This window comes from Eubalaena glacialis, chromosome 20, assembly GCF_028564815.1.
Source record: "Eubalaena glacialis isolate mEubGla1 chromosome 20, mEubGla1.1.hap2.+ XY, whole genome shotgun sequence".
NCBI lineage: Eukaryota > Metazoa > Chordata > Mammalia > Artiodactyla > Balaenidae > Eubalaena > Eubalaena glacialis.
In genome coordinates, this window is record NC_083735.1 from 40,370,432 (window position 1) to 40,512,209 (window position 141,778).

Sequence of the window (141,778 nt, forward strand, 5' to 3'; positions counted from 1 at the left end):
AGAACAGAATCCCTGGAGCTGTTGGTGTGCTGAGGACATCTAGCGTTCCCAAGGAAGGGTGCAGTGTATTGCCCTAGTCTCTGAATACATAGAGTGACTTGGAAAGGCTTACGGCCTGGATGTTTCTTTGAAGGGCAGTGGAGCCTGCTGCTACTCACTGTATTTGTAGGCAATGGGGTGCCCACACGAGGTTCCTAAGTGTCTGGAAATGTGTAGAAACGTTAAAGTAAAGCAGAACTTCGAATACGAGCTGATGCAAACTGCAACACGCTTTCGCTTCAGCAGGGCTCCTCAGGCCTTAGCGTGAGGCAAGTACTCACGTCAAGTTTCCCTTTAGCTCTAGAGCCTGATAAGATGAGCTCCCACCCATACTATGGAAGCACCGTGTTTCCTTAGAGAAAACTGCTTTTTGTTCCAGAGGGCTAACTACAGTGACTAGAGGCCAGTCAAAAAGAGAGTTATTTAGGTAGCTTCAGGGCAGCATGACTAAGAGCTTTTAAGAAGGGAAAGCAAGGCTCGTGCCATCAGGTTTCTTTGCCGGTGAACCATCAGCCTGAAGCCTTCTGATTTCTAACAAGTCAAAAGAGACTCTAGCTCTACCCTTGTCCCTTGCCTGAATCAACTTTTCTTCACAAAGTGTTCTACATGTAGCGAACTGCCTCAAATTTGAAATGCTCTATGTAGGCTATCGGTCCTTAGGCTATTCTAAAATCCTGCAGGGTAACAGGAACAACTGTGCTTTGGTTGCAGAAGGAACGCAAGCCTCCTTTCTCCTGTAGGTATGGGGTCCTTGAGTGTGAGTTCCTAGAAGAAAGGCGAATCAGATTGTGTTGCTAAGTGCAGCTCAAATGAGGACAATGAGGCAGACTTCCATGGCATGTAGGACGTGAGAGAACAGAATCCCTGGAGCTGTTGGTGTGCTGAGGACATCTAGCTTTCCCAAGGAAGGGTGCAGTGTATTGCCCTGCTCTCTGAATGCAGAGTGACTTGGAAAGACTTATGGCCTGGAATTTCCTTAGAAGGGCAGTGGAACCTGCTGGTACTCACTGTATTTGTAGGCAGTGGGGTGCCCACACGAGGGTCCTAAGTGTCTGGAAAAGCGGAGAAACGTTAAAGTAAAGCAGAACTGCGAGTACTAGCTAATGGAAACTGCAACACGCTTTCGCTTCAGCAGGGCTTTTCAGGCCTTAGCGTGAGGCAAGTACTCACGTCAAGTTTCCCTTTAGCTCTAGAGCCTGACAGGATGAGCTCCCACCCATACTATGGAAGCACCGTGTTTCTTTAGAGAAAACTGCTTTTTGTTCCAGAGGGCTAACTACAGTGACTAGAGGCCAGTCAAAAAGAGAGTTATTTAGGTAGCTTCAGGGCAGCATGACTAAGAGCTTTTAATATGGGAAAGCAAGGCTTGTGCCATCAGGTCTTCTTTGCAGGTGAACAATCAGCCTGAAGTCTTCTGATTTCTAACAAGTCAAAAGAGACTCTAGCTCTACCCTGGTCCCTTGCCTGAATCAACTTTTCTTCACAAAGTGTTCTCCATGTAGCGAACTCCCTCAAATTTGAACTGCTCTATGTAGGCTATCGGGCTAGAATAGGCTAAAGCCTATTCTAAAATCCTGCAGTGTAACAGGAAAACTGTGGTTTCGTTGCAGTAGGATGCAAGCCTCCTTTCTACTGTAGGTATGGGGTCCTTGGGTGTGAGTTCCTGGAAGAAAGGCGAAGCAGATTGTGTTTCTAAGAGCAGCTCAAAATCGGACAATGAGGCAGACTCCATGGCATGTAGGACGTGAGAGAACAGAATCCCTGGAGCTGTTGGTGTGCTGAGGACATCTAGCTTTCCCAAGGAAGGGTGCAGTGTATTGCCCTACTCTCTGAACACATAGAGGGACTTGGAAAGGCTTACGGCCTGGATGTTTCTTAGAAGGGCAGTACGGCCTGCTGGTACTCACTGTATTGGTAGGCAATGGGGTGCCCACACGAGGGTCCAAAGAGTCTGGAAAACCGTAGAAACGTTAAAGTAAAGCAGAACTGCGAATACGAGCTAATGTAAACTGCAACACGCTTTCGCTTCAGCAGGGCTCTTCAGGCCTTAGCGTGAGGCAAGTACTGACGTCAAGTTTCCCTTTAGCTCTAGAGCCTGACGTGATGAGCTACCACCCATGCTATGGAAGCATCGTGCTTCGTTAGAGAAACCTTTTCGTCCAGAGTGTAACTACAGTGACTAGAGGCCAGTCAGAAATAGACGTATTTAGGTAGCTTCAGGGCAGCATGAATAGAGCTTTTAATATGGGAAACAAGGCTTGTGCCATCAGGTCATCTTTTGCGGTGAACACGAAGTCTAAACCCATCTGATTTCCAACAAGTCAAAAGAGACTCTAGCTACACCCTGTTCCCTTGCCTGAATCAACTTTTCTTCCCAAAGTGTTCTGCATGTAGCGAACTCACTCATCCTTGGAACACTCTAAGTAGGCTATCGGTCCTTAGCCTATTCAAAATACTGCAGTGTAACAGGAACAACTGTGCTTTGGTTGCAGTAGGAACGCAAGCCTCCTTTCTCCTGTAGGTATGGGGTCCTTGAGTGTGAGTTCCTAGAAGAAAGGCGAATCAGATTGTGTTGCTAAGTGCAGCTCAAATGAGGACAATGAGGCAGACTTCCATGGCATGTAGGACGTGAGAGAACAGAATCCCTGGAGCTGTTGGTGTGCTGAGGACATCTAGCTTTCCCAAGGAAGGGTGCAGTGTATTGCCCTGCTCTCTGAATGCAGAGTGACTTGGAAAGACTTACGGCCTGGAAGTTTCTTAGAAGGGCAGTGGAACCTGCTGGTACTCACTGTATTTGTAGGCAGTGGGGTGCCCACACGAGGGTCCTAAGTGTCTGGAAAAGCGGAGAAACGTTAAAGTAAAGCAGAACTGCGAGTACTAGCTAATGGAAACTGCAACACGCTTTCGCTTCAGCAGGGCTTTTCAGGCCTTAGCGTGAGGCAAGTACTCACGTCAAGTTTCCCTTTAGCTCTAGAGCCTGACAGGATGAGCTCCCACCCATACTATGGAAGCACCGTGTTTCTTTAGAGAAAACTGCTTTTTGTTCCAGAGGGCTAACTACAGTGACTAGAGGCCAGTCAAAAAGAGAGTTATTTAGGTAGCTTCAGGGCAGCATGACTAAGAGCTTTTAATATGGGAAAGCAAGGCTTGTGCCATCAGGTCTTCTTTGCAGGTGAACAATCAGCCTGAAGTCTTCTGATTTCTAACAAGTCAAAAGAGACTCTAGCTCTACCCTGGTCCCTTGCCTGAATCAACTTTTCTTCACAAAGTGTTCTCCATGTAGCGAACTCCCTCAAATTTGAAATGCTCTATGTAGGCTATCGGGCTAGAATAGGCTAAAGCCTATTCTAAAATCCTGCAGTGTAACAGGAAAACTGTGGTTTCGTTGCAGTAGGATGCAAGCCTCCTTTCTACTGTAGGTATGGGGTCCTTGGGTGTGAGTTCCTGGAAGAAAGGCGAAGCAGATTGTGTTTCTAAGAGCAGCTCAAAATCGGACAATGAGGCAGACTCCATGGCATGAAGGACGTGAGAGAACAGAATCCCTGGAGCTGTTGGTGTGCTGAGGACATCTAGCTTTCCCAAGGAAGGGTGCAGTGTATTGCCCTACTCTCTGAACACATAGAGGGACTTGGAAAGGCTTACGGCCTGGATGTTTCTTAGAAGGGCAGTACGGCCTGCTGGTACTCACTGTATTGGTAGGCAATGGGGTGCCCACACGAGGGTCCAAAGAGTCTGGAAAACCGTAGAAACGTTAAAGTAAAGCAGAACTGCGAATACGAGCTAATGTAAACTGCAACACGCTTTCGCTTCAGCAGGGCTCTTCAGGCCTTAGCGTGAGGCAAGTACTGACGTCAAGTTTCCCTTTAGCTCTAGAGCCTGACGGGATGAGCTACCACCCATGCTATGGAAGCATCGTGCTTCGTTAGAGAAACCTTTTCGTCCAGAGTGTAACTACAGTGACTAGAGGCCAGTCAGAAATAGACGTATTTAGGTAGCTTCAGGGCAGCATGAATAGAGCTTTTAATATGGGAAACAAGGCTTGTGCCATCAGGTCATCTTTTGCGGTGAACACGAAGTCTAAACCCATCTGATTTCCAACAAGTCAAAAGAGACTCTAGCTACACCCTGTTCCCTTGCCTGAATCAACTTTTCTTCCCAAAGTGTTCTGCATGTAGCGAACTCACTCATCCTTGGAACACTCTAAGTAGGCTATCGGTCCTTAGCCTATTCAAAATACTGCAGTGTAACAGGAACAACTGTGCTTTGGTTGCAGTAGGAACGCAAGCCTCCTTTCTCCTGTAGGTATGGGGTCCTTGAGTGTGAGTTCCTAGAAGAAAGGCGAATCAGATTGTGTTGCTAAGTGCAGCTCAAATGAGGACAATGAGGCAGACTTCCATGGCATGTAGGACGTGAGAGAACAGAATCCCTGGAGCTGTTGGTGTGCTGAGGACATCTAGCTTTCCCAAGGAAGGGTGCAGTGTATTGCCCTGCTCTCTGAATGCAGAGTGACTTGGAAAGACTTACGGCCTGGAAGTTTCTTAGAAGGGCAGTGGAACCTGCTGGTACTCACTGTATTTGTAGGCAGTGGGGTGCCCACACGAGGGTCCTAAGTGTCTGGAAAAGCGGAGAAACGTTAAAGTAAAGCAGAACTGCGAATACTAGCTAATGGAAACTGCAACACGCTTTCGCTTCAGCAGGGCTTTTCAGGCCTTAGCGTGAGGCAAGTACTCACGTCAAGTTTCCCTTTAGCTCTAGAGCCTGACAGGATGAGCTCCCACCCATACTATGGAAGCACCGTGTTTCTTTAGAGAAAACTGCTTTTTGTTCCAGAGGGCTAACTACAGTGAGTAGAGGCCAGTCAAAAAGAGAGTTATTTAGGTAGCTTCAGGGCAGCATGACTAAGAGCTTTTAATATGGGAAAGCAAGGCTTGTGCCATCAGGTCTTCTTTGCAGGTGAACAATCAGCCTGAAGTCTTCTGATTTCTAACAAGTCAAAAGAGACTCTAGCTCTACCCTGGTCCCTTGCCTGAATCAACTTTTCTTCACAAAGTGTTCTCCATGTAGCGAACTCCCTCAAATTTGAAATGCTCTATGTAGGCTATCGGGCTAGAATAGGCTAAAGCCTATTCTAAAATCCTGCAGTGTAACAGGAAAACTGTGGTTTCGTTGCAGTAGGATGCAAGCCTCCTTTCTACTGTAGGTATGGGGTCCTTGGGTGTGAGTTCCTGGAAGAAAGGCGAAGCAGATTGTGTTTCTAAGAGCAGCTCAAAATCGGACAATGAGGCAGACTCCATGGCATGTAGGACGTGAGAGAACAGAATCCCTGGAGCTGTTGGTGTGCTGAGGACATCTAGCTTTCCCAAGGAAGGTTGCAGTGTATTGCCCTACTCTCTGAACACATAGAGGGACTTGGAAAGGCTTACGGCCTGGATGTTTCTTAGAAGGGCAGTACGGCCTGCTGGTACTCACTGTATTGGTAGGCAATGGGGTGCCCACACGAGGGTCCAAAGAGTCTGGAAAACCGTAGAAACGTTAAAGTAAAGCAGAACTGCGAATACGAGCTAATGTAAACTGCAACACGCTTTCGCTTCAGCAGGGCTCTTCAGGCCTTAGCGTGAGGCAAGTACTGACGTCAAGTTTCCCTTTAGCTCTAGAGCCTGACGGGATGAGCTACCACCCATGCTATGGAAGCATCGTGCTTCGTTAGAGAAACCTTTTCGTCCAGAGTGTAACTACAGTGACTAGAGGCCAGTCAGAAATAGACGTATTTAGGTAGCTTCAGGGCAGCCTGAATAGAGCTTTTAATATGGGAAACAAGGCTTGTGCCATCAGGTCATCTTTTGCGGTGAACACGAAGTCTAAACCCTTCTGATTTCCAACAAGTCAAAAGAGACTCTAGCTACACCCTGTTCCCTTGCCTGAATCAACATTACTTCCCAAAGTGTTCTGCATGTAGCGAACTCACTCATCCTTGGAACACTTTGAGTAGGCTATCGGTCCTTAGCCTATTCAAAATCCTGCAGTGTAACAGGAAACAGTGGTTTCGTTGCAGTGGGAATGCAAGCCTCGTTTCTACTGTAGGTATGGGGTCCTTGGGTGTGAGTTCCTAGAACAGAGGTGAAGCAGATTGTGTTGCTAAGTGCAGCTCAAATGAGGACAATGAGGCAGACTTCCATGGCATGTAGGACGTGAGAGAACAGAATCCCTGGAGCTGTTGGTGTGCTGAGGACATCTAGCGTTCCCAAGGAAGGGTGCAGTGTATTGCCCTAGTCTCTGAATACATAGAGTGACTTGGAAAGGCTTACGGCCTGGATGTTTCTTTGAAGGGCAGTGGAGCCTGCTGCTACTCACTGTATTTGTAGGCAATGGGGTGCCCACACGAGGTTCCTAAGTGTCTGGAAATGTGTAGAAACGTTAAAGTAAAGCAGAACTTCGAATACGAGCTGATGCAAACTGCAACACGCTTTCGCTTCAGCAGGGCTCCTCAGGCCTTAGCGTGAGGCAAGTACTCACGTCAAGTTTCCCTTTAGCTCTAGAGCCTGATAAGATGAGCTCCCACCCATACTATGGAAGCACCGTGTTTCCTTAGAGAAAACTGCTTTTTGTTCCAGAGGGCTAACTACAGTGACTAGAGGCCAGTCAAAAAGAGAGTTATTTAGGTAGCTTCAGGGCAGCATGACTAAGAGCTTTTAAGAAGGGAAAGCAAGGCTCGTGCCATCAGGTTTCTTTGCCGGTGAACCATCAGCCTGAAGCCTTCTGATTTCTAACAAGTCAAAAGAGACTCTAGCTCTACCCTTGTCCCTTGCCTGAATCAACTTTTCTTCACAAAGTGTTCTACATGTAGCGAACTGCCTCAAATTTGAAATGCTCTATGTAGGCTATCGGTCCTTAGGCTATTCTAAAATCCTGCAGGGTAACAGGAACAACTGTGCTTTGGTTGCAGAAGGAATGCAAGCCTCCTTTCTCCTGTAGGTATGGGATCCTTGAGTGTGAGTTCCTAGAAGAAAGGCGAATCAGATTGTGTTGCTAAGTGCAGCTCAAATGAGGACAATGAGGCAGACTTCCATGGCATGTAGGACGTGAGAGAACAGAATCCCTGGAGCTGTTGGTGTGCTGAGGACATCTAGCTTTCCCAAGGAAGGGTGCAGTGTATTGCCCTGCTCTCTGAATGCAGAGTGACTTGGAAAGACTTACGGCCTGGAAGTTTCTTAGAAGGGCAGTGGAACCTGCTGGTACTCACTGTATTTGTAGGCAGTGGGGTGCCCACACGAGGGTCCAAAGAGTCTGGAAAACCGTAGAAACGTTAAAGTAAAGCAGAACTGCGAATACGAGCTAATGTAAACTGCAACACGCTTTCGCTTCAGCAGGGCTCTTCAGGCCTTAGCGTGAGGCAAGTACTGACGTCAAGTTTCCCTTTAGCTCTAGAGCCTGACGGGATGAGCTACCACCCATGCTATGGAAGCATCGTGCTTCGTTAGAGAAACCTTTTCGTCCAGAGTGTAACTACAGTGACTAGAGGCCAGTCAGAAATAGACGTATTTAGGTAGCTTCAGGGCAGCCTGAATAGAGCTTTTAATATGGGAAACAAGGCTTGTGCCATCAGGTCATCTTTTGCGGTGAACACGAAGTCTAAACCCTTCTGATTTCCAACAAGTCAAAAGAGACTCTAGCTACACCCTGTTCCCTTGCCTGAATCAACATTACTTCACAAAGTGTTCTGCATGTAGCGAACTCACTCATCCTTGGAACACTTTGAGTAGGCTATCGGTCCTTAGCCTATTCAAAATCCTGCAGGGTAACAGGAAACAGTGGTTTCGTTGCAGTAGGAATGCAAGCCTCGTTTCTACTGTAGGTATGGGGTCCTTGGGTGTGAGTTCCTAGAACAGAGGTGAAGCAGATTGTGTTGCTAAGTGCAGCTCAAATGAGGACAATGAGGCAGACTTCCATGGCATGTAGGACGTGAGAGAACAGAATCCCTGGAGCTGTTGGTGTGCTGAGGACATCTAGCGTTCCCAAGGAAGGGTGCAGTGTATTGCCCTAGTCTCTGAATACATAGAGTGACTTGGAAAGGCTTACGGCCTGGATGTTTCTTAGAAGGGCAGTACGGCCTGCTGGTACTCACTGTATTGGTAGGCAATGGGGTCCCACACGAGGGTCCAAAGAGTCTGGAAAACCGTAGAAACGTTAAAGTAAAGCAGAACTGCGAATACGAGCTAATGTAAACTGCAACACGCTTTCGCTTCAGCAGGGCTCTTCAGGCCCTAGCGTGAGGCAAGTACTGACGTCAAGTTTCCCTTTAGCTCTAGAGCCTGACGGGATGAGCTACCACCCATGCTATGGAAGCATCGTGCTTCGTTAGAGAAATCTTTTCGTCCTGAGTGTAACTACAGTGACTAGAGGCCAGTCAGAAATAGACGTATTTAGGTAGCTTCAGGGCAACCTGAATAGAGCTTTTAATATGGGAAACAAGGCTTGTGCCATCAGGTCATCTTTTGCGGTGAACACGAAGTCTAAACCCATCTGATTTCCAACAAGTCAAAAGAGACTTTAGCTACACCCTGTTCCCTTGCCTGAATCAACTTTTCTTCCCAAAGTGTTCTGCATGTAGCGAACTCACTCATCCTTGGAACACTCTAAGTAGGCTATCGGTCCTTAGCCTATTCAAAATACTGCAGTGTAACAGGAACAACTGTGCTTTGGTTGCAGTAGGAACGCAAGCCTCCTTTCTCCTGTAGGTATGGGGTCCTTGAGTGTGAGTTCCTAGAAGAAAGGCGAATCAGATTGTGTTGCTAAGTGCAGCTCAAATGAGGACAATGAGGCAGACTTCCATGGCATGTAGGACGTGAGAGAACAGAATCCCTGGAGCTGTTGGTGTGCTGAGGACATCTAGCTTTCCCAAGGAAGGGTGCAGTGTATTGCCCTGCTCTCTGAATGCAGAGTGACTTGGAAAGACTTACGGCCTGGAAGTTTCTTAGAAGGGCAGTGGAACCTGCTGGTACTCACTGTATTTGTAGGCAGTGGGGTGCCCACACGAGGGTCCTAAGTGTCTGGAAAAGCGGAGAAACGTTAAAGTAAAGCAGAACTGCGAATACTAGCTAATGGAAACTGCAACACGCTTTCGCTTCAGCAGGGCTTTTCAGGCCTTAGCGTGAGGCAAGTACTCACGTCAAGTTTCCCTTTAGCTCTAGAGCCTGACGGGATGAGCTACCACCCATGCTATGGAAGCATCGTGCTTCGTTAAAGAAACCTTTTCGTCCAGAGTGTAACTACAGTGACTAGAGGCCAGTCAGAAATAGACGTATTTAGGTAGCTTCAGGGCAGCCTGAATAGAGCTTTTAATATGGGAAACAAGGCTTGTGCCATCAGGTCATCTTTTGCGGTGAACACGAAGTCTAAACCCTTCTGATTTCCAACAAGTCAAAAGAGACTCTAGCTACACCCTGTTCCCTTGCCTGAATCAACATTACTTCCCAAAGTGTTCTGCATGTAGCGAACTCACTCATCCTTGGAACACTTTGAGTAGGCTATCGGTCCTTAGCCTATTCAAAATCCTGCAGGGTAACAGGAAACAGTGGTTTCGTTGCAGTAGGAATGCAAGCCTCGTTTCTACTGTAGGTATGGGGTCCTTGGGTGTGAGTTCCTAGAACAGAGGTGAAGCAGATTGTGTTGCTAAGTGCAGCTCAAATGAGGACAATGAGGCAGACTTCCATGGCATGTAGGACGTGAGAGAACAGAATCCCTGGAGCTGTTGGTGTGCTGAGGACATCTAGCGTTCCCAAGGAAGGGTGCAGTGTATTGCCCTAGTCTCTGAATACATAGAGTGACTTGGAAAGGCTTACGGCCTGGATGTTTCTTTGAAGGGCAGTGGAGCCTGCTGCTACTCACTGTATTTGTAGGCAATGGGGTGCCCACACGAGGTTCCTAAGTGTCTGGAAATGTGTAGAAACGTTAAAGTATAGCAGAACTTCGAATACGAGCTGATGCAAACTGCAACACGCTTTCGCTTCAGCAGGGCTCCTCAGGCCTTAGCGTGAGGCAAGTACTCACGTCAAGTTTCCCTTTAGCTCTAGAGCCTGATAAGATGAGCTCCCACCCATACTATGGAAGCACCGTGTTTCCTTAGAGAAAACTGCTTTTTGTTCCAGAGGGCTAACTACAGTGACTAGAGGCCAGTCAAAAAGAGAGTTATTTAGGTAGCTTCAGGGCAGCATGACTAAGAGCTTTTAAGAAGGGAAAGCAAGGCTCGTGCCATCAGGTTTCTTTGCCGGTGAACCATCAGCCTGAAGCCTTCTGATTTCTAACAAGTCAAAAGAGACTCTAGCTCTACCCTTGTCCCTTGCCTGAATCAACTTTTCTTCACAAAGTGTTCTACATGTAGCGAACTGCCTCAAATTTGAAATGCTCTATGTAGGCTATCGGTCCTTAGGCTATTCTAAAATCCTGCAGGGTAACAGGAACAACTGTGCTTTGGTTGCAGAAGGAATGCAAGCCTCCTTTCTCCTGTAGGTATGGGATCCTTGAGTGTGAGTTCCTAGAAGAAAGGCGAATCAGATTGTGTTGCTAAGTGCAGCTCAAATGAGGACAATGAGGCAGACTTCCATGGCATGTAGGACGTGAGAGAACAGAATCCCTGGAGCTGTTGGTGTGCTGAGGACATCTAGCTTTCCCAAGGAAGGGTGCAGTGTATTGCCCTACTCTCTGAACACATAGAGTGACTTGGAAAGGCTTACGGCCTGGATGTTTCTTAGAAGGGCAGTACGGCCTGCTGGTACTCACTGTATTGGTAGGCAATGGGGTCCCACACGAGGGTCCAAAGAGTCTGGAAAACCGTAGAAACGTTAAAGTAAAGCAGAACTGCGAATACGAGCTAATGTAAACTGCAACACGCTTTCGCTTCAGCAGGGCTCTTCAGGCCTTAGCGTGAGGCAAGTACTGACGTCAAGTTTCCCTTTAGCTCTAGAGCCTGACGGGATGAGCTACCACCCATGCTATGGAAGCATCGTGCTTCGTTAGAGAAATCTTTTCGTCCTGAGTGTAACTACAGTGACTAGAGGCCAGTCAGAAATAGACGTATTTAGGTAGCTTCAGGGCAACCTGAATAGAGCTTTTAATATGGGAAACAAGGCTTGTGCCATCAGGTCATCTTTTGCGGTGAACACGAAGTCTAAACCCATCTGATTTCCAACAAGTCAAAAGAGACTTTAGCTACACCCTGTTCCCTTGCCTGAATCAACTTTTCTTCCCAAAGTGTTCTGCATGTAGCGAACTCACTCATCCTTGGAACACTCTAAGTAGGCTATCGGTCCTTAGCCTATTCAAAATACTGCAGTGTAACAGCAACAACTGTGCTTTGGTTGCAGTAGGAACGCAAGCCTCCTTTCTCCTGTAGGTATGGGGTCCTTGAGTGTGAGTTCCTAGAAGAAAGGCGAATCAGATTGTGTTGCTAAGTGCAGCTCAAATGAGGACAATGAGGCAGACTTCCATGGCATGTAGGACGTGAGAGAACAGAATCCCTGGAGCTGTTGGTGTGCTGAGGACATCTAGCTTTCCCAAGGAAGGGTGCAGTGTATTGCCCTGCTCTCTGAATGCAGAGTGACTTGGAAAGACTTACGGCCTGGAAGTTTCTTAGAAGGGCAGTGGAACCTGCTGGTACTCACCGTATTTGTAGGCAGTGGGGTGCCCACACGAGGGTCCTAAGTGTCTGGAAAAGCGGAGAAACGTTAAAGTAAAGCAGAACTGCGAATACTAGCAAATGGAAACTGCAACACGCTTTCGCTTCAGCAGGGCTTTTCAGGCCTTAGCGTGAGGCAAGTACTCACGTCAAGTTTCCCTTTAGCTCTAGAGCCTGACAGGATGAGCTCCCACCCATACTATGGAAGCACCGTGTTTCTTTAGAGAAAACTGCTTTTTGTTCCAGAGGGCTAACTACAGTGACTAGAGGCCAGTCAAAAAGAGAGTTATTTAGGTAGCTTCAGGGCAGCATGACTAAGAGCTTTTAATATGGGAAAGCAAGGCTTGTGCCATCAGGTCTTCTTTGCAGGTGAACAATCAGCCTGAAGTCTTCTGATTTCTAACAAGTCAAAAGAGACTCTAGCTCTACCCTGGTCCCTTGCCTGAATCAACTTTTCTTCACAAAGTGTTCTCCATGTAGCGAACTCCCTCAAATTTGAAATGCTCTATGTAGGCTATCGGGCTAGAATAGGCTAAAGCCTATTCTAAAATCCTGCAGTGTAACAGGAAAACTGTGGTTTCGTTGCAGTAGGATGCAAGCCTCCTTTCTACTGTAGGTATGGGGTCCTTGGGTGTGAGTTCCTGGAAGAAAGGCGAAGCAGATTGTGTTTCTAAGAGCAGCTCAAAATCGGACAATGAGGCAGACTCCATGGCATGTAGGACGTGAGAGAACAGAATCCCTGGAGCTGTTGGTGTGCTGAGGACATCTAGCTTTCCCAAGGAAGGGTGCAGTGTATTGCCCTGCTCTCTGAATGCAGAGTGACTTGGAAAGACTTACGGCCTGGAAGTTTCTTAGAAGGGCAGTGGAACCTGCTGGTACTCACTGTATTTGTAGGCAGTGGGGTGCCCACACGAGGGTCCTAAGTGTCTGGAAAAGCGGAGAAACGTTAAAGTAAAGCAGAACTGCGAATACTAGCTAATGGAAACTGCAACACGCTTTCGCTTCAGCAGGGCTTTTCAGGCCTTAGCGTGAGGCAAGTACTCACGTCAAGTTTCCCTTTAGCTCTAGAGCCTGACGGGATGAGCTACCACCCATGCTATGGAAGCATCGTGCTTCGTTAAAGAAACCTTTTCGTCCAGAGTGTAACTACAGTGACTAGAGGCCAGTCAGAAATAGACGTATTTAGGTAGCTTCAGGGCAGCCTGAATAGAGCTTTTAATATGGGAAACAAGGCTTGTGCCATCAGGTCATCTTTTGCGGTGAACACGAAGTCTAAACCCTTCTGATTTCCAACAAGTCAAAAGAGACTCTAGCTACACCCTGTTCCCTTGCCTGAATCAACATTACTTCCCAAAGTGTTCTGCATGTAGCGAACTCACTCATCCTTGGAACACTTTGAGTAGGCTATCGGTCCTTAGCCTATTCAAAATCCTGCAGTGTAACAGGAAACAGTGGTTTCGTTGCAGTAGGAATGCAAGCCTCGTTTCTACTGTAGGTATGGGGTCCTTGGGTGTGAGTTCCTAGAACAGAGGTGAAGCAGATTGTGTTGCTAAGTGCAGCTCAAATGAGGACAATGAGGCAGACTTCCATGGCATGTAGGACGTGAGAGAACAGAATCCCTGGAGCTGTTGGTGTGCTGAGGACATCTAGCGTTCCCAAGGAAGGGTGCAGTGTATTGCCCTAGTCTCTGAATACATAGAGTGACTTGGAAAGGCTTACGGCCTGGATGTTTCTTTGAAGGGCAGTGGAGCCTGCTGCTACTCACTGTATTTGTAGGCAATGGGGTGCCCACACGAGGTTCCTAAGTGTCTGGAAATGTGTAGAAACGTTAAAGTATAGCAGAACTTCGAATACGAGCTGATGCAAACTGCAACACGCTTTCGCTTCAGCAGGGCTCCTCAGGCCTTAGCGTGAGGCAAGTACTCACGTCAAGTTTCCCTTTAGCTCTAGAGCCTGATAAGATGAGCTCCCACCCATACTATGGAAGCACCGTGTTTCCTTAGAGAAAACTGCTTTTTGTTCCAGAGGGCTAACTACAGTGACTAGAGGCCAGTCAAAAAGAGAGTTATTTAGGTAGCTTCAGGGCAGCATGACTAAGAGCTTTTAAGAAGGGAAAGCAAGGCTCGTGCCATCAGGTTTCTTTGTCGGTGAACCATCAGCCTGAAGCCTTCTGATTTCTAACAAGTCAAAAGAGACTCTAGCTCTACCCTTGTCCCTTGCCTGAATCAACTTTTCTTCACAAAGTGTTCTCCATGTAGCGAACTCCCTCAAATTTGAAATGCTCTATGTAGGCTATCGGGCTAGAATAGGCTAAAGCCTATTCTAAAATCCTGCAGTGTAACAGGAAAACTGTGGTTTCGTTGCAGTAGGATGCAAGCCTCCTTTCTACTGTAGGTATGGGGTCCTTGGGTGTGAGTTCCTGGAAGAAAGGCGAAGCAGATTGTGTTTCTAAGAGCAGCTCAAAATCGGACAATGAGGCAGACTCCATGGCATGTAGGACGTGAGAGAACAGAATCCCTGGAGCTGTTGGTGTGCTGAGGACATCTAGCTTTCCCAAGGAAGGTTGCAGTGTATTGCCCTACTCTCTGAACACATAGAGGGACTTGGAAAGGCTTACGGCCTGGATGTTTCTTAGAAGGGCAGTACGGCCTGCTGGTACTCACTGTATTGGTAGGCAATGGGGTGCCCACACGAGGGTCCAAAGAGTCTGGAAAACCGTAGAAACGTTAAAGTAAAGCAGAACTGCGAATACGAGCTAATGTAAACTGCAACACGCTTTCGCTTCAGCAGGGCTCTTCAGGCCTTAGCGTGAGGCAAGTACTGACGTCAAGTTTCCCTTTAGCTCTAGAGCCTGACGGGATGAGCTACCACCCATGCTATGGAAGCATCGTGCTTCGTTAGAGAAACCTTTTCGTCCAGAGTGTAACTACAGTGGCTAGAGGCCAGTCAGAAATAGACGTATTTAGGTAGCTTCAGGGCAGCCTGAATAGAGCTTTTAATATGGGAAACAAGGCTTGTGCCATCAGGTCATCTTTTGCGGTGAACACGAAGTCTAAACCCTTCTGATTTCCAACAAGTCAAAAGAGACTCTAGCTACACCCTGTTCCCTTGCCTGAATCAACATTACTTCCCAAAGTGTTCTGCATGTAGCGAACTCACTCATCCTTGGAACACTTTGAGTAGGCTATCGGTCCTTAGCCTATTCAAAATCCTGCAGTGTAACAGGAAACAGTGGTTTCGTTGCAGTAGGAATGCAAGCCTCGTTTCTACTGTAGGTATGGGGTCCTTGGGTGTGAGTTCCTAGAACAGAGGTGAAGCAGATTGTGTTGCTAAGTGCAGCTCAAATGAGGACAATGAGGCAGACTTCCATGGCATGTAGGACGTGAGAGAACAGAATCCCTGGAGCTGTTGGTGTGCTGAGGACATCTAGCGTTCCCAAGGAAGGGTGCAGTGTATTGCCCTAGTCTCTGAATACATAGAGTGACTTGGAAAGGCTTACGGCCTGGATGTTTCTTTGAAGGGCAGTGGAGCCTGCTGCTACTCACTGTATTTGTAGGCAATGGGGTGCCCACACGAGGTTCCTAAGTGTCTGGAAATGTGTAGAAACGTTAAAGTAAAGCAGAACTTCGAATACGAGCTGATGCAAACTGCAACACGCTTTCGCTTCAGCAGGGCTCCTCAGGCCTTAGCGTGAGGCAAGTACTCACGTCAAGTTTCCCTTTAGCTCTAGAGCCTGATAAGATGAGCTCCCACCCATACTATGGAAGCACCGTGTTTCCTTAGAGAAAACTGCTTTTTGTTCCAGAGGGCTAACTACAGTGACTAGAGGCCAGTCAAAAAGAGAGTTATTTAGGTAGCTTCAGGGCAGCATGACTAAGAGCTTTTAAGAAGGGAAAGCAAGGCTCGTGCCATCAGGTTTCTTTGCCGGTGAACCATCAGCCTGAAGCCTTCTGATTTCTAACAAGTCAAAGAGACTCTAGCTCTACCCTTGTCCCTTGCCTGAATCAACATTTCTTCACAAAGTGTTCTACATGTAGCGAACTGCCTCAAATTTGAAATGCTCTATGTAGGCTATCGGTCCTTAGGCTATTCTAAAATCCTGCAGGGTAACAGGAACAACTGTGCTTTGGTTGCAGAAGGAATGCAAGCCTCCTTTCTCCTGTAGGTATGGGATCCTTGAGTGTGAGTTCCTAGAAGAAAGGCGAATCAGATTGTGTTGCTAAGTGCAGCTCAAATGAGGACAATGAGGCAGACTTCCATGGCATGTAGGACGTGAGAGAACAGAATCCCTGGAGCTGTTGGTGTGCTGAGGACATCTAGCTTTCCCAAGGAAGGGTGCAGTGTATTGCCCTGCTCTCTGAATGCAGAGTGACTTGGAAAGACTTACGGCCTGGAAGTTTCTTAGAAGGGCAGTGGAACCTGCTGGTACTCACTGTATTTGTAGGCAGTGGGGTGCCCACACGAGGGTCCAAAGAGTCTGGAAAACCGTAGAAACGTTAAAGTAAAGCAGAACTGCGAATACGAGCTAATGTAAACTGCAACACGCTTTCGCTTCAGCAGGGCTCTTCAGGCCTTAGCGTGAGGCAAGTACTGACGTCAAGTTTCCCTTTAGCTCTAGAGCCTGACGGGATGAGCTACCACCCATGCTATGGAAGCATCGTGCTTCGTTAGAGAAACCTTTTCGTCCAGAGTGTAACTACAGTGACTAGAGGCCAGTCAGAAATAGACGTATTTAGGTAGCTTCAGGGCAGCCTGAATAGAGCTTTTAATATGGGAAACAAGGCTTGTGCCATCAGGTCATCTTTTGCGGTGAACACGAAGTCTAAACCCTTCTGATTTCCAACAAGTCAAAAGAGACTCTAGCTACACCCTGTTCCCTTGCCTGAATCAACATTACTTCCCAAAGTGTTCTGCATGTAGCGAACTCACTCATCCTTGGAACACTTTGAGTAGGCTATCGGTCCTTAGCCTATTCAAAATCCTGCAGGGTAACAGGAAACAGTGGTTTCGTTGCAGTAGGAATGCAAGCCTCGTTTCTACTGTAGGTATGGGGTCCTTGGGTGTGAGTTCCTAGAACAGAGGTGAAGCAGATTGTGTTGCTAAGTGCAGCTCAAATGAGGACAATGAGGCAGACTTCCATGGCATGTAGGACATGAGAGAACAGAATCCCTGGAGCTGTTGGTGTGCTGAGGACATCTAGCGTTCCCAAGGAAGGGTGCAGTGTATTGCCCTAGTCTCTGAATACATAGAGTGACTTGGAAAGGCTTACGGCCTGGATGTTTCTTTGAAGGGCAGTGGAGCCTGCTGCTACTCACTGTATTTGTAGGCAATGGGGTGCCCACACGAGGTTCCTAAGTGTCTGGAAATGTGTAGAAACGTTAAAGTATAGCAGAACTTCGAATACGAGCTGATGCAAACTGCAACACGCTTTCGCTTCAGCAGGGCTCCTCAGGCCTTAGCGTGAGGCAAGTACTCACGTCAAGTTTCCCTTTAGCTCTAGAGCCTGATAAGATGAGCTCCCACCCATACTATGGAAGCACCGTGTTTCCTTAGAGAAAACTGCTTTTTGTTCCAGAGGGCTAACTACAGTGACTAGAGGCCAGTCAAAAAGAGAGTTATTTAGGTAGCTTCAGGGCAGCATGACTAAGAGCTTTTAAGAAGGGAAAGCAAGGCTCGTGCCATCAGGTTTCTTTGCCGGTGAACCATCAGCCTGAAGCCTTCTGATTTCTAACAAGTCAAAAGAGACTCTAGCTCTACCCTTGTCCCTTGCCTGAATCAACTTTTCTTCACAAAGTGTTCTACATGTAGCGAACTGCCTCAAATTTGAAATGCTCTATGTAGGCTATCGGTCCTTAGGCTATTCTAAAATCCTGCAGGGTAACAGGAACAACTGTGCTTTGGTTGCAGAAGGAATGCAAGCCTCCTTTCTCCTGTAGGTATGGGATCCTTGAGTGTGAGTTCCTAGAAGAAAGGCGAATCAGATTGTGTTGCTAAGTGCAGCTCAAATGAGGACAATGAGGCAGACTTCCATGGCATGTAGGACGTGAGAGAACAGAATCCCTGGAGCTGTTGGTGTGCTGAGGACATCTAGCTTTCCCAAGGAAGGGTGCAGTGTATTGCCCTACTCTCTGAACACATAGAGTGACTTGGAAAGGCTTACGGCCTGGATGTTTCTTAGAAGGGCAGTACGGCCTGCTGGTACTCACTGTATTGGTAGGCAATGGGGTCCCACACGAGGGTCCAAAGAGTCTGGAAAACCGTAGAAACGTTAAAGTAAAGCAGAACTGCGAATACGAGCTAATGTAAACTGCAACACGCTTTCGCTTCAGCAGGGCTCTTCAGGCCTTAGCGTGAGGCAAGTACTGACGTCAAGTTTCCCTTTAGCTCTAGAGCCTGACGGGATGAGCTACCACCCATGCTATGGAAGCATCGTGCTTCGTTAGAGAAATCTTTTCGTCCTGAGTGTAACTACAGTGACTAGAGGCCAGTCAGAAATAGACGTATTTAGGTAGCTTCAGGGCAACCTGAATAGAGCTTTTAATATGGGAAACAAGGCTTGTGCCATCAGGTCATCTTTTGCGGTGAACACGAAGTCTAAACCCATCTGATTTCCAACAAGTCAAAAGAGACTTTAGCTACACCCTGTTCCCTTGCCTGAATCAACTTTTCTTCCCAAAGTGTTCTGCATGTAGCGAACTCACTCATCCTTGGAACACTCTAAGTAGGCTATCGGTCCTTAGCCTATTCAAAATACTGCAGTGTAACAGGAACAACTGTGCTTTGGTTGCAGTAGGAACGCAAGCCTCCTTTCTCCTGTAGGTATGGGGTCCTTGAGTGTGAGTTCCTAGAAGAAAGGCGAATCAGATTGTGTTGCTAAGTGCAGCTCAAATGAGGACAATGAGGCAGACTTCCATGGCATGTAGGACGTGAGAGAACAGAATCCCTGGAGCTGTTGGTGTGCTGAGGACATCTAGCTTTCCCAAGGAAGGGTGCAGTGTATTGCCCTGCTCTCTGAATGCAGAGTGACTTGGAAAGACTTACGGCCTGGAAGTTTCTTAGAAGGGCAGTGGAACCTGCTGGTACTCACCGTATTTGTAGGCAGTGGGGTGCCCACACGAGGGTCCTAAGTGTCTGGAAAAGCGGAGAAACGTTAAAGTAAAGCAGAACTGCGAATACTAGCAAATGGAAACTGCAACACGCTTTCGCTTCAGCAGGGCTTTTCAGGCCTTAGCGTGAGGCAAGTACTCACGTCAAGTTTCCCTTTAGCTCTAGAGCCTGACAGGATGAGCTCCCACCCATACTATGGAAGCACCGTGTTTCTTTAGAGAAAACTGCTTTTTGTTCCAGAGGGCTAACTACAGTGACTAGAGGCCAGTCAAAAAGAGAGTTATTTAGGTAGCTTCAGGGCAGCATGACTAAGAGCTTTTAATATGGGAAAGCAAGGCTTGTGCCATCAGGTCTTCTTTGCAGGTGAACAATCAGCCTGAAGTCTTCTGATTTCTAACAAGTCAAAAGAGACTCTAGCTCTACCCTGGTCCCTTGCCTGAATCAACTTTTCTTCACAAAGTGTTCTCCATGTAGCGAACTCCCTCAAATTTGAAATGCTCTATGTAGGCTATCGGGCTAGAATAGGCTAAAGCCTATTCTAAAATCCTGCAGTGTAACAGGAAAACTGTGGTTTCGTTGCAGTAGGATGCAAGCCTCCTTTCTACTGTAGGTATGGGGTCCTTGGGTGTGAGTTCCTGGAAGAAAGGCGAAGCAGATTGTGTTTCTAAGAGCAGCTCAAAATCGGACAATGAGGCAGACTCCATGGCATGTAGGACGTGAGAGAACAGAATCCCTGGAGCTGTTGGTGTGCTGAGGACATCTAGCTTTCCCAAGGAAGGGTGCAGTGTATTGCCCTGCTCTCTGAATGCAGAGTGACTTGGAAAGACTTACGGCCTGGAAGTTTCTTAGAAGGGCAGTGGAACCTGCTGGTACTCACTGTATTTGTAGGCAGTGGGGTGCCCACACGAGGGTCCTAAGTGTCTGGAAAAGCGGAGAAACGTTAAAGTAAAGCAGAACTGCGAATACTAGCTAATGGAAACTGCAACACGCTTTCGCTTCAGCAGGGCTTTTCAGGCCTTAGCGTGAGGCAAGTACTCACGTCAAGTTTCCCTTTAGCTCTAGAGCCTGACGGGATGAGCTACCACCCATGCTATGGAAGCATCGTGCTTCGTTAGAGAAACCTTTTCGTCCAGAGTGTAACTACAGTGACTAGAGGCCAGTCAGAAATAGACGTATTTAGGTAGCTTCAGGGCAGCCTGAATAGAGCTTTTAATATGGGAAACAAGGCTTGTGCCATCAGGTCATCTTTTGCGGTGAACACGAAGTCTAAACCCTTCTGATTTCCAACAAGTCAAAAGAGACTCTAGCTACACCCTGTTCCCTTGCCTGAATCAACATTACTTCCCAAAGTGTTCTGCATGTAGCGAACTCACTCATCCTTGGAACACTTTGAGTAGGCTATCGGTCCTTAGCCTATTCAAAATCCTGCAGTGTAACAGGAAACAGTGGTTTCGTTGCAGTAGGAATGCAAGCCTCGTTTCTACTGTAGGTATGGGGTCCTTGGGTGTGAGTTCCTAGAACAGAGGTGAAGCAGATTGTGTTGCTAAGTGCAGCTCAAATGAGGACAATGAGGCAGACTTCCATGGCATGTAGGACGTGAGAGAACAGAATCCCTGGAGCTGTTGGTGTGCTGAGGACATCTAGCGTTCCCAAGGAAGGGTGCAGTGTATTGCCCTAGTCTCTGAATACATAGAGTGACTTGGAAAGGCTTACGGCCTGGATGTTTCTTTGAAGGGCAGTGGAGCCTGCTGCTACTCACTGTATTTGTAGGCAATGGGGTGCCCACACGAGGTTCCTAAGTGTCTGGAAATGTGTAGAAACGTTAAAGTATAGCAGAACTTCGAATACGAGCTGATGCAAACTGCAACACGCTTTCGCTTCAGCAGGGCTCCTCAGGCCTTAGCGTGAGGCAAGTACTCACGTCAAGTTTCCCTTTAGCTCTAGAGCCTGATAAGATGAGCTCCCACCCATACTATGGAAGCACCGTGTTTCCTTAGAGAAAACTGCTTTTTGTTCCAGAGGGCTAACTACAGTGACTAGAGGCCAGTCAAAAAGAGAGTTATTTAGGTAGCTTCAGGGCAGCATGACTAAGAGCTTTTAAGAAGGGAAAGCAAGGCTCGTGCCATCAGGTTTCTTTGTCGGTGAACCATCAGCCTGAAGCCTTCTGATTTCTAACAAGTCAAAAGAGACTCTAGCTCTACCCTTGTCCCTTGCCTGAATCAACTTTTCTTCACAAAGTGTTCTACATGTAGCGAACTGCCTCAAATTTGAAATGCTCTATGTAGGCTATCGGTCCTTAGGCTATTCTAAAATCCTGCAGGGTAACAGGAACAACTGTGCTTTGGTTGCAGAAGGAATGCAAGCCTCCTTTCTCCTGTAGGTATGGGGTCCTTGAGTGTGAGTTCCTAGAAGAAAGGCGAATCAGATTGTGTTGCTAAGTGCAGCTCAAATGAGGACAATGAGGCAGACTTCCATGGCATGTAGGACGTGAGAGAACAGAATCCCTGGAGCTGTTGGTGTGCTGAGGACATCTAGCTTTCCCAAGGAAGGGTGCAGTGTATTGCCCTGCTCTCTGAATGCAGAGTGACTTGGAAAGACTTACGGCCTGGAAGTTTCTTAGAAGGGCAGTGGAACCTGCTGGTACTCACCGTATTTGTAGGCAATGGGGTGCCCACACGAGGGTCCTAAGTGTCTGGAAAAGCGGAGAAACGTTAAAGTAAAGCAGAACTGCGAATACTAGCAAATGGAAACTGCAACACGCTTTCGCTTCAGCAGGGCTTTTCAGGCCTTAGCGTGAGGCAAGTACTGACGTCAAGTTTCCCTTTAGCTCTAGAGCCTGACAGGATGAGCTCCCACCCATACTATGGAAGCACCGTGTTTCTTTAGAGAAAACTGCTTTTTGTTCCAGAGGGCTAACTACAGTGACTAGAGGCCAGTCAAAAAGAGAGTTATTTAGGTAGCTTCAGGGCAGCATGACTAAGAGCTTTTAATATGGGAAAGCAAGGCTTGTGCCATCAGGTCTTCTTTGCAGGTGAACAATCAGCCTGAAGTCTTCTGCTTTCTAACAAGTCAAAAGAGACTCTAGCTCTACCCTGGTCCCTTGCCTGAATCAACTTTTCTTCACAAAGTGTTCTCCATGTAGCGAACTCCCTCAAATTTGAAATGCTCTATGTAGGCTATCGGGCTAGAATAGGCTAAAGCCTATTCTAAAATCCTGCAGTGTAACAGGAAAACTGTGGTTTCGTTGCAGTAGGATGCAAGCCTCCTTTCTACTGTAGGTATGGGGTCCTTGGGTGTGAGTTCCTGGAAGAAAGGCGAAGCAGATTGTGTTTCTAAGAGCAGCTCAAAATCGGACAATGAGGCAGACTCCATGGCATGTAGGACGTGAGAGAACAGAATCCCTGGAGCTGTTGGTGTGCTGAGGACATCTAGCTTTCCCAAGGAAGGTTGCAGTGTATTGCCCTACTCTCTGAACACATAGAGGGACTTGGAAAGGCTTACGGCCTGGATGTTTCTTAGAAGGGCAGTACGGCCTGCTGGTACTCACTGTATTGGTAGGCAATGGGGTGCCCACACGAGGGTCCAAAGAGTCTGGAAAACCGTAGAAACGTTAAAGTAAAGCAGAACTGCGAATACGAGCTAATGTAAACTGCAACACGCTTTCGCTTCAGCAGGGCTCTTCAGGCCTTAGCGTGAGGCAAGTACTGACGTCAAGTTTCCCTTTAGCTCTAGAGCCTGACGGGATGAGCTACCACCCATGCTATGGAAGCATCGTGCTTCGTTAGAGAAACCTTTTCGTCCAGAGTGTAACTACAGTGACTAGAGGCCAGTCAGAAATAGACGTATTTAGGTAGCTTCAGGGCAGCCTGAATAGAGCTTTTAATATGGGAAACAAGGCTTGTGCCATCAGGTCATCTTTTGTGGTGAACACGAAGTCTAAACCCTTCTGATTTCCAACAAGTCAAAAGAGACTCTAGCTACACCCTGTTCCCTTGCCTGAATCAACATTACTTCCCAAAGTGTTCTGCATGTAGCGAACTCACTCATCCTTGGAACACTTTGAGTAGGCTATCGGTCCTTAGCCTATTCAAAATCCTGCAGGGTAACAGGAAACAGTGGTTTCGTTGCAGTAGGAATGCAAGCCTCGTTTCTACTGTAGGTATGGGGTCCTTGGGTGTGAGTTCCTAGAAGAAAGGTGAAGCCGATTGTGTTGCTAAGTGCAGCTCAAATGAGGACAATGAGGCAGACTTCCATGGCATGTAGGACGTGAGAGAACAGAATCCCTGGAGCTGTTGGTGTGCTGAGGACATCTAGCGTTCCCAAGGAAGGGTGCAGTGTATTGCCCTAATCTCTGAATACATAGAGTGACTTGGAAAGGCTTACGGCCTGGATGTTTCTTTGAAGGGCAGTGGAGCCTGCTGCTACTCACTGTATTTGTAGGCAATGGGGTGCCCACACGAGGTTCCTAAGTGTCTGGAAATGTGTAGAAACGTTAAAGTAAAGCAGAACTTCGAATACGAGCTGATGCAAACTGCAACACGCTTTCGCTTCAGCAGGGCTCCTCAGGCCTTAGCGTGAGGCAAGTACTCACGTCAAGTTTCCCTTTAGCTCTAGAGCCTGATAAGATGAGCTCCCACCCATACTATGGAAGCACCGTGTTTCCTTAGAGAAAACTGCTTTTTGTTCCAGAGGGATAACTACAGTGACTAGAGGCCAGTCAAAAAGAGAGTTATTTAGGTAGCTTCAGGGCAGCATGACTAAGAGCTTTTAAGAAGGGAAAGCAAGGCTCGTGCCATCAGGTTTCTTTGCCGGTGAACCATCAGCCTGAAGCCTTCTGATTTCTAACAAGTCAAAAGAGACTCTAGCTCTACCCTTGTCCCTTGCCTGAATCAACTTTTCTTCACAAAGTGTTCTACATGTAACGAACTGCCTCAAATTTGAAATGCTCTATGTAGGCTATCGGTCCTTAGGCTATTCTAAAATCCTGCAGGGTAACAGGAACAACTGTGCTTTGGTTGCAGAAGGAATGCAAGCCTCCTTTCTCCTGTAGGTATGGGGTCCTTGAGTGTGAGTTCCTAGAAGAAAGGCAAATCAGATTGTGTTGCTAAGTGCAGCTCAAATGAGGACAATGAGGCAGACTTCCATGGCATGTAGGGCGTGAGAGAACAGAATCCCTGGAGCTGTTGGTGTGCTGAGGACATCTAGCTTTCCCAAGGAAGGGTGCAGTGTATTGCCCTGCTCTCTGAATGCAGAGTGACTTGGAAAGACTTACGGCCTGGAAGTTTCTTAGAAGGGCAGTGGAACCTGCTGGTACTCACTGTATTTGTAGGCAGTGGGGTGCCCACACGAGGGTCCTAAGTGTCTGGAAAAGCGGAGAAACGTTAAAGTAAAGCAGAACTGCGAATACTAGCTAATGGAAACTGCAACACGCTTTCGCTTCAGCAGGGCTTTTCAGGCCTTAGCGTGAGGCAAGTACTCACGTCAAGTTTCCCTTTAGCTCTAGAGCCTGACGGGATGAGCTACCACCCATGCTATGGAAGCATCGTGCTTCGTTAGAGAAACCTTTTCGTCCAGAGTGTAACTACAGTGACTAGAGGCCAGTCAGAAATAGACGTATTTAGGTAGCTTCAGGGCAGCCTGAATAGAGCTTTTAATATGGGAAACAAGGCTTGTGCCATCAGGTCATCTTTTGCGGTGAACACGAAGTCTAAACCCTTCTGATTTCCAACAAGTCAAAAGAGACTCTAGCTACACCCTGTTCCCTTGCCTGAATCAACATTACTTCCCAAAGTGTTCTGCATGTAGCGAACTCACTCATCCTTGGAACACTTTGAGTAGGCTATCGGTCCTTAGCCTATTCAAAATCCTGCAGGGTAACAGGAAACAGTGGTTTCGTTGCAGTAGGAATGCAAGCCTCGTTTCTACTGTAGGTATGGGGTCCTTGGGTGTGAGTTCCTAGAACAGAGGTGAAGCAGATTGTGTTGCTAAGTGCAGCTCAAATGAGGACAATGAGGCAGACTTCCATGGCATGTAGGACGTGAGAGAACAGAATCCCTGGAGCTGTTGGTGTGCTGAGGACATCTAGCGTTCCCAAGGAAGGGTGCAGTGTATTGCCCTAGTCTCTGAATACATAGAGTGACTTGGAAAGGCTTACGGCCTGGATGTTTCTTTGAAGGGCAGTGGAGCCTGCTGCTACTCACTGTATTTGTAGGCAATGGGGTGCCCACACGAGGTTCCTAAGTGTCTGGAAATGTGTAGAAACGTTAAAGTAAAGCAGAACTTCGAATACGAGCTGATGCAAACTGCAACACGCTTTCGCTTCAGCAGGGCTCCTCAGGCCTTAGCGTGAGGCAAGTACTCACGTCAAGTTTCCCTTTAGCTCTAGAGCCTGATAAGATGAGCTCCCACCCATACTATGGAAGCACCGTGTTTCCTTAGAGAAAACTGCTTTTTGTTCCAGAGGGCTAACTACAGTGACTAGAGGCCAGTCAAAAAGAGAGTTATTTAGGTAGCTTCAGGGCAGCATGACTAAGAGCTTTTAAGAAGGGAAAGCAAGGCTCGTGCCATCAGGTTTCTTTGCCGGTGAACCATCAGCCTGAAGCCTTCTGATTTCTAACAAGTCAAAAGAGACTCTAGCTCTACCCTTGTCCCTTGCCTGAATCAACTTTTCTTCACAAAGTGTTCTACATGTAACGAACTGCCTCAAATTTGAAATGCTCTATGTAGGCTATCGGTCCTTAGGCTATTCTAAAATCCTGCAGGGTAACAGGAACAACTGTGCTTTGGTTGCAGAAGGAATGCAAGCCTCCTTTCTCCTGTAGGTATGGGGTCCTTGAGTGTGAGTTCCTAGAAGAAAGGCAAATCAGATTGTGTTGCTAAGTGCAGCTCAAATGAGGACAATGAGGCAGACTTCCATGGCATGTAGGACGTGAGAGAACAGAATCCCTGGAGCTGTTGGTGTGCTGAGGACATCTAGCTTTCCCAAGGAAGGGTGCAGTGTATTGCCCTGCTCTCTGAATGCAGAGTGACTTGGAAAGACTTACGGCCTGGAAGTTTCTTAGAAGGGCAGTGGAACCTGCTGGTACTCACTGTATTTGTAGGCAGTGGGGTGCCCACACGAGGGTCCTAAGTGTCTGGAAAAGCGGAGAAACGTTAAAGTAAAGCAGAACTGCGAATACTAGCTAATGGAAACTGCAACACGCTTTCGCTTCAGCAGGGCTTTTCAGGCCTTAGCGTGAGGCAAGTACTGACGTCAAGTTTCCCTTTAGCTCTAGAGCCTGACGGGATGAGCTACCACCCATGCTATGGAAGCATCGTGCTTCGTTAGAGAAACCTTTTCGTCCAGAGTGTAACTACAGTGACTAGAGGCCAGTCAGAAATAGACGTATTTAGGTAGCTTCAGGGCAGCCTGAATAGAGCTTTTAATATGGGAAACTAGGCTTGTGCCATCAGGTCATCTTTTGTGGTGAACACGAAGTCTAAACCCTTCTGATTTCCAACAAGTCAAAAGAGACTCTAGCTACACCCTGTTCCCTTGCCTGAATCAACATTACTTCCCAAAGTGTTCTGCATGTAGCGAACTCACTCATCCTTGGAACACTTTGAGTAGGCTATCGGTCCTTAGCCTATTCAAAATCCTGCAGGGTAACAGGAAACAGTGGTTTCGTTGCAGTAGGAATGCAAGCCTCGTTTCTACTGTAGGTATGGGGTCCTTGGGTGTGAGTTCCTAGAACAGAGGTGAAGCAGATTGTGTTGCTAAGTGCAGCTCAAATGAGGACAATGAGGCAGACTTCCATGGCATGTAGGACGTGAGAGAACAGAATCCCTGGAGCTGTTGGTGTGCTGAGGACATCTAGCGTTCCCAAGGAAGGGTGCAGTGTATTGCCCTAGTCTCTGAATACATAGAGTGACTTGGAAAGGCTTACGGCCTGGATGTTTCTTTGAAGGGCAGTGGAGCCTGCTGCTACTCACTGTATTTGTAGGCAATGGGGTGCCCACACGAGGTTCCTAAGTGTCTGGAAATGTGTAGAAACGTTAAAGTAAAGCAGAACTTCGAATACGAGCTGATGCAAACTGCAACACGCTTTCGCTTCAGCAGGGCTCCTCAGGCCTTAGCGTGAGGCAAGTACTCACGTCAAGTTTCCCTTTAGCTCTAGAGCCTGATAAGATGAGCTCCCACCCATACTATTGAAGCACCGTGTTTCCTTAGAGAAAACTGCTTTTTGTTCCAGAGGGCTAACTACAGTGACTAGAGGCCAGTCAAAAAGAGAGTTATTTAGGTAGCTTCAGGGCAGCATGACTAAGAGCTTTTAAGAAGGGAAAGCAAGGCTCGTGCCATCAGGTTTCTTTGCCGGTGAACCATCAGCCTGAAGCCTTCTGATTTCTAACAAGTCAAAAGAGACTCTAGCTCTACCCTTGTCCCTTGCCTGAATCAACTTTTCTTCACAAAGTGTTCTACATGTAACGAACTGCCTCAAATTTGAAATGCTCTATGTAGGCTATCGGTCCTTAGGCTATTCTAAAATCCTGCAGGGTAACAGGAACAACTGTGCTTTGGTTGCAGAAGGAATGCAAGCCTCCTTTCTCCTGTAGGTATGGGGTCCTTGAGTGTGAGTTCCTAGAAGAAAGGCAAATCAGATTGTGTTGCTAAGTGCAGCTCAAATGAGGACAATGAGGCAGACTTCCATGGCATGTAGGGCGTGAGAGAACAGAATCCCTGGAGCTGTTGGTGTGCTGAGGACATCTAGCTTTCCCAAGGAAGGGTGCAGTGTATTGCCCTGCTCTCTGAATGCAGAGTGACTTGGAAAGACTTACGGCCTGGAAGTTTCTTAGAAGGGCAGTGGAACCTGCTGGTACTCACTGTATTTGTAGGCAGTGGGGTGCCCACACGAGGGTCCTAAGTGTCTGGAAAAGCGGAGAAACGTTAAAGTAAAGCAGAACTGCGAATACTAGCTAATGGAAACTGCAACACGCTTTCGCTTCAGCAGGGCTTTTCAGGCCTTAGCGTGAGGCAAGTACTCACGTCAAGTTTCCCTTTAGCTCTAGAGCCTGACGGGATGAGCTACCACCCATGCTATGGAAGCATCGTGCTTCGTTAGAGAAACCTTTTCGTCCAGAGTGTAACTACAGTGACTAGAGGCCAGTCAGAAATAGACGTATTTAGGTAGCTTCAGGGCAGCCTGAATAGAGCTTTTAATATGGGAAACAAGGCTTGTGCCATCAGGTCATCTTTTGCGGTGAACACGAAGTCTAAACCCTTCTGATTTCCAACAAGTCAAAAGAGACTCTAGCTACACCCTGTTCCCTTGCCTGAATCAACATTACTTCCCAAAGTGTTCTGCATGTAGCGAACTCACTCATCCTTGGAACACTTTGAGTAGGCTATCGGTCCTTAGCCTATTCAAAATCCTGCAGTGTAACAGGAAACAGTGGTTTCGTTGCAGTAGGAATGCAAGCCTCGTTTCTACTGTAGGTATGGGGTCCTTGGGTGTGAGTTCCTAGAACAGAGGTGAAGCAGATTGTGTTGCTAAGTGCAGCTCAAATGAGGACAATGAGGCAGACTTCCATGGTATGTAGGACGTGAGAGAACAGAATCCCTGGAGCTGTTGGTGTGCTGAGGACATCTAGCGTTCCCAAGGAAGGGTGCAGTGTATTGCCCTAGTCTCTGAATACATAGAGTGACTTGGAAAGGCTTACGGCCTGGATGTTTCTTTGAAGGGCAGTGGAGCCTGCTGCTACTCACTGTATTTGTAGGCAATGGGGTGCCCACACGAGGTTCCTATGTGTCTGGAAATGTGTAGACACGTTAAAGTAAAGCAGAACTTCGAATACGAGCTGATGCAAACTGCAACACGCTTTCGTTTCAGCAGGGCTCCTCAGGCCTTAGCGTGAGGCAAGTACTCACGTCAAGTTTCCCTTTAGCTCTAGAGCCTGATAAGATGAGCTCCCACCCATACTATGGAAGCACCGTGTTTCCTTAGAGAAAACTGCTTTTTGTTCCAGAGGGCTAACTACAGTGACTAGAGGCCAGTCAAAAAGAGAGTTATTTAGGTAGCTTCAGGGCAGCATGACTAAGAGCTTTTAAGAAGGGAAAGCAAGGCTCGTGCCATCAGGTTTCTTTGCCGGTGAACCATCAGCCTGAAGCCTTCTGATTTCTAACAAGTCAAAAGAGACTCTAGCTCTACCCTTGTCCCTTGCCTGAATCAACTTTTCTTCACAAAGTGTTCTACATGTAGCGAACTGCCTCAAATTTGAAATGCTCTATGTAGGCTATCGGTCCTTAGGCTATTCTAAAATCCTGCAGGGTAACAGGAACAACTGTGCTTTGGTTGCAGAAGGAATGCAAGCCTCCTTTCTCCTGTAGGTATGGGGTCCTTGAGTGTGAGTTCCTAGAAGAAAGGCGAATCAGATTGTGTTGCTAAGTGCAGCTCAAATGAGGACAATGAGGCAGACTTCCATGGCATGTAGGACGTGAGAGAACAGAATCCCTGGAGCTGTTGGTGTGCTGAGGACATCTAGCTTTCCCAAGGAAGGGTGCAGTGTATTGCCCTGCTCTCTGAATGCAGAGTGACTTGGAAAGACTTACGGCCTGGAAGTTTCTTAGAAGGGCAGTGGAACCTGCTGGTACTCACCGTATTTGTAGGCAGTGGGGTGCCCACACGAGGGTCCTAAGTGTCTGGAAAAGCGGAGAAACGTTAAAGTAAAGCAGAACTGCGAATACTAGCAAATGGAAACTGCAACACGCTTTCGCTTCAGCAGGGCTTTTCAGGCCTTAGCGTGAGGCAAGTACTGACGTCAAGTTTCCCTTTAGCTCTAGAGCCTGACAGGATGAGCTCCCACCCATACTATGGAAGCACCGTGTTTCTTTAGAGAAAACTGCTTTTTGTTCCAGAGGGCTAACTACAGTGACTAGAGGCCAGTCAAAAAGAGAGTTATTTAGGTAGCTTCAGGGCAGCATGACTAAGAGCTTTTAATATGGGAAAGCAAGGCTTGTGCCATCAGGTCTTCTTTGCAGGTGAACAATCAGCCTGAAGTCTTCTGATTTCTAACAAGTCAAAAGAGACTCTAGCTCTACCCTGGTCCCTTGCCTGAATCAACTTTTCTTCACAAAGTGTTCTCCATGTAGCGAACTCCCTCAAATTTGAAATGCTCTATGTAGGCTATCGGGCTAGAATAGGCTAAAGCCTATTCTAAAATCCTGCAGTGTAACAGGAAAACTGTGGTTTCGTTGCAGTAGGATGCAAGCCTCCTTTCTACTGTAGGTATGGGGTCCTTGGGTGTGAGTTCCTGGAAGAAAGGCGAAGCAGATTGTGTTTCTAAGAGCAGCTCAAAATCGGACAATGAGGCAGACTCCATGGCATGTAGGACGTGAGAGAACAGAATCCCTGGAGCTGTTGGTGTGCTGAGGACATCTAGCTTTCCCAAGGAAGGGTGCAGTGTATTGCCCTACTCTCTGAACACATAGAGGGACTTGGAAAGGCTTACGGCCTGGATGTTTCTTAGAAGGGCAGTACGGCCTGCTGGTACTCACTGTATTGGTAGGCAATGGGGTGCCCACACGAGGGTCCAAAGAGTCTGGAAAACCGTAGAAACGTTAAAGTAAAGCAGAACTGCGAATACGAGCTAATGTAAACTGCAACACGCTTTCGCTTCAGCAGGGCTCTTCAGGCCTTAGCGTGAGGCAAGTACTGACGTCAAGTTTCCCTTTAGCTCTAGAGCCTGACGGGATGAGCTACCACCCATGCTATGGAAGCATCGTGCTTCGTTAGAGAAACCTTTTCGTCCAGAGTGTAACTACAGTGACTAGAGGCCAGTCAGAAATAGACGTATTTAGGTAGCTTCAGGGCAGCCTGAATAGAGCTTTTAATATGGGAAACAAGGCTTGTGCCATCAGGTCATCTTTTGTGGTGAACACGAAGTCTAAACCCTTCTGATTTCCAACAAGTCAAAAGAGACTCTAGCTACACCCTGTTCCCTTGCCTGAATCAACATTACTTCCCAAAGTGTTCTGCATGTAGCGAACTCACTCATCCTTGGAACACTTTGAGTAGGCTATCGGTCCTTAGCCTATTCAAAATCCTGCAGGGTAACAGGAAACAGTGGTTTCGTTGCAGTAGGAATGCAAGCCTCGTTTCTACTGTAGGTATGGGGTCCTTGGGTGTGAGTTCCTAGAACAGAGGTGAAGCAGATTGTGTTGCTAAGTGCAGCTCAAATGAGGACAATGAGGCAGACTTCCATGGCATGTAGGACGTGAGAGAACAGAATCCCTGGAGCTGTTGGTGTGCTGAGGACATCTAGCGTTCCCAAGGAAGGGTGCAGTGTATTGCCCTAGTCTCTGAATACATAGAGTGACTTGGAAAGGCTTACGGCCTGGATGTTTCTTTGAAGGGCAGTGGAGCCTGCTGCTACTCACTGTATTTGTAGGCAATGGGGTGCCCACACGAGGTTCCTAAGTGTCTGGAAATGTGTAGAAACGTTAAAGTAAAGCAGAACTTCGAATACGAGCTGATGCAAACTGCAACACGCTTTCGCTTCAGCAGGGCTCCTCAGGCCTTAGCGTGAGGCAAGTACTCACGTCAAGTTTCCCTTTAGCTCTAGAGCCTGATAAGATGAGCTCCCACCCATACTATGGAAGCACCGTGTTTCCTTAGAGAAAACTGCTTTTTGTTCCAGAGGGCTAACTACAGTGACTAGAGGCCAGTCAAAAAGAGAGTTATTTAGGTAGCTTCAGGGCAGCATGACTAAGAGCTTTTAAGAAGGGAAAGCAAGGCTCGTGCCATCAGGTTTCTTTGCCGGTGAACCATCAGCCTGAAGCCTTCTGATTTCTAACAAGTCAAAAGAGACTCTAGCTCTACCCTTGTCCCTTGCCTGAATCAACTTTTCTTCACAAAGTGTTCTACATGTAACGAACTGCCTCAAATTTGAAATGCTCTATGTAGGCTATCGGTCCTTAGGCTATTCTAAAATCCTGCAGGGTAACAGGAACAACTGTGCTTTGGTTGCAGAAGGAATGCAAGCCTCCTTTCTCCTGTAGGTATGGGGTCCTTGAGTGTGAGTTCCTAGAAGAAAGGCAAATCAGATTGTGTTGCTAAGTGCAGCTCAAATGAGGACAATGAGGCAGACTTCCATGGCATGTAGGGCGTGAGAGAACAGAATCCCTGGAGCTGTTGGTGTGCTGAGGACATCTAGCTTTCCCAAGGAAGGGTGCAGTGTATTGCCCTGCTCTCTGAATGCAGAGTGACTTGGAAAGACTTACGGCCTGGAAGTTTCTTAGAAGGGCAGTGGAACCTGCTGGTACTCACTGTATTTGTAGGCAGTGGGGTGCCCACACGAGGGTCCTAAGTGTCTGGAAAAGCGGAGAAACGTTAAAGTAAAGCAGAACTGCGAATACTAGCTAATGGAAACTGCAACACGCTTTCGCTTCAGCAGGGCTTTTCAGGCCTTAGCGTGAGGCAAGTACTCACGTCAAGTTTCCCTTTAGCTCTAGAGCCTGACGGGATGAGCTACCACCCATGCTATGGAAGCATCGTGCTTCGTTAGAGAAACCTTTTCGTCCAGAGTGTAACTACAGTGACTAGAGGCCAGTCAGAAATAGACGTATTTAGGTAGCTTCAGGGCAGCCTGAATAGAGCTTTTAATATGGGAAACAAGGCTTGTGCCATCAGGTCATCTTTTGCGGTGAACACGAAGTCTAAACCCTTCTGATTTCCAACAAGTCAAAAGAGACTCTAGCTACACCCTGTTCCCTTGCCTGAATCAACATTACTTCCCAAAGTGTTCTGCATGTAGCGAACTCACTCATCCTTGGAACACTTTGAGTAGGCTATCGGTCCTTAGCCTATTCAAAATCCTGCAGTGTAACAGGAAACAGTGGTTTCGTTGCAGTAGGAATGCAAGCCTCGTTTCTACTGTAGGTATGGGGTCCTTGGGTGTGAGTTCCTAGAACAGAGGTGAAGCAGATTGTGTTGCTAAGTGCAGCTCAAATGAGGACAATGAGGCAGACTTCCATGGCATGTAGGACGTGAGAGAACAGAATCCCTGGAGCTGTTGGTGTGCTGAGGACATCTAGCGTTCTCAAGGAAGGGTGCAGTGTATTGCCCTAGTCTCTGAATACATAGAGTGACTTGGAAAGGCTTACGGCCTGGATGTTTCTTTGAAGGGCAGTGGAGCCTGCTGCTACTCACTGTATTTGTAGGCAATGGGGTGCCCACACGAGGTTCCTAAGTGTCTGGAAATGTGTAGAAACGTTAAAGTAAAGCAGAACTTCGAATACGAGCTGATGCAAACTGCAACACGCTTTCGCTTCAGCAGGGCTCCTCAGGCCTTAGCGTGAGGCAAGTACTCACGTCAAGTTTCCCTTTAGCTCTAGAGCCTGATAAGATGAGCTCCCACCCATACTATGGAAGCACCGTGTTTCCTTAGAGAAAACTGCTTTTTGTTCCAGAGGGCTAACTACAGTGACTAGAGGCCAGTCAAAAAGAGAGTTATTTAGGTAGCTTCAGGGCAGCATGACTAAGAGCTTTTAAGAAGGGAAAGCAAGGCTCGTGCCATCAGGTTTCTTTGCCGGTGAACCATCAGCCTGAAGCCTTCTGATTTCTAACAAGTCAAAAGAGACTCTAGCTCTACCCTTGTCCCTTGCCTGAATCAACTTTTCTTCACAAAGTGTTCTACATGTAGCGAACTGCCTCAAATTTGAAATGCTCTATGTAGGCTATCGGTCCTTAGGCTATTCTAAAATCCTGCAGGGTAACAGGAACAACTGTGCTTTGGTTGCAGAAGGAATGCAAGCCTCCTTTCTCCTGTAGGTATGGGGTCCTTGAGTGTGAGTTCCTAGAAGAAAGGCGAATCAGATTGTGTTGCTAAGTGCAGCTCAAATGAGGACAATGAGGCAGACTTCCATGGCATGTAGGACGTGAGAGAACAGAATCCCTGGAGCTGTTGGTGTGCTGAGGACATCTAGCTTTCCCAAGGAAGGGTGCAGTGTATTGCCCTGCTCTCTGAATGCAGAGTGACTTGGAAAGACTTACGGCCTGGAAGTTTCTTAGAAGGGCAGTGGAACCTGCTGGTACTCACCGTATTTGTAGGCAGTGGGGTGCCCACACGAGGGTCCTAAGTGTCTGGAAAAGCGGAGAAACGTTAAAGTAAAGCAGAACTGCGAATACTAGCTAATGGAAACTGCAACACGCTTTCGCTTCAGCAGGGCTTTTCAGGCCTTAGCGTGAGGCAAGTACTCACGTCAAGTTTCCCTTTAGCTCTAGAGCCTGACAGGATGAGCTCCCACCCATACTATGGAAGCACCGTGTTTCTTTAGAGAAAACTGCTTTTTGTTCCAGAGGGCTAACTACAGTGACTAGAGGCCAGTCAAAAAGAGAGTTATTTAGGTAGCTTCAGGGCAGCATGACTAAGAGCTTTTAATATGGGAAAGCAAGGCTTGTGCCATCAGGTCTTCTTTGCAGGTGAACAATCAGCCTGAAGTCTTCTGATTTCTAACAAGTCAAAAGAGACTCTAGCTCTACCCTGGTCCCTTGCCTGAATCAACTTTTCTTCACAAAGTGTTCTCCATGTAGCGGACTCCCTCAAATTTGAAATGCTCTGTGTAGGCTATCGGGCTAGAATAGGCTAAAGCCTATTCTAAAATCCTGCAGTGTAACAGGAAAACTGTGGTTTCGTTGCAGTAGGATGCAAGCCTCCTTTCTACTGTAGGTATGGGGTCCTTGGGTGTGAGTTCCTGGAAGAAAGGCGAAGCAGATTGTGTTTCTAAGAGCAGCTCAAAATCGGACAATGAGGCAGACTCCATGGCATGTAGGACGTGAGAGAACAGAATCCCTGGAGCTGTTGGTGTGCTGAGGACATCTAGCTTTCCCAAGGAAGGGTGCAGTGTATTGCCCTACTCTCTGAACACATAGAGGGACTTGGAAAGGCTTACGGCCTGGATGTTTCTTAGAAGGGCAGTATGGCCTGCTGGTACTCACTGTATTGGTAGGCAATGGGGTGCCCACACGAGGGTCCAAAGAGTCTGGAAAACCGTAGAAACGTTAAAGTAAAGCAGAACTGCGAATACGAGCTAATGTAAACTGCAACACGCTTTCGCTTCAGCAGGGCTCTTCAGGCCTTAGCGTGAGGCAAGTACTGACGTCAAGTTTCCCTTTAGCTCTAGAGCCTGACGGGATGAGCTACCACCCATGCTATGGAAGCATCGTGCTTCGTTAGAGAAATCTTTTCGTCCTGAGTGTAACTACAGTGACTAGAGGCCAGTCAGAAATAGACGTATTTAGGTAGCTTCAGGGCAACCTGAATAGAGCTTTTAATATGGGAAACAAGGCTTGTGCCATCAGGTCATCTTTTGCGGTGAACACGAAGTCTAAACCCATCTGATTTCCAACAAGTCAAAAGAGACTCTAGCTACACCCTGTTCCCTTGCCTGAATCAACTTTTCTTCCCAAAGTGTTCTGCATGTAGCGAACTCACTCATCCTTGGAACACTCTAAGTAGGCTATCGGTCCTTAGCCTATTCAAAATACTGCAGTGTAACAGGAACAACTGTGCTTTGGTTGCAGTAGGAACGCAAGCCTCCTTTCTCCTGTAGGTATGGGGTCCTTGAGTGTGAGTTCCTAGAAGAAAGGCGAATCAGATTGTGTTGCTAAGTGCAGCTCAAATGAGGACAATGAGGCAGACTTCCATGGCATGTAGGACGTGAGAGAACAGAATCCCTGGAGCTGTTGGTGTGCTGAGGACATCTAGCTTTCCCAAGGAAGGGTGCAGTGTATTGCCCTGCTCTCTGAATGCAGAGTGACTTGGAAAGACTTACGGCCTGGAAGTTTCTTAGAAGGGCAGTGGAACCTGCTGGTACTCACTGTATTTGTAGGCAGTGGGGTGCCCACACGAGGGTCCTAAGTGTCTGGAAAAGCGGAGAAACGTTAAAGTAAAGCAGAACTGCGAATACTAGCTAATGGAAACTGCAACACGCTTTCGCTTCAGCAGGGCTTTTCAGGCCTTAGCGTGAGGCAAGTACTCACGTCAAGTTTCCCTTTAGCTCTAGAGCCTGACAGGATGAGCTCCCACCCATACTATGGAAGCACCGTGTTTCTTTAGAGAAAACTGCTTTTTGTTCCAGAGGGCTAACTACAGTGACTAGAGGCCAGTCAAAAAGAGAGTTATTTAGGTAGCTTCAGGGCAGCATGACTAAGAGCTTTTAATATGGGAAAGCAAGGCTTGTGCCATCAGGTCTTCTTTGCAGGTGAACAATCAGCCTGAAGTCTTCTGATTTCTAACAAGTCAAAAGAGACTCTAGCTCTACCCTGGTCCCTTGCCTGAATCAACTTTTCTTCACAAAGTGTTCTCCATGTAGCGAACTCCCTCAAATTTGAAATGCTCTATGTAGGCTATCGGGCTAGAATAGGCTAAAGCCTATTCTAAAATCCTGCAGTGTAACAGGAAAACTGTGGTTTCGTTGCAGTAGGATGCAAGCCTCCTTTCTACTGTAGGTATGGGGTCCTTGGGTGTGAGTTCCTGGAAGAAAGGCGAAGCAGATTGTGTTTCTAAGAGCAGCTCAAAATCGGACAATGAGGCAGACTCCATGGCATGTAGGACGTGAGAGAACAGAATCCCTGGAGCTGTTGGTGTGCTGAGGACATCTAGCTTTCCCAAGGAAGGGTGCAGTGTATTGCCCTACTCTCTGAACACATAGAGGGACTTGGAAAGGCTTACGGCCTGGATGTTTCTTAGAAGGGCAGTACGGCCTGCTGGTACTCACTGTATTGGTAGGCAATGGGGTGCCCACACGAGGGTCCAAAGAGTCTGGAAAACCGTAGAAACGTTAAAGTAAAGCAGAACTGCGAATACGAGCTAATGTAAACTGCAACACGCTTTCGCTTCAGCAGGGCTCTTCAGGCCTTAGCGTGAGGCAAGTACTGACGTCAAGTTTCCCTTTAGCTCTAGAGCCTGACGGGATGAGCTACCACCCATGCTATGGAAGCATCGTGCTTCGTTAGAGAAACCTTTTCGTCCAGAGTGTAACTACAGTGACTAGAGGCCAGTCAGAAATAGACGTATTTAGGTAGCTTCAGGGCAGCCTGAATAGAGCTTTTAATATGGGAAACAAGGCTTGTGCCATCAGGTCATCTTTTGCGGTGAACACGAAGTCTAAACCCATCTGATTTCCAACAAGTCAAAAGAGACTCTAGCTACACCCTGTTCCCTTGCCTGAATCAACATTACTTCCCAAAGTGTTCTGCATGTAGCGAACTCACTCATCCTTGGAACACTTTGAGTAGGCTATCGGTCCTTAGCCTATTCAAAATCCTGCAGGGTAACAGGAAACAGTGGTTTCGTTGCAGTAGGAATGCAAGCCTCGTTTCTACTGTAGGTATGGGGTCCTTGGGTGTGAGTTCCTAGAAGAAAGGTGAAGCCGATTGTGTTGCTAAGTGCAGCTCAAATGAGGACAATGAGGCAGACTTCCATGGCATGTAGGACGTGAGAGAACAGAATCCCTGGAGCTGTTGGTGTGCTGAGGACATCTAGCGTTCTCAAGGAAGGGTGCAGTGTATTGCCCTAGTCTCTGAATGCAGAGTGACTTGGAAAGACTTACGGCCTGGAAGTTTCTTAGAAGGGCAGTGGAACCTGCTGGTACTCACCGTATTTGTAGGCAGTGGGGTGCCCACACGAGGGTCCTAAGTGTCTGGAAAAGCGGAGAAACGTTAAAGTAAAGCAGAACTGCGAATACTAGCAAATGGAAACTGCAACACGCTTTCGCTTCAGCAGGGCTTTTCAGGCCTTAGCGTGAGGCTAGTACTCACGTCAAGTTTCCCTTTAGCTCTAGAGCCTGACAGGATGAGCTCCCACCCATACTATGGAAGCACCGTGTTTCTTTAGAGAAAACTGCTTTTTGTTCCAGAGGGCTAACTACAGTGACTAGAGGCCAGTCAAAAAGAGAGTTATTTAGGTAGCTTCAGGGCAGCATGACTAAGAGCTTTTAATATGGGAAAGCAAGGCTTGTGCCATCAGGTCTTCTTTGCAGGTGAACAATCAGCCTGAAGTCTTCTGATTTCTAACAAGTCAAAAGAGACTCTAGCTCTACCCTGGTCCCTTGCCTGAATCAACTTTTCTTCACAAAGTGTTCTCCATGTAGCGAACTCCCTCAAATTTGAAATGCTCTATGTAGGCTATCGGGCTAGAATAGGCTAAAGCCTATTCTAAAATCCTGCAGTGTAACAGGAAAACTGTGGTTTCGTTGCAGTAGGATGCAAGCCTCCTTTCTACTGTAGGTATGGGGTCCTTGGGTGTGAGTTCCTGGAAGAAAGGCGAAGCAGATTGTGTTTCTAAGAGCAGCTCAAAATCGGACAATGAGGCAGACTCCATGGCATGTAGGACGTGAGAGAACAGAATCCCTGGAGCTGTTGGTGTGCTGAGGACATCTAGCTTTCCCAAGGAAGGGTGCAGTGTATTGCCCTGCTCTCTGAATGCAGAGTGACTTGGAAAGACTTACGGCCTGGAAGTTTCTTAGAAGGGCAGTGGAACCTGCTGGTACTCACTGTATTTGTAGGCAGTGGGGTGCCCACACGAGGGTCCTAAGTGTCTGGAAAAGCGGAGAAACGTTAAAGTAAAGCAGAACTGCGAATACTAGCTAATGGAAACTGCAACACGCTTTCGCTTCAGCAGGGCTTTTCAGGCCTTAGCGTGAGGCAAGTACTCACGTCAAGTTTCCCTTTAGCTCTAGAGCCTGACGGGATGAGCTACCACCCATGCTATGGAAGCATCGTGCTTCGTTAAAGAAACCTTTTCGTCCAGAGTGTAACTACAGTGACTAGAGGCCAGTCAGAAATAGACGTATTTAGGTAGCTTCAGGGCAGCCTGAATAGAGCTTTTAATATGGGAAACAAGGCTTGTGCCATCAGGTCATCTTTTGCGGTGAACACGAAGTCTAAACCCTTCTGATTTCCAACAAGTCAAAAGAGACTCTAGCTACACCCTGTTCCCTTGCCTGAATCAACATTACTTCCCAAAGTGTTCTGCATGTAGCGAACTCACTCATCCTTGGAACACTTTGAGTAGGCTATCGGTCCTTAGCCTATTCAAAATCCTGCAGTGTAACAGGAAACAGTGGTTTCGTTGCAGTAGGAATGCAAGCCTCGTTTCTACTGTAGGTATGGGGTCCTTGGGTGTGAGTTCCTAGAACAGAGGTGAAGCAGATTGTGTTGCTAAGTGCAGCTCAAATGAGGACAATGAGGCAGACTTCCATGGCATGTAGGACGTGAGAGAACAGAATCCCTGGAGCTGTTGGTGTGCTGAGGACATCTAGCGTTCCCAAGGAAGGGTGCAGTGTATTGCCCTAGTCTCTGAATACATAGAGTGACTTGGAAAGGCTTACGGCCTGGATGTTTCTTTGAAGGGCAGTGGAGCCTGCTGCTACTCACTGTATTTGTAGGCAATGGGGTGCCCACACGAGGTTCCTAAGTGTCTGGAAATGTGTAGAAACGTTAAAGTATAGCAGAACTTCGAATACGAGCTGATGCAAACTGCAACACGCTTTCGCTTCAGCAGGGCTCCTCAGGCCTTAGCGTGAGGCAAGTACTCACGTCAAGTTTCCCTTTAGCTCTAGAGCCTGATAAGATGAGCTCCCACCCATACTATGGAAGCACCGTGTTTCCTTAGAGAAAACTGCTTTTTGTTCCAGAGGGCTAACTACAGTGACTAGAGGCCAGTCAAAAAGAGAGTTATTTAGGTAGCTTCAGGGCAGCATGACTAAGAGCTTTTAAGAAGGGAAAGCAAGGCTCGTGCCATCAGGTTTCTTTGTCGGTGAACCATCAGCCTGAAGCCTTCTGATTTCTAACAAGTCAAAAGAGACTCTAGCTCTACCCTTGTCCCTTGCCTGAATCAACTTTTCTTCACAAAGTGTTCTACATGTAGCGAACTGCCTCAAATTTGAAATGCTCTATGTAGGCTATCGGTCCTTAGGCTATTCTAAAATCCTGCAGGGTAACAGGAACAACTGTGCTTTGGTTGCAGAAGGAATGCAAGCCTCCTTTCTCCTGTAGGTATGGGGTCCTTGAGTGTGAGTTCCTAGAAGAAAGGCGAATCAGATTGTGTTGCTAAGTGCAGCTCAAATGAGGACAATGAGGCAGACTTCCATGGCATGTAGGACGTGAGAGAACAGAATCCCTGGAGCTGTTGGTGTGCTGAGGACATCTAGCTTTCCCAAGGAAGGGTGCAGTGTATTGCCCTGCTCTCTGAATGCAGAGTGACTTGGAAAGACTTACGGCCTGGAAGTTTCTTAGAAGGGCAGTGGAACCTGCTGGTACTCACCGTATTTGTAGGCAATGGGGTGCCCACACGAGGGTCCTAAGTGTCTGGAAAAGCGGAGAAACGTTAAAGTAAAGCAGAACTGCGAATACTAGCAAATGGAAACTGCAACACGCTTTCGCTTCAGCAGGGCTTTTCAGGCCTTAGCGTGAGGCAAGTACTGACGTCAAGTTTCCCTTTAGCTCTAGAGCCTGACAGGATGAGCTCCCACCCATACTATGGAAGCACCGTGTTTCTTTAGAGAAAACTGCTTTTTGTTCCAGAGGGCTAACTACAGTGCCTAGAGGCCAGTCAAAAAGAGAGTTATTTAGGTAGCTTCAGGGCAGCATGACTAAGAGCTCTTAATATGGGAAAGCAAGGCTTGTGCCATCAGGTCTTCTTTGCAGGTGAACAATCAGCCTGAAGTCTTCTGATTTCTAACAAGTCAAAAGAGACTCTAGCTCTACCCTGGTCCCTTGCCTGAATCAACTTTTCTTCACAAAGTGTTCTCCATGTAGCGAACTCCCTCAAATTTGAAATGCTCTATGTAGGCTATCGGGCTAGAATAGGCTAAAGCCTATTCTAAAATCCTGCAGTGTAACAGGAAAACTGTGGTTTCGTTGCAGTAGGATGCAAGCCTCCTTTCTACTGTAGGTATGGGGTCCTTGGGTGTGAGTTCCTGGAAGAAAGGCGAAGCAGATTGTGTTTCTAAGAGCAGCTCAAAATCGGACAATGAGGCAGACTCCATGGCATGTAGGACGTGAGAGAACAGAATCCCTGGAGCTGTTGGTGTGCTGAGGACATCTAGCTTTCCCAAGGAAGGTTGCAGTGTATTGCCCTACTCTCTGAACACATAGAGGGACTTGGAAAGGCTTACGGCCTGGATGTTTCTTAGAAGGGCAGTACGGCCTGCTGGTACTCACTGTATTGGTAGGCAATGGGGTGCCCACACGAGGGTCCAAAGAGTCTGGAAAACCGTAGAAACGTTAAAGTAAAGCAGAACTGCGAATACGAGCTAATGTAAACTGCAACACGCTTTCGCTTCAGCAGGGCTCTTCAGGCCTTAGCGTGAGGCAAGTACTGACGTCAAGTTTCCCTTTAGCTCTAGAGCCTGACGGGATGAGCTACCACCCATGCTATGGAAGCATCGTGCTTCGTTAGAGAAACCTTTTCGTCCAGAGTGTAACTACAGTGACTAGAGGCCAGTCAGAAATAGACGTATTTAGGTAGCTTCAGGGCAGCCTGAATAGAGCTTTTAATATGGGAAACAAGGCTTGTGCCATCAGGTCATCTTTTGTGGTGAACACGAAGTCTAAACCCTTCTGATTTCCAACAAGTCAAAAGAGACTCTAGCTACACCCTGTTCCCTTGCCTGAATCAACATTACTTCCCAAAGTGTTCTGCATGTAGCGAACTCACTCATCCTTGGAACACTTTGAGTAGGCTATCGGTCCTTAGCCTATTCAAAATCCTGCAGGGTAACAGGAAACAGTGGTTTCGTTGCAGTAGGAATGCAAGCCTCGTTTCTACTGTAGGTATGGGGTCCTTGGGTGTGAGTTCCTAGAAGAAAGGTGAAGCCGATTGTGTTGCTAAGTGCAGCTCAAATGAGGACAATGAGGCAGACTTCCATGGCATGTAGGACGTGAGAGAACAGAATCCCTGGAGCTGTTGGTGTGCTGAGGACATCTAGCGTTCCCAAGGAAGGGTGCAGTGTATTGCCCTAGTCTCTGAATACATAGAGTGACTTGGAAAGGCTTACGGCCTGGATGTTTCTTTGAAGGGCAGTGGAGCCTGCTGCTACTCACTGTATTTGTAGGCAATGGGGTGCCCACACGAGGTTCCTAAGTGTCTGGAAATGTGTAGAAACGTTAAAGTAAAGCAGAACTTCGAATACGAGCTGATGCAAACTGCAACACGCTTTCGCTTCAGCAGGGCTCCTCAGGCCTTAGCGTGAGGCAAGTACTGATGTCAAGTTTCCCTTTAGCTCTAGAGCCTGATAAGATGAGCTCCCACCCATACTATGGAAGCACCGTGTTTCCTTAGAGAAAACTGCTTTTTGTTCCAGAGGGCTAACTACAGTGACTAGAGGCCAGTCAAAAAGAGAGTTATTTAGGTAGCTTCAGGGCAGCATGACTAAGAGCTTTTAAGAAGGGAAAGCAAGGCTCGTGCCATCAGGTTTCTTTGCCGGTGAACCATCAGCCTGAAGCCTTCTGATTTCTAACAAGTCAAAAGAGACTCTAGCTCTACCCTTGTCCCTTGCCTGAATCAACTTTTCTTCACAAAGTGTTCTACATGTAACGAACTGCCTCAAATTTGAAATGCTCTATGTAGGCTATCGGTCCTTAGGCTATTCTAAAATCCTGCAGGGTAACAGGAACAACTGTGCTTTGGTTGCAGAAGGAATGCAAGCCTCCTTTCTCCTGTAGGTATGGGGTCCTTGAGTGTGAGTTCCTAGAAGAAAGGCAAATCAGATTGTGTTGCTAAGTGCAGCTCAAATGAGGACAATGAGGCAGACTTCCATGGCATGTAGGGCGTGAGAGAACAGAATCCCTGGAGCTGTTGGTGTGCTGAGGACATCTAGCTTTCCCAAGGAAGGGTGCAGTGTATTGCCCTGCTCTCTGAATGCAGAGTGACTTGGAAAGACTTACGGCCTGGAAGTTTCTTAGAAGGGCAGTGGAACCTGCTGGTACTCACTGTATTTGTAGGCAGTGGGGTGCCCACACGAGGGTCCTAAGTGTCTGGAAAAGCGGAGAAACGTTAAAGTAAAGCAGAACTGCGAATACTAGCTAATGGAAACTGCAACACGCTTTCGCTTCAGCAGGGCTTTTCAGGCCTTAGCGTGAGGCAAGTACTCACGTCAAGTTTCCCTTTAGCTCTAGAGCCTGACGGGATGAGCTACCACCCATGCTATGGAAGCATCGTGCTTCGTTAGAGAAACCTTTTCGTCCAGAGTGTAACTACAGTGACTAGAGGCCAGTCAGAAATAGACGTATTTAGGTAGCTTCAGGGCAGCCTGAATAGAGCTTTTAATATGGGAAACAAGGCTTGTGCCATCAGGTCATCTTTTGCGGTGAACACGAAGTCTAAACCCTTCTGATTTCCAACAAGTCAAAAGAGACTCTAGCTACACCCTGTTCCCTTGCCTGAATCAACATTACTTCCCAAAGTGTTCTGCATGTAGCGAACTCACTCATCCTTGGAACACTTTGAGTAGGCTATCGGTCCTTAGCCTATTCAAAATCCTGCAGGGTAACAGGAAACAGTGGTTTCGTTGCAGTAGGAATGCAAGCCTCGTTTCTACTGTAGGTATGGGGTCCTTGGGTGTGAGTTCCTAGAACAGAGGTGAAGCAGATTGTGTTGCTAAGTGCAGCTCAAATGAGGACAATGAGGCAGACTTCCATGGCATGTAGGACGTGAGAGAACAGAATCCCTGGAGCTGTTGGTGTGCTGAGGACATCTAGCGTTCCCAAGGAAGGGTGCAGTGTATTGCCCTAGTCTCTGAATACATAGAGTGACTTGGAAAGGCTTACGGCCTGGATGTTTCTTTGAAGGGCAGTGGAGCCTGCTGCTACTCACTGTATTTGTAGGCAATGGGGTGCCCACACGAGGTTCCTAAGTGTCTGGAAATGTGTAGAAACGTTAAAGTAAAGCAGAACTTCGAATACGAGCTGATGCAAACTGCAACACGCTTTCGCTTCAGCAGGGCTCCTCAGGCCTTAGCGTGAGGCAAGTACTCACGTCAAGTTTCCCTTTAGCTCTAGAGCCTGATAAGATGAGCTCCCACCCATACTATGGAAGCACCGTGTTTCCTTAGAGAAAACTGCTTTTTGTTCCAGAGGGCTAACTACAGTGACTAGAGGCCAGTCAAAAAGAGAGTTATTTAGGTAGCTTCAGGGCAGCATGACTAAGAGCTTTTAAGAAGGGAAAGCAAGGCTCGTGCCATCAGGTTTCTTTGCCGGTGAACCATCAGCCTGAAGCCTTCTGATTTCTAACAAGTCAAAAGAGACTCTAGCTCTACCCTTGTCCCTTGCCTGAATCAACTTTTCTTCACAAAGTGTTCTACATGTAACGAACTGCCTCAAATTTGAAATGCTCTATGTAGGCTATCGGTCCTTAGGCTATTCTAAAATCCTGCAGGGTAACAGGAACAACTGTGCTTTGGTTGCAGAAGGAATGCAAGCCTCCTTTCTCCTGTAGGTATGGGGTCCTTGAGTGTGAGTTCCTAGAAGAAAGGCAAATCAGATTGTGTTGCTAAGTGCAGCTCAAATGAGGACAATGAGGCAGACTTCCATGGCATGTAGGGCGTGAGAGAACAGAATCCCTGGAGCTGTTGGTGTGCTGAGGACATCTAGCTTTCCCAAGGAAGGGTGCAGTGTATTGCCCTGCTCTCTGAATGCAGAGTGACTTGGAAAGACTTACGGCCTGGAAGTTTCTTAGAAGGGCAGTGGAACCTGCTGGTACTCACTGTATTTGTAGGCAGTGGGGTGCCCACACGAGGGTCCTAAGTGTCTGGAAAAGCGGAGAAACGTTAAAGTAAAGCAGAACTGCGAATACTAGCTAATGGAAACTGCAACACGCTTTCGCTTCAGCAGGGCTTTTCAGGCCTTAGCGTGAGGCAAGTACTCACGTCAAGTTTCCCTTTAGCTCTAGAGCCTGACGGGATGAGCTACCACCCATGCTATGGAAGCATCGTGCTTCGTTAGAGAAACCTTTTCGTCCAGAGTGTAACTACAGTGACTAGAGGCCAGTCAGAAATAGACGTATTTAGGTAGCTTCAGGGCAGCCTGAATAGAGCTTTTAATATGGGAAACAAGGCTTGTGCCATCAGGTCATCTTTTGCGGTGAACACGAAGTCTAAACCCTTCTGATTTCCAACAAGTCAAAAGAGACTCTAGCTACACCCTGTTCCCTTGCCTGAATCAACATTACTTCCCAAAGTGTTCTGCATGTAGCGAACTCACTCATCCTTGGAACACTTTGAGTAGGCTATCGGTCCTTAGCCTATTCAAAATCCTGCAGTGTAACAGGAAACAGTGGTTTCGTTGCAGTAGGAATGCAAGCCTCGTTTCTACTGTAGGTATGGGGTCCTTGGGTGTGAGTTCCTAGAACAGAGGTGAAGCAGATTGTGTTGCTAAGTGCAGCTCAAATGAGGACAATGAGGCAGACTTCCATGGTATGTAGGACGTGAGAGAACAGAATCCCTGGAGCTGTTGGTGTGCTGAGGACATCTAGCGTTCCCAAGGAAGGGTGCAGTGTATTGCCCTAGTCTCTGAATACATAGAGTGACTTGGAAAGGCTTACGGCCTGGATGTTTCTTTGAAGGGCAGTGGAGCCTGCTGCTACTCACTGTATTTGTAGGCAATGGGGTGCCCACACGAGGTTCCTATGTGTCTGGAAATGTGTAGACACGTTAAAGTAAAGCAGAACTTCGAATACGAGCTGATGCAAACTGCAACACGCTTTCGTTTCAGCAGGGCTCCTCAGGCCTTAGCGTGAGGCAAGTACTCACGTCAAGTTTCCCTTTAGCTCTAGAGCCTGATAAGATGAGCTCCCACCCATACTATGGAAGCACCGTGTTTCCTTAGAGAAAACTGCTTTTTGTTCCAGAGGGCTAACTACAGTGACTAGAGGCCAGTCAAAAAGAGAGTTATTTAGGTAGCTTCAGGGCAGCATGACTAAGAGCTTTTAAGAAGGGAAAGCAAGGCTCGTGCCATCAGGTTTCTTTGCCGGTGAACCATCAGCCTGAAGCCTTCTGATTTCTAACAAGTCAAAAGAGACTCTAGCTCTACCCTTGTCCCTTGCCTGAATCAACTTTTCTTCACAAAGTGTTCTACATGTAGCGAACTGCCTCAAATTTGAAATGCTCTATGTAGGCTATCGGTCCTTAGGCTATTCTAAAATCCTGCAGGGTAACAGGAACAACTGTGCTTTGGTTGCAGAAGGAATGCAAGCCTCCTTTCTCCTGTAGGTATGGGGTCCTTGAGTGTGAGTTCCTAGAAGAAAGGCGAATCAGATTGTGTTGCTAAGTGCAGCTCAAATGAGGACAATGAGGCAGACTTCCATGGCATGTAGGACGTGAGAGAACAGAATCCCTGGAGCTGTTGGTGTGCTGAGGACATCTAGCTTTCCCAAGGAAGGGTGCAGTGTATTGCCCTGCTCTCTGAATGCAGAGTGACTTGGAAAGACTTACGGCCTGGAAGTTTCTTAGAAGGGCAGTGGAACCTGCTGGTACTCACCGTATTTGTAGGCAGTGGGGTGCCCACACGAGGGTCCTAAGTGTCTGGAAAAGCGGAGAAACGTTAAAGTAAAGCAGAACTGCGAATACTAGCAAATGGAAACTGCAACACGCTTTCGCTTCAGCAGGGCTTTTCAGGCCTTAGCGTGAGGCAAGTACTGACGTCAAGTTTCCCTTTAGCTCTAGAGCCTGACAGGATGAGCTCCCACCCATACTATGGAAGCACCGTGTTTCTTTAGAGAAAACTGCTTTTTGTTCCAGAGGGCTAACTACAGTGACTAGAGGCCAGTCAAAAAGAGAGTTATTTAGGTAGCTTCAGGGCAGCATGACTAAGAGCTTTTAATATGGGAAAGCAAGGCTTGTGCCATCAGGTCTTCTTTGCAGGTGAACAATCAGCCTGAAGTCTTCTGATTTCTAACAAGTCAAAAGAGACTCTAGCTCTACCCTGGTCCCTTGCCTGAATCAACTTTTCTTCACAAAGTGTTCTCCATGTAGTGAACTCCCTCAAATTTGAAATGCTCTATGTAGGCTATCGGGCTAGAATAGGCTAAAGCCTATTCTAAAATCCTGCAGTGTAACAGGAAAACTGTGGTTTCGTTGCAGTAGGATGCAAGCCTCCTTTCTACTGTAGGTATGGGGTCCTTGGGTGTGAGTTCCTGGAAGAAAGGCGAAGCAGATTGTGTTTCTAAGAGCAGCTCAAAATCGGACAATGAGGCAGACTCCATGGCATGTAGGACGTGAGAGAACAGAATCCCTGGAGCTGTTGGTGTGCTGAGGACATCTAGCTTTCCCAAGGAAGGGTGCAGTGTATTGCCCTACTCTCTGAACACATAGAGGGACTTGGAAAGGCTTACGGCCTGGATGTTTCTTAGAAGGGCAGTACGGCCTGCTGGTACTCACTGTATTGGTAGGCAATGGGGTGCCCACACGAGGGTCCAAAGAGTCTGGAAAACCGTAGAAACGTTAAAGTAAAGCAGAACTGCGAATACGAGCTAATGTAAACTGCAACACGCTTTCGCTTCAGCAGGGCTCTTCAGGCCTTAGCGTGAGGCAAGTACTGACGTCAAGTTTCCCTTTAGCTCTAGAGCCTGACGGGATGAGCTACCACCCATGCTATGGAAGCATCGTGCTTCGTTAGAGAAACCTTTTCGTCCAGAGTGTAACTACAGTGACTAGAGGCCAGTCAGAAATAGACGTATTTAGGTAGCTTCAGGGCAGCCTGAATAGAGCTTTTAATATGGGAAACAAGGCTTGTGCCATCAGGTCATCTTTTGTGGTGAACACGAAGTCTAAACCCTTCTGATTTCCAACAAGTCAAAAGAGACTCTAGCTACACCCTGTTCCCTTGCCTGAATCAACATTACTTCCCAAAGTGTTCTGCATGTAGCGAACTCACTCATCCTTGGAACACTTTGAGTAGGCTATCGGTCCTTAGCCTATTCAAAATCCTGCAGGGTAACAGGAAACAGTGGTTTCGTTGCAGTAGGAATGCAAGCCTCGTTTCTACTGTAGGTATGGGGTCCTTGGGTGTGAGTTCCTAGAACAGAGGTGAAGCAGATTGTGTTGCTAAGTGCAGCTCAAATGAGGACAATGAGGCAGACTTCCATGGCATGTAGGACGTGAGAGAACAGAATCCCTGGAGCTGTTGGTGTGCTGAGGACATCTAGCGTTCCCAAGGAAGGGTGCAGTGTATTGCCCTAGTCTCTGAATACATAGAGTGACTTGGAAAGGCTTACGGCCTGGATGTTTCTTTGAAGGGCAGTGGAGCCTGCTGCTACTCACTGTATTTGTAGGCAATGGGGTGCCCACACGAGGTTCCTAAGTGTCTGGAAATGTGTAGAAACGTTAAAGTAAAGCAGAACTTCGAATACGAGCTGATGCAAACTGCAACACGCTTTCGCTTCAGCAGGGCTCCTCAGGCCTTAGCGTGAGGCAAGTACTCACGTCAAGTTTCCCTTTAGCTCTAGAGCCTGATAAGATGAGCTCCCACCCATACTATGGAAGCACCGTGTTTCCTTAGAGAAAACTGCTTTTTGTTCCAGAGGGCTAACTACAGTGACTAGAGGCCAGTCAAAAAGAGAGTTATTTAGGTAGCTTCAGGGCAGCATGACTAAGAGCTTTTAAGAAGGGAAAGCAAGGCTCGTGCCATCAGGTTTCTTTGCCGGTGAACCATCAGCCTGAAGCCTTCTGATTTCTAACAAGTCAAAAGAGACTCTAGCTCTACCCTTGTCCCTTGCCTGAATCAACTTTTCTTCACAAAGTGTTCTACATGTAACGAACTGCCTCAAATTTGAAATGCTCTATGTAGGCTATCGGTCCTTAGGCTATTCTAAAATCCTGCAGGGTAACAGGAACAACTGTGCTTTGGTTGCAGAAGGAATGCAAGCCTCCTTTCTCCTGTAGGTATGGGGTCCTTGAGTGTGAGTTCCTAGAAGAAAGGCAAATCAGATTGTGTTGCTAAGTGCAGCTCAAATGAGGACAATGAGGCAGACTTCCATGGCATGTAGGGCGTGAGAGAACAGAATCCCTGGAGCTGTTGGTGTGCTGAGGACATCTAGCTTTCCCAAGGAAGGGTGCAGTGTATTGCCCTGCTCTCTGAATGCAGAGTGACTTGGAAAGACTTACGGCCTGGAAGTTTCTTAGAAGGGCAGTGGAACCTGCTGGTACTCACTGTATTTGTAGGCAGTGGGGTGCCCACACGAGGGTCCTAAGTGTCTGGAAAAGCGGAGAAACGTTAAAGTAAAGCAGAACTGCGAATACTAGCTAATGGAAACTGCAACACGCTTTCGCTTCAGCAGGGCTTTTCAGGCCTTAGCGTGAGGCAAGTACTCACGTCAAGTTTCCCTTTAGCTCTAGAGCCTGACGGGATGAGCTACCACCCATGCTATGGAAGCATCGTGCTTCGTTAGAGAAACCTTTTCGTCCAGAGTGTAACTACAGTGACTAGAGGCCAGTCAGAAATAGACGTATTTAGGTAGCTTCAGGGCAGCCTGAATAGAGCTTTTAATATGGGAAACAAGGCTTGTGCCATCAGGTCATCTTTTGCGGTGAACACGAAGTCTAAACCCTTCTGATTTCCAACAAGTCAAAAGAGACTCTAGCTACACCCTGTTCCCTTGCCTGAATCAACATTACTTCCCAAAGTGTTCTGCATGTAGCGAACTCACTCATCCTTGGAACACTTTGAGTAGGCTATCGGTCCTTAGCCTATTCAAAATCCTGCAGTGTAACAGGAAACAGTGGTTTCGTTGCAGTAGGAATGCAAGCCTCGTTTCTACTGTAGGTATGGGGTCCTTGGGTGTGAGTTCCTAGAACAGAGGTGAAGCAGATTGTGTTGCTAAGTGCAGCTCAAATGAGGACAATGAGGCAGACTTCCATGGCATGTAGGACGTGAGAGAACAGAATCCCTGGAGCTGTTGGTGTGCTGAGGACATCTAGCGTTCTCAAGGAAGGGTGCAGTGTATTGCCCTAGTCTCTGAATACATAGAGTGACTTGGAAAGGCTTACGGCCTGGATGTTTCTTTGAAGGGCAGTGGAGCCTGCTGCTACTCACTGTATTTGTAGGCAATGGGGTGCCCACACGAGGTTCCTAAGTGTCTGGAAATGTGTAGAAACGTTAAAGTAAAGCAGAACTTCGAATACGAGCTGATGCAAACTGCAACACGCTTTCGCTTCAGCAGGGCTCCTCAGGCCTTAGCGTGAGGCAAGTACTCACGTCAAGTTTCCCTTTAGCTCTAGAGCCTGATAAGATGAGCTCCCACCCATACTATGGAAGCACCGTGTTTCCTTAGAGAAAACTGCTTTTTGTTCCAGAGGGCTAACTACAGTGACTAGAGGCCAGTCAAAAAGAGAGTTATTTAGGTAGCTTCAGGGCAGCATGACTAAGAGCTTTTAAGAAGGGAAAGCAAGGCTCGTGCCATCAGGTTTCTTTGCCGGTGAACCATCAGCCTGAAGCCTTCTGATTTCTAACAAGTCAAAAGAGACTCTAGCTCTACCCTTGTCCCTTGCCTGAATCAACTTTTCTTCACAAAGTGTTCTACATGTAGCGAACTGCCTCAAATTTGAAATGCTCTATGTAGGCTATCGGTCCTTAGGCTATTCTAAAATCCTGCAGGGTAACAGGAACAACTGTGCTTTGGTTGCAGAAGGAATGCAAGCCTCCTTTCTCCTGTAGGTATGGGGTCCTTGAGTGTGAGTTCCTAGAAGAAAGGCGAATCAGATTGTGTTGCTAAGTGCAGCTCAAATGAGGACAATGAGGCAGACTTCCATGGCATGTAGGACGTGAGAGAACAGAATCCCTGGAGCTGTTGGTGTGCTGAGGACATCTAGCTTTCCCAAGGAAGGGTGCAGTGTATTGCCCTGCTCTCTGAATGCAGAGTGACTTGGAAAGACTTACGGCCTGGAAGTTTCTTAGAAGGGCAGTGGAACCTGCTGGTACTCACCGTATTTGTAGGCAGTGGGGTGCCCACACGAGGGTCCTAAGTGTCTGGAAAAGCGGAGAAACGTTAAAGTAAAGCAGAACTGCGAATACTAGCTAATGGAAACTGCAACACGCTTTCGCTTCAGCAGGGCTTTTCAGGCCTTAGCGTGAGGCAAGTACTCACGTCAAGTTTCCCTTTAGCTCTAGAGCCTGACAGGATGAGCTCCCACCCATACTATGGAAGCACCGTGTTTCTTTAGAGAAAACTGCTTTTTGTTCCAGAGGGCTAACTACAGTGACTAGAGGCCAGTCAAAAAGAGAGTTATTTAGGTAGCTTCAGGGCAGCATGACTAAGAGCTTTTAATATGGGAAAGCAAGGCTTGTGCCATCAGGTCTTCTTTGCAGGTGAACAATCAGCCTGAAGTCTTCTGATTTCTAACAAGTCAAAAGAGACTCTAGCTCTACCCTGGTCCCTTGCCTGAATCAACTTTTCTTCACAAAGTGTTCTCCATGTAGCGGACTCCCTCAAATTTGAAATGCTCTGTGTAGGCTATCGGGCTAGAATAGGCTAAAGCCTATTCTAAAATCCTGCAGTGTAACAGGAAAACTGTGGTTTCGTTGCAGTAGGATGCAAGCCTCCTTTCTACTGTAGGTATGGGGTCCTTGGGTGTGAGTTCCTGGAAGAAAGGCGAAGCAGATTGTGTTTCTAAGAGCAGCTCAAAATCGGACAATGAGGCAGACTCCATGGCATGTAGGACGTGAGAGAACAGAATCCCTGGAGCTGTTGGTGTGCTGAGGACATCTAGCTTTCCCAAGGAAGGGTGCAGTGTATTGCCCTACTCTCTGAACACATAGAGGGACTTGGAAAGGCTTACGGCCTGGATGTTTCTTAGAAGGGCAGTATGGCCTGCTGGTACTCACTGTATTGGTAGGCAATGGGGTGCCCACACGAGGGTCCAAAGAGTCTGGAAAACCGTAGAAACGTTAAAGTAAAGCAGAACTGCGAATACGAGCTAATGTAAACTGCAACACGCTTTCGCTTCAGCAGGGCTCTTCAGGCCTTAGCGTGAGGCAAGTACTGACGTCAAGTTTCCCTTTAGCTCTAGAGCCTGACGGGATGAGCTACCACCCATGCTATGGAAGCATCGTGCTTCGTTAGAGAAATCTTTTCGTCCTGAGTGTAACTACAGTGACTAGAGGCCAGTCAGAAATAGACGTATTTAGGTAGCTTCAGGGCAACCTGAATAGAGCTTTTAATATGGGAAACAAGGCTTGTGCCATCAGGTCATCTTTTGCGGTGAACACGAAGTCTAAACCCATCTGATTTCCAACAAGTCAAAAGAGACTCTAGCTACACCCTGTTCCCTTGCCTGAATCAACTTTTCTTCCCAAAGTGTTCTGCATGTAGCGAACTCACTCATCCTTGGAACACTCTAAGTAGGCTATCGGTCCTTAGCCTATTCAAAATACTGCAGTGTAACAGGAACAACTGTGCTTTGGTTGCAGTAGGAACGCAAGCCTCCTTTCTCCTGTAGGTATGGGGTCCTTGAGTGTGAGTTCCTAGAAGAAAGGCGAATCAGATTGTGTTGCTAAGTGCAGCTCAAATGAGGACAATGAGGCAGACTTCCATGGCATGTAGGACGTGAGAGAACAGAATCCCTGGAGCTGTTGGTGTGCTGAGGACATCTAGCTTTCCCAAGGAAGGGTGCAGTGTATTGCCCTGCTCTCTGAATGCAGAGTGACTTGGAAAGACTTACGGCCTGGAAGTTTCTTAGAAGGGCAGTGGAACCTGCTGGTACTCACTGTATTTGTAGGCAGTGGGGTGCCCACACGAGGGTCCTAAGTGTCTGGAAAAGCGGAGAAACGTTAAAGTAAAGCAGAACTGCGAATACTAGCTAATGGAAACTGCAACACGCTTTCGCTTCAGCAGGGCTTTTCAGGCCTTAGCGTGAGGCAAGTACTCACGTCAAGTTTCCCTTTAGCTCTAGAGCCTGACAGGATGAGCTCCCACCCATACTATGGAAGCACCGTGTTTCTTTAGAGAAAACTGCTTTTTGTTCCAGAGGGCTAACTACAGTGACTAGAGGCCAGTCAAAAAGAGAGTTATTTAGGTAGCTTCAGGGCAGCATGACTAAGAGCTTTTAATATGGGAAAGCAAGGCTTGTGCCATCAGGTCTTCTTTGCAGGTGAACAATCAGCCTGAAGTCTTCTGATTTCTAACAAGTCAAAAGAGACTCTAGCTCTACCCTGGTCCCTTGCCTGAATCAACTTTTCTTCACAAAGTGTTCTCCATGTAGCGAACTCCCTCAAATTTGAAATGCTCTATGTAGGCTATCGGGCTAGAATAGGCTAAAGCCTATTCTAAAATCCTGCAGTGTAACAGGAAAACTGTGGTTTCGTTGCAGTAGGATGCAAGCCTCCTTTCTACTGTAGGTATGGGGTCCTTGGGTGTGAGTTCCTGGAAGAAAGGCGAAGCAGATTGTGTTTCTAAGAGCAGCTCAAAATCGGACAATGAGGCAGACTCCATGGCATGTAGGACGTGAGAGAACAGAATCCCTGGAGCTGTTGGTGTGCTGAGGACATCTAGCTTTCCCAAGGAAGGGTGCAGTGTATTGCCCTACTCTCTGAACACATAGAGGGACTTGGAAAGGCTTACGGCCTGGATGTTTCTTAGAAGGGCAGTACGGCCTGCTGGTACTCACTGTATTGGTAGGCAATGGGGTGCCCACACGAGGGTCCAAAGAGTCTGGAAAACCGTAGAAACGTTAAAGTAAAGCAGAACTGCGAATACGAGCTAATGTAAACTGCAACACGCTTTCGCTTCAGCAGGGCTCTTCAGGCCTTAGCGTGAGGCAAGTACTGACGTCAAGTTTCCCTTTAGCTCTAGAGCCTGACGGGATGAGCTACCACCCATGCTATGGAAGCATCGTGCTTCGTTAGAGAAACCTTTTCGTCCAGAGTGTAACTACAGTGACTAGAGGCCAGTCAGAAATAGACGTATTTAGGTAGCTTCAGGGCAGCCTGAATAGAGCTTTTAATATGGGAAACAAGGCTTGTGCCATCAGGTCATCTTTTGCGGTGAACACGAAGTCTAAACCCATCTGATTTCCAACAAGTCAAAAGAGACTCTAGCTACACCCTGTTCCCTTGCCTGAATCAACATTACTTCCCAAAGTGTTCTGCATGTAGCGAACTCACTCATCCTTGGAACACTTTGAGTAGGCTATCGGTCCTTAGCCTATTCAAAATCCTGCAGGGTAACAGGAAACAGTGGTTTCGTTGCAGTAGGAATGCAAGCCTCGTTTCTACTGTAGGTATGGGGTCCTTGGGTGTGAGTTCCTAGAAGAAAGGTGAAGCTGATTGTGTTGCTAAGTGCAGCTCAAATGAGGACAATGAGGCAGACTTCCATGGCATGTAGGACGTGAGAGAACAGAATCCCTGGAGCTGTTGGTGTGCTGAGGACATCTAGCGTTCTCAAGGAAGGGTGCAGTGTATTGCCCTAGTCTCTGAATACATAGAGTGACTTGGAAAGGCTTACGGCCTGGATGTTTCTTTGAAGGGCAGTGGAGCCTGCTGCTACTCACTGTATTTGTAGGCAATGGGGTGCCCACACGAGGTTCCTAAGTGTCTGGAAATGTGTAGAAACGTTAAAGTAAAGCAGAACTTCGAATACGAGCTGATGCAAACTGCAACACGCTTTCGCTTCAGCAGGGCTCCTCAGGCCTTAGCGTGAGGCAAGTACTCACGTCAAGTTTCCCTTTAGCTCTAGAGCCTGATAAGATGAGCTCCCACCCATACTATGGAAGCACCGTGTTTCCTTAGAGAAAACTGCTTTTTGTTCCAGAGGGCTAACTACAGTGACTAGAGGCCAGTCAAAAAGAGAGTTATTTAGGTAGCTTCAGGGCAGCATGACTAAGAGCTTTTAAGAAGGGAAAGCAAGGCTCGTGCCATCAGGTTTCTTTGCCGGTGAACCATCAGCCTGAAGCCTTCTGATTTCTAACAAGTCAAAAGAGACTCTAGCTCTACCCTTGTCCCTTGCCTGAATCAACTTTTCTTCACAAAGTGTTCTACATGTAGCGAACTGCCTCAAATTTGAAATGCTCTATGTAGGCTATCGGTCCTTAGGCTATTCTAAAATCCTGCAGGGTAACAGGAACAACTGTGCTTTGGTTGCAGAAGGAATGCAAGCCTCCTTTCTCCTGTAGGTATGGGGTCCTTGAGTGTGAGTTCCTAGAAGAAAGGCGAATCAGATTGTGTTGCTAAGTGCAGCTCAAATGAGGACAATGAGGCAGACTTCCATGGCATGTAGGACGTGAGAGAACAGAATCCCTGGAGCTGTTGGTGTGCTGAGGACATCTAGCTTTCCCAAGGAAGGGTGCAGTGTATTGCCCTGCTTTCTGAATGCAGAGTGACTTGGAAAGACTTACGGCCTGGAAGTTTCTTAGAAGGGCAGTGGAACCTGCTGGTACTCACTGTATTTGTAGGCAGTGGGGTGCCCACACGAGGGTCCTAAGTGTCTGGAAAAGCGGAGAAACGTTAAAGTAAAGCAGAACTGCGAATACTAGCTAATGGAAACTGCAACACGCTTTCGCTTCAGCAGGGCTTTTCAGGCCTTAGCGTGAGGCAAGTACTCACGTCAAGTTTCCCTTTAGCTCTAGAGCCTGACGGGATGAGCTACCACCCATGCTATGGAAGCATCGTGCTTCGTTAGAGAAACCTTTTCGTCCAGAGTGTAACTACAGTGACTAGAGGCCAGTCAGAAATAGACGTATTTAGGTAGCTTCAGGGCAGCCTGAATAGAGCTTTTAATATGGGAAACAAGGCTTGTGCCATCAGGTCATCTTTTGCGGTGAACACGAAGTCTAAACCCTTCTGATTTCCAACAAGTCAAAAGAGACTCTAGCTACACCCTGTTCCCTTGCCTGAATCAACATTACTTCCCAAAGTGTTCTGCATGTAGCGAACTCACTCATCCTTGGAACACTTTGAGTAGGCTATCGGTCCTTAGCCTATTCAAAATCCTGCAGTGTAACAGGAAACAGTGGTTTCGTTGCAGTAGGAATGCAAGCCTCGTTTCTACTGTAGGTATGGGGTCCTTGGGTGTGAGTTCCTAGAACAGAGGTGAAGCAGATTGTGTTGCTAAGTGCAGCTCAAATGAGGACAATGAGGCAGACTTCCATGGCATGTAGGACGTGAGAGAACAGAATCCCTGGAGCTGTTGGTGTGCTGAGGACATCTAGCGTTCTCAAGGAAGGGTGCAGTGTATTGCCCTAGTCTCTGAATACATAGAGTGACTTGGAAAGGCTTACGGCCTGGATGTTTCTTTGAAGGGCAGTGGAGCCTGCTGCTACTCACTGTATTTGTAGGCAATGGGGTGCCCACACGAGGTTCCTAAGTGTCTGGAAATGTGTAGAAACGTTAAAGTAAAGCAGAACTTCGAATACGAGCTGATGCAAACTGCAACACGCTTTCGCTTCAGCAGGGCTCCTCAGGCCTTAGCGTGAGGCAAGTACTCACGTCAAGTTTCCCTTTAGCTCTAGAGCCTGATAAGATGAGCTCCCACCCATACTATGGAAGCACCGTGTTTCCTTAGAGAAAACTGCTTTTTGTTCCAGAGGGCTAACTACAGTGACTAGAGGCCAGTCAAAAAGAGAGTTATTTAGGTAGCTTCAGGGCAGCATGACTAAGAGCTTTTAAGAAGGGAAAGCAAGGCTCGTGCCATCAGGTTTCTTTGCCGGTGAACCATCAGCCTGAAGCCTTCTGATTTCTAACAAGTCAAAAGAGACTCTAGCTCTACCCTTGTCCCTTGCCTGAATCAACTTTTCTTCACAAAGTGTTCTACATGTAGCGAACTGCCTCAAATTTGAAATGCTCTATGTAGGCTATCGGTCCTTAGGCTATTCTAAAATCCTGCAGGGTAACAGGAACAACTGTGCTTTGGTTGCAGAAGGAATGCAAGCCTCCTTTCTCCTGTAGGTATGGGGTCCTTGAGTGTGAGTTCCTAGAAGAAAGGCGAATCAGATTGTGTTGCTAAGTGCAGCTCAAATGAGGACAATGAGGCAGACTTCCATGGCATGTAGGACGTGAGAGAACAGAATCCCTGGAGCTGTTGGTGTGCTGAGGACATCTAGCTTTCCCAAGGAAGGGTGCAGTGTATTGCCCTGCTCTCTGAATGCAGAGTGACTTGGAAAGACTTACGGCCTGGAAGTTTCTTAGAAGGGCAGTGGAACCTGCTGGTACTCACCGTATTTGTAGGCAGTGGGGTGCCCACACGAGGGTCCTAAGTGTCTGGAAAAGCGGAGAAACGTTAAAGTAAAGCAGAACTGCGAATACTAGCTAATGGAAACTGCAACACGCTTTCGCTTCAGCAGGGCTTTTCAGGCCTTAGCGTGAGGCAAGTACTCACGTCAAGTTTCCCTTTAGCTCTAGAGCCTGACAGGATGAGCTCCCACCCATACTATGGAAGCACTGTGTTTCTTTAGAAAAAACTGCTTTTTGTTCCAGAGGGCTAACTACAGTGACTAGAGGCCAGTCAAAAAGAGAGTTATTTAGGTAGCTTCAGGGCAGCATGACTAAGAGCTTTTAATATGGGAAAGCAAGGCTTGTGCCATCAGGTCTTCTTTGCAGGTGAACAATCAGCCTGAAGTCTTCTGATTTCTAACAAGTCAAAAGAGACTCTAGCTCTACCCTGGTCCCTTGCCTGAATCAACTTTTCTTCACAAAGTGTTCTCCATGTAGCGGACTCCCTCAAATTTGAAATGCTCTGTGTAGGCTATCGGGCTAGAATAGGCTAAAGCCTATTCTAAAATCCTGCAGTGTAACAGGAAAACTGTGGTTTCGTTGCAGTAGGATGCAAGCCTCCTTTCTACTGTAGGTATGGGGTCCTTGGGTGTGAGTTCCTGGAAGAAAGGCGAAGCAGATTGTGTTTCTAAGAGCAGCTCAAAATCGGACAATGAGGCAGACTCCATGGCATGTAGGACGTGAGAGAACAGAATCCCTGGAGCTGTTGGTGTGCTGAGGACATCTAGCTTTCCCAAGGAAGGGTGCAGTGTATTGCCCTACTCTCTGAACACATAGAGGGACTTGGAAAGGCTTACGGCCTGGATGTTTCTTAGAAGGGCAGTATGGCCTGCTGGTACTCACTGTATTGGTAGGCAATGGGGTGCCCACACGAGGGTCCAAAGAGTCTGGAAAACCGTAGAAACGTTAAAGTAAAGCAGAACTGCGAATACGAGCTAATGTAAACTGCAACACGCTTTCGCTTCAGCAGGGCTCTTCAGGCCTTAGCGTGAGGCAAGTACTGACGTCAAGTTTCCCTTTAGCTCTAGAGCCTGACGGGATGAGCTACCACCCATGCTATGGAAGCATCGTGCTTCGTTAGAGAAATCTTTTCGTCCTGAGTGTAACTACAGTGACTAGAGGCCAGTCAGAAATAGACGTATTTAGGTAGCTTCAGGGCAACCTGAATAGAGCTTTTAATATGGGAAACAAGGCTTGTGCCATCAGGTCATCTTTTGCGGTGAACACGAAGTCTAAACCCATCTGATTTCCAACAAGTCAAAAGAGACTCTAGCTACACCCTGTTCCCTTGCCTGAATCAACTTTTCTTCCCAAAGTGTTCTGCATGTAGCGAACTCACTCATCCTTGGAACACTCTAAGTAGGCTATCGGTCCTTAGCCTATTCAAAATACTGCAGTGTAACAGGAACAACTGTGCTTTGGTTGCAGTAGGAACGCAAGCCTCCTTTCTCCTGTAGGTATGGGGTCCTTGAGTGTGAGTTCCTAGAAGAAAGGCGAATCAGATTGTGTTGCTAAGTGCAGCTCAAATGAGGACAATGAGGCAGACTTCCAAGGCATGTAGGACGTGAGAGAACAGAATCCCTGGAGCTGTTGGTGTGCTGAGGACATCTAGCTTTCCCAAGGAAGGGTGCAGTGTATTGCCCTGCTCTCTGAATGCAGAGTGACTTGGAAAGACTTACGGCCTGGAAGTTTCTTAGAAGGGCAGTGGAACCTGCTGGTACTCACTGTATTTGTAGGCAGTGGGGTGCCCACACGAGGGTCCTAAGTGTCTGGAAAAGCGGAGAAACGTTAAAGTAAAGCAGAACTGCGAATACTAGCTAATGGAAACTGCAACACGCTTTCGCTTCAGCAGGGCTTTTCAGGCCTTAGCGTGAGGCAAGTACTCACGTCAAGTTTCCCTTTAGCTCTAGAGCCTGACAGGATGAGCTCCCACCCATACTATGGAAGCACCGTGTTTCTTTAGAGAAAACTGCTTTTTGTTCCAGAGGGCTAACTACAGTGACTAGAGGCCAGTCAAAAAGAGAGTTATTTAGGTAGCTTCAGGGCAGCATGACTAAGAGCTTTTAAGAAGGGAAAGCAAGGCTCGTGCCATCAGGTTTCTTTGCCGGTGAACCATCAGCCTGAAGCCTTCTGATTTCTAACAAGTCAAAAGAGACTCTAGCTCTACCCTTGTCCCTTGCCTGAATCAACTTTTCTTCACAAAGTGTTCTACATGTAACGAACTGCCTCAAATTTGAAATGCTCTATGTAGGCTATCGGTCCTTAGGCTATTCTAAAATCCTGCAGGGTAACAGGAACAACTGTGCTTTGGTTGCAGAAGGAATGCAAGCCTCCTTTCTCCTGTAGGTATGGGGTCCTTGAGTGTGAGTTCCTAGAAGAAAGGCAAATCAGATTGTGTTGCTAAGTGCAGCTCAAATGAGGACAATGAGGCAGACTTCCATGGCATGTAGGGCGTGAGAGAACAGAATCCCTGGAGCTGTTGGTGTGCTGAGGACATCTAGCTTTCCCAAGGAAGGGTGCAGTGTATTGCCCTGCTCTCTGAATGCAGAGTGACTTGGAAAGACTTACGGCCTGGAAGTTTCTTAGAAGGGCAGTGGAACCTGCTGGTACTCACTGTATTTGTAGGCAGTGGGGTGCCCACACGAGGGTCCTAAGTGTCTGGAAAAGCGGAGAAACGTTAAAGTAAAGCAGAACTGCGAATACTAGCTAATGGAAACTGCAACACGCTTTCGCTTCAGCAGGGCTTTTCAGGCCTTAGCGTGAGGCAAGTACTCACGTCAAGTTTCCCTTTAGCTCTAGAGCCTGACGGGATGAGCTACCACCCATGCTATGGAAGCATCGTGCTTCGTTAGAGAAACCTTTTCGTCCAGAGTGTAACTACAGTGACTAGAGGCCAGTCAGAAATAGACGTATTTAGGTAGCTTCAGGGCAGCCTGAATAGAGCTTTTAATATGGGAAACAAGGCTTGTGCCATCAGGTCATCTTTTGCGGTGAACACGAAGTCTAAACCCTTCTGATTTCCAACAAGTCAAAAGAGACTCTAGCTACACCCTGTTCCCTTGCCTGAATCAACATTACTTCCCAAAGTGTTCTGCATGTAGCGAACTCACTCATCCTTGGAACACTTTGAGTAGGCTATCGGTCCTTAGCCTATTCAAAATCCTGCAGTGTAACAGGAAACAGTGGTTTCGTTGCAGTAGGAATGCAAGCCTCGTTTCTACTGTAGGTATGGGGTCCTTGGGTGTGAGTTCCTAGAACAGAGGTGAAGCAGATTGTGTTGCTAAGTGCAGCTCAAATGAGGACAATGAGGCAGACTTCCATGGCATGTAGGACGTGAGAGAACAGAATCCCTGGAGCTGTTGGTGTGCTGAGGACATCTAGCGTTCTCAAGGAAGGGTGCAGTGTATTGCCCTAGTCTCTGAATACATAGAGTGACTTGGAAAGGCTTACGGCCTGGATGTTTCTTTGAAGGGCAGTGGAGCCTGCTGCTACTCACTGTATTTGTAGGCAATGGGGTGCCCACACGAGGTTCCTAAGTGTCTGGAAATGTGTAGAAACGTTAAAGTAAAGCAGAACTTCGAATACGAGCTGATGCAAACTGCAACACGCTTTCGCTTCAGCAGGGCTCCTCAGGCCTTAGCGTGAGGCAAGTACTCACGTCAAGTTTCCCTTTAGCTCTAGAGCCTGATAAGATGAGCTCCCACCCATACTATGGAAGCACCGTGTTTCCTTAGAGAAAACTGCTTTTTGTTCCAGAGGGCTAACTACAGTGACTAGAGGCCAGTCAAAAAGAGAGTTATTTAGGTAGCTTCAGGGCAGCATGACTAAGAGCTTTTAAGAAGGGAAAGCAAGGCTCGTGCCATCAGGTTTCTTTGCCGGTGAACCATCAGCCTGAAGCCTTCTGATTTCTAACAAGTCAAAAGAGACTCTAGCTCTACCCTTGTCCCTTGCCTGAATCAACTTTTCTTCACAAAGTGTTCTACATGTAGCGAACTGCCTCAAATTTGAAATGCTCTATGTAGGCTATCGGTCCTTAGGCTATTCTAAAATCCTGCAGGGTAACAGGAACAACTGTGCTTTGGTTGCAGAAGGAATGCAAGCCTCCTTTCTCCTGTAGGTATGGGGTCCTTGAGTGTGAGTTCCTAGAAGAAAGGCGAATCAGATTGTGTTGCTAAGTGCAGCTCAAATGAGGACAATGAGGCAGACTTCCATGGCATGTAGGACGTGAGAGAACAGAATCCCTGGAGCTGTTGGTGTGCTGAGGACATCTAGCTTTCCCAAGGAAGGGTGCAGTGTATTGCCCTGCTCTCTGAATGCAGAGTGACTTGGAAAGACTTACGGCCTGGAAGTTTCTTAGAAGGGCAGTGGAACCTGCTGGTACTCACCGTATTTGTAGGCAGTGGGGTGCCCACACGAGGGTCCTAAGTGTCTGGAAAAGCGGAGAAACGTTAAAGTAAAGCAGAACTGCGAATACTAGCTAATGGAAACTGCAACACGCTTTCGCTTCAGCAGGGCTTTTCAGGCCTTAGCGTGAGGCAAGTACTCACGTCAAGTTTCCCTTTAGCTCTAGAGCCTGACAGGATGAGCTCCCACCCATACTATGGAAGCACCGTGTTTCTTTAGAGAAAACTGCTTTTTGTTCCAGAGGGCTAACTACAGTGACTAGAGGCCAGTCAAAAAGAGAGTTATTTAGGTAGCTTCAGGGCAGCATGACTAAGAGCTTTTAATATGGGAAAGCAAGGCTTGTGCCATCAGGTCTTCTTTGCAGGTGAACAATCAGCCTGAAGTCTTCTGATTTCTAACAAGTCAAAAGAGACTCTAGCTCTACCCTGGTCCCTTGCCTGAATCAACTTTTCTTCACAAAGTGTTCTCCATGTAGCGGACTCCCTCAAATTTGAAATGCTCTGTGTAGGCTATCGGGCTAGAATAGGCTAAAGCCTATTCTAAAATCCTGCAGTGTAACAGGAAAACTGTGGTTTCGTTGCAGTAGGATGCAAGCCTCCTTTCTACTGTAGGTATGGGGTCCTTGGGTGTGAGTTCCTGGAAGAAAGGCGAAGCAGATTGTGTTTCTAAGAGCAGCTCAAAATCGGACAATGAGGCAGACTCCATGGCATGTAGGACGTGAGAGAACAGAATCCCTGGAGCTGTTGGTGTGCTGAGGACATCTAGCTTTCCCAAGGAAGGGTGCAGTGTATTGCCCTACTCTCTGAACACATAGAGGGACTTGGAAAGGCTTACGGCCTGGATGTTTCTTAGAAGGGCAGTATGGCCTGCTGGTACTCACTGTATTGGTAGGCAATGGGGTGCCCACACGAGGGTCCAAAGAGTCTGGAAAACCGTAGAAACGTTAAAGTAAAGCAGAACTGCGAATACGAGCTAATGTAAACTGCAACACGCTTTCGCTTCAGCAGGGCTCTTCAGGCCTTAGCGTGAGGCAAGTACTGACGTCAAGTTTCCCTTTAGCTCTAGAGCCTGACGGGATGAGCTACCACCCATGCTATGGAAGCATCGTGCTTCGTTAGAGAAATCTTTTCGTCCTGAGTGTAACTACAGTGACTAGAGGCCAGTCAGAAATAGACGTATTTAGGTAGCTTCAGGGCAACCTGAATAGAGCTTTTAATATGGGAAACAAGGCTTGTGCCATCAGGTCATCTTTTGCGGTGAACACGAAGTCTAAACCCATCTGATTTCCAACAAGTCAAAAGAGACTCTAGCTACACCCTGTTCCCTTGCCTGAATCAACTTTTCTTCCCAAAGTGTTCTGCATGTAGCGAACTCACTCATCCTTGGAACACTCTAAGTAGGCTATCGGTCCTTAGCCTATTCAAAATACTGCAGTGTAACAGGAACAACTGTGCTTTGGTTGCAGTAGGAACGCAAGCCTCCTTTCTCCTGTAGGTATGGGGTCCTTGAGTGTGAGTTCCTAGAAGAAAGGCGAATCAGATTGTGTTGCTAAGTGCAGCTCAAATGAGGACAATGAGGCAGACTTCCATGGCATGTAGGACGTGAGAGAACAGAATCCCTGGAGCTGTTGGTGTGCTGAGGACATCTAGCTTTCCCAAGGAAGGGTGCAGTGTATTGCCCTGCTCTCTGAATGCAGAGTGACTTGGAAAGACTTACGGCCTGGAAGTTTCTTAGAAGGGCAGTGGAACCTGCTGGTACTCACTGTATTTGTAGGCAGTGGGGTGCCCACACGAGGGTCCTAAGTGTCTGGAAAAGCGGAGAAACGTTAAAGTAAAGCAGAACTGCGAATACTAGCTAATGGAAACTGCAACACGCTTTCGCTTCAGCAGGGCTTTTCAGGCCTTAGCGTGAGGCAAGTACTCACGTCAAGTTTCCCTTTAGCTCTAGAGCCTGACAGGATGAGCTCCCACCCATACTATGGAAGCACCGTGTTTCTTTAGAGAAAACTGCTTTTTGTTCCAGAGGGCTAACTACAGTGACTAGAGGCCAGTCAAAAAGAGAGTTATTTAGGTAGCTTCAGGGCAGCATGACTAAGAGCTTTTAATATGGGAAAGCAAGGCTTGTGCCATCAGGTCTTCTTTGCAGGTGAACAATCAGCCTGAAGTCTTCTGATTTCTAACAAGTCAAAAGAGACTCTAGCTCTACCCTGGTCCCTTGCCTGAATCAACTTTTCTTCACAAAGTGTTCTCCATGTAGCGAACTCCCTCAAATTTGAAATGCTCTATGTAGGCTATCGGGCTAGAATAGGCTAAAGCCTATTCTAAAATCCTGCAGTGTAACAGGAAAACTGTGGTTTCGTTGCAGTAGGATGCAAGCCTCCTTTCTACTGTAGGTATGGGGTCCTTGGGTGTGAGTTCCTGGAAGAAAGGCGAAGCAGATTGTGTTTCTAAGAGCAGCTCAAAATCGGACAATGAGGCAGACTCCATGGCATGTAGGACGTGAGAGAACAGAATCCCTGGAGCTGTTGGTGTGCTGAGGACATCTAGCTTTCCCAAGGAAGGGTGCAGTGTATTGCCCTACTCTCTGAACACATAGAGGGACTTGGAAAGGCTTACGGCCTGGATGTTTCTTAGAAGGGCAGTACGGCCTGCTGGTACTCACTGTATTGGTAGGCAATGGGGTGCCCACACGAGGGTCCAAAGAGTCTGGAAAACCGTAGAAACGTTAAAGTAAAGCAGAACTGCGAATACGAGCTAATGTAAACTGCAACACGCTTTCGCTTCAGCAGGGCTCTTCAGGCCTTAGCGTGAGGCAAGTACTGACGTCAAGTTTCCCTTTAGCTCTAGAGCCTGACGGGATGAGCTACCACCCATGCTATGGAAGCATCGTGCTTCGTTAGAGAAACCTTTTCGTCCAGAGTGTAACTACAGTGACTAGAGGCCAGTCAGAAATAGACGTATTTAGGTAGCTTCAGGGCAGCCTGAATAGAGCTTTTAATATGGGAAACAAGGCTTGTGCCATCAGGTCATCTTTTGCGGTGAACACGAAGTCTAAACCCATCTGATTTCCAACAAGTCAAAAGAGACTCTAGCTACACCCTGTTCCCTTGCCTGAATCAACATTACTTCCCAAAGTGTTCTGCATGTAGCGAACTCACTCATCCTTGGAACACTTTGAGTAGGCTATCGGTCCTTAGCCTATTCAAAATCCTGCAGGGTAACAGGAAACAGTGGTTTCGTTGCAGTAGGAATGCAAGCCTCGTTTCTACTGTAGGTATGGGGTCCTTGGGTGTGAGTTCCTAGAAGAAAGGTGAAGCCGATTGTGTTGCTAAGTGCAGCTCAAATGAGGACAATGAGGCAGACTTCCATGGCATGTAGGACGTGAGAGAACAGAATCCCTGGAGCTGTTGGTGTGCTGAGGACATCTAGCGTTCTCAAGGAAGGGTGCAGTGTATTGCCCTAGTCTCTGAATACATAGAGTGACTTGGAAAGGCTTACGGCCTGGATGTTTCTTTGAAGGGCAGTGGAGCCTGCTGCTACTCACTGTATTTGTAGGCAATGGGGTGCCCACACGAGGTTCCTAAGTGTCTGGAAATGTGTAGAAACGTTAAAGTAAAGCAGAACTTCGAATACGAGCTGATGCAAACTGCAACACGCTTTCGCTTCAGCAGGGCTCCTCAGGCCTTAGCGTGAGGCAAGTACTCACGTCAAGTTTCCCTTTAGCTCTAGAGCCTGATAAGATGAGCTCCCACCCATACTATGGAAGCACCGTGTTTCCTTAGAGAAAACTGCTTTTTGTTCCAGAGGGCTAACTACAGTGACTAGAGGCCAGTCAAAAAGAGAGTTATTTAGGTAGCTTCAGGGCAGCATGACTAAGAGCTTTTAAGAAGGGAAAGCAAGGCTCGTGCCATCAGGTTTCTTTGCCGGTGAACCATCAGCCTGAAGCCTTCTGATTTCTAACAAGTCAAAAGAGACTCTAGCTCTACCCTTGTCCCTTGCCTGAATCAACTTTTCTTCACAAAGTGTTCTACATGTAGCGAACTGCCTCAAATTTGAAATGCTCTATGTAGGCTATCGGTCCTTAGGCTATTCTAAAATCCTGCAGGGTAACAGGAACAACTGTGCTTTGGTTGCAGAAGGAATGCAAGCCTCCTTTCTCCTGTAGGTATGGGGTCCTTGAGTGTGAGTTCCTAGAAGAAAGGCGAATCAGATTGTGTTGCTAAGTGCAGCTCAAATGAGGACAATGAGGCAGACTTCCATGGCATGTAGGACGTGAGAGAACAGAATCCCTGGAGCTGTTGGTGTGCTGAGGACATCTAGCTTTCCCAAGGAAGGGTGCAGTGTATTGCCCTGCTTTCTGAATGCAGAGTGACTTGGAAAGACTTACGGCCTGGAAGTTTCTTAGAAGGGCAGTGGAACCTGCTGGTACTCACTGTATTTGTAGGCAGTGGGGTGCCCACACGAGGGTCCTAAGTGTCTGGAAAAGCGGAGAAACGTTAAAGTAAAGCAGAACTGCGAATACTAGCTAATGGAAACTGCAACACGCTTTCGCTTCAGCAGGGCTTTTCAGGCCTTAGCGTGAGGCAAGTACTCACGTCAAGTTTCCCTTTAGCTCTAGAGCCTGACGGGATGAGCTACCACCCATGCTATGGAAGCATCGTGCTTCGTTAGAGAAACCTTTTCGTCCAGAGTGTAACTACAGTGACTAGAGGCCAGTCAGAAATAGACGTATTTAGGTAGCTTCAGGGCAGCCTGAATAGAGCTTTTAATATGGGAAACAAGGCTTGTGCCATCAGGTCATCTTTTGCGGTGAACACGAAGTCTAAACCCTTCTGATTTCCAACAAGTCAAAAGAGACTCTAGCTACACCCTGTTCCCTTGCCTGAATCAACATTACTTCCCAAAGTGTTCTGCATGTAGCGAACTCACTCATCCTTGGAACACTTTGAGTAGGCTATCGGTCCTTAGCCTATTCAAAATCCTGCAGTGTAACAGGAAACAGTGGTTTCGTTGCAGTAGGAATGCAAGCCTCGTTTCTACTGTAGGTATGGGGTCCTTGGGTGTGAGTTCCTAGAACAGAGGTGAAGCAGATTGTGTTGCTAAGTGCAGCTCAAATGAGGACAATGAGGCAGACTTCCATGGCATGTAGGACGTGAGAGAACAGAATCCCTGGAGCTGTTGGTGTGCTGAGGACATCTAGCGTTCTCAAGGAAGGGTGCAGTGTATTGCCCTAGTCTCTGAATACATAGAGTGACTTGGAAAGGCTTACGGCCTGGATGTTTCTTTGAAGGGCAGTGGAGCCTGCTGCTACTCACTGTATTTGTAGGCAATGGGGTGCCCACACGAGGTTCCTAAGTGTCTGGAAATGTGTAGAAACGTTAAAGTAAAGCAGAACTTCGAATACGAGCTGATGCAAACTGCAACACGCTTTCGCTTCAGCAGGGCTCCTCAGGCCTTAGCGTGAGGCAAGTACTCACGTCAAGTTTCCCTTTAGCTCTAGAGCCTGATAAGATGAGCTCCCACCCATACTATGGAAGCACCGTGTTTCCTTAGAGAAAACTGCTTTTTGTTCCAGAGGGCTAACTACAGTGACTAGAGGCCAGTCAAAAAGAGAGTTATTTAGGTAGCTTCAGGGCAGCATGACTAAGAGCTTTTAAGAAGGGAAAGCAAGGCTCGTGCCATCAGGTTTCTTTGCCGGTGAACCATCAGCCTGAAGCCTTCTGATTTCTAACAAGTCAAAAGAGACTCTAGCTCTACCCTTGTCCCTTGCCTGAATCAACTTTTCTTCACAAAGTGTTCTACATGTAGCGAACTGCCTCAAATTTGAAATGCTCTATGTAGGCTATCGGTCCTTAGGCTATTCTAAAATCCTGCAGGGTAACAGGAACAACTGTGCTTTGGTTGCAGAAGGAATGCAAGCCTCCTTTCTCCTGTAGGTATGGGGTCCTTGAGTGTGAGTTCCTAGAAGAAAGGCGAATCAGATTGTGTTGCTAAGTGCAGCTCAAATGAGGACAATGAGGCAGACTTCCATGGCATGTAGGACGTGAGAGAACAGAATCCCTGGAGCTGTTGGTGTGCTGAGGACATCTAGCTTTCCCAAGGAAGGGTGCAGTGTATTGCCCTGCTCTCTGAATGCAGAGTGACTTGGAAAGACTTACGGCCTGGAAGTTTCTTAGAAGGGCAGTGGAACCTGCTGGTACTCACCGTATTTGTAGGCAGTGGGGTGCCCACACGAGGGTCCTAAGTGTCTGGAAAAGCGGAGAAACGTTAAAGTAAAGCAGAACTGCGAATACTAGCTAATGGAAACTGCAACACGCTTTCGCTTCAGCAGGGCTTTTCAGGCCTTAGCGTGAGGCAAGTACTCACGTCAAGTTTCCCTTTAGCTCTAGAGCCTGACAGGATGAGCTCCCACCCATACTATGGAAGCACTGTGTTTCTTTAGAAAAAACTGCTTTTTGTTCCAGAGGGCTAACTACAGTGACTAGAGGCCAGTCAAAAAGAGAGTTATTTAGGTAGCTTCAGGGCAGCATGACTAAGAGCTTTTAATATGGGAAAGCAAGGCTTGTGCCATCAGGTCTTCTTTGCAGGTGAACAATCAGCCTGAAGTCTTCTGATTTCTAACAAGTCAAAAGAGACTCTAGCTCTACCCTGGTCCCTTGCCTGAATCAACTTTTCTTCACAAAGTGTTCTCCATGTAGCGGACTCCCTCAAATTTGAAATGCTCTGTGTAGGCTATCGGGCTAGAATAGGCTAAAGCCTATTCTAAAATCCTGCAGTGTAACAGGAAAACTGTGGTTTCGTTGCAGTAGGATGCAAGCCTCCTTTCTACTGTAGGTATGGGGTCCTTGGGTGTGAGTTCCTGGAAGAAAGGCGAAGCAGATTGTGTTTCTAAGAGCAGCTCAAAATCGGACAATGAGGCAGACTCCATGGCATGTAGGACGTGAGAGAACAGAATCCCTGGAGCTGTTGGTGTGCTGAGGACATCTAGCTTTCCCAAGGAAGGGTGCAGTGTATTGCCCTACTCTCTGAACACATAGAGGGACTTGGAAAGGCTTACGGCCTGGATGTTTCTTAGAAGGGCAGTATGGCCTGCTGGTACTCACTGTATTGGTAGGCAATGGGGTGCCCACACGAGGGTCCAAAGAGTCTGGAAAACCGTAGAAACGTTAAAGTAAAGCAGAACTGCGAATACGAGCTAATGTAAACTGCAACACGCTTTCGCTTCAGCAGGGCTCTTCAGGCCTTAGCGTGAGGCAAGTACTGACGTCAAGTTTCCCTTTAGCTCTAGAGCCTGACGGGATGAGCTACCACCCATGCTATGGAAGCATCGTGCTTCGTTAGAGAAATCTTTTCGTCCTGAGTGTAACTACAGTGACTAGAGGCCAGTCAGAAATAGACGTATTTAGGTAGCTTCAGGGCAACCTGAATAGAGCTTTTAATATGGGAAACAAGGCTTGTGCCATCAGGTCATCTTTTGCGGTGAACACGAAGTCTAAACCCATCTGATTTCCAACAAGTCAAAAGAGACTCTAGCTACACCCTGTTCCCTTGCCTGAATCAACTTTTCTTCCCAAAGTGTTCTGCATGTAGCGAACTCACTCATCCTTGGAACACTTTGAGTAGGCTATCGGTCCTTAGCCTATTCAAAATCCTGCAGGGTAACAGGAAACAGTGGTTTCGTTGCAGTAGGAATGCAAGCCTCGTTTCTACTGTAGGTATGGGGTCCTTGGGTGTGAGTTCCTAGAACAGAGGTGAAGCAGATTGTGTTGCTAAGTGCAGCTCAAATGAGGACAATGAGGCAGACTTCCATGGCATGTAGGACGTGAGAGAACAGAATCCCTGGAGCTGTTGGTGTGCTGAGGACATCTAGCATTCCCAAGGAAGGGTGCAGTGTATTGCCCTAGTCTCTGAATACATAGAGTGACTTGGAAAGGCTTACGGCCTGGATGTTTCTTTGAAGGGCAGTGGAGCCTGCTGCTACTCACTGTATTTGTAGGCAATGGGGTGCCCACACGAGGTTCCTAAGTGTCTGGAAATGTGTAGAAACGTTAAAGTAAAGCAGAACTTCGAATACGAGCTGATGCAAACTGCAACACACTTTCGCTTCAGCAGGGCTCCTCAGGCCTTAGCGTGAGGCAAGTACTCACGTCAAGTTTCCCTTTAGCTCTAGAGCCTGATAAGATGAGCTCCCACCCATACTATGGAAGCACCGTGTTTCCTTAGAGAAAACTGCTTTTTGTTCCAGAGGGCTAACTACAGTGACTAGAGGCCAGTCAAAAAGAGAGTTATTTAGGTAGCTTCAGGGAAGCATGACTAAGAGCTTTTAAGAAGGGAAAGCAAGTCTCGTGCCATCAGGTTTCTTTGCCGGTGAACCATCAGCCTGAAGCCTTCTGATTTCTAACAAGTCAAAAGAGACTCTAGCTCTACCCTTGTCCCTTGCCTGAATCAACTTTTCTTCACAAAGTGTTCTGCATGTAGCGAACTGCCTCAAATTTGAAATGCTCTATGTAGGCTATCGGTCCTTAGGCTATTCTAAAATCCTGCAGGGTAACAGGAACAACTGTGCTTTGGTTGCAGAAGGAATGCAAGCCTCCTTTCTCCTGTAGGTATGGGGTCCTTGAGTGTGAGTTCCTAGAAGAAAGGCGAATCAGATTGTGTTGCTAAGTGCAGCTCAAATGAGGACAATGAGGCAGACTTCCATGGCATGTAGGACGTGAGAGAACAGAATCCCTGGAGCTGTTGGTGTGCTGAGGACATCTAGCTTTCCCAAGGAAGGGTGCAGTGTATTGCCCTGCTCTCTGAATGCAGAGTGACTTGGAAAGACTTACGGCCTGGAAGTTTCTTAGAAGGGCAGTGGAACCTGCTGGTACTCACTGTATTTGTAGGCAGTGGGGTGCCCACACGAGGGTCCTAAGTGTCTGGAAAAGCGGAGAAACGTTAAAGTAAAGCAGAACTGCGAATACTAGCTAATGGAAACTGCAACACGCTTTCGCTTCAGCAGGGCTTTTCAGGCCTTAGCGTGAGGCAAGTACTCACGTCAAGTTTCCCTTTAGCTCTAGAGCCTGACAGGATGAGCTCCCACCCATACTATGGAAGCACCGTGTTTCTTTAGAGAAAACTGCTTTTTGTTCCAGAGGGCTAACTACAGCGACTAGAGGCCAGTCAAAAAGAGAGTTATTTAGGTAGCTTCAGGGCAGCATGACTAAGAGCTTTTAATATGGGAAAGCAAGGCTTGTGCCATCAGGTCTTCTTTGCAGGTGAACAATCAGCCTGAAGTCTTCTGATTTCTAACAAGTCAAAAGAGACTCTAGCTCTACCCTGGTCCCTTGCCTGAATCAACTTTTCTTCACAAAGTGTTCTCCATGTAGCGAACTCCCTCAAATTTGAAATGCTCTATGTAGGCTATCGGGCTAGAATAGGCTAAAGCCTATTCTAAAATCCTGCAGTGTAACAGGAAAACTGTGGTTTCGTTGCAGTAGGATGCAAGCCTCCTTTCTACTGTAGGTATGGGGTCCTTGGGTGTGAGTTCCTGGAAGAAAGGCGAAGCAGATTGTGTTTCTAAGAGCAGCTCAAAATCGGACAATGAGGCAGACTCCATGGCATGTAGGACGTGAGAGAACAGAATCCCTGGAGCTGTTGGTGTGCTGAGGACATCTAGCTTTCCCAAGGAAGGGTGCAGTGTATTGCCCTACTCTCTGAACACATAGAGGGACTTGGAAAGGCTTACGGCCTGGATGTTTCTTAGAAGGGCAGTACGGCCTGCTGGTACTCACTGTATTGGTAGGCAATGGGGTGCCCACACGAGGGTCCAAAGAGTCTGGAAAACCGTAGAAACGTTAAAGTAAAGCAGAACTGCGAATACGAGCTAATGTAAACTGCAACACGCTTTCGCTTCAGCAGGGCTCTTCAGGCCTTAGCGTGAGGCAAGTACTGACGTCAAGTTTCCCTTTAGCTCTAGAGCCTGACGGGATGAGCTACCACCCATGCTATGGAAGCATCATGCTTCGTTAGAGAAACCTTTTCGTCCAGAGTGTAACTACAGTGACTAGAGGCCAGTCAGAAATAGACGTATTTAGGTAGCTTCAGGGCAGCCTGAATAGAGCTTTTAATATGGGAAACAAGGCTTGTGCCATCAGGTCATCTTTTGCGGTGAACACGAAGTCTAAACCCTTCTGATTTCCAACAAGTCAAAAGAGACTCTAGCTACACCCTGTTCCCTTGCCTGAATCAACATTACTTCCCAAAGTGTTCTGCATGTAGCGAACTCACTCATCCTTGGAACACTTTGAGTAGGCTATCGGTCCTTAGCCTATTCAAAATCCTGCAGGGTAACAGGAAACAGTGGTTTCGTTGCAGTAGGAATGCAAGCCTCGTTTCTACTGTAGGTATGGGGTCCTTGGGTGTGAGTTCCTAGAACAGAGGTGAAGCAGATTGTGTTGCTAAGTGCAGCTCAAATGAGGACAATGAGGCAGACTTCCATGGCATGTAGGACGTGAGAGAACAGAATCCCTGGAGCTGTTGGTGTGCTGAGGACATCTAGCGTTCCCAAGGAAGGGTGCAGTGTATTGCCCTAGTCTCTGAATACATAGAGTGACTTGGAAAGGCTTACGGCCTGGATGTTTCTTTGAAGGGCAGTGGAGCCTGCTGCTACTCACTGTATTTGTAGGCAATGGGGTGCCCACACGAGGTTCCTAAGTGTCTGGAAATGTGTAGAAACGTTAAAGTAAAGCAGAACTTCGAATACGAGCTGATGCAAACTGCAACACGCTTTCGCTTCAGCAGGGCTCCTCAGGCCTTAGCGTGAGGCAAGTACTCACGTCAAGTTTCCCTTTAGCTCTAGAGCCTGATAAGATGAGCTCCCACCCATACTATGGAAGCACCGTGTTTCCTTAGAGAAAACTGCTTTTTGTTCCAGAGGGCTAACTACAGTGACTAGAGGCCAGTCAAAAAGAGAGTTATTTAGGTAGCTTCAGGGCAGCATGACTAAGAGCTTTTAAGAAGGGAAAGCAAGGCTCGTGCCATCAGGTTTCTTTGCCGGTGAACCATCAGCCTGAAGCCTTCTGATTTCTAACAAGTCAAAAGAGACTCTAGCTCTACCCTTGTCCCTTGCCTGAATCAACTTTTCTTCACAAAGTGTTCTACATGTAGCGAACTGCCTCAAATTTGAAATGCTCTATGTAGGCTATCGGTCCTTAGGCTATTCTAAAATCCTGCAGGGTAACAGGAACAACTGTGCTTTGGTTGCAGAAGGAATGCAAGCCTCCTTTCTCCTGTAGGTATGGGGTCCTTGAGTGTGAGTTCCTAGAAGAAAGGCGAATCAGATTGTGTTGCTAAGTGCAGCTCAAATGAGGACAATGAGGCAGACTTCCATGGCATGTAGGACGTGAGAGAACAGAATCCCTGGAGCTGTTGGTGTGCTGAGGACATCTAGCTTTCCCAAGGAAGGGTGCAGTGTATTGCCCTGCTCTCTGAATGCAGAGTGACTTGGAAAGACTTACGGCCTGGAAGTTTCTTAGAAGGGCAGTGGAACCTGCTGGTACTCACTGTATTTGTAGGCAGTGGGGTGCCCACACGAGGGTCCTAAGTGTCTGGAAAAGCGGAGAAACGTTAAAGTAAAGCAGAACTGCGAATACTAGCTAATGGAAACTGCAACACGCTTTCGCTTCAGCAGGGCTTTTCAGGCCTTAGCGTGAGGCAAGTACTCACGTCAAGTTTCCCTTTAGCTCTAGAGCCTGACAGGATGAGCTCCCACCCATACTATGGAAGCACCGTGTTTCTTTAGAGAAAACTGCTTTTTGTTCCAGAGGGCTAACTACAGTGACTAGAGGCCAGTCAAAAAGAGAGTTATTTAGGTAGCTTCAGGGCAGCATGACTAAGAGCTTTTAATATGGGAAAGCAAGGCTTGTGCCATCAGGTCTTCTTTGCCGGTGAACAATCAGCCTGAAGTCTTCTGATTTCTAACAAGTCAAAAGAGACTCTAGCTCTACCCTGGTCCCTTGCCTGAATCAACTTTTCTTCACAAAGTGTTCTCCATGTAGCGAACTCCCTCAAATTTGAAATGCTCTATGTAGGCTATCGGGCTAGAATAGGCTAAAGCCTATTCTAAAATCCTGCAGTGTAACAGGAAAACTGTGGTTTCGTTGCAGTAGGATGCAAGCCTCCTTTCTACTGTAGGTATGGGGTCCTTGGGTGTGAGTTCCTGGAAGAAAGGCGAAGCAGATTGTGTTTCTAAGAGCAGCTCAAAATCGGACAATGAGGCAGACTCCATGGCATGTAGGACGTGAGAGAACAGAATCCCTGGAGCTGTTGGTGTGCTGAGGACATCTAGCTTTCCCAAGGAAGGGTGCAGTGTATTGCCCTACTCTCTGAACACATAGAGGGACTTGGAAAGGCTTACGGCCTGGATGTTTCTTAGAAGGGCAGTACGGCCTGCTGGTACTCACTGTATTGGTAGGCAATGGGGTGCCCACACGAGGGTCCAAAGAGTCTGGAAAACCGTAGAAACGTTAAAGTAAAGCAGAACTGCGAATACGAGCTAATGTAAACTGCAACACGCTTTCGCTTCAGCAGGGCTCTTCAGGCCTTAGCGTGAGGCAAGTACTGACGTCAAGTTTCCCTTTAGCTCTAGAGCCTGACGGGATGAGCTACCACCCATGCTATGGAAGCATCGTGCTTCGTTAGAGAAACCTTTTCGTCCAGAGTGTAACTACAGTGACTAGAGGCCAGTCAGAAATAGACGTATTTAGGTAGCTTCAGGGCAGCCTGAATAGAGCTTTTAATATGGGAAACAAGGCTTGTGCCATCAGGTCATCTTTTGCGGTGAACACGAAGTCTAAACCCATCTGATTTCCAACAAGTCAAAAGAGACTCTAGCTACACCCTGTTCCCTTGCCTGAATCAACATTACTTCCCAAAGTGTTCTGCATGTAGCGAACTCACTCATCCTTGGAACACTTTGAGTAGGCTATCGGTCCTTAGCCTATTCAAAATCCTGCAGGGTAACAGGAAACAGTGGTTTCGTTGCAGTAGGAATGCAAGCCTCGTTTCTACTGTAGGTATGGGGTCCTTGGGTGTGAGTTCCTAGAACAGAGGTGAAGCAGATTGTGTTGCTAAGTGCAGCTCAAATGAGGACAATGAGGCAGACTTCCATGGCATGTAGGACGTGAGAGAACAGAATCCCTGGAGCTGTTGGTGTGCTGAGGACATCTAGCGTTCCCAAGGAAGGGTGCAGTGTATTGCCCTAGTCTCTGAATACATAGAGTGACTTGGAAAGGCTTACGGCCTGGATGTTTCTTTGAAGGGCAGTGGAGCCTGCTGCTACTCACTGTATTTGTAGGCAATGGGGTGCCCACACGAGGTTCCTAAGTGTCTGGAAATGTGTAGAAACGTTAAAGTAAAGCAGAACTTCGAATACGAGCTGATGCAAACTGCAACACGCTTTCGCTTCAGCAGGGCTCCTCAGGCCTTAGCGTGAGGCAAGTACTCACGTCAAGTTTCCCTTTAGCTCTAGAGCCTGATAAGATGAGCTCCCACCCATACTATGGAAGCACCGTGTTTCCTTAGAGAAAACTGCTTTTTGTTCCAGAGGGCTAACTACAGTGACTAGAGGCCAGTCAAAAAGAGAGTTATTTAGGTAGCTTCAGGGCAGCATGACTAAGAGCTTTTAAGAAGGGAAAGCAAGGCTCGTGCCATCAGGTTTCTTTGCCGGTGAACCATCAGCCTGAAGCCTTCTGATTTCTAACAAGTCAAAAGAGACTCTAGCTCTACCCTTGTCCCTTGCCTGAATCAACTTTTCTTCACAAAGTGTTCTGCATGTAGCGAACTGCCTCAAATTTGAAATGCTCTATGTAGGCTATCGGTCCTTAGGCTATTCTAAAATCCTGCAGGGTAACAGGAACAACTGTGCTTTGGTTGCAGAAGGAATGCAAGCCTCCTTTCTCCTGTAGGTATGGGGTCTTTGAGTGTGAGTTCCTAGAAGAAAGGCGAATCAGATTGTGTTGCTAAGTGCAGCTCAAATGAGGACAATGAGGCAGACTTCCATGGCATGTAGGACGTGAGAGAACAGAATCCCTGGAGCTGTTGGTGTGCTGAGGACATCTAGCTTTCCCAAGGAAGGGTGCAGTGTATTGCCCTACTCTCTGAATGCAGAGTGACTTGGAAAGACTTACGGCCTGGATGTTTCTTAGAAGGGCAGTGGAACGTGCTGGTACTCACTGTATTTGTAGGCACTGGGGTGCCCAAACGAGGGTCCTAAGTGTCTGGAAAAGTGTAGAAACGTTAAAGTAAGGCAGAACTGCGAATACTAGCTAATGGAAACTGCAACACGCTTTCGCTTCAGCAGGGCTTTTCAGGCCTTAGCGTGAGGCAGGTACTCACGTCAAGTTTCCCTTTAGCTCTAGAGCCTGACAGGATGAGCTCCCACCCATACTATGGAAGCACCGTGTTTCTTTAGAGAAAACTGCTTTTTGTTCCAGAGGGCTAACTACAGTGACTAGAGGCCAGTCAAAAAGAGAGTTATTTAGGTAGCTTCAGGGCAGCATGACTAAGAGCTTTTAATATGGGAAAGCAAGGCTTGTGCCATCAGGTCTTCTTTGCAGGTGAACAATCAGCCTGAAGTCTTCTGATTTCTAACAAGTCAAAAGAGACTCTAGCTCTACCCTGGTCCCTTGCCTGAATCAACTTTTCTTCACAAAGTGTTCTACATATAGCGAACTCCCTCAAATTTGAAATGCTCTATGTAGGCTATCGGGCTAGAATAGGCTAAAGCCTATTCTAAAATCCTGCAGTGTAACAGGAAAACTGTGGTTTCGTTGCAGTAGGATGCAAGCCTCCTTTCTACTGTAGGTATGGGGTCCTTGGGTGTGAGTTCCTGGAAGAAAGGCGAAGCAGATTGTGTTTCTAAGAGCAGCTCAAAATCGGACAATGAGGCAGACTCCATGGCATGTAGGACGTGAGAGAACAGAATCCCTGGAGCTGTTGGTGTGCTGAGGACATCTAGCTTTCCCAAGGAAGGGTGCAGTGTATTGCCCTACTCTCTGAACACATAGAGGGACTTGGAAAGGCTTACGGCCTGGATGTTTCTTAGAAGGGCAGTACGGCCTGCTGGTACTCACTGTATTGGTAGGCAATGGGGTGCCCACACGAGGGTCCAAAGAGTCTGGAAAACCGTAGAAACGTTAAAGTAAAGCAGAACTGCGAATACGAGCTAATGTAAACTGCAACACGCTTTCGCTTCAGCAGGGCTCTTCAGGCCTTAGCGTGAGGCAAGTACTGACGTCAAGTTTCCCTTTAGCTCTAGAGCCTGACGGGATGAGCTACCACCCATGCTATGGAAGCATCGTGCTTCGTTAGAGAAACCTTTTCGTCCAGAGTGTAACTACAGTGACTAGAGGCCAGTCAGAAATAGACGTATTTAGGTAGCTTCAGGGCAGCCTGAATAGAGCTTTTAATATGGGAAACAAGGCTTGTGCCATCAGGTCATCTTTTGCGATGAACACGAAGTCTAAACCCTTCTGATTTCCAACAAGTCAAAAGAGACTCTAGCTACACCCTGTTCCCTTGCCTGAATCAACATTACTTCCCAAAGTGTTCTGCATGTAGCGAACTCACTCATCCTTGGAACACTTTGAGTAGGCTATCGGTCCTTAGCCTATTCAAAATCCTGCAGGGTAACAGGAAACAGTGGTTTCGTTGCAGTAGGAATGCAAGCCTCGTTTCTACTGTAGGTATGGGGTCCTTGGGTGTGAGTTCCTAGAACAGAGGTGAAGCAGATTGTGTTGCTAAGTGCAGCTCAAATGAGGACAATGAGGCAGACTTCCATGGCATGTAGGACGTGAGAGAACAGAATCCCTGGAGCTGTTGGTGTGCTGAGGACATCTAGCTTTCCCAAGGAAGGGTGCAGTGTATTGCCCTGCTCTCTGAATGCAGAGTGACTTGGAAAGACTTACGGCCTGGAAGTTTCTTAGAAGGGCAGTGGAACCTGCTGGTACTCACTGTATTTGTAGGCAGTGGGGTGCCCACACGAGGGTCCTAAGTGTCTGGAAAAGCGGAGAAACGTTAAAGTAAAGCAGAACTGCGAATACTAGCTAATGGAAACTGCAACACGCTTTCGCTTCAGCAGGGCTTTTCAGGCCTTAGCGTGAGGCAAGTACTCACGTCAAGTTTCCCTTTAGCTCTAGAGCCTGACAGGATGAGCTCCCACCCATACTATGGAAGCACCGTGTTTCTTTAGAGAAAACTGCTTTTTGTTCCAGAGGGCTAACTACAGCGACTAGAGGCCAGTCAAAAAGAGAGTTATTTAGGTAGCTTCAGGGCAGCATGACTAAGAGCTTTTAATATGGGAAAGCAAGGCTTGTGCCATCAGGTCTTCTTTGCAGGTGAACAATCAGCCTGAAGTCTTCTGATTTCTAACAAGTCAAAAGAGACTCTAGCTCTACCCTGGTCCCTTGCCTGAATCAACTTTTCTTCACAAAGTGTTCTCCATGTAGCGAACTCCCTCAAATTTGAAATGCTCTATGTAGGCTATCGGGCTAGAATAGGCTAAAGCCTATTCTAAAATCCTGCAGTGTAACAGGAAAACTGTGGTTTCGTTGCAGTAGGATGCAAGCCTCCTTTCTACTGTAGGTATGGGGTCCTTGGGTGTGAGTTCCTGGAAGAAAGGCGAAGCAGATTGTGTTTCTAAGAGCAGCTCAAAATCGGACAATGAGGCAGACTCCATGGCATGTAGGACGTGAGAGAACAGAATCCCTGGAGCTGTTGGTGTGCTGAGGACATCTAGCTTTCCCAAGGAAGGGTGCAGTGTATTGCCCTACTCTCTGAACACATAGAGGGACTTGGAAAGGCTTACGGCCTGGATGTTTCTTAGAAGGGCAGTACGGCCTGCTGGTACTCACTGTATTGGTAGGCAATGGGGTGCCCACACGAGGGTCCAAAGAGTCTGGAAAACCGTAGAAACGTTAAAGTAAAGCAGAACTGCGAATACGAGCTAATGTAAACTGCAACACGCTTTCGCTTCAGCAGGGCTCTTCAGGCCTTAGCGTGAGGCAAGTACTGACGTCAAGTTTCCCTTTAGCTCTAGAGCCTGACGGGATGAGCTACCACCCATGCTATGGAAGCATCGTGCTTCGTTAGAGAAACCTTTTCGTCCAGAGTGTAACTACAGTGACTAGAGGCCAGTCAGAAATAGACGTATTTAGGTAGCTTCAGGGCAGCCTGAATAGAGCTTTTAATATGGGAAACAAGGCTTGTGCCATCAGGTCATCTTTTGCGGTGAACACGAAGTCTAAACCCTTCTGATTTCCAACAAGTCAAAAGAGACTCTAGCTACACCCTGTTCCCTTGCCTGAATCAACATTACTTCCCAAAGTGTTCTGCATGTAGCGAACTCACTCATCCTTGGAACACTTTGAGTAGGCTATCGGTCCTTAGCCTATTCAAAATCCTGCAGGGTAACAGGAAACAGTGGTTTCGTTGCAGTAGGAATGCAAGCCTCGTTTCTACTGTAGGTATGGGGTCCTTGGGTGTGAGTTCCTAGAACAGAGGTGAAGCAGATTGTGTTGCTAAGTGCAGCTCAAATGAGGACAATGAGGCAGACTTCCATGGCATGTAGGACGTGAGAGAACAGAATCCCTGGAGCTGTTGGTGTGCTGAGGACATCTAGCGTTCCCAAGGAAGGGTGCAGTGTATTGCCCTAGTCTCTGAATACATAGAGTGACTTGGAAAGGCTTACGGCCTGGATGTTTCTTTGAAGGGCAGTGGAGCCTGCTGCTACTCACTGTATTTGTAGGCAATGGGGTGCCCACACGAGGTTCCTAAGTGTCTGGAAATGTGTAGAAACGTTAAAGTAAAGCAGAACTTCGAATACGAGCTGATGCAAACTGCAACACGCTTTCGCTTCAGCAGGGCTCCTCAGGCCTTAGCGTGAGGCAAGTACTCACGTCAAGTTTCCCTTTAGCTCTAGAGCCTGATAAGATGAGCTCCCACCCATACTATGGAAGCACCGTGTTTCCTTAGAGAAAACTGCTTTTTGTTCCAGAGGGCTAACTACAGTGACTAGAGGCCAGTCAAAAAGAGAGTTATTTAGGTAGCTTCAGGGCAGCATGACTAAGAGCTTTTAAGAAGGGAAAGCAAGGCTCGTGCCATCAGGTTTCTTTGCCGGTGAACCATCAGCCTGAAGCCTTCTGATTTCTAACAAGTCAAAAGAGACTCTAGCTCTACCCTTGTCCCTTGCCTGAATCAACTTTTCTTCACAAAGTGTTCTACATGTAGCGAACTGCCTCAAATTTGAAATGCTCTATGTAGGCTATCGGTCCTTAGGCTATTCTAAAATCCTGCAGGGTAACAGGAACAACTGTGCTTTGGTTGCAGAAGGAATGCAAGCCTCCTTTCTCCTGTAGGTATGGGGTCCTTGAGTGTGAGTTCCTAGAAGAAAGGCGAATCAGATTGTGTTGCTAAGTGCAGCTCAAATGAGGACAATGAGGCAGACTTCCATGGCATGTAGGACGTGAGAGAACAGAATCCCTGGAGCTGTTGGTGTGCTGAGGACATCTAGCTTTCCCAAGGAAGGGTGCAGTGTATTGCCCTGCTCTCTGAATGCAGAGTGACTTGGAAAGACTTACGGCCTGGAAGTTTCTTAGAAGGGCAGTGGAACCTGCTGGTACTCACTGTATTTGTAGGCAGTGGGGTGCCCACACGAGGGTCCTAAGTGTCTGGAAAAGCGGAGAAACGTTAAAGTAAAGCAGAACTGCGAATACTAGCTAATGGAAACTGCAACACGCTTTCGCTTCAGCAGGGCTTTTCAGGCCTTAGCGTGAGGCAGGTACTCACGTCAAGTTTCCCTTTAGCTCTAGAGCCTGACAGGATGAGCTCCCACCCATACTATGGAAGCACCGTGTTTCTTTAGAGAAAACTGCTTTTTGTTCCAGAGGGCTAACTACAGTGACTAGAGGCCAGTCAAAAAGAGAGTTATTTAGGTAGCTTCAGGGCAGCATGACTAAGAGCTTTTAATATGGGAAAGCAAGGCTTGTGCCATCAGGTCTTCTTTGCAGGTGAACAATCAGCCTGAAGTCTTCTGATTTCTAACAAGTCAAAAGAGACTCTAGCTCTACCCTGGTCCCTTGCCTGAATCAACTTTTCTTCACAAAGTGTTCTACATATAGCGAACTCCCTCAAATTTGAAATGCTCTATGTAGGCTATCGGGCTAGAATAGGCTAAAGCCTATTCTAAAATCCTGCAGTGTAACAGGAAAACTGTGGTTTCGTTGCAGTAGGATGCAAGCCTCCTTTCTACTGTAGGTATGGGGTCCTTGGGTGTGAGTTCCTGGAAGAAAGGCGAAGCAGATTGTGTTTCTAAGAGCAGCTCAAAATCGGACAATGAGGCAGACTCCATGGCATGTAGGACGTGAGAGAACAGAATCCCTGGAGCTGTTGGTGTGCTGAGGACATCTAGCTTTCCCAAGGAAGGGTGCAGTGTATTGCCCTACTCTCTGAACACATAGAGGGACTTGGAAAGGCTTACGGCCTGGATGTTTCTTAGAAGGGCAGTACGGCCTGCTGGTACTCACTGTATTGGTAGGCAATGGGGTGCCCACACGAGGGTCCAAAGAGTCTGGAAAACCGTAGAAACGTTAAAGTAAAGCAGAACTGCGAATACGAGCTAATGTAAACTGCAACACGCTTTCGCTTCAGCAGGGCTCTTCAGGCCTTAGCGTGAGGCAAGTACTGACGTCAAGTTTCCCTTTAGCTCTAGAGCCTGACGGGATGAGCTACCACCCATGCTATGGAAGCATCGTGCTTCGTTAGAGAAACCTTTTCGTCCAGAGTGTAACTACAGTGACTAGAGGCCAGTCAGAAATAGACGTATTTAGGTAGCTTCAGGGCAGCCTGAATAGAGCTTTTAATATGGGAAACAAGGCTTGTGCCATCAGGTCATCTTTTGCGATGAACACGAAGTCTAAACCCTTCTGATTTCCAACAAGTCAAAAGAGACTCTAGCTACACCCTGTTCCCTTGCCTGAATCAACATTACTTCCCAAAGTGTTCTGCATGTAGCGAACTCACTCATCCTTGGAACACTTTGAGTAGGCTATCGGTCCTTAGCCTATTCAAAATCCTACAGTGTAACAGGAAACAGTGGTTTCGTTGCAGTAGGAATGCAAGCCTCGTTTCTACTGTAGGTATGGGGTCCTTGGGTGTGAGTTCCTAGAACAGAGGTGAAGCAGATTGTGTTGCTAAGTGCAGCTCAAATGAGGACAATGAGGCAGACTTCCATGGCATGTAGGACGTGAGAGAACAGAATCCCTGGAGCTGTTGGTGTGCTGAGGACATCTAGCTTTCCCAAGGAAGGGTGCAGTGTATTGCCCTGCTCTCTGAATGCAGAGTGACTTGGAAAGACTTACGGCCTGGAAGTTTCTTAGAAGGGCAGTGGAACCTGCTGGTACTCACTGTATTTGTAGGCAGTGGGGTGCCCACACGAGGGTCCTAAGTGTCTGGAAAAGCGGAGAAACGTTAAAGTAAAGCAGAACTGCGAATACTAGCTAATGGAAACTGCAACACGCTTTCGCTTCAGCAGGGCTTTTCAGGCCTTAGCGTGAGGCAAGTACTCACGTCAAGTTTCCCTTTAGCTCTAGAGCCTGACAGGATGAGCTCCCACCCATACTATGGAAGCACCGTGTTTCTTTAGAGAAAACTGCTTTTTGTTCCAGAGGGCTAACTACAGTGACTAGAGGCCAGTCAAAAAGAGAGTTATTTAGGTAGCTTCAGGGCAGCATGACTAAGAGCTTTTAATATGGGAAAGCAAGGCTTGTGCCATCAGGTCTTCTTTGCAGGTGAACAATCAGCCTGAAGTCTTCTGATTTCTAACAAGTCAAAAGAGACTCTAGCTCTACCCTGGTCCCTTGCCTGAATCAACTTTTCTTCACAAAGTGTTCTCCATGTAGCGAACTCCCTCAAATTTGAAATGCTCTATGTAGGCTATCGGGCTAGAATAGGCTAAAGCCTATTCTAAAATCCTGCAGTGTAACAGGAAAACTGTGGTTTCGTTGCAGTAGGATGCAAGCCTCCTTTCTACTGTAGGTATGGGGTCCTTGGGTGTGAGTTCCTGGAAGAAAGGCGAAGCAGATTGTGTTTCTAAGAGCAGCTCAAAATCGGACAATGAGGCAGACTCCATGGCATGTAGGACGTGAGAGAACAGAATCCCTGGAGCTGTTGGTGTGCTGAGGACATCTAGCTTTCCCAAGGAAGGGTGCAGTGTATTGCCCTACTCTCTGAACACATAGAGGGACTTGGAAAGGCTTACGGCCTGGATGTTTCTTAGAAGGGCAGTACGGCCTGCTGGTACTCACTGTATTGGTAGGCAATGGGGTGCCCACACGAGGGTCCAAAGAGTCTGGAAAACCGTAGAAACGTTAAAGTAAAGCAGAACTGCGAATACGAGCTAATGTAAACTGCAACACGCTTTCGCTTCAGCAGGGCTCTTCAGGCCTTAGCGTGAGGCAAGTACTGACGTCAAGTTTCCCTTTAGCTCTAGAGCCTGACGGGATGAGCTACCACCCATGCTATGGAAGCATCGTGCTTCCTTAGAGAAACCTTTTCGTCCAGAGTGTAACTACAGTGACTAGAGGCCAGTCAGAAATAGACGTATTTAGGTAGCTTCAGGGCAGCCTGAATAGAGCTTTTAATATGGGAAACAAGGCTTGTGCCATCAGGTCATCTTTTGCGGTGAACACGAAGTCTAAACCCTTCTGATTTCCAACAAGTCAAAAGAGACTCTAGCTACACCCTGTTCCCTTGCCTGAATCAACATTACTTCCCAAAGTGTTCTGCATGTAGCGAACTCACTCATCCTTGGAACACTTTGAGTAGGCTATCGGTCCTTAGCCTATTCAAAATCCTGCAGGGTAACAGGAAACAGTGGTTTCGTTGCAGTAGGAATGCAAGCCTCGTTTCTACTGTAGGTATGGGGTCCTTGGGTGTGAGTTCCTAGAACAGAGGTGAAGCAGATTGTGTTGCTAAGTGCAGCTCAAATGAGGACAATGAGGCAGACTTCCATGGCATGTAGGACGTGAGAGAACAGAATCCCTGGAGCTGTTGGTGTGCTGAGGACATCTAGCGTTCCCAAGGAAGGGTGCAGTGTATTGCCCTAGTCTCTGAATACATAGAGTGACTTGGAAAGGCTTACGGCCTGGATGTTTCTTTGAAGGGCAGTGGAGCCTGCTGCTACTCACTGTATTTGTAGGCAATGGGGTGCCCACACGAGGTTCCTAAGTGTCTGGAAATGTGTAGAAACGTTAAAGTAAAGCAGAACTTCGAATACGAGCTGATGCAAACTGCAACACGCTTTCGCTTCAGCAGGGCTCCTCAGGCCTTAGCGTGAGGCAAGTACTCACGTCAAGTTTCCCTTTAGCTCTAGAGCCTGATAAGATGAGCTCCCACCCATACTATGGAAGCACCGTGTTTCCTTAGAGAAAACTGCTTTTTGTTCCAGAGGGCTAACTACAGTGACTAGAGGCCAGTCAAAAAGAGAGTTATTTAGGTAGCTTCAGGGCAGCATGACTAAGAGCTTTTAAGAAGGGAAAGCAAGGCTCGTGCCATCAGGTTTCTTTGCCGGTGAACCATCAGCCTGAAGCCTTCTGATTTCTAACAAGTCAAAAGAGACTCTAGCTCTACCCTTGTCCCTTGCCTGAATCAACTTTTCTTCACAAAGTGTTCTACATGTAGCGAACTGCCTCAAATTTGAAATGCTCTATGTAGGCTATCGGTCCTTAGGCTATTCTAAAATCCTGCAGGGTAACAGGAACAACTGTGCTTTGGTTGCAGAAGGAATGCAAGCCTCCTTTCTCCTGTAGGTATGGGGTCCTTGAGTGTGAGTTCCTAGAAGAAAGGCGAATCAGATTGTGTTGCTAAGTGCAGCTCAAATGAGGACAATGAGGCAGACTTCCATGGCATGTAGGACGTGAGAGAACAGAATCCCTGGAGCTGTTGGTGTGCTGAGGACATCTAGCTTTCCCAAGGAAGGGTGCAGTGTATTGCCCTGCTCTCTGAATGCAGAGTGACTTGGAAAGACTTACGGCCTGGAAGTTTCTTAGAAGGGCAGTGGAACCTGCTGGTACTCACTGTATTTGTAGGCAGTGGGGTGCCCACACGAGGGTCCTAAGTGTCTGGAAAAGCGGAGAAACGTTAAAGTAAAGCAGAACTGCGAATACTAGCTAATGGAAACTGCAACACGCTTTCGCTTCAGCAGGGCTTTTCAGGCCTTAGCCTGAGGCAGGTACTCACGTCAAGTTTCCCTTTAGCTCTAGAGCCTGACAGGATGAGCTCCCACCCATACTATGGAAGCACCGTGTTTCTTTAGAGAAAACTGCTTTTTGTTCCAGAGGGCTAACTACAGTGACTAGAGGCCAGTCAAAAAGAGAGTTATTTAGGTAGCTTCAGGGCAGCATGACTAAGAGCTTTTAATATGGGAAAGCAAGGCTTGTGCCATCAGGTCTTCTTTGCAGGTGAACAATCAGCCTGAAGTCTTCTGATTTCTAACAAGTCAAAAGAGACTCTAGCTCTACCCTGGTCCCTTGCCTGAATCAACTTTTCTTCACAAAGTGTTCTACATATAGCGAACTCCCTCAAATTTGAAATGCTCTATGTAGGCTATCGGGCTAGAATAGGCTAAAGCCTATTCTAAAATCCTGCAGTGTAACAGGAAAACTGTGGTTTCGTTGCAGTAGGATGCAAGCCTCCTTTCTACTGTAGGTATGGGGTCCTTGGGTGTGAGTTCCTGGAAGAAAGGCGAAGCAGATTGTGTTTCTAAGAGCAGCTCAAAATCGGACAATGAGGCAGACTCCATGGCATGTAGGACGTGAGAGAACAGAATCCCTGGAGCTGTTGGTGTGCTGAGGACATCTAGCTTTCCCAAGGAAGGGTGCAGTGTATTGCCCTACTCTCTGAACACATAGAGGGACTTGGAAAGGCTTACGGCCTGGATGTTTCTTAGAAGGGCAGTACGGCCTGCTGGTACTCACTGTATTGGTAGGCAATGGGGTGCCCACACGAGGGTCCAAAGAGTCTGGAAAACCGTAGAAAAGTTAAAGTAAAGCAGAACTGCGAATACGAGCTAATGTAAACTGCAACACGCTTTCGCTTCAGCAGGGCTCTTCAGGCCTTAGCGTGAGGCAAGTACTGACGTCAAGTTTCCCTTTAGCTCTAGAGCCTGACGGGATGAGCTACCACCCATGCTATGGAAGCATCGTGCTTCGTTAGAGAAACCTTTTCGTCCAGAGTGTAACTACAGTGACTAGAGGCCAGTCAGAAATAGACGTATTTAGGTAGCTTCAGGACAGCCTGAATAGAGCTTTTAATATGGGAAACAAGGCTTGTGCCATCAGGTCATCTTTTGCGATGAACACGAAGTCTAAACCCTTCTGATTTCCAACAAGTCAAAAGAGACTCTAGCTACACCCTGTTCCCTTGCCTGAATCAACATTACTTCCCAAAGTGTTCTGCATGTAGCGAACTCACTCATCCTTGGAACACTTTGAGTAGGCTATCGGTCCTTAGCCTATTCAAAATCCTACAGTGTAACAGGAAACAGTGGTTTCGTTGCAGTAGGAATGCAAGCCTCGTTTCTACTGTAGGTATGGGGTCCTTGGGTGTGAGTTCCTAGAACAGAGGTGAAGCAGATTGTGTTGCTAAGTGCAGCTCAAATGAGGACAATGAGGCAGACTTCCATGGCATGTAGGACGTGAGAGAACAGAATCCCTGGAGCTGTTGGTGTGCTGAGGACATCTAGCTTTCCCAAGGAAGGGTGCAGTGTATTGCCCTGCTCTCTGAATGCAGAGTGACTTGGAAAGACTTACGGCCTGGAAGTTTCTTAGAAGGGCAGTGGAACCTGCTGGTACTCACTGTATTTGTAGGCAGTGGGGTGCCCACACGAGGGTCCTAAGTGTCTGGAAAAGCGGAGAAACGTTAAAGTAAAGCAGAACTGCGAATACTAGCTAATGGAAACTGCAACACGCTTTCGCTTCAGCAGGGCTTTTCAGGCCTTAGCGTGAGGCAAGTACTCACGTCAAGTTTCCCTTTAGCTCTAGAGCCTGACAGGATGAGCTCCCACCCATACTATGGAAGCACCGTGTTTCTTTAGAGAAAACTGCTTTTTGTTCCAGAGGGCTAACTACAGTGACTAGAGGCCAGTCAAAAAGAGAGTTATTTAGGTAGCTTCAGGGCAGCATGACTAAGAGCTTTTAATATGGGAAAGCAAGGCTTGTGCCATCAGGTCTTCTTTGCAGGTGAACAATCAGCCTGAAGTCTTCTGATTTCTAACAAGTCAAAAGAGACTCTAGCTCTACCCTGGTCCCTTGCCTGAATCAACTTTTCTTCACAAAGTGTTCTCCATGTAGCGAACTCCCTCAAATTTGAAATGCTCTATGTAGGCTATCGGGCTAGAATAGGCTAAAGCCTATTCTAAAATCCTGCAGTGTAACAGGAAAACTGTGGTTTCGTTGCAGTAGGATGCAAGCCTCCTTTCTACTGTAGGTATGGGGTCCTTGGGTGTGAGTTCCTGGAAGAAAGGCAAAGCAGATTGTGTTTCTAAGAGCAGCTCAAAATCGGACAATGAGGCAGACTCCATGGCATGTAGGACGTGAGAGAACAGAATCCCTGGAGCTGTTGGTGTGCTGAGGACATCTAGCTTTCCCAAGGAAGGGTGCAGTGTATTGCCCTACTCTCTGAACACATAGAGGGACTTGGAAAGGCTTACGGCCTGGATGTTTCTTAGAAGGGCAGTACGGCCTGCTGGTACTCACTGTATTGGTAGGCAATGGGGTGCCCACACGAGGGTCCAAAGAGTCTGGAAAACCGTAGAAACGTTAAAGTAAAGCAGAACTGCGAATACGAGCTAATGTAAACTGCAACACGCTTTCGCTTCAGCAGGGCTCTTCAGGCCTTAGCGTGAGGCAAGTACTGACGTCAAGTTTCCCTTTAGCTCTAGAGCCTGACGGGATGAGCTACCACCCATGCTATGGAAGCATCGTGCTTCGTTAGAGAAACCTTTTCGTCCAGAGTGTAACTACAGTGACTAGAGGCCAGTCAGAAATAGACGTATTTAGGTAGCTTCAGGGCAGCCTGAATAGAGCTTTTAATATGGGAAACAAGGCTTGTGCCATCAGGTCATCTTTTGCGGTGAACACGAAGTCTAAACCCTTCTGATTTCCAACAAGTCAAAAGAGACTCTAGCTACACCCTGTTCCCTTGCCTGAATCAACATTACTTCCCAAAGTGTTCTGCATGTAGCGAACTCACTCATCCTTGGAACACTTTGAGTAGGCTATCGGTCCTTAGCCTATTCAAAATCCTGCAGGGTAACAGGAAACAGTGGTTTCGTTGCAGTAGGAATGCAAGCCTCGTTTCTACTGTAGGTATGGGGTCCTTGGGTGTGAGTTCCTAGAACAGAGGTGAAGCAGATTGTGTTGCTAAGTGCAGCTCAAATGAGGACAATGAGGCAGACTTCCATGGCATGTAGGACGTGAGAGAACAGAATCCCTGGAGCTGTTGGTGTGCTGAGGACATCTAGCGTTCCCAAGGAAGGGTGCAGTGTATTGCCCTAGTCTCTGAATACATAGAGTGACTTGGAAAGGCTTACGGCCTGGATGTTTCTTTGAAGGGCAGTGGAGCCTGCTGCTACTCACTGTATTTGTAGGCAATGGGGTGCCCACACGAGGTTCCTAAGTGTCTGGAAATGTGTAGAAACGTTAAAGTAAAGCAGAACTTCGAATACGAGCTGATGCAAACTGCAACACGCTTTCGCTTCAGCAGGGCTCCTCAGGCCTTAGCGTGAGGCAAGTACTCACGTCAAGTTTCCCTTTAGCTCTAGAGCCTGATAAGATGAGCTCCCACCCATACTATGGAAGCACCGTGTTTCCTTAGAGAAAACTGCTTTTTGTTCCAGAGGGCTAACTACAGTGACTAGAGGCCAGTCAAAAAGAGAGTTATTTAGGTAGCTTCAGGGCAGCATGACTAAGAGCTTTTAAGAAGGGAAAGCAAGGCTCGTGCCATCAGGTTTCTTTGCCGGTGAACCATCAGCCTGAAGCCTTCTGATTTCTAACAAGTCAAAAGAGACTCTAGCTCTACCCTTGTCCCTTGCCTGAATCAACTTTTCTTCACAAAGTGTTCTACATGTAGCGAACTGCCTCAAATTTGAAATGCTCTATGTAGGCTATCGGTCCTTAGGCTATTCTAAAATCCTGCAGGGTAACAGGAACAACTGTGCTTTGGTTGCAGAAGGAATGCAAGCCTCCTTTCTCCTGTAGGTATGGGGTCCTTGAGTGTGAGTTCCTAGAAGAAAGGCGAATCAGATTGTGTTGCTAAGTGCAGCTCAAATGAGGACAATGAGGCAGACTTCCATGGCATGTAGGACGTGAGAGAACAGAATCCCTGGAGCTGTTGGTGTGCTGAGGACATCTAGCTTTCCCAAGGAAGGGTGCAGTGTATTGCCCTGCTCTCTGAATGCAGAGTGACTTGGAAAGACTTACGGCCTGGAAGTTTCTTAGAAGGGCAGTGGAACCTGCTGGTACTCACTGTATTTGTAGGCAGTGGGGTGCCCACACGAGGGTCCTAAGTGTCTGGAAAAGCGGAGAAACGTTAAAGTAAAGCAGAACTGCGAATACTAGCTAATGGAAACTGCAACACGCTTTCGCTTCAGCAGGGCTTTTCAGGCCTTAGCGTGAGGCAGGTACTCACGTCAAGTTTCCCTTTAGCTCTAGAGCCTGACAGGATGAGCTCCCACCCATACTATGGAAGCACCGTGTTTCTTTAGAGAAAACTGCTTTTTGTTCCAGAGGGCTAACTACAGTGACTAGAGGCCAGTCAAAAAGAGAGTTATTTAGGTAGCTTCACGGCAGCATGACTAAGAGCTTTTAATATGGGAAAGCAAGGCTTGTGCCATCAGGTCTTCTTTGCAGGTGAACAATCAGCCTGAAGTCTTCTGATTTCTAACAAGTCAAAAGAGACTCTAGCTCTACCCTGGTCCCTTGCCTGAATCAACTTTTCTTCACAAAGTGTTCTCCATGTAGCGAACTCCCTCAAATTTGAAATGCTCTATGTAGGCTATCGGGCTAGAATAGGCTAAAGCCTATTCTAAAATCCTGCAGTGTAACAGGAAAACTGTGGTTTCGTTGCAGTAGGATGCAAGCCTCCTTTCTACTGTAGGTATGGGGTCCTTGGGTGTGAGTTCCTGGAAGAAAGGCGAAGCAGATTGTGTTTCTAAGAGCAGCTCAAAATCGGACAATGAGGCAGACTCCATGGCATGTAGGACGTGAGAGAACAGAATCCCTGGAGCTGTTGGTGTGCTGAGGACATCTAGCTTTCCCAAGGAAGGGTGCAGTGTATTGCCCTACTCTCTGAACACATAGAGGGACTTGGAAAGGCTTACGGCCTGGATGTTTCTTAGAAGGGCAGTACGGCCTGCTGGTACTCACTGTATTGGTAGGCAATGGGGTGCCCACACGAGGGTCCAAAGAGTCTGGAAAACCGTAGAAACGTTAAAGTAAAGCAGAACTGCGAATACGAGCTAATGTAAACTGCAACACGCTTTCGCTTCAGCAGGGCTCTTCAGGCCTTAGCGTGAGGCAAGTACTGACGTCAAGTTTCCCTTTAGCTCTAGAGCCTGACGGGATGAGCTACCACCCATGCTATGGAAGCATCGTGCTTCGTTAGAGAAACCTTTTCGTCCAGAGTGTAACTACAGTGACTAGAGGCCAGTCAGAAATAGACGTATTTAGGTAGCTTCAGGGCAGCCTGAATAGAGCTTTTAATATGGGAAACAAGGCTTGTGCCATCAGGTCATCTTTTGCGATGAACACGAAGTCTAAACCCTTCTGATTTCCAACAAGTCAAAAGAGACTCTAGCTACACCCTGTTCCCTTGCCTGAATCAACATTACTTCCCAAAGTGTTCTGCATGTAGCGAACTCACTCATCCTTGGAACACTTTGAGTAGGCTATCGGTCCTTAGCCTATTCAAAATCCTACAGTGTAACAGGAAACAGTGGTTTCGTTGCAGTAGGAATGCAAGCCTCGTTTCTACTGTAGGTATGGGGTCCTTGGGTGTGAGTTCCTAGAACAGAGGTGAAGCAGATTGTGTTGCTAAGTGCAGCTCAAATGAGGACAATGAGGCAGACTTCCATGGCATGTAGGACGTGAGAGAACAGAATCCCTGGAGCTGTTGGTGTGCTGAGGACATCTAGCTTTCCCAAGGAAGGGTGCAGTGTATTGCCCTGCTCTCTGAATGCAGAGTGACTTGGAAAGACTTACGGCCTGGAAGTTTCTTAGAAGGGCAGTGGAACCTGCTGGTACTCACTGTATTTGTAGGCAGTGGGGTGCCCACACGAGGGTCCTAAGTGTCTGGAAAAGCGGAGAAACGTTAAAGTAAAGCAGAACTGCGAATACTAGCTAATGGAAACTGCAACACGCTTTCGCTTCAGCAGGGCTTTTCAGGCCTTAGCGTGAGGCAAGTACTCACGTCAAGTTTCCCTTTAGCTCTAGAGCCTGACAGGATGAGCTCCCACCCATACTATGGAAGCACCGTGTTTCTTTAGAGAAAACTGCTTTTTGTTCCAGAGGGCTAACTACAGTGACTAGAGGCCAGTCAAAAAGAGAGTTATTTAGGTAGCTTCAGGGCAGCATGACTAAGAGCTTTTAATATGGGAAAGCAAGGCTTGTGCCATCAGGTCTTCTTTGCAGGTGAACAATCAGCCTGAAGTCTTCTGATTTCTAACAAGTCAAAAGAGACTCTAGCTCTACCCTGGTCCCTTGCCTGAATCAACTTTTCTTCACAAAGTGTTCTCCATGTAGCGAACTCCCTCAAATTTGAAATGCTCTATGTAGGCTATCGGGCTAGAATAGGCTAAAGCCTATTCTAAAATCCTGCAGTGTAACAGGAAAACTGTGGTTTTGTTGCAGTAGGATGCAAGCCTCCTTTCTACTGTAGGTATGGGGTCCTTGGGTGTGAGTTCCTGGAAGAAAGGCAAAGCAGATTGTGTTTCTAAGAGCAGCTCAAAATCGGACAATGAGGCAGACTCCATGGCATGTAGGACGTGAGAGAACAGAATCCCTGGAGCTGTTGGTGTGCTGAGGACATCTAGCTTTCCCAAGGAAGGGTGCAGTGTATTGCCCTACTCTCTGAACACATAGAGGGACTTGGAAAGGCTTACGGCCTGGATGTTTCTTAGAAGGGCAGTACGGCCTGCTGGTACTCACTGTATTGGTAGGCAATGGGGTGCCCACACGAGGGTCCAAAGAGTCTGGAAAACCGTAGAAACGTTAAAGTAAAGCAGAACTGCGAATACGAGCTAATGTAAACTGCAACACGCTTTCGCTTCAGCAGGGCTCTTCAGGCCTTAGCGTGAGGCAAGTACTGACGTCAAGTTTCCCTTTAGCTCTAGAGCCTGACGGGATGAGCTACCACCCATGCTATGGAAGCATCGTGCTTCGTTAGAGAAACCTTTTCGTCCAGAGTGTAACTACAGTGACTAGAGGCCAGTCAGAAATAGACGTATTTAGGTAGCTTCAGGGCAGCCTGAATAGAGCTTTTAATATGGGAAACAAGGCTTGTGCCATCAGGTCATCTTTTGCGGTGAACACGAAGTCTAAACCCTTCTGATTTCCAACAAGTCAAAAGAGACTCTAGCTACACCCTGTTCCCTTGCCTGAATCAACATTACTTCCCAAAGTGTTCTGCATGTAGCGAACTCACTCATCCTTGGAACACTTTGAGTAGGCTATCGGTCCTTAGCCTATTCAAAATCCTGCAGGGTAACAGGAAACAGTGGTTTCGTTGCAGTAGGAATGCAAGCCTCGTTTCTACTGTAGGTATGGGGTCCTTGGGTGTGAGTTCCTAGAACAGAGGTGAAGCAGATTGTGTTGCTAAGTGCAGCTCAAATGAGGACAATGAGGCAGACTTCCATGGCATGTAGGACGTGAGAGAACAGAATCCCTGGAGCTGTTGGTGTGCTGAGGACATCTAGCGTTCCCAAGGAAGGGTGCAGTGTATTGCCCTAGTCTCTGAATACATAGAGTGACTTGGAAAGGCTTACGGCCTGGATGTTTCTTTGAAGGGCAGTGGAGCCTGCTGCTACTCACTGTATTTGTAGGCAATGGGGTGCCCACACGAGGTTCCTAAGTGTCTGGAAATGTGTAGAAACGTTAAAGTAAAGCAGAACTTCGAATACGAGCTGATGCAAACTGCAACACGCTTTCGCTTCAGCAGGGCTCCTCAGGCCTTAGCGTGAGGCAAGTACTCACGTCAAGTTTCCCTTTAGCTCTAGAGCCTGATAAGATGAGCTCCCACCCATACTATGGAAGCACCGTGTTTCCTTAGAGAAAACTGCTTTTTGTTCCAGAGGGCTAACTACAGTGACTAGAGGCCAGTCAAAAAGAGAGTTATTTAGGTAGCTTCAGGGCAGCATGACTAAGAGCTTTTAAGAAGGGAAAGCAAGGCTCGTGCCATCAGGTTTCTTTGCCGGTGAACCATCAGCCTGAAGCCTTCTGATTTCTAACAAGTCAAAAGAGACTCTAGCTCTACCCTTGTCCCTTGCCTGAATCAACTTTTCTTCACAAAGTGTTCTACATGTAGCGAACTGCCTCAAATTTGAAATGCTCTATGTAGGCTATCGGTCCTTAGGCTATTCTAAAATCCTGCAGGGTAACAGGAACAACTGTGCTTTGGTTGCAGAAGGAATGCAAGCCTCCTTTCTCCTGTAGGTATGGGGTCCTTGAGTGTGAGTTCCTAGAAGAAAGGCGAATCAGATTGTGTTGCTAAGTGCAGCTCAAATGAGGACAATGAGGCAGACTTCCATGGCATGTAGGACGTGAGAGAACAGAATCCCTGGAGCTGTTGGTGTGCTGAGGACATCTAGCTTTCCCAAGGAAGGGTGCAGTGTATTGCCCTGCTCTCTGAATGCAGAGTGACTTGGAAAGACTTACGGCCTGGAAGTTTCTTAGAAGGGCAGTGGAACCTGCTGGTACTCACTGTATTTGTAGGCAGTGGGGTGCCCACACGAGGGTCCTAAGTGTCTGGAAAAGCGGAGAAACGTTAAAGTAAAGCAGAACTGCGAATACTAGCTAATGGAAACTGCAACACGCTTTCGCTTCAGCAGGGCTTTTCAGGCCTTAGCGTGAGGCAAGTACTCACGTCAAGTTTCCCTTTAGCTCTAGAGCCTGACAGGATGAGCTCCCACCCATACTATGGAAGCACCGTGTTTCTTTAGAGAAAACTGCTTTTTGTTCCAGAGGGCTAACTACAGTGACTAGAGGCCAGTCAAAAAGAGAGTTATTTAGGTAGCTTCAGGGCAGCATGACTAAGAGCTTTTAATATGGGAAAGCAAGGCTTGTGCCATCAGGTCTTCTTTGCAGGTGAACAATCAGCCTGAAGTCTTCTGATTTCTAACAAGTCAAAAGAGACTCTAGCTCTACCCTGGTCCCTTGCCTGAATCAACTTTTCTTCACAAAGTGTTCTCCATGTAGCGAACTCCCTCAAATTTGAAATGCTCTATGTAGGCTATCGGGCTAGAATAGGCTAAAGCCTATTCTAAAATCCTGCAGTGTAACAGGAAAACTGTGGTTTCGTTGCAGTAGGATGCAAGCCTCCTTTCTACTGTAGGTATGGGGTCCTTGGGTGTGAGTTCCTGGAAGAAAGGCGAAGCAGATTGTGTTTCTAAGAGCAGCTCAAAATCGGACAATGAGGCAGACTCCATGGCATGTAGGACGTGAGAGAACAGAATCCCTGGAGCTGTTGGTGTGCTGAGGACATCTAGCTTTCCCAAGGAAGGGTGCAGTGTATTGCCCTACTCTCTGAACACATAGAGGGACTTGGAAAGGCTTACGGCCTGGATGTTTCTTAGAAGGGCAGTACGGCCTGCTGGTACTCACTGTATTGGTAGGCAATGGGGTGCCCACACGAGGGTCCAAAGAGTCTGGAAAACCGTAGAAACGTTAAAGTAAAGCAGAACTGCGAATACTAGCTAATGGAAACTGCAACACGCTTTCGCTTCAGCAGGGCTTTTCAGGCCTTAGCGTGAGGCAAGTACTCACGTCAAGTTTCCCTTTAGCTCTAGAGCCTGACAGGATGAGCTCCCACCCATACTATGGAAGCACCGTGTTTCTTTAGAGAAAACTGCTTTTTGTTCCAGAGGGCTAACTACAGTGACTAGAGGCCAGTCAAAAAGAGAGTTATTTAGGTAGCTTCAGGGCAGCATGACTAAGAGCTTTTAATATGGGAAAGCAAGGCTTGTGCCATCAGGTCTTCTTTGCAGGTGAACAATCAGCCTGAAGTCTTCTGATTTCTAACAAGTCAAAAGAGACTCTAGCTCTACCCTGGTCCCTTGCCTGAATCAACTTTTCTTCACAAAGTGTTCTCCATGTAGCGAACTCCCTCAAATTTGAAATGCTCTATGTAGGCTATCGGGCTAGAATAGGCTAAAGCCTATTCTAAAATCCTGCAGTGTAACAGGAAAACTGTGGTTTCGTTGCAGTAGGATGCAAGCCTCCTTTCTACTGTAGGTATGGGGTCCTTGGGTGTGAGTTCCTGGAAGAAAGGCGAAGCAGATTGTGTTTCTAAGAGCAGCTCAAAATCGGACAATGAGGCAGACTCCATGGCATGTAGGACGTGAGAGAACAGAATCCCTGGAGCTGTTGGTGTGCTGAGGACATCTAGCTTTCCCAAGGAAGGGTGCAGTGTATTGCCCTACTCTCTGAACACATAGAGGGACTTGGAAAGGCTTACGGCCTGGATGTTTCTTAGAAGGGCAGTACGGCCTGCTGGTACTCACTGTATTGGTAGGCAATGGGGTGCCCACACGAGGGTCCAAAGAGTCTGGAAAACCGTAGAAACGTTAAAGTAAAGCAGAACTGCGAATACGAGCTAATGTAAACTGCAACACGCTTTCGCTTCAGCAGGGCTCTTCAGGCCTTAGCGTGAGGCAAGTACTGACGTCAAGTTTCCCTTTAGCTCTAGAGCCTGACGGGATGAGCTACCACCCATGCTATGGAAGCATCGTGCTTCGTTAGAGAAACCTTTTCGTCCAGAGTGTAACTACAGTGACTAGAGGCCAGTCAGAAATAGACGTATTTAGGTAGCTTCAGGGCAGCCTGAATAGAGCTTTTAATATGGGAAACAAGGCTTGTGCCATCAGGTCATCTTTTGCGGTGAACACGAAGTCTAAACCCTTCTGATTTCCAACAAGTCAAAAGAGACTCTAGCTACACCCTGTTCCCTTGCCTGAATCAACATTACTTCCCAAAGTGTTCTGCATGTAGCGAACTCACTCATCCTTGGAACACTTTGAGTAGGCTATCGGTCCTTAGCCTATTCAAAATCCTGCAGGGTAACAGGAAACAGTGGTTTCGTTGCAGTAGGAATGCAAGCCTCGTTTCTACTGTAGGTATGGGGTCCTTGGGTGTGAGTTCCTAGAACAGAGGTGAAGCAGATTGTGTTGCTAAGTGCAGCTCAAATGAGGACAATGAGGCAGACTTCCATGGCATGTAGGACGTGAGAGAACAGAATCCCTGGAGCTGTTGGTGTGCTGAGGACATCTAGCGTTCCCAAGGAAGGGTGCAGTGTATTGCCCTAGTCTCTGAATACATAGAGTGACTTGGAAAGGCTTACGGCCTGGATGTTTCTTTGAAGGGCAGTGGAGCCTGCTGCTACTCACTGTATTTGTAGGCAATGGGGTGCCCACACGAGGTTCCTAAGTGTCTGGAAATGTGTAGAAACGTTAAAGTAAAGCAGAACTTCGAATACGAGCTGATGCAAACTGCAACACGCTTTCGCTTCAGCAGGGCTCCTCAGGCCTTAGCGTGAGGCAAGTACTCACGTCAAGTTTCCCTTTAGCTCTAGAGCCTGATAAGATGAGCTCCCACCCATACTATGGAAGCACCGTGTTTCCTTAGAGAAAACTGCTTTTTGTTCCAGAGGGCTAACTACAGTGACTAGAGGCCAGTCAAAAAGAGAGTTATTTAGGTAGCTTCAGGGCAGCATGACTAAGAGCTTTTAAGAAGGGAAAGCAAGGCTCGTGCCATCAGGTTTCTTTGCCGGTGAACCATCAGCCTGAAGCCTTCTGATTTCTAACAAGTCAAAAGAGACTCTAGCTCTACCCTTGTCCCTTGCCTGAATCAACTTTTCTTCACAAAGTGTTCTACATGTAGCGAACTGCCTCAAATTTGAAATGCTCTATGTAGGCTATCGGTCCTTAGGCTATTCTAAAATCCTGCAGGGTAACAGGAACAACTGTGCTTTGGTTGCAGAAGGAATGCAAGCCTCCTTTCTCCTGTAGGTATGGGGTCCTTGAGTGTGAGTTCCTAGAAGAAAGGCGAATCAGATTGTGTTGCTAAGTGCAGCTCAAATGAGGACAATGAGGCAGACTTCCATGGCATGTAGGACGTGAGAGAACAGAATCCCTGGAGCTGTTGGTGTGCTGAGGACATCTAGCTTTCCCAAGGAAGGGTGCAGTGTATTGCCCTGCTCTCTGAATGCAGAGTGACTTGGAAAGACTTACGGCCTGGAAGTTTCTTAGAAGGGCAGTGGAACCTGCTGGTACTCACTGTATTTGTAGGCAGTGGGGTGCCCACACGAGGGTCCTAAGTGTCTGGAAAAGCGGAGAAACGTTAAAGTAAAGCAGAACTGCGAATACTAGCTAATGGAAACTGCAACACGCTTTCGCTTCAGCAGGGCTTTTCAGGCCTTAGCCTGAGGCAGGTACTCACGTCAAGTTTCCCTTTAGCTCTAGAGCCTGACAGGATGAGCTCCCACCCATACTATGGAAGCACCGTGTTTCTTTAGAGAAAACTGCTTTTTGTTCCAGAGGGCTAACTACAGTGACTAGAGGCCAGTCAAAAAGAGAGTTATTTAGGTAGCTTCAGGGCAGCATGACTAAGAGCTTTTAATATGGGAAAGCAAGGCTTGTGCCATCAGGTCTTCTTTGCAGGTGAACAATCAGCCTGAAGTCTTCTGATTTCTAACAAGTCAAAAGAGACTCTAGCTCTACCCTGGTCCCTTGCCTGAATCAACTTTTCTTCACAAAGTGTTCTACATATAGCGAACTCCCTCAAATTTGAAATGCTCTATGTAGGCTATCGGGCTAGAATAGGCTAAAGCCTATTCTAAAATCCTGCAGTGTAACAGGAAAACTGTGGTTTCGTTGCAGTAGGATGCAAGCCTCCTTTCTACTGTAGGTATGGGGTCCTTGGGTGTGAGTTCCTGGAAGAAAGGCGAAGCAGATTGTGTTTCTAAGAGCAGCTCAAAATCGGACAATGAGGCAGACTCCATGGCATGTAGGACGTGAGAGAACAGAATCCCTGGAGCTGTTGGTGTGCTGAGGACATCTAGCTTTCCCAAGGAAGGGTGCAGTGTATTGCCCTACTCTCTGAACACATAGAGGGACTTGGAAAGGCTTACGGCCTGGATGTTTCTTAGAAGGGCAGTACGGCCTGCTGGTACTCACTGTATTGGTAGGCAATGGGGTGCCCACACGAGGGTCCAAAGAGTCTGGAAAACCGTAGAAACGTTAAAGTAAAGCAGAACTGCGAATACGAGCTAATGTAAACTGCAACACGCTTTCGCTTCAGCAGGGCTCTTCAGGCCTTAGCGTGAGGCAAGTACTGACGTCAAGTTTCCCTTTAGCTCTAGAGCCTGACGGGATGAGCTACCACCCATGCTATGGAAGCATCGTGCTTCGTTAGAGAAACCTTTTCGTCCAGAGTGTAACTACAGTGACTAGAGGCCAGTCAGAAATAGACGTATTTAGGTAGCTTCAGGGCAGCCTGAATAGAGCTTTTAATATGGGAAACAAGGCTTGTGCCATCAGGTCATCTTTTGCGATGAACACGAAGTCTAAACCCTTCTGATTTCCAACAAGTCAAAAGAGACTCTAGCTACACCCTGTTCCCTTGCCTGAATCAACATTACTTCCCAAAGTGTTCTGCATGTAGCGAACTCACTCATCCTTGGAACACTTTGAGTAGGCTATCGGTCCTTAGCCTATTCAAAATCCTACAGTGTAACAGGAAACAGTGGTTTCGTTGCAGTAGGAATGCAAGCCTCCTTTCTCCTGTAGGTATGGGGTCCTTGGGTGTGAGTTCCTAGAACAGAGGTGAAGCAGATTGTGTTGCTAAGTGCAGCTCAAATGAGGACAATGAGGCAGACTTCCATGGCATGTAGGACGTGAGAGAACAGAATCCCTGGAGCTGTTGGTGTGCTGAGGACATCTAGCTTTCCCAAGGAAGGGTGCAGTGTATTGCCCTGCTCTCTGAATGCAGAGTGACTTGGAAAGACTTACGGCCTGGAAGTTTCTTAGAAGGGCAGTGGAACCTGCTGGTACTCACTGTATTTGTAGGCAGTGGGGTGCCCACACGAGGGTCCTAAGTGTCTGGAAAAGCGGAGAAACGTTAAAGTAAAGCAGAACTGCGAATACTAGCTAATGGAAACTGCAACACGCTTTCGCTTCAGCAGGGCTTTTCAGGCCTTAGCGTGAGGCAAGTACTCACGTCAAGTTTCCCTTTAGCTCTAGAGCCTGACAGGATGAGCTCCCACCCATACTATGGAAGCACCGTGTTTCTTTAGAGAAAACTGCTTTTTGTTCCAGAGGGCTAACTACAGTGACTAGAGGCCAGTCAAAAAGAGAGTTATTTAGGTAGCTTCAGGGCAGCATGACTAAGAGCTTTTAATATGGGAAAGCAAGGCTTGTGCCATCAGGTCTTCTTTGCAGGTGAACAATCAGCCTGAAGTCTTCTGATTTCTAACAAGTCAAAAGAGACTCTAGCTCTACCCTGGTCCCTTGCCTGAATCAACTTTTCTTCACAAAGTGTTCTCCATGTAGCGAACTCCCTCAAATTTGAAATGCTCTATGTAGGCTATCGGGCTAGAATAGGCTAAAGCCTATTCTAAAATCCTGCAGTGTAACAGGAAAACTGTGGTTTCGTTGCAGTAGGATGCAAGCCTCCTTTCTACTGTAGGTATGGGGTCCTTGGGTGTGAGTTCCTGGAAGAAAGGCGAAGCAGATTGTGTTTCTAAGAGCAGCTCAAAATCGGACAATGAGGCAGACTCCATGGCATGTAGGACGTGAGAGAACAGAATCCCTGGAGCTGTTGGTGTGCTGAGGACATCTAGCTTTCCCAAGGAAGGGTGCAGTGTATTGCCCTACTCTCTGAACACATAGAGGGACTTGGAAAGGCTTACGGCCTGGATGTTTCTTAGAAGGGCAGTACGGCCTGCTGGTACTCACTGTATTGGTAGGCAATGGGGTGCCCACACGAGGGTCCAAAGAGTCTGGAAAACCGTAGAAACGTTAAAGTAAAGCAGAACTGCGAATACGAGCTAATGTAAACTGCAACACGCTTTCGCTTCAGCAGGGCTCTTCAGGCCTTAGCGTGAGGCAAGTACTGACGTCAAGTTTCCCTTTAGCTCTAGAGCCTGACGGGATGAGCTACCACCCATGCTATGGAAGCATCGTGCTTCGTTAGAGAAACCTTTTCGTCCAGAGTGTAACTACAGTGACTAGAGGCCAGTCAGAAATAGACGTATTTAGGTAGCTTCAGGGCAGCCTGAATAGAGCTTTTAATATGGGAAACAAGGCTTGTGCCATCAGGTCATCTTTTGCGGTGAACACGAAGTCTAAACCCTTCTGATTTCCAACAAGTCAAAAGAGACTCTAGCTACACCCTGTTCCCTTGCCTGAATCAACATTACTTCCCAAAGTGTTCTGCATGTAGCGAACTCACTCATCCTTGGAACACTTTGAGTAGGCTATCGGTCCTTAGCCTATTCAAAATCCTGCAGGGTAACAGGAAACAGTGGTTTCGTTGCAGTAGGAATGCAAGCCTCGTTTCTACTGTAGGTATGGGGTCCTTGGGTGTGAGTTCCTAGAACAGAGGTGAAGCAGATTGTGTTGCTAAGTGCAGCTCAAATGAGGACAATGAGGCAGACTTCCATGGCATGTAGGACGTGAGAGAACAGAATCCCTGGAGCTGTTGGTGTGCTGAGGACATCTAGCGTTCCCAAGGAAGGGTGCAGTGTATTGCCCTAGTCTCTGAATACATAGAGTGACTTGGAAAGGCTTACGGCCTGGATGTTTCTTTGAAGGGCAGTGGAGCCTGCTGCTACTCACTGTATTTGTAGGCAATGGGGTGCCCACACGAGGTTCCTAAGTGTCTGGAAATGTGTAGAAACGTTAAAGTAAAGCAGAACTTCGAATACGAGCTGATGCAAACTGCAACACGCTTTCGCTTCAGCAGGGCTCCTCAGGCCTTAGCGTGAGGCAAGTACTCACGTCAAGTTTCCCTTTAGCTCTAGAGCCTGATAAGATGAGCTCCCACCCATACTATGGAAGCACCGTGTTTCCTTAGAGAAAACTGCTTTTTGTTCCAGAGGGCTAACTACAGTGACTAGAGGCCAGTCAAAAAGAGAGTTATTTAGGTAGCTTCAGGGCAGCATGACTAAGAGCTTTTAAGAAGGGAAAGCAAGGCTCGTGCCATCAGGTTTCTTTGCCGGTGAACCATCAGCCTGAAGCCTTCTGATTTCTAACAAGTCAAAAGAGACTCTAGCTCTACCCTTGTCCCTTGCCTGAATCAACTTTTCTTCACAAAGTGTTCTACATGTAGCGAACTGCCTCAAATTTGAAATGCTCTATGTAGGCTATCGGTCCTTAGGCTATTCTAAAATCCTGCAGGGTAACAGGAACAACTGTGCTTTGGTTGCAGAAGGAATGCAAGCCTCCTTTCTCCTGTAGGTATGGGGTCCTTGAGTGTGAGTTCCTAGAAGAAAGGCGAATCAGATTGTGTTGCTAAGTGCAGCTCAAATGAGGACAATGAGGCAGACTTCCATGGCATGTAGGACGTGAGAGAACAGAATCCCTGGAGCTGTTGGTGTGCTGAGGACATCTAGCTTTCCCAAGGAAGGGTGCAGTGTATTGCCCTGCTCTCTGAATGCAGAGTGACTTGGAAAGACTTACGGCCTGGAAGTTTCTTAGAAGGGCAGTGGAACCTGCTGGTACTCACTGTATTTGTAGGCAGTGGGGTGCCCACACGAGGGTCCTAAGTGTCTGGAAAAGCGGAGAAACGTTAAAGTAAAGCAGAACTGCGAATACTAGCTAATGGAAACTGCAACACGCTTTCGCTTCAGCAGGGCTTTTCAGGCCTTAGCGTGAGGCAGGTACTCACGTCAAGTTTCCCTTTAGCTCTAGAGCCTGACAGGATGAGCTCCCACCCATACTATGGAAGCACCGTGTTTCTTTAGAGAAAACTGCTTTTTGTTCCAGAGGGCTAACTACAGTGACTAGAGGCCAGTCAAAAAGAGAGTTATTTAGGTAGCTTCAGGGCAGCATGACTAAGAGCTTTTAATATGGGAAAGCAAGGCTTGTGCCATCAGGTCTTCTTTGCAGGTGAACAATCAGCCTGAAGTCTTCTGATTTCTAACAAGTCAAAAGAGACTCTAGCTCTACCCTGGTCCCTTGCCTGAATCAACTTTTCTTCACAAAGTGTTCTCCATGTAGCGAACTCCCTCAAATTTGAACTGCTCTATGTAGGCTATCGGGCTAGAATAGGCTAAAGCCTATTCTAAAATCCTGCAGTGTAACAGGAAAACTGTGGTTTCGTTGCAGTAGGATGCAAGCCTCCTTTCTACTGTAGGTATGGGGTCCTTGGGTGTGAGTTCCTGGAAGAAAGGCGAAGCAGATTGTGTTTCTAAGAGCAGCTCAAAATCGGACAATGAGGCAGACTCCATGGCATGTAGGACGTGAGAGAACAGAATCCCTGGAGCTGTTGGTGTGCTGAGGACATCTAGCTTTCCCAAGGAAGGGTGCAGTGTATTGCCCTACTCTCTGAACACATAGAGGGACTTGGAAAGGCTTACGGCCTGGATGTTTCTTAGAAGGGCAGTACGGCCTGCTGGTACTCACTGTATTGGTAGGCAATGGGGTGCCCACACGAGGGTCCAAAGAGTCTGGAAAACCGTAGAAACGTTAAAGTAAAGCAGAACTGCGAATACGAGCTAATGTAAACTGCAACACGCTTTCGCTTCAGCAGGGCTCTTCAGGCCTTAGCGTGAGGCAAGTACTGACGTCAAGTTTCCCTTTAGCTCTAGAGCCTGACGGGATGAGCTACCACCCATGCTATGGAAGCATCGTGCTTCGTTAGAGAAACCTTTTCGTCCAGAGTGTAACTACAGTGACTAGAGGCCAGTCAGAAATAGACGTATTTAGGTAGCTTCAGGGCAGCCTGAATAGAGCTTTTAATATGGGAAACAAGGCTTGTGCCATCAGGTCATCTTTTGCGATGAACACGAAGTCTAAACCCTTCTGATTTCCAACAAGTCAAAAGAGACTCTAGCTACACCCTGTTCCCTTGCCTGAATCAACATTACTTCCCAAAGTGTTCTGCATGTAGCGAACTCACTCATCCTTGGAACACTTTGAGTAGGCTATCGGTCCTTAGCCTATTCAAAATCCTACAGTGTAACAGGAAACAGTGGTTTCGTTGCAGTAGGAATGCAAGCCTCGTTTCTACTGTAGGTATGGGGTCCTTGGGTGTGAGTTCCTAGAACAGAGGTGAAGCAGATTGTGTTGCTAAGTGCAGCTCAAATGAGGACAATGAGGCAGACTTCCATGGCATGTAGGACGTGAGAGAACAGAATCCCTGGAGCTGTTGGTGTGCTGAGGACATCTAGCTTTCCCAAGGAAGGGTGCAGTGTATTGCCCTGCTCTCTGAATGCAGAGTGACTTGGAAAGACTTACGGCCTGGAAGTTTCTTAGAAGGGCAGTGGAACCTGCTGGTACTCACTGTATTTGTAGGCAGTGGGGTGCCCACACGAGGGTCCTAAGTGTCTGGAAAAGCGGAGAAACGTTAAAGTAAAGCAGAACTGCGAATACTAGCTAATGGAAACTGCAACACGCTTTCGCTTCAGCAGGGCTTTTCAGGCCTTAGCGTGAGGCAAGTACTCACGTCAAGTTTCCCTTTAGCTCTAGAGCCTGACAGGATGAGCTCCCACCCATACTATGGAAGCACCGTGTTTCTTTAGAGAAAACTGCTTTTTGTTCCAGAGGGCTAACTACAGTGACTAGAGGCCAGTCAAAAAGAGAGTTATTTAGGTAGCTTCAGGGCAGCATGACTAAGAGCTTTTAATATGGGAAAGCAAGGCTTGTGCCATCAGGTCTTCTTTGCAGGTGAACAATCAGCCTGAAGTCTTCTGATTTCTAACAAGTCAAAAGAGACTCTAGCTCTACCCTGGTCCCTTGCCTGAATCAACTTTTCTTCACAAAGTGTTCTCCATGTAGCGAACTCCCTCAAATTTGAAATGCTCTATGTAGGCTATCGGGCTAGAATAGGCTAAAGCCTATTCTAAAATCCTGCAGTGTAACAGGAAAACTGTGGTTTCGTTGCAGTAGGATGCAAGCCTCCTTTCTACTGTAGGTATGGGGTCCTTGGGTGTGAGTTCCTGGAAGAAAGGCGAAGCAGATTGTGTTTCTAAGAGCAGCTCAAAATCGGACAATGAGGCAGACTCCATGGCATGTAGGACGTGAGAGAACAGAATCCCTGGAGCTGTTGGTGTGCTGAGGACATCTAGCTTTCCCAAGGAAGGGTGCAGTGTATTGCCCTACTCTCTGAACACATAGAGGGACTTGGAAAGGCTTACGGCCTGGATGTTTCTTAGAAGGGCAGTACGGCCTGCTGGTACTCACTGTATTGGTAGGCAATGGGGTGCCCACACGAGGGTCCAAAGAGTCTGGAAAACCGTAGAAACGTTAAAGTAAAGCAGAACTGCGAATACGAGCTAATGTAAACTGCAACACGCTTTCGCTTCAGCAGGGCTCTTCAGGCCTTAGCGTGAGGCAAGTACTGACGTCAAGTTTCCCTTTAGCTCTAGAGCCTGACGGGATGAGCTACCACCCATGCTATGGAAGCATCGTGCTTCGTTAGAGAAACCTTTTCGTCCAGAGTGTAACTACAGTGACTAGAGGCCAGTCAGAAATAGACGTATTTAGGTAGCTTCAGGGCAGCCTGAATAGAGCTTTTAATATGGGAAACAAGGCTTGTGCCATCAGGTCATCTTTTGCGGTGAACACGAAGTCTAAACCCTTCTGATTTCCAACAAGTCAAAAGAGACTCTAGCTACACCCTGTTCCCTTGCCTGAATCAACATTACTTCCCAAAGTGTTCTGCATGTAGCGAACTCACTCATCCTTGGAACACTTTGAGTAGGCTATCGGTCCTTAGCCTATTCAAAATCCTGCAGGGTAACAGGAAACAGTGGTTTCGTTGCAGTAGGAATGCAAGCCTCGTTTCTACTGTAGGTATGGGGTCCTTGGGTGTGAGTTCCTAGAACAGAGGTGAAGCAGATTGTGTTGCTAAGTGCAGCTCAAATGAGGACAATGAGGCAGACTTCCATGGCATGTAGGACGTGAGAGAACAGAATCCCTGGAGCTGTTGGTGTGCTGAGGACATCTAGCGTTCCCAAGGAAGGGTGCAGTGTATTGCCCTAGTCTCTGAATACATAGAGTGACTTGGAAAGGCTTACGGCCTGGATGTTTCTTTGAAGGGCAGTGGAGCCTGCTGCTACTCACTGTATTTGTAGGCAATGGGGTGCCCACACGAGGTTCCTAAGTGTCTGGAAATGTGTAGAAACGTTAAAGTAAAGCAGAACTTCGAATACGAGCTGATGCAAACTGCAACACGCTTTCGCTTCAGCAGGGCTCCTCAGGCCTTAGCGTGAGGCAAGTACTCACGTCAAGTTTCCCTTTAGCTCTAGAGCCTGATAAGATGAGCTCCCACCCATACTATGGAAGCACCGTGTTTCCTTAGAGAAAACTGCTTTTTGTTCCAGAGGGCTAACTACAGTGACTAGAGGCCAGTCAAAAAGAGAGTTATTTAGGTAGCTTCAGGGCAGCATGACTAAGAGCTTTTAAGAAGGGAAAGCAAGGCTCGTGCCATCAGGTTTCTTTGCCGGTGAACCATCAGCCTGAAGCCTTCTGATTTCTAACAAGTCAAAAGAGACTCTAGCTCTACCCTTGTCCCTTGCCTGAATCAACTTTTCTTCACAAAGTGTTCTACATGTAGCGAACTGCCTCAAATTTGAAATGCTCTATGTAGGCTATCGGTCCTTAGGCTATTCTAAAATCCTGCAGGGTAACAGGAACAACTGTGCTTTGGTTGCAGAAGGAATGCAAGCCTCCTTTCTCCTGTAGGTATGGGGTCCTTGAGTGTGAGTTCCTAGAAGAAAGGCGAATCAGATTGTGTTGCTAAGTGCAGCTCAAATGAGGACAATGAGGCAGACTTCCATGGCATGTAGGACGTGAGAGAACAGAATCCCTGGAGCTGTTGGTGTGCTGAGGACATCTAGCTTTCCCAAGGAAGGGTGCAGTGTATTGCCCTGCTCTCTGAATGCAGAGTGACTTGGAAAGACTTACGGCCTGGAAGTTTCTTAGAAGGGCAGTGGAACCTGCTGGTACTCACTGTATTTGTAGGCAGTGGGGTGCCCACACGAGGGTCCTAAGTGTCTGGAAAAGCGGAGAAACGTTAAAGTAAAGCAGAACTGCGAATACTAGCTAATGGAAACTGCAACACGCTTTCGCTTCAGCAGGGCTTTTCAGGCCTTAGCGTGAGGCAGGTACTCACGTCAAGTTTCCCTTTAGCTCTAGAGCCTGACAGGATGAGCTCCCACCCATACTATGGAAGCACCGTGTTTCTTTAGAGAAAACTGCTTTTTGTTCCAGAGGGCTAACTACAGTGACTAGAGGCCAGTCAAAAAGAGAGTTATTTAGGTAGCTTCAGGGCAGCATGACTAAGAGCTTTTAATATGGGAAAGCAAGGCTTGTGCCATCAGGTCTTCTTTGCAGGTGAACAATCAGCCTGAAGTCTTCTGATTTCTAACAAGTCAAAAGAGACTCTAGCTCTACCCTGGTCCCTTGCCTGAATCAACTTTTCTTCACAAAGTGTTCTACATATAGCGAACTCCCTCAAATTTGAAATGCTCTATGTAGGCTATCGGGCTAGAATAGGCTAAAGCCTATTCTAAAATCCTGCAGTGTAACAGGAAAACTGTGGTTTCGTTGCAGTAGGATGCAAGCCTCCTTTCTACTGTAGGTATGGGGTCCTTGGGTGTGAGTTCCTGGAAGAAAGGCGAAGCAGATTGTGTTTCTAAGAGCAGCTCAAAATCGGACAATGAGGCAGACTCCATGGCATGTAGGACGTGAGAGAACAGAATCCCTGGAGCTGTTGGTGTGCTGAGGACATCTAGCTTTCCCAAGGAAGGGTGCAGTGTATTGCCCTACTCTCTGAACACATAGAGTGACTTGGAAAGGCTTACGGCCTGGATGTTTCTTAGAAGGGCAGTACGGCCTGCTGGTACTCACTGTATTGGTAGGCAATGGGGTGCCCACACGAGGGTCCAAAGAGTCTGGAAAACCGTAGAAACGTTAAAGTAAAGCAGAACTGCGAATACGAGCTAATGTAAACTGCAACACGCTTTCGCTTCAGCAGGGCTCTTCAGGCCTTAGCGTGAGGCAAGTACTGACGTCAAGTTTCCCTTTAGCTCTAGAGCCTGACGGGATGAGCTACCACCCATGCTATGGAAGCATCGTGCTTCGTTAGAGAAACCTTTTCGTCCAGAGTGTAACTACAGTGACTAGAGGCCAGTCAGAAATAGACGTATTTAGGTAGCTTCAGGGCAGCCTGAATAGAGCTTTTAATATGGGAAACAAGGCTTGTGCCATCAGGTCATCTTTTGCGATGAACACGAAGTCTAAACCCTTCTGATTTCCAACAAGTCAAAAGAGACTCTAGCTACACCCTGTTCCCTTGCCTGAATCAACATTACTTCCCAAAGTGTTCTGCATGTAGCGAACTCACTCATCCTTGGAACACTTTGAGTAGGCTATCGGTCCTTAGCCTATTCAAAATCCTACAGTGTAACAGGAAACAGTGGTTTCGTTGCAGTAGGAATGCAAGCCTCGTTTCTACTGTAGGTATGGGGTCCTTGGGTGTGAGTTCCTAGAACAGAGGTGAAGCAGATTGTGTTGCTAAGTGCAGCTCAAATGAGGACAATGAGGCAGACTTCCATGGCATGTAGGACGTGAGAGAACAGAATCCCTGGAGCTGTTGGTGTGCTGAGGACATCTAGCTTTCCCAAGGAAGGGTGCAGTGTATTGCCCTGCTCTCTGAATGCAGAGTGACTTGGAAAGACTTACGGCCTGGAAGTTTCTTAGAAGGGCAGTGGAACCTGCTGGTACTCACTGTATTTGTAGGCAGTGGGGTGCCCACACGAGGGTCCTAAGTGTCTGGAAAAGCGGAGAAACGTTAAAGTAAAGCAGAACTGCGAATACTAGCTAATGGAAACTGCAACACGCTTTCGCTTCAGCAGGGCTTTTCAGGCCTTAGCGTGAGGCAGGTACTCACGTCAAGTTTCCCTTTAGCTCTAGAGCCTGACAGGATGAGCTCCCACCCATACTATGGAAGCACCGTGTTTCTTTAGAGAAAACTGCTTTTTGTTCCAGAGGGCTAACTACAGTGACTAGAGGCCAGTCAAAAAGAGAGTTATTTAGGTAGCTTCAGGGCAGCATGACTAAGAGCTTTTAATATGGGAAAGCAAGGCTTGTGCCATCAGGTCTTCTTTGCAGGTGAACAATCAGCCTGAAGTCTTCTGATTTCTAACAAGTCAAAAGAGACTCTAGCTCTACCCTGGTCCCTTGCCTGAATCAACTTTTCTTCACAAAGTGTTCTACATATAGCGAACTCCCTCAAATTTGAAATGCTCTATGTAGGCTATCGGGCTAGAATAGGCTAAAGCCTATTCTAAAATCCTGCAGTGTAACAGGAAAACTGTGGTTTCGTTGCAGTAGGATGCAAGCCTCCTTTCTACTGTAGGTATGGGGTCCTTGGGTGTGAGTTCCTGGAAGAAAGGCGAAGCAGATTGTGTTTCTAAGAGCAGCTCAAAATCGGACAATGAGGCAGACTCCATGGCATGTAGGACGTGAGAGAACAGAATCCCTGGAGCTGTTGGTGTGCTGAGGACATCTAGCTTTCCCAAGGAAGGGTGCAGTGTATTGCCCTACTCTCTGAACACATAGAGTGACTTGGAAAGGCTTACGGCCTGGATGTTTCTTAGAAGGGCAGTACGGCCTGCTGGTACTCACTGTATTGGTAGGCAATGGGGTGCCCACACGAGGGTCCAAAGAGTCTGGAAAACCGTAGAAACGTTAAAGTAAAGCAGAACTGCGAATACGAGCTAATGTAAACTGCAACACGCTTTCGCTTCAGCAGGGCTCTTCAGGCCTTAGCGTGAGGCAAGTACTGACGTCAAGTTTCCCTTTAGCTCTAGAGCCTGACGGGATGAGCTACCACCCATGCTATGGAAGCATCGTGCTTCGTTAGAGAAACCTTTTCGTCCAGAGTGTAACTACAGTGACTAGAGGCCAGTCAGAAATAGACGTATTTAGGTAGCTTCAGGGCAGCCTGAATAGAGCTTTTAATATGGGAAACAAGGCTTGTGCCATCAGGTCATCTTTTGCGATGAACACGAAGTCTAAACCCTTCTGATTTCCAACAAGTCAAAAGAGACTCTAGCTACACCCTGTTCCCTTGCCTGAATCAACATTACTTCCCAAAGTGTTCTGCATGTAGCGAACTCACTCATCCTTGGAACACTTTGAGTAGGCTATCGGTCCTTAGCCTATTCAAAATCCTACAGTGTAACAGGAAACAGTGGTTTCGTTGCAGTAGGAATGCAAGCCTCGTTTCTACTGTAGGTATGGGGTCCTTGGGTGTGAGTTCCTAGAACAGAGGTGAAGCAGATTGTGTTGCTAAGTGCAGCTCAAATGAGGACAATGAGGCAGACTTCCATGGCATGTAGGACGTGAGAGAACAGAATCCCTGGAGCTGTTGGTGTGCTGAGGACATCTAGCTTTCCCAAGGAAGGGTGCAGTGTATTGCCCTGCTCTCTGAATGCAGAGTGACTTGGAAAGACTTACGGCCTGGAAGTTTCTTAGAAGGGCAGTGGAACCTGCTGGTACTCACTGTATTTGTAGGCAGTGGGGTGCCCACACGAGGGTCCTAAGTGTCTGGAAAAGCGGAGAAACGTTAAAGTAAAGCAGAACTGCGAATACTAGCTAATGGAAACTGCAACACGCTTTCGCTTCAGCAGGGCTTTTCAGGCCTTAGCGTGAGGCAAGTACTCACGTCAAGTTTCCCTTTAGCTCTAGAGCCTGACAGGATGAGCTCCCACCCATACTATGGAAGCACCGTGTTTCTTTAGAGAAAACTGCTTTTTGTTCCAGAGGGCTAACTACAGTGACTAGAGGCCAGTCAAAAAGAGAGTTATTTAGGTAGCTTCAGGGCAGCATGACTAAGAGCTTTTAATATGGGAAAGCAAGGCTTGTGCCATCAGGTCTTCTTTGCAGGTGAACAATCAGCCTGAAGTCTTCTGATTTCTAACAAGTCAAAAGAGACTCTAGCTCTACCCTGGTCCCTTGCCTGAATCAACTTTTCTTCACAAAGTGTTCTCCATGTAGCGAACTCCCTCAAATTTGAAATGCTCTATGTAGGCTATCGGGCTAGAATAGGCTAAAGCCTATTCTAAAATCCTGCAGTGTAACAGGAAAACTGTGGTTTCGTTGCAGTAGGATGCAAGCCTCCTTTCTACTGTAGGTATGGGGTCCTTGGGTGTGAGTTCCTGGAAGAAAGGCGAAGCAGATTGTGTTTCTAAGAGCAGCTCAAAATCGGACAATGAGGCAGACTCCATGGCATGTAGGACGTGAGAGAACAGAATCCCTGGAGCTGTTGGTGTGCTGAGGACATCTAGCTTTCCCAAGGAAGGGTGCAGTGTATTGCCCTACTCTCTGAACACATAGAGGGACTTGGAAAGGCTTACGGCCTGGATGTTTCTTAGAAGGGCAGTACGGCCTGCTGGTACTCACTGTATTGGTAGGCAATGGGGTGCCCACACGAGGGTCCAAAGAGTCTGGAAAACCGTAGAAACGTTAAAGTAAAGCAGAACTGCGAATACGAGCTAATGTAAACTGCAACACGCTTTCGCTTCAGCAGGGCTCTTCAGGCCTTAGCGTGAGGCAAGTACTGACGTCAAGTTTCCCTTTAGCTCTAGAGCCTGACGGGATGAGCTACCACCCATGCTATGGAAGCATCGTGCTTCGTTAGAGAAACCTTTTCGTCCAGAGTGTAACTACAGTGACTAGAGGCCAGTCAGAAATAGACGTATTTAGGTAGCTTCAGGGCAGCCTGAATAGAGCTTTTAATATGGGAAACAAGGCTTGTGCCATCAGGTCATCTTTTGCGGTGAACACGAAGTCTAAACCCTTCTGATTTCCAACAAGTCAAAAGAGACTCTAGCTACACCCTGTTCCCTTGCCTGAATCAACATTACTTCCCAAAGTGTTCTGCATGTAGCGAACTCACTCATCCTTGGAACACTTTGAGTAGGCTATCGGTCCTTAGCCTATTCAAAATCCTGCAGGGTAACAGGAAACAGTGGTTTCGTTGCAGTAGGAATGCAAGCCTCGTTTCTACTGTAGGTATGGGGTCCTTGGGTGTGAGTTCCTAGAACAGAGGTGAAGCAGATTGTGTTGCTAAGTGCAGCTCAAATGAGGACAATGAGGCAGACTTCCATGGCATGTAGGACGTGAGAGAACAGAATCCCTGGAGCTGTTGGTGTGCTGAGGACATCTAGCGTTCCCAAGGAAGGGTGCAGTGTATTGCCCTAGTCTCTGAATACATAGAGTGACTTGGAAAGGCTTACGGCCTGGATGTTTCTTTGAAGGGCAGTGGAGCCTGCTGCTACTCACTGTATTTGTAGGCAATGGGGTGCCCACACGAGGTTCCTAAGTGTCTGGAAATGTGTAGAAACGTTAAAGTAAAGCAGAACTTCGAATACGAGCTGATGCAAACTGCAACACGCTTTCGCTTCAGCAGGGCTCCTCAGGCCTTAGCGTGAGGCAAGTACTCACGTCAAGTTTCCCTTTAGCTCTAGAGCCTGATAAGATGAGCTCCCACCCATACTATGGAAGCACCGTGTTTCCTTAGAGAAAACTGCTTTTTGTTCCAGAGGGCTAACTACAGTGACTAGAGGCCAGTCAAAAAGAGAGTTATTTAGGTAGCTTCAGGGCAGCATGACTAAGAGCTTTTAAGAAGGGAAAGCAAGTCTCGTGCCATCAGGTTTCTTTGCCGGTGAACCATCAGCCTGAAGCCTTCTGATTTCTAACAAGTCAAAAGAGACTCTAGCTCTACCCTTGTCCCTTGCCTGAATCAACTTTTCTTCACAAAGTGTTCTACATGTAGCGAACTGCCTCAAATTTGAAATGCTCTATGTAGGCTATCGGTCCTTAGGCTATTCTAAAATCCTGCAGGGTAACAGGAACAACTGTGCTTTGGTTGCAGAAGGAATGCAAGCCTCCTTTCTCCTGTAGGTATGGGGTCCTTGAGTGTGAGTTCCTAGAAGAAAGGCGAATCAGATTGTGTTGCTAAGTGCAGCTCAAATGAGGACAATGAGGCAGACTTCCATGGCATGTAGGACGTGAGAGAACAGAATCCCTGGAGCTGTTGGTGTGCTGAGGACATCTAGCTTTCCCAAGGAAGGGTGCAGTGTATTGCCCTGCTCTCTGAATGCAGAGTGACTTGGAAAGACTTACGGCCTGGAAGTTTCTTAGAAGGGCAGTGGAACCTGCTGGTACTCACTGTATTTGTAGGCAGTGGGGTGCCCACACGAGGGTCCTAAGTGTCTGGAAAAGCGGAGAAACGTTAAAGTAAAGCAGAACTGCGAATACTAGCTAATGGAAACTGCAACACGCTTTCGCTTCAGCAGGGCTTTTCAGGCCTTAGCGTGAGGCAGGTACTCACGTCAAGTTTCCCTTTAGCTCTAGAGCCTGACAGGATGAGCTCCCACCCATACTATGGAAGCACCGTGTTTCTTTAGAGAAAACTGCTTTTTGTTCCAGAGGGCTAACTACAGTGACTAGAGGCCAGTCAAAAAGAGAGTTATTTAGGTAGCTTCAGGGCAGCATGACTAAGAGCTTTTAATATGGGAAAGCAAGGCTTGTGCCATCAGGTCTTCTTTGCAGGTGAACAATCAGCCTGAAGTCTTCTGATTTCTAACAAGTCAAAAGAGACTCTAGCTCTACCCTGGTCCCTTGCCTGAATCAACTTTTCTTCACAAAGTGTTCTACATATAGCGAACTCCCTCAAATTTGAAATGCTCTATGTAGGCTATCGGGCTAGAATAGGCTAAAGCCTATTCTAAAATCCTGCAGTGTAACAGGAAAACTGTGGTTTCGTTGCAGTAGGATGCAAGCCTCCTTTCTACTGTAGGTATGGGGTCCTTGGGTGTGAGTTCCTGGAAGAAAGGCGAAGCAGATTGTGTTTCTAAGAGCAGCTCAAAATCGGACAATGAGGCAGACTCCATGGCATGTAGGACGTGAGAGAACAGAATCCCTGGAGCTGTTGGTGTGCTGAGGACATCTAGCTTTCCCAAGGAAGGGTGCAGTGTATTGCCCTACTCTCTGAACACATAGAGGGACTTGGAAAGGCTTACGGCCTGGATGTTTCTTAGAAGGGCAGTACGGCCTGCTGGTACTCACTGTATTGGTAGGCAATGGGGTGCCCACACGAGGGTCCAAAGAGTCTGGAAAACCGTAGAAACGTTAAAGTAAAGCAGAACTGCGAATACGAGCTAATGTAAACTGCAACACGCTTTCGCTTCAGCAGGGCTCTTCAGGCCTTAGCGTGAGGCAAGTACTGACGTCAAGTTTCCCTTTAGCTCTAGAGCCTGACGGGATGAGCTACCACCCATGCTATGGAAGCATCGTGCTTCGTTAGAGAAACCTTTTCGTCCAGAGTGTAACTACAGTGACTAGAGGCCAGTCAGAAATAGACGTATTTAGGTAGCTTCAGGGCAGCCTGAATAGAGCTTTTAATATGGGAAACAAGGCTTGTGCCATCAGGTCATCTTTTGCGATGAACACGAAGTCTAAACCCTTCTGATTTCCAACAAGTCAAAAGAGACTCTAGCTACACCCTGTTCCCTTGCCTGAATCAACATTACTTCCCAAAGTGTTCTGCATGTAGCGAACTCACTCATCCTTGGAACACTTTGAGTAGGCTATCGGTCCTTAGCCTATTCAAAATCCTACAGTGTAACAGGAAACAGTGGTTTCGTTGCAGTAGGAATGCAAGCCTCGTTTCTACTGTAGGTATGGGGTCCTTGGGTGTGAGTTCCTAGAACAGAGGTGAAGCAGATTGTGTTGCTAAGTGCAGCTCAAATGAGGACAATGAGGCAGACTTCCATGGCATGTAGGACGTGAGAGAACAGAATCCCTGGAGCTGTTGGTGTGCTGAGGACATCTAGCTTTCCCAAGGAAGGGTGCAGTGTATTGCCCTGCTCTCTGAATGCAGAGTGACTTGGAAAGACTTACGGCCTGGAAGTTTCTTAGAAGGGCAGTGGAACCTGCTGGTACTCACTGTATTTGTAGGCAGTGGGGTGCCCACACGAGGGTCCTAAGTGTCTGGAAAAGCGGAGAAACGTTAAAGTAAAACAGAACTGCGAATACTAGCTAATGGAAACTGCAACACGCTTTCGCTTCAGCAGGGCTTTTCAGGCCTTAGCGTGAGGCAAGTACTCACGTCAAGTTTCCCTTTAGCTCTAGAGCCTGACAGGATGAGCTCCCACCCATACTATGGAAGCACCGTGTTTCTTTAGAGAAAACTGCTTTTTGTTCCAGAGGGCTAACTACAGTGACTAGAGGCCAGTCAAAAAGAGAGTTATTTAGGTAGCTTCAGGGCAGCATGACTAAGAGCTTTTAATATGGGAAAGCAAGGCTTGTGCCATCAGGTCTTCTTTGCAGGTGAACAATCAGCCTGAAGTCTTCTGATTTCTAACAAGTCAAAAGAGACTCTAGCTCTACCCTGGTCCCTTGCCTGAATCAACTTTTCTTCACAAAGTGTTCTCCATGTAGCGAACTCCCTCAAATTTGAAATGCTCTATGTAGGCTATCGGGCTAGAATAGGCTAAAGCCTATTCTAAAATCCTGCAGTGTAACAGGAAAACTGTGGTTTCGTTGCAGTAGGATGCAAGCCTCCTTTCTACTGTAGGTATGGGGTCCTTGGGTGTGAGTTCCTGGAAGAAAGGCGAAGCAGATTGTGTTTCTAAGAGCAGCTCAAAATCGGACAATGAGGCAGACTCCATGGCATGTAGGACGTGAGAGAACAGAATCCCTGGAGCTGTTGGTGTGCTGAGGACATCTAGCTTTCCCAAGGAAGGGTGCAGTGTATTGCCCTACTCTCTGAACACATAGAGGGACTTGGAAAGGCTTACGGCCTGGATGTTTCTTAGAAGGGCAGTACGGCCTGCTGGTACTCACTGTATTGGTAGGCAATGGGGTGCCCACACGAGGGTCCAAAGAGTCTGGAAAACCGTAGAAACGTTAAAGTAAAGCAGAACTGCGAATACGAGCTAATGTAAACTGCAACACGCTTTCGCTTCAGCAGGGCTCTTCAGGCCTTAGCGTGAGGCAAGTACTGACGTCAAGTTTCCCTTTAGCTCTAGAGCCTGACGGGATGAGCTACCACCCATGCTATGGAAGCATCGTGCTTCGTTAGAGAAACCTTTTCGTCCAGAGTGTAACTACAGTGACTAGAGGCCAGTCAGAAATAGACGTATTTAGGTAGCTTCAGGGCAGCCTGAATAGAGCTTTTAATATGGGAAACAAGGCTTGTGCCATCAGGTCATCTTTTGCGGTGAACACGAAGTCTAAACCCTTCTGATTTCCAACAAGTCAAAAGAGACTCTAGCTACACCCTGTTCCCTTGCCTGAATCAACATTACTTCCCAAAGTGTTCTGCATGTAGCGAACTCACTCATCCTTGGAACACTTTGAGTAGGCTATCGGTCCTTAGCCTATTCAAAATCCTGCAGGGTAACAGGAAACAGTGGTTTCGTTGCAGTAGGAATGCAAGCCTCGTTTCTACTGTAGGTATGGGGTCCTTGGGTGTGAGTTCCTAGAACAGAGGTGAAGCAGATTGTGTTGCTAAGTGCAGCTCAAATGAGGACAATGAGGCAGACTTCCATGGCATGTAGGACGTGAGAGAACAGAATCCCTGGAGCTGTTGGTGTGCTGAGGACATCTAGCGTTCCCAAGGAAGGGTGCAGTGTATTGCCCTAGTCTCTGAATACATAGAGTGACTTGGAAAGGCTTACGGCCTGGATGTTTCTTTGAAGGGCAGTGGAGCCTGCTGCTACTCACTGTATTTGTAGGCAATGGGGTGCCCACACGAGGTTCCTAAGTGTCTGGAAATGTGTAGAAACGTTAAAGTAAAGCAGAACTTCGAATACGAGCTGATGCAAACTGCAACACGCTTTCGCTTCAGCAGGGCTCCTCAGGCCTTAGCGTGAGGCAAGTACTCACGTCAAGTTTCCCTTTAGCTCTAGAGCCTGATAAGATGAGCTCCCACCCATACTATGGAAGCACCGTGTTTCCTTAGAGAAAACTGCTTTTTGTTCCAGAGGGCTAACTACAGTGACTAGAGGCCAGTCAAAAAGAGAGTTATTTAGGTAGCTTCAGGGCAGCATGACTAAGAGCTTTTAAGAAGGGAAAGCAAGTCTCGTGCCATCAGGTTTCTTTGCCGGTGAACCATCAGCCTGAAGCCTTCTGATTTCTAACAAGTCAAAAGAGACTCTAGCTCTACCCTTGTCCCTTGCCTGAATCAACTTTTCTTCACAAAGTGTTCTACATGTAGCGAACTGCCTCAAATTTGAAATGCTCTATGTAGGCTATCGGTCCTTAGGCTATTCTAAAATCCTGCAGGGTAACAGGAACAACTGTGCTTTGGTTGCAGAAGGAATGCAAGCCTCCTTTCTCCTGTAGGTATGGGGTCCTTGAGTGTGAGTTCCTAGAAGAAAGGCGAATCAGATTGTGTTGCTAAGTGCAGCTCAAATGAGGACAATGAGGCAGACTTCCATGGCATGTAGGACGTGAGAGAACAGAATCCCTGGAGCTGTTGGTGTGCTGAGGACATCTAGCTTTCCCAAGGAAGGGTGCAGTGTATTGCCCTGCTCTCTGAATGCAGAGTGACTTGGAAAGACTTACGGCCTGGAAGTTTCTTAGAAGGGCAGTGGAACCTGCTGGTACTCACTGTATTTGTAGGCAGTGGGGTGCCCACACGAGGGTCCTAAGTGTCTGGAAAAGCGGAGAAACGTTAAAGTAAAGCAGAACTGCGAATACTAGCTAATGGAAACTGCAACACGCTTTCGCTTCAGCAGGGCTTTTCAGGCCTTAGCGTGAGGCAGGTACTCACGTCAAGTTTCCCTTTAGCTCTAGAGCCTGACAGGATGAGCTCCCACCCATACTATGGAAGCACCGTGTTTCTTTAGAGAAAACTGCTTTTTGTTCCAGAGGGCTAACTACAGTGACTAGAGGCCAGTCAAAAAGAGAGTTATTTAGGTAGCTTCAGGGCAGCATGACTAAGAGCTTTTAATATGGGAAAGCAAGGCTTGTGCCATCAGGTCTTCTTTGCAGGTGAACAATCAGCCTGAAGTCTTCTGATTTCTAACAAGTCAAAAGAGACTCTAGCTCTACCCTGGTCCCTTGCCTGAATCAACTTTTCTTCACAAAGTGTTCTACATATAGCGAACTCCCTCAAATTTGAAATGCTCTATGTAGGCTATCGGGCTAGAATAGGCTAAAGCCTATTCTAAAATCCTGCAGTGTAACAGGAAAACTGTGGTTTCGTTGCAGTAGGATGCAAGCCTCCTTTCTACTGTAGGTATGGGGTCCTTGGGTGTGAGTTCCTGGAAGAAAGGCGAAGCAGATTGTGTTTCTAAGAGCAGCTCAAAATCGGACAATGAGGCAGACTCCATGGCATGTAGGACGTGAGAGAACAGAATCCCTGGAGCTGTTGGTGTGCTGAGGACATCTAGCTTTCCCAAGGAAGGGTGCAGTGTATTGCCCTACTCTCTGAACACATAGAGGGACTTGGAAAGGCTTACGGCCTGGATGTTTCTTAGAAGGGCAGTACGGCCTGCTGGTACTCACTGTATTGGTAGGCAATGGGGTGCCCACACGAGGGTCCAAAGAGTCTGGAAAACCGTAGAAACGTTAAAGTAAAGCAGAACTGCGAATACGAGCTAATGTAAACTGCAACACGCTTTCGCTTCAGCAGGGCTCTTCAGGCCTTAGCGTGAGGCAAGTACTGACGTCAAGTTTCCCTTTAGCTCTAGAGCCTGACGGGATGAGCTACCACCCATGCTATGGAAGCATCGTGCTTCGTTAGAGAAACCTTTTCGTCCAGAGTGTAACTACAGTGACTAGAGGCCAGTCAGAAATAGACGTATTTAGGTAGCTTCAGGGCAGCCTGAATAGAGCTTTTAATATGGGAAACAAGGCTTGTGCCATCAGGTCATCTTTTGCGGTGAACACGAAGTCTAAACCCTTCTGATTTCCAACAAGTCAAAAGAGACTCTAGCTACACCCTGTTCCCTTGCCTGAATCAACATTACTTCCCAAAGTGTTCTGCATGTAGCGAACTCACTCATCCTTGGAACACTTTGAGTAGGCTATCGGTCCTTAGCCTATTCAAAATCCTACAGTGTAACAGGAAACAGTGGTTTCGTTGCAGTAGGAATGCAAGCCTCGTTTCTACTGTAGGTATGGGGTCCTTGGGTGTGAGTTCCTAGAACAGAGGTGAAGCAGATTGTGTTGCTAAGTGCAGCTCAAATGAGGACAATGAGGCAGACTTCCATGGCATGTAGGACGTGAGAGAACAGAATCCCTGGAGCTGTTGGTGTGCTGAGGACATCTAGCTTTCCCAAGGAAGGGTGCAGTGTATTGCCCTGCTCTCTGAATGCAGAGTGACTTGGAAAGACTTACGGCCTGGAAGTTTCTTAGAAGGGCAGTGGAACCTGCTGGTACTCACTGTATTTGTAGGCAGTGGGGTGCCCACACGAGGGTCCTAAGTGTCTGGAAAAGCGGAGAAACGTTAAAGTAAAGCAGAACTGCGAATACTAGCTAATGGAAACTGCAACACGCTTTCGCTTCAGCAGGGCTTTTCAGGCCTTAGCGTGAGGCAAGTACTCACGTCAAGTTTCCCTTTAGCTCTAGAGCCTGACAGGATGAGCTCCCACCCATACTATGGAAGCACCGTGTTTCTTTAGAGAAAACTGCTTTTTGTTCCAGAGGGCTAACTACAGTGACTAGAGGCCAGTCAAAAAGAGAGTTATTTAGGTAGCTTCAGGGCAGCATGACTAAGAGCTTTTAATATGGGAAAGCAAGGCTTGTGCCATCAGGTCTTCTTTGCAGGTGAACAATCAGCCTGAAGTCTTCTGATTTCTAACAAGTCAAAAGAGACTCTAGCTCTACCCTGGTCCCTTGCCTGAATCAACTTTTCTTCACAAAGTGTTCTCCATGTAGCGAACTCCCTCAAATTTGAAATGCTCTATGTAGGCTATCGGGCTAGAATAGGCTAAAGCCTATTCTAAAATCCTGCAGTGTAACAGGAAAACTGTGGTTTCGTTGCAGTAGGATGCAAGCCTCCTTTCTACTGTAGGTATGGGGTCCTTGGGTGTGAGTTCCTGGAAGAAAGGCGAAGCAGATTGTGTTTCTAAGAGCAGCTCAAAATCGGACAATGAGGCAGACTCCATGGCATGTAGGACGTGAGAGAACAGAATCCCTGGAGCTGTTGGTGTGCTGAGGACATCTAGCTTTCCCAAGGAAGGGTGCAGTGTATTGCCCTACTCTCTGAACACATAGAGGGACTTGGAAAGGCTTACGGCCTGGATGTTTCTTAGAAGGGCAGTACGGCCTGCTGGTACTCACTGTATTGGTAGGCAATGGGGTGCCCACACGAGGGTCCAAAGAGTCTGGAAAACCGTAGAAACGTTAAAGTAAAGCAGAACTGCGAATACTAGCTAATGGAAACTGCAACACGCTTTCGCTTCAGCAGGGCTTTTCAGGCCTTAGCGTGAGGCAAGTACTCACGTCAAGTTTCCCTTTAGCTCTAGAGCCTGACAGGATGAGCTCCCACCCATACTATGGAAGCACCGTGTTTCTTTAGAGAAAACTGCTTTTTGTTCCAGAGGGCTAACTACAGTGACTAGAGGCCAGTCAAAAAGAGAGTTATTTAGGTAGCTTCAGGGCAGCATGACTAAGAGCTTTTAATATGGGAAAGCAAGGCTTGTGCCATCAGGTCTTCTTTGCAGGTGAACAATCAGCCTGAAGTCTTCTGATTTCTAACAAGTCAAAAGAGACTCTAGCTCTACCCTGGTCCCTTGCCTGAATCAACTTTTCTTCACAAAGTGTTCTCCATGTAGCGAACTCCCTCAAATTTGAAATGCTCTATGTAGGCTATCGGGCTAGAATAGGCTAAAGCCTATTCTAAAATCCTGCAGTGTAACAGGAAAACTGTGGTTTCGTTGCAGTAGGATGCAAGCCTCCTTTCTACTGTAGGTATGGGGTCCTTGGGTGTGAGTTCCTGGAAGAAAGGCGAAGCAGATTGTGTTTCTAAGAGCAGCTCAAAATCGGACAATGAGGCAGACTCCATGGCATGTAGGACGTGAGAGAACAGAATCCCTGGAGCTGTTGGTGTGCTGAGGACATCTAGCTTTCCCAAGGAAGGGTGCAGTGTATTGCCCTACTCTCTGAACACATAGAGGGACTTGGAAAGGCTTACGGCCTGGATGTTTCTTAGAAGGGCAGTACGGCCTGCTGGTACTCACTGTATTGGTAGGCAATGGGGTGCCCACACGAGGGTCCAAAGAGTCTGGAAAACCGTAGAAACGTTAAAGTAAAGCAGAACTGCGAATACGAGCTAATGTAAACTGCAACACGCTTTCGCTTCAGCAGGGCTCTTCAGGCCTTAGCGTGAGGCAAGTACTGACGTCAAGTTTCCCTTTAGCTCTAGAGCCTGACGGGATGAGCTACCACCCATGCTATGGAAGCATCGTGCTTCGTTAGAGAAACCTTTTCGTCCAGAGTGTAACTACAGTGACTAGAGGCCAGTCAGAAATAGACGTATTTAGGTAGCTTCAGGGCAGCCTGAATAGAGCTTTTAATATGGGAAACAAGGCTTGTGCCATCAGGTCATCTTTTGCGATGAACACGAAGTCTAAACCCTTCTGATTTCCAACAAGTCAAAAGAGACTCTAGCTACACCCTGTTCCCTTGCCTGAATCAACATTACTTCCCAAAGTGTTCTGCATGTAGCGAACTCACTCATCCTTGGAACACTTTCAGTAGGCTATCGGTCCTTAGCCTATTCAAAATCCTGCAGGGTAACAGGAAACAGTGGTTTCGTTGCAGTAGGAATGCAAGCCTCGTTTCTACTGTAGGTATGGGGTCCTTGGGTGTGAGTTCCTAGAACAGAGGTGAAGCAGATTGTGTTGCTAAGTGCAGCTCAAATGAGGACAATGAGGCAGACTTCCATGGCATGTAGGACGTGAGAGAACAGAATCCCTGGAGCTGTTGGTGTGCTGAGGACATCTAGCTTTCCCAAGGAAGGGTGCAGTGTATTGCCCTGCTCTCTGAATGCAGAGTGACTTGGAAAGACTTACGGCCTGGAAGTTTCTTAGAAGGGCAGTGGAACCTGCTGGTACTCACTGTATTTGTAGGCAGTGGGGTGCCCACACGAGGGTCCTAAGTGTCTGGAAAAGCGGAGAAACGTTAAAGTAAAGCAGAACTGCGAATACTAGCTAATGGAAACTGCAACACGCTTTCGCTTCAGCAGGGCTTTTCAGGCCTTAGCGTGAGGCAAGTACTCACGTCAAGTTTCCCTTTAGCTCTAGAGCCTGACAGGATGAGCTCCCACCCATACTATGGAAGCACCGTGTTTCTTTAGAGAAAACTGCTTTTTGTTCCAGAGGGCTAACTACAGTGACTAGAGGCCAGTCAAAAAGAGAGTTATTTAGGTAGCTTCAGGGCAGCATGACTAAGAGCTTTTAATATGGGAAAGCAAGGCTTGTGCCATCAGGTCTTCTTTGCAGGTGAACAATCAGCCTGAAGTCTTCTGATTTCTAACAAGTCAAAAGAGACTCTAGCTCTACCCTGGTCCCTTGCCTGAATCAACTTTTCTTCACAAAGTGTTCTCCATGTAGCGAACTCCCTCAAATTTGAAATGCTCTATGTAGGCTATCGGGCTAGAATAGGCTAAAGCCTATTCTAAAATCCTGCAGTGTAACAGGAAAACTGTGGTTTCGTTGCAGTAGGATGCAAGCCTCCTTTCTACTGTAGGTATGGGGTCCTTGGGTGTGAGTTCCTGGAAGAAAGGCGAAGCAGATTGTGTTTCTAAGAGCAGCTCAAAATCGGACAATGAGGCAGACTCCATGGCATGTAGGACGTGAGAGAACAGAATCCCTGGAGCTGTTGGTGTGCTGAGGACATCTAGCTTTCCCAAGGAAGGGTGCAGTGTATTGCCCTACTCTCTGAACACATAGAGGGACTTGGAAAGGCTTACGGCCTGGATGTTTCTTAGAAGGGCAGTACGGCCTGCTGGTACTCACTGTATTGGTAGGCAATGGGGTGCCCACACGAGGGTCCAAAGAGTCTGGAAAACCGTAGAAACGTTAAAGTAAAGCAGAACTGCGAATACGAGCTAATGTAAACTGCAACACGCTTTCGCTTCAGCAGGGCTCTTCAGGCCTTAGCGTGAGGCAAGTACTGACGTCAAGTTTCCCTTTAGCTCTAGAGCCTGACGGGATGAGCTACCACCCATGCTATGGAAGCATCGTGCTTCGTTAGAGAAACCTTTTCGTCCAGAGTGTAACTACAGTGACTAGAGGCCAGTCAGAAATAGACGTATTTAGGTAGCTTCAGGGCAGCCTGAATAGAGCTTTTAATATGGGAAACAAGGCTTGTGCCATCAGGTCATCTTTTGCGGTGAACACGAAGTCTAAACCCATCTGATTTCCAACAAGTCAAAAGAGACTCTAGCTACACCCTGTTCCCTTGCCTGAATCAACATTACTTCCCAAAGTGTTCTGCATGTAGCGAACTCACTCATCCTTGGAACACTTTGAGTAGGCTATCGGTCCTTAGCCTATTCAAAATCCTGCAGGGTAACAGGAAACAGTGGTTTCGTTGCAGTAGGAATGCAAGCCTCGTTTCTACTGTAGGTATGGGGTCCTTGGGTGTGAGTTCCTAGAACAGAGGTGAAGCAGATTGTGTTGCTAAGTGCAGCTCAAATGAGGACAATGAGGCAGACTTCCATGGCATGTAGGACGTGAGAGAACAGAATCCCTGGAGCTGTTGGTGTGCTGAGGACATCTAGCGTTCCCAAGGAAGGGTGCAGTGTATTGCCCTAGTCTCTGAATACATAGAGTGACTTGGAAAGGCTTACGGCCTGGATGTTTCTTTGAAGGGCAGTGGAGCCTGCTGCTACTCACTGTATTTGTAGGCAATGGGGTGCCCACACGAGGTTCCTAAGTGTCTGGAAATGTGTAGAAACGTTAAAGTAAAGCAGAACTTCGAATACGAGCTGATGCAAACTGCAACACGCTTTCGCTTCAGCAGGGCTCCTCAGGCCTTAGCGTGAGGCAAGTACTCACGTCAAGTTTCCCTTTAGCTCTAGAGCCTGATAAGATGAGCTCCCACCCATACTATGGAAGCACCGTGTTTCCTTAGAGAAAACTGCTTTTTGTTCCAGAGGGCTAACTACAGTGACTAGAGGCCAGTCAAAAAGAGAGTTATTTAGGTAGCTTCAGGGCAGCATGACTAAGAGCTTTTAAGAAGGGAAAGCAAGTCTCGTGCCATCAGGTTTCTTTGCCGGTGAACCATCAGCCTGAAGCCTTCTGATTTCTAACAAGTCAAAAGAGACTCTAGCTCTACCCTTGTCCCTTGCCTGAATCAACTTTTCTTCACAAAGTGTTCTGCATGTAGCGAACTGCCTCAAATTTGAAATGCTCTATGTAGGCTATCGGTCCTTAGGCTATTCTAAAATCCTGCAGGGTAACAGGAACAACTGTGCTTTGGTTGCAGAAGGAATGCAAGCCTCCTTTCTCCTGTAGGTATGGGGTCCTTGAGTGTGAGTTCCTAGAAGAAAGGCGAATCAGATTGTGTTGCTAAGTGCAGCTCAAATGAGGACAATGAGGCAGACTTCCATGGCATGTAGGACGTGAGAGAACAGAATCCCTGGAGCTGTTGGTGTGCTGAGGACATCTAGCTTTCCCAAGGAAGGGTGCAGTGTATTGCCCTGCTCTCTGAATGCAGAGTGACTTGGAAAGACTTACGGCCTGGAAGTTTCTTAGAAGGGCAGTGGAACCTGCTGGTACTCACTGTATTTGTAGGCAGTGGGGTGCCCACACGAGGGTCCTAAGTGTCTGGAAAAGCGGAGAAACGTTAAAGTAAAGCAGAACTGCGAATACTAGCTAATGGAAACTGCAACACGCTTTCGCTTCAGCAGGGCTTTTCAGGCCTTAGCGTGAGGCAAGTACTCACGTCAAGTTTCCCTTTAGCTCTAGAGCCTGACAGGATGAGCTCCCACCCATACTATGGAAGCACCGTGTTTCTTTAGAGAAAACTGCTTTTTGTTCCAGAGGGCTAACTACAGTGACTAGAGGCCAGTCAAAAAGAGAGTTATTTAGGTAGCTTCAGGGCAGCATGACTAAGAGCTTTTAATATGGGAAAGCAAGGCTTGTGCCATCAGGTCTTCTTTGCAGGTGAACAATCAGCCTGAAGTCTTCTGATTTCTAACAAGTCAAAAGAGACTCTAGCTCTACCCTGGTCCCTTGCCTGAATCAACTTTTCTTCACAAAGTGTTCTCCATGTAGCGAACTCCCTCAAATTTGAAATGCTCTATGTAGGCTATCGGGCTAGAATAGGCTAAAGCCTATTCTAAAATCCTGCAGTGTAACAGGAAAACTGTGGTTTCGTTGCAGTAGGATGCAAGCCTCCTTTCTACTGTAGGTATGGGGTCCTTGGGTGTGAGTTCCTGGAAGAAAGGCGAAGCAGATTGTGTTTCTAAGAGCAGCTCAAAATCGGACAATGAGGCAGACTCCATGGCATGTAGGACGTGAGAGAACAGAATCCCTGGAGCTGTTGGTGTGCTGAGGACATCTAGCTTTCCCAAGGAAGGGTGCAGTGTATTGCCCTACTCTCTGAACACATAGAGGGACTTGGAAAGGCTTACGGCCTGGATGTTTCTTAGAAGGGCAGTACGGCCTGCTGGTACTCACTGTATTGGTAGGCAATGGGGTGCCCACACGAGGGTCCAAAGAGTCTGGAAAACCGTAGAAACGTTAAAGTAAAGCAGAACTGCGAATACGAGCTAATGTAAACTGCAACACGCTTTCGCTTCAGCAGGGCTCTTCAGGCCTTAGCGTGAGGCAAGTACTGACGTCAAGTTTCCCTTTAGCTCTAGAGCCTGACGGGATGAGCTACCACCCATGCTATGGAAGCATCGTGCTTCGTTAGAGAAACCTTTTCGTCCAGAGTGTAACTACAGTGACTAGAGGCCAGTCAGAAATAGACGTATTTAGGTAGCTTCAGGGCAGCCTGAATAGAGCTTTTAATATGGGAAACAAGGCTTGTGCCATCAGGTCATCTTTTGCGGTGAACACGAAGTCTAAACCCATCTGATTTCCAACAAGTCAAAAGAGACTCTAGCTACACCCTGTTCCCTTGCCTGAATCAACATTACTTCCCAAAGTGTTCTGCATGTAGCGAACTCACTCATCCTTGGAACACTTTGAGTAGGCTATCGGTCCTTAGCCTATTCAAAATCCTGCAGGGTAACAGGAAACAGTGGTTTCGTTGCAGTAGGAATGCAAGCCTCGTTTCTACTGTAGGTATGGGGTCCTTGGGTGTGAGTTCCTAGAACAGAGGTGAAGCAGATTGTGTTGCTAAGTGCAGCTCAAATGAGGACAATGAGGCAGACTTCCATGGCATGTAGGACGTGAGAGAACAGAATCCCTGGAGCTGTTGGTGTGCTGAGGACATCTAGCGTTCCCAAGGAAGGGTGCAGTGTATTGCCCTAGTCTCTGAATACATAGAGTGACTTGGAAAGGCTTACGGCCTGGATGTTTCTTTGAAGGGCAGTGGAGCCTGCTGCTACTCACTGTATTTGTAGGCAATGGGGTGCCCACACGAGGTTCCTAAGTGTCTGGAAATGTGTAGAAACGTTAAAGTAAAGCAGAACTTCGAATACGAGCTGATGCAAACTGCAACACGCTTTCGCTTCAGCAGGGCTCCTCAGGCCTTAGCGTGAGGCAAGTACTCACGTCAAGTTTCCCTTTAGCTCTAGAGCCTGATAAGATGAGCTCCCACCCATACTATGGAAGCACCGTGTTTCCTTAGAGAAAACTGCTTTTTGTTCCAGAGGGCTAACTACAGTGACTAGAGGCCAGTCAAAAAGAGAGTTATTTAGGTAGCTTCAGGGCAGCATGACTAAGAGCTTTTAAGAAGGGAAAGCAAGTCTCGTGCCATCAGGTTTCTTTGCCGGTGAACCATCAGCCTGAAGCCTTCTGATTTCTAACAAGTCAAAAGAGACTCTAGCTCTACCCTTGTCCCTTGCCTGAATCAACTTTTCTTCACAAAGTGTTCTGCATGTAGCGAACTGCCTCAAATTTGAAATGCTCTATGTAGGCTATCGGTCCTTAGGCTATTCTAAAATCCTGCAGGGTAACAGGAACAACTGTGCTTTGGTTGCAGAAGGAATGCAAGCCTCCTTTCTCCTGTAGGTATGGGGTCCTTGAGTGTGAGTTCCTAGAAGAAAGGCGAATCAGATTGTGTTGCTAAGTGCAGCTCAAATGAGGACAATGAGGCAGACTTCCATGGCATGTAGGACGTGAGAGAACAGAATCCCTGGAGCTGTTGGTGTGCTGAGGACATCTAGCTTTCCCAAGGAAGGGTGCAGTGTATTGCCCTGCTCTCTGAATGCAGAGTGACTTGGAAAGACTTACGGCCTGGAAGTTTCTTAGAAGGGCAGTGGAACCTGCTGGTACTCACTGTATTTGTAGGCAGTGGGGTGCCCACACGAGGGTCCTAAGTGTCTGGAAAAGCGGAGAAACGTTAAAGTAAAGCAGAACTGCGAATACTAGCTAATGGAAACTGCAACACGCTTTCGCTTCAGCAGGGCTTTTCAGGCCTTAGCGTGAGGCAAGTACTCACGTCAAGTTTCCCTTTAGCTCTAGAGCCTGACAGGATGAGCTCCCACCCATACTATGGAAGCACCGTGTTTCTTTAGAGAAAACTGCTTTTTGTTCCAGAGGGCTAACTACAGTGACTAGAGGCCAGTCAAAAAGAGAGTTATTTAGGTAGCTTCAGGGCAGCATGACTAAGAGCTTTTAATATGGGAAAGCAAGGCTTGTGCCATCAGGTCTTCTTTGCAGGTGAACAATCAGCCTGAAGTCTTCTGATTTCTAACAAGTCAAAAGAGACTCTAGCTCTACCCTGGTCCCTTGCCTGAATCAACTTTTCTTCACAAAGTGTTCTCCATGTAGCGAACTCCCTCAAATTTGAAATGCTCTATGTAGGCTATCGGGCTAGAATAGGCTAAAGCCTATTCTAAAATCCTGCAGTGTAACAGGAAAACTGTGGTTTCGTTGCAGTAGGATGCAAGCCTCCTTTCTACTGTAGGTATGGGGTCCTTGGGTGTGAGTTCCTGGAAGAAAGGCGAAGCAGATTGTGTTTCTAAGAGCAGCTCAAAATCGGACAATGAGGCAGACTCCATGGCATGTAGGACGTGAGAGAACAGAATCCCTGGAGCTGTTGGTGTGCTGAGGACATCTAGCTTTCCCAAGGAAGGGTGCAGTGTATTGCCCTACTCTCTGAACACATAGAGGGACTTGGAAAGGCTTACGGCCTGGATGTTTCTTAGAAGGGCAGTACGGCCTGCTGGTACTCACTGTATTGGTAGGCAATGGGGTGCCCACACGAGGGTCCAAAGAGTCTGGAAAACCGTAGAAACGTTAAAGTAAAGCAGAACTGCGAATACGAGCTAATGTAAACTGCAACACGCTTTCGCTTCAGCAGGGCTCTTCAGGCCTTAGCGTGAGGCAAGTACTGACGTCAAGTTTCCCTTTAGCTCTAGAGCCTGACGGGATGAGCTACCACCCATGCTATGGAAGCATCGTGCTTCGTTAGAGAAACCTTTTCGTCCAGAGTGTAACTACAGTGACTAGAGGCCAGTCAGAAATAGACGTATTTAGGTAGCTTCAGGGCAGCCTGAATAGAGCTTTTAATATGGGAAACAAGGCTTGTGCCATCAGGTCATCTTTTGCGGTGAACACGAAGTCTAAACCCTTCTGATTTCCAACAAGTCAAAAGAGACTCTAGCTACACCCTGTTCCCTTGCCTGAATCAACATTACTTCCCAAAGTGTTCTGCATGTAGCGAACTCACTCATCCTTGGAACACTTTGAGTAGGCTATCGGTCCTTAGCCTATTCAAAATCCTGCAGGGTAACAGGAAACAGTGGTTTCGTTGCAGTAGGAATGCAAGCCTCGTTTCTACTGTAGGTATGGGGTCCTTGGGTGTGAGTTCCTAGAACAGAGGTGAAGCAGATTGTGTTGCTAAGTGCAGCTCAAATGAGGACAATGAGGCAGACTTCCATGGCATGTAGGACGTGAGAGAACAGAATCCCTGGAGCTGTTGGTGTGCTGAGGACATCTAGCGTTCCCAAGGAAGGGTGCAGTGTATTGCCCTAGTCTCTGAATACATAGAGTGACTTGGAAAGGCTTACGGCCTGGATGTTTCTTTGAAGGGCAGTGGAGCCTGCTGCTACTCACTGTATTTGTAGGCAATGGGGTGCCCACACGAGGTTCCTAAGTGTCTGGAAATGTGTAGAAACGTTAAAGTAAAGCAGAACTTCGAATACGAGCTGATGCAAACTGCAACACGCTTTCGCTTCAGCAGGGCTTTTCAGGCCTTAGCGTGAGGCAAGTACTCACGTCAAGTTTCCCTTTAGCTCTAGAGCCTGACAGGATGAGCTCCCACCCATACTATGGAAGCACCGTGTTTCTTTAGAGAAAACTGCTTTTTGTTCCAGAGGGCTAACTACAGTGACTAGAGGCCAGTCAAAAAGAGAGTTATTTAGGTAGCTTCAGGGCAGCATGACTAAGAGCTTTTAATATGGGAAAGCAAGGCTTGTGCCATCAGGTCTTCTTTGCAGGTGAACAATCAGCCTGAAGTCTTCTGATTTCTAACAAGTCAAAAGAGACTCTAGCTCTACCCTGGTCCCTTGCCTGAATCAACTTTTCTTCACAAAGTGTTCTCCATGTAGCGAACTCCCTCAAATTTGAAATGCTCTATGTAGGCTATCGGGCTAGAATAGGCTAAAGCCTATTCTAAAATCCTGCAGTGTAACAGGAAAACTGTGGTTTCGTTGCAGTAGGATGCAAGCCTCCTTTCTACTGTAGGTATGGGGTCCTTGGGTGTGAGTTCCTGGAAGAAAGGCGAAGCAGATTGTGTTTCTAAGAGCAGCTCAAAATCGGACAATGAGGCAGACTCCATGGCATGTAGGACGTGAGAGAACAGAATCCCTGGAGCTGTTGGTGTGCTGAGGACATCTAGCTTTCCCAAGGAAGGGTGCAGTGTATTGCCCTACTCTCTGAACACATAGAGGGACTTGGAAAGGCTTACGGCCTGGATGTTTCTTAGAAGGGCAGTACGGCCTGCTGGTACTCACTGTATTGGTAGGCAATGGGGTGCCCACACGAGGGTCCAAAGAGTCTGGAAAACCGTAGAAACGTTAAAGTAAAGCAGAACTGCGAATACGAGCTAATGTAAACTGCAACACGCTTTCGCTTCAGCAGGGCTCTTCAGGCCTTAGCGTGAGGCAAGTACTGACGTCAAGTTTCCCTTTAGCTCTAGAGCCTGACGGGATGAGCTACCACCCATGCTATGGAAGCATCGTGCTTCGTTAGAGAAACCTTTTCGTCCAGAGTGTAACTACAGTGACTAGAGGCCAGTCAGAAATAGACGTATTTAGGTAGCTTCAGGGCAGCCTGAATAGAGCTTTTAATATGGGAAACAAGGCTTGTGCCATCAGGTCATCTTTTGCGGTGAACACGAAGTCTAAACCCTTCTGATTTCCAACAAGTCAAAAGAGACTCTAGCTACACCCTGTTCCCTTGCCTGAATCAACATTACTTCCCAAAGTGTTCTGCATGTAGCGAACTCACTCATCCTTGGAACACTTTGAGTAGGCTATCGGTCCTTAGCCTATTCAAAATCCTGCAGGGTAACAGGAAACAGTGGTTTCGTTGCAGTAGGAATGCAAGCCTCGTTTCTACTGTAGGTATGGGGTCCTTGGGTGTGAGTTCCTAGAACAGAGGTGAAGCAGATTGTGTTGCTAAGTGCAGCTCAAATGAGGACAATGAGGCAGACTTCCATGGCATGTAGGACGTGAGAGAACAGAATCCCTGGAGCTGTTGGTGTGCTGAGGACATCTAGCGTTCCCAAGGAAGGGTGCAGTGTATTGCCCTAGTCTCTGAATACATAGAGTGACTTGGAAAGGCTTACGGCCTGGATGTTTCTTTGAAGGGCAGTGGAGCCTGCTGCTACTCACTGTATTTGTAGGCAATGGGGTGCCCACACGAGGTTCCTAAGTGTCTGGAAATGTGTAGAAACGTTAAAGTAAAGCAGAACTTCGAATACGAGCTGATGCAAACTGCAACACGCTTTCGCTTCAGCAGGGCTCCTCAGGCCTTAGCGTGAGGCAAGTACTCACGTCAAGTTTCCCTTTAGCTCTAGAGCCTGATAAGATGAGCTCCCACCCATACTATGGAAGCACCGTGTTTCCTTAGAGAAAACTGCTTTTTGTTCCAGAGGGCTAACTACAGTGACTAGAGGCCAGTCAAAAAGAGAGTTATTTAGGTAGCTTCAGGGCAGCATGACTAAGAGCTTTTAAGAAGGGAAAGCAAGGCTCGTGCCATCAGGTTTCTTTGCCGGTGAACCATCAGCCTGAAGCCTTCTGATTTCTAACAAGTCAAAAGAGACTCTAGCTCTACCCTTGTCCCTTGCCTGAATCAACTTTTCTTCACAAAGTGTTCTACATGTAGCGAACTGCCTCAAATTTGAAATGCTCTATGTAGGCTATCGGTCCTTAGGCTATTCTAAAATCCTGCAGGGTAACAGGAACAACTGTGCTTTGGTTGCAGAAGGAATGCAAGCCTCCTTTCTCCTGTAGGTATGGGGTCCTTGAGTGTGAGTTCCTAGAAGAAAGGCGAATCAGATTGTGTTGCTAAGTGCAGCTCAAATGAGGACAATGAGGCAGACTTCCATGGCATGTAGGACGTGAGAGAACAGAATCCCTGGAGCTGTTGGTGTGCTGAGGACATCTAGCTTTCCCAAGGAAGGGTGCAGTGTATTGCCCTGCTCTCTGAATGCAGAGTGACTTGGAAAGACTTACGGCCTGGAAGTTTCTTAGAAGGGCAGTGGAACCTGCTGGTACTCACTGTATTTGTAGGCAGTGGGGTGCCCACACGAGGGTCCTAAGTGTCTGGAAAAGCGGAGAAACGTTAAAGTAAAGCAGAACTGCGAATACTAGCTAATGGAAACTGCAACACGCTTTCGCTTCAGCAGGGCTTTTCAGGCCTTAGCGTGAGGCAGGTACTCACGTCAAGTTTCCCTTTAGCTCTAGAGCCTGACAGGATGAGCTCCCACCCATACTATGGAAGCACCGTGTTTCTTTAGAGAAAACTGCTTTTTGTTCCAGAGGGCTAACTACAGTGACTAGAGGCCAGTCAAAAAGAGAGTTATTTAGGTAGCTTCAGGGCAGCATGACTAAGAGCTTTTAATATGGGAAAGCAAGGCTTGTGCCATCAGGTCTTCTTTGCAGGTGAACAATCAGCCTGAAGTCCTCTGATTTCTAACAAGTCAAAAGAGACTCTAGCTCTACCCTGGTCCCTTGCCTGAATCAGCTTTTCTTCACAAAGTGTTCTACATATAGCGAACTCCCTCAAATTTGAAATGCTCTATGTAGGCTATCGGGCTAGAATAGGCTAAAGCCTATTCTAAAATCCTGCAGTGTAACAGGAAAACTGTGGTTTCGTTGCAGTAGGATGCAAGCCTCCTTTCTACTGTAGGTATGGGGTCCTTGGGTGTGAGTTCCTGGAAGAAAGGCGAAGCAGATTGTGTTTCTAAGAGCAGCTCAAAATCGGACAATGAGGCAGACTCCATGGCATGTAGGACGTGAGAGAACAGAATCCCTGGAGCTGTTGGTGTGCTGAGGACATCTAGCTTTCCCAAGGAAGGGTGCAGTGTATTGCCCTACTCTCTGAACACATAGAGTGACTTGGAAAGGCTTACGGCCTGGATGTTTCTTAGAAGGGCAGTACGGCCTGCTGGTACTCACTGTATTGGTAGGCAATGGGGTGCCCACACGAGGGTCCAAAGAGTCTGGAAAACCGTAGAAACGTTAAAGTAAAGCAGAACTGCGAATACGAGCTAATGTAAACTGCAACACGCTTTCGCTTCAGCAGGGCTCTTCAGGCCTTAGCGTGAGGCAAGTACTGACGTCAAGTTTCCCTTTAGCTCTAGAGCCTGACGGGATGAGCTACCACCCATGCTATGGAAGCATCGTGCTTCGTTAGAGAAACCTTTTCGTCCAGAGTGTAACTACAGTGACTAGAGGCCAGTCAGAAATAGACGTATTTAGGTAGCTTCAGGGCAGCCTGAATAGAGCTTTTAATATGGGAAACAAGGCTTGTGCCATCAGGTCATCTTTTGCGGTGAACACGAAGTCTAAACCCTTCTGATTTCCAACAAGTCAAAAGAGACTCTAGCTACACCCTGTTCCCTTGCCTGAATCAACATTACTTCCCAAAGTGTTCTGCATGTAGCGAACTCACTCATCCTTGGAACACTTTGAGTAGGCTATCGGTCCTTAGCCTATTCAAAATCCTGCAGGGTAACAGGAAACAGTGGTTTCGTTGCAGTAGGAATGCAAGCCTCGTTTCTACTGTAGGTATGGGGTCCTTGGGTGTGAGTTCCTAGAACAGAGGTGAAGCAGATTGTGTTGCTAAGTGCAGCTCAAATGAGGACAATGAGGCAGACTTCCATGGCATGTAGGACGTGAGAGAACAGAATCCCTGGAGCTGTTGGTGTGCTGAGGACATCTAGCGTTCCCAAGGAAGGGTGCAGTGTATTGCCCTAGTCTCTGAATACATAGAGTGACTTGGAAAGGCTTACGGCCTGGATGTTTCTTTGAAGGGCAGTGGAGCCTGCTGCTACTCACTGTATTTGTAGGCAATGGGGTGCCCACACGAGGTTCCTAAGTGTCTGGAAATGTGTAGAAACGTTAAAGTAAAGCAGAACTTCGAATACGAGCTGATGCAAACTGCAACACGCTTTCGCTTCAGCAGGGCTTTTCAGGCCTTAGCGTGAGGCAAGTACTCACGTCAAGTTTCCCTTTAGCTCTAGAGCCTGACAGGATGAGCTCCCACCCATACTATGGAAGCACCGTGTTTCTTTAGAGAAAACTGCTTTTTGTTCCAGAGGGCTAACTACAGTGACTAGAGGCCAGTCAAAAAGAGAGTTATTTAGGTAGCTTCAGGGCAGCATGACTAAGAGCTTTTAATATGGGAAAGCAAGGCTTGTGCCATCAGGTCTTCTTTGCAGGTGAACAATCAGCCTGAAGTCTTCTGATTTCTAACAAGTCAAAAGAGACTCTAGCTCTACCCTGGTCCCTTGCCTGAATCAACTTTTCTTCACAAAGTGTTCTCCATGTAGCGAACTCCCTCAAATTTGAAATGCTCTATGTAGGCTATCGGGCTAGAATAGGCTAAAGCCTATTCTAAAATCCTGCAGTGTAACAGGAAAACTGTGGTTTCGTTGCAGTAGGATGCAAGCCTCCTTTCTACTGTAGGTATGGGGTCCTTGGGTGTGAGTTCCTGGAAGAAAGGCGAAGCAGATTGTGTTTCTAAGAGCAGCTCAAAATCGGACAATGAGGCAGACTCCATGGCATGTAGGACGTGAGAGAACAGAATCCCTGGAGCTGTTGGTGTGCTGAGGACATCTAGCTTTCCCAAGGAAGGGTGCAGTGTATTGCCCTACTCTCTGAACACATAGAGGGACTTGGAAAGGCTTACGGCCTGGATGTTTCTTAGAAGGGCAGTACGGCCTGCTGGTACTCACTGTATTGGTAGGCAATGGGGTGCCCACACGAGGGTCCAAAGAGTCTGGAAAACCGTAGAAACGTTAAAGTAAAGCAGAACTGCGAATACGAGCTAATGTAAACTGCAACACGCTTTCGCTTCAGCAGGGCTCTTCAGGCCTTAGCGTGAGGCAAGTACTGACGTCAAGTTTCCCTTTAGCTCTAGAGCCTGACGGGATGAGCTACCACCCATGCTATGGAAGCATCGTGCTTCGTTAGAGAAACCTTTTCGTCCAGAGTGTAACTACAGTGACTAGAGGCCAGTCAGAAATAGACGTATTTAGGTAGCTTCAGGGCAGCCTGAATAGAGCTTTTAATATGGGAAACAAGGCTTGTGCCATCAGGTCATCTTTTGCGGTGAACACGAAGTCTAAACCCTTCTGATTTCCAACAAGTCAAAAGAGACTCTAGCTACACCCTGTTCCCTTGCCTGAATCAACATTACTTCCCAAAGTGTTCTGCATGTAGCGAACTCACTCATCCTTGGAACACTTTGAGTAGGCTATCGGTCCTTAGCCTATTCAAAATCCTGCAGGGTAACAGGAAACAGTGGTTTCGTTGCAGTAGGAATGCAAGCCTCGTTTCTACTGTAGGTATGGGGTCCTTGGGTGTGAGTTCCTAGAACAGAGGTGAAGCAGATTGTGTTGCTAAGTGCAGCTCAAATGAGGACAATGAGGCAGACTTCCATGGCATGTAGGACGTGAGAGAACAGAATCCCTGGAGCTGTTGGTGTGCTGAGGACATCTAGCGTTCCCAAGGAAGGGTGCAGTGTATTGCCCTAGTCTCTGAATACATAGAGTGACTTGGAAAGGCTTACGGCCTGGATGTTTCTTTGAAGGGCAGTGGAGCCTGCTGCTACTCACTGTATTTGTAGGCAATGGGGTGCCCACACGAGGTTCCTAACTGTCTGGAAATGTGTAGAAACGTTAAAGTAAAGCAGAACTTCGAATACGAGCTGATGCAAACTGCAACACGCTTTCGCTTCAGCAGGGCTCCTCAGGCCTTAGCGTGAGGCAAGTACTCACGTCAAGTTTCCCTTTAGCTCTAGAGCCTGATAAGATGAGCTCCCACCCATACTATGGAAGCACCGTGTTTCCTTAGAGAAAACTGCTTTTTGTTCCAGAGGGCTAACTACAGTGACTAGAGGCCAGTCAAAAAGAGAGTTATTTAGGTAGCTTCAGGGCAGCATGACTAAGAGCTTTTAAGAAGGGAAAGCAAGGCTCGTGCCATCAGGTTTCTTTGCCGGTGAACCATCAGCCTGAAGCCTTCTGATTTCTAACAAGTCAAAAGAGACTCTAGCTCTACCCTTGTCCCTTGCCTGAATCAACTTTTCTTCACAAAGTGTTCTACATGTAGCGAACTGCCTCAAATTTGAAATGCTCTATGTAGGCTATCGGTCCTTAGGCTATTCTAAAATCCTGCAGGGTAACAGGAACAACTGTGCTTTGGTTGCAGAAGGAATGCAAGCCTCCTTTCTCCTGTAGGTATGGGGTCCTTGAGTGTGAGTTCCTAGAAGAAAGGCGAATCAGATTGTGTTGCTAAGTGCAGCTCAAATGAGGACAATGAGGCAGACTTCCATGGCATGTAGGACGTGAGAGAACAGAATCCCTGGAGCTGTTGGTGTGCTGAGGACATCTAGCTTTCCCAAGGAAGGGTGCAGTGTATTGCCCTGCTCTCTGAATGCAGAGTGACTTGGAAAGACTTACGGCCTGGAAGTTTCTTAGAAGGGCAGTGGAACCTGCTGGTACTCACTGTATTTGTAGGCAGTGGGGTGCCCACACGAGGGTCCTAAGTGTCTGGAAAAGCGGAGAAACGTTAAAGTAAAGCAGAACTGCGAATACTAGCTAATGGAAACTGCAACACGCTTTCGCTTCAGCAGGGCTTTTCAGGCCTTAGCGTGAGGCAGGTACTCACGTCAAGTTTCCCTTTAGCTCTAGAGCCTGACAGGATGAGCTCCCACCCATACTATGGAAGCACCGTGTTTCTTTAGAGAAAACTGCTTTTTGTTCCAGAGGGCTAACTACAGTGACTAGAGGCCAGTCAAAAAGAGAGTTATTTAGGTAGCTTCAGGGCAGCATGACTAAGAGCTTTTAATATGGGAAAGCAAGGCTTGTGCCATCAGGTCTTCTTTGCAGGTGAACAATCAGCCTGAAGTCCTCTGATTTCTAACAAGTCAAAAGAGACTCTAGCTCTACCCTGGTCCCTTGCCTGAATCAACTTTTCTTCACAAAGTGTTCTACATATAGCGAACTCCCTCAAATTTGAAATGCTCTATGTAGGCTATCGGGCTAGAATAGGCTAAAGCCTATTCTAAAATCCTGCAGTGTAACAGGAAAACTGTGGTTTCGTTGCAGTAGGATGCAAGCCTCCTTTCTACTGTAGGTATGGGGTCCTTGGGTGTGAGTTCCTGGAAGAAAGGCGAAGCAGATTGTGTTTCTAAGAGCAGCTCAAAATCGGACAATGAGGCAGACTCCATGGCATGTAGGACGTGAGAGAACAGAATCCCTGGAGCTGTTGGTGTGCTGAGGACATCTAGCTTTCCCAAGGAAGGGTGCAGTGTATTGCCCTACTCTCTGAACACATAGAGGGACTTGGAAAGGCTTACGGCCTGGATGTTTCTTAGAAGGGCAGTACGGCCTGCTGGTACTCACTGTATTGGTAGGCAATGGGGTGCCCACACGAGGGTCCAAAGAGTCTGGAAAACCGTAGAAACGTTAAAGTAAAGCAGAACTGCGAATACGAGCTAATGTAAACTGCAACACGCTTTCGCTTCAGCAGGGCTCTTCAGGCCTTAGCGTGAGGCAAGTACTGACGTCAAGTTTCCCTTTAGCTCTAGAGCCTGACGGGATGAGCTACCACCCATGCTATGGAAGCATCGTGCTTCGTTAGAGAAACCTTTTCGTCCAGAGTGTAACTACAGTGACTAGAGGCCAGTCAGAAATAGACGTATTTAGGTAGCTTCAGGGCAGCCTGAATAGAGCTTTTAATATGGGAAACAAGGCTTGTGCCATCAGGTCATCTTTTGCGGTGAACACGAAGTCTAAACCCTTCTGATTTCCAACAAGTCAAAAGAGACTCTAGCTACACCCTGTTCCCTTGCCTGAATCAACATTACTTCCCAAAGTGTTCTGCATGTAGCGAACTCACTCATCCTTGGAACACTTTGAGTAGGCTATCGGTCCTTAGCCTATTCAAAATCCTACAGTGTAACAGGAAACAGTGGTTTCGTTGCAGTAGGAATGCAAGCCTCGTTTCTACTGTAGGTATGGGGTCCTTGGGTGTGAGTTCCTAGAACAGAGGTGAAGCAGATTGTGTTGCTAAGTGCAGCTCAAATGAGGACAATGAGGCAGACTTCCATGGCATGTAGGACGTGAGAGAACAGAATCCCTGGAGCTGTTGGTGTGCTGAGGACATCTAGCTTTCCCAAGGAAGGGTGCAGTGTATTGCCCTGCTCTCTGAATGCAGAGTGACTTGGAAAGACTTACGGCCTGGAAGTTTCTTAGAAGGGCAGTGGAACCTGCTGGTACTCACTGTATTTGTAGGCAGTGGGGTGCCCACACGAGGGTCCTAAGTGTCTGGAAAAGCGGAGAAACGTTAAAGTAAAGCAGAACTGCGAATTCTAGCTAATGGAAACTGCAACACGCTTTCGCTTCAGCAGGGCTTTTCAGGCCTTAGCGTGAGGCAAGTACTCACGTCAAGTTTCCCTTTAGCTCTAGAGTCTGACAGGATGAGCTCCCACCCATACTATGGAAGCACCGTGTTTCTTTAGAGAAAACTGCTTTTTGTTCCAGAGGGCTAACTACAGTGACTAGAGGCCAGTCAAAAAGAGAGTTATTTAGGTAGCTTCAGGGCAGCATGACTAAGAGCTTTTAATATGGGAAAGCAAGGCTTGTGCCAGCAGGTCTTCTTTGCAGGTGAACAATCAGCCTGAAGTCTTCTGATTTCTAACAAGTCAAAAGAGACTCTAGCTCTACCCTGGTCCCTTGCCTGAATCAACTTTTCTTCACAAAGTGTTCTCCATGTAGCGAACTCCCTCAAATTTGAAATGCTCTATGTAGGCTATCGGGCTAGAATAGGCTAAAGCCTATTCTAAAATCCTGCAGTGTAACAGGAAAACTGTGGTTTCATTGCAGTAGGATGCAAGCCTCCTTTCTACTGTAGGTATGGGGTCCTTGGGTGTGAGTTCCTGGAAGAAAGGCGAAGCAGATTGTGTTTCTAAGAGCAGCTCAAAATCGGACAATGAGGCAGACTCCATGGCATGTAGGACGTGAGAGAACAGAATCCCTGGAGCTGTTGGTGTGCTGAGGACATCTAGCTTTCCCAAGGAAGGGTGCAGTGTATTGCCCTACTCTCTGAACACATAGAGGGACTTGGAAAGGCTTACGGCCTGGATGTTTCTTAGAAGGGCAGTACGGCCTGCTGGTACTCACTGTATTGGTAGGCAATGGGGTGCCCACACGAGGGTCCAAAGAGTCTGGAAAACCGTAGAAATGTTAAAGTAAAGCAGAACTGCGAATACGAGCTAATGTAAACTGCAACACGCTTTCGCTTCAGCAGGGCTCTTCAGGCCTTAGCGTGAGGCAAGTACTGACGTCAAGTTTCCCTTTAGCTCTAGAGCCTGACGGGATGAGCTACCACCCATGCTATGGAAGCATCGTGCTTCGTTAGAGAAATCTTTTCGTCCTGAGTGTAACTACAGTGACTAGAAGCCAGTCAGAAATAGACGTATTTAGGTAGCTTCAGGGCAACCTGAATAGAGCTTTTAATATGGGAAACAAGGCTTGTGCCATCAGGTCATCTTTTGCGGTGAACACGAAGTCTAAACCCATCTGATTTCCAACAAGTCAAAAGAGACTCTAGCTACACCCTGTTCCCTTGCCTGAATCAACTTTTCTTCCCAAAGTGTTCTGCATGTAGCGAACTCACTCATCCTTGGAACACTCTAAGTAGGCTATCGGTCCTTAGCCTATTCAAAATACTGCAGTGTAACAGGAACAACTGTGCTTTGGTTGCAGTAGGAACGCAAGCCTCCTTTCTCCTGTAGGTATGGGGTCCTTGAGTGTGAGTTCCTAGAAGAAAGGCGAATCAGATTGTGTTGCTAAGTGCAGCTCAAATGAGGACAATGAGGCAGACTTCCATGGCATGTAGGACGTGAGAGAACAGAATCCCTGGAGCTGTTGGTGTGCTGAGGACATCTAGCTTTCCCAAGGAAGGGTGCAGTGTATTGCCCTGCTCTCTGAATGCAGAGTGACTTGGAAAGACTTACGGCCTGGAAGTTTCTTAGAAGGGCAGTGGAACCTGCTGGTACTCACTGTATTTGTAGGCAGTGGGGTGCCCACACGAGGGTCCTAAGTGTCTGGAAAAGCGGAGAAACGTTAAAGTAAAGCAGAACTGCGAATACTAGCTAATGGAAACTGCAACACGCTTTCGCTTCAGCAGGGCTTTTCAGGCCTTAGCGTGAGGCAAGTACTCACGTCAAGTTTCCCTTTAGCTCTAGAGCCTGACAGGATGAGCTCCCACCCATACTATGGAAGCACCGTGTTTCTTTAGAGAAAACTGCTTTTTGTTCCAGAGGGCTAACTACAGTGACTAGAGGCCAGTCAAAAAGAGAGTTATTTAGGTAGCTTCAGGGCAGCATGACTAAGAGCTTTTAATATGGGAAAGCAAGGCTTGTGCCATCAGGTCTTCTTTGCAGGTGAACAATCAGCCTGAAGTCTTCTGATTTCTAACAAGTCAAAAGAGACTCTAGCTACACCCTGTTCCCTTGCCTGAATCAACATTACTTCCCAAAGTGTTCTGCATGTAGCGAACTCACTCATCCTTGGAACACTTTGAGTAGGCTATCGGTCCTTAGCCTATTCAAAATCCTGCAGGGTAACAGGAAACAGTGGTTTCGTTGCAGTAGGAATGCAAGCCTCGTTTCTACTGTAGGTATGGGGTCCTTGGGTGTGAGTTCCTAGAACAGAGGTGAAGCAGATTGTGTTGCTAAGTGCAGCTCAAATGAGGACAATGAGGCAGACTTCCATGGCATGTAGGACGTGAGAGAACAGAATCCCTGGAGCTGTTGGTGTGCTGAGGACATCTAGCGTTCCCAAGGAAGGGTGCAGTGTATTGCCCTAGTCTCTGAATACATAGAGTGACTTGGAAAGGCTTACGGCCTGGATGTTTCTTTGAAGGGCAGTGGAGCCTGCTGCTACTCACTGTATTTGTAGGCAATGGGGTGCCCACACGAGGTTCCTAAGTGTCTGGAAATGTGTAGAAACGTTAAAGTAAAGCAGAACTTCGAATACGAGCTGATGCAAACTGCAACACGCTTTCGCTTCAGCAGGGCTCCTCAGGCCTTAGCGTGAGGCAAGTACTCACGTCAAGTTTCCCTTTAGCTCTAGAGCCTGATAAGATGAGCTCCCACCCATACTATGGAAGCACCGTGTTTCCTTAGAGAAAACTGCTTTTTGTTCCAGAGGGCTAACTACAGTGACTAGAGGCCAGTCAAAAAGAGAGTTATTTAGGTAGCTTCAGGGCAGCATGACTAAGAGCTTTTAAGAAGGGAAAGCAAGTCTCGTGCCATCAGGTTTCTTTGCCGGTGAACCATCAGCCTGAAGTCTTCTGATTTCTAACAAGTCAAAAGAGACTCTAGCTCTACCCTTGTCCCTTGCCTGAATCAACTTTTCTTCACAAAGTGTTCTGCATGTAGCGAACTGCCTCAAATTTGAAATGCTCTATGTAGGCTATCGGTCCTTAGGCTATTCTAAAATCCTGCAGGGTAACAGGAACAACTGTGCTTTGGTTGCAGAAGGAATGCAAGCCTCCTTTCTCCTGTAGGTATGGGGTCCTTGAGTGTGAGTTCCTAGAAGAAAGGCGAATCAGATTGTGTTGCTAAGTGCAGCTCAAATGAGGACAATGAGGCAGACTTCCATGGCATGTAGGACGTGAGAGAACAGAATCCCTGGAGCTGTTGGTGTGCTGAGGACATCTAGCTTTCCCAAGGAAGGGTGCAGTGTATTGCCCTGCTCTCTGAATGCAGAGTGACTTGGAAAGACTTACGGCCTGGAAGTTTCTTAGAAGGGCAGTGGAACCTGCTGGTACTCACTGTATTTGTAGGCAGTGGGGTGCCCACACGAGGGTCCTAAGTGTCTGGAAAAGCGGAGAAACGTTAAAGTAAAGCAGAACTGCGAATACTAGCTAATGGAAACTGCAACACGCTTTCGCTTCAGCAGGGCTTTTCAGGCCTTAGCGTGAGGCAGGTACTCACGTCAAGTTTCCCTTTAGCTCTAGAGCCTGACAGGATGAGCTCCCACCCATACTATGGAAGCACCGTGTTTCTTTAGAGAAAACTGCTTTTTGTTCCAGAGGGCTAACTACAGTGACTAGAGGCCAGTCAAAAAGAGAGTTATTTAGGTAGCTTCAGGGCAGCATGACTAAGAGCTTTTAATATGGGAAAGCAAGGCTTGTGCCATCAGGTCTTCTTTGCAGGTGAACAATCAGCCTGAAGTCTTCTGATTTCTAACAAGTCAAAAGAGACTCTAGCTCTACCCTGGTCCCTTGCCTGAATCAACTTTTCTTCACAAAGTGTTCTCCATGTAGCGAACTCCCTCAAATTTGAAATGCTCTATGTAGGCTATCGGGCTAGAATAGGCTAAAGCCTATTCTAAAATCCTGCAGTGTAACAGGAAAACTGTGGTTTCGTTGCAGTAGGATGCAAGCCTCCTTTCTACTGTAGGTATGGGGTCCTTGGGTGTGAGTTCCTGGAAGAAAGGCGAAGCAGATTGTGTTTCTAAGAGCAGCTCAAAATCGGACAATGAGGCAGACTCCATGGCATGTAGGACGTGAGAGAACAGAATCCCTGGAGCTGTTGGTGTGCTGAGGACATCTAGCTTTCCCAAGGAAGGGTGCAGTGTATTGCCCTACTCTCTGAACACATAGAGTGACTTGGAAAGGCTTACGGCCTGGATGTTTCTTAGAAGGGCAGTACGGCCTGCTGGTACTCACTGTATTGGTAGGCAATGGGGTGCCCACACGAGGGTCCAAAGAGTCTGGAAAACCGTAGAAACGTTAAAGTAAAGCAGAACTGCGAATACGAGCTAATGTAAACTGCAACACGCTTTCGCTTCAGCAGGGCTCTTCAGGCCTTAGCGTGAGGCAAGTACTGACGTCAAGTTTCCCTTTAGCTCTAGAGCCTGACGGGATGAGCTACCACCCATGCTATGGAAGCATCGTGCTTCGTTA